This window comes from Haliotis rubra, unplaced genomic scaffold (genome assembly GCF_003918875.1).
Source record: "Haliotis rubra isolate DU_JTF1 unplaced genomic scaffold, ASM391887v1 Scf24, whole genome shotgun sequence".
NCBI classification, from domain to species: domain Eukaryota; kingdom Metazoa; phylum Mollusca; class Gastropoda; order Lepetellida; family Haliotidae; genus Haliotis; species Haliotis rubra.
In genome coordinates this window covers 670,489-814,667 of record NW_025766447.1, presented here as the reverse complement: position 1 = coordinate 814,667, position 144,179 = coordinate 670,489, and the positions used below count along the sequence as shown (strand labels likewise).

The following is a 144,179-nucleotide window of genomic DNA, read 5'->3' as shown; positions in this document are numbered from 1 at the left end:
CTTTGTAGATACATAACTCCCAACTTTGTAGACACATAACTCCCAACATTGTAGATACATAACTCCCAACTTTGTAGATACATAACTCCCAACTTTGTAGGTACATAACTCCCAACTTTGTAGACACATAACTCCCAACTTTGTAGATACATAACTCCCAACTTTGTAGACACATAACTCCCAATTTTGTAGATACATAACTCCCAACTTTGTAGACACATAACTCCCAATTTTGTAGATACATAACTCCCAACTTTGTAGATACATAACTCCCAATTTTGTAGATACATAACTCCCAACTTTGTAGATACATAACTCCCAACTTTGTAGATACATAACTCCCAACTTTTAGCCCCAGATAACCTTCATATACACATACAGTGTGATCTCAAATAAATACAAGATTCCAAAATAATCTTAAATCTCCACAAATTATTTGCACGATTCCGAATGTATTAAAAAAGCATGCTGCTATTTTGCCCATTGTTAACATTGTAAGTTCATATTTATGCCTAAAGCTTTAGGAAAACAACATTCTTAGCTTGCTTAACCTGCAGAAATTACATTCCAATGTATAGATAAAGGGAACTGTAAAACACTACTGGTGCCCATGGAGATGCCCCATCCTGGGTAAATGTCTCATTACTAAATACGTGAAGACATATAACCATGCCGTTACATGAAAGTCAAGTAATGTGTTCTGTTATTACATACTGCAGTTACCAAAGGTCCAGCTACTTCAGGCCGGCCAAACCAATGGTTTATATTATGAGCAACATTTCTTAATCTTCTTTGACGACGAGTCCCCTCAGCCCACCCATAAAGCCCCTCACAACCAGCATACGTCTCAGTGGCATCCTTAGTGTTTGTGTCCTTGTGGTAGCCACTCCGTGGTATAGACCTTTCAACAGTAGGTAATAAAACGAAGCCCAAAATATAGAATGTGTTAATATGCACAACTACTTTTGGTTAATATTAACAGGAAATGAGCGAGTTGGTAAATAACCCGAACTAGTTGTACACTCATTCTCAATATACGTGCACAATTAATAAAAATTCACGCCGCCTCAACACACAATGGATTTTCCGGTATATGCTTGATTAACACGTTACAAAATATATATGATTCATTTAATTTAAAATCTAAGTGGCAACTTTAGTGCCATACTTTGCAGTCCATAGCTGTGAGAAATGCCCTAGCTGAGAAAGACCTTGTCAAAATAGGAACGTCGCCAACAGGAGGTGGTATATCGACTACGTTAGTGAGATGACATGCTTGTGGAACTGGAAACAAGTGTCTAGACAGCACACGATCTATTTTGACAACTTTGAAGAAGTCATACTGTAAAATTTAAAAAAATCTGAAATGTTCGAAGTCGCTGTTTTCATGTACTAGTATTTTACGTTATGGACTCAAATTCAGCTGAAATTCAATTCGAACTTGCATTTGTATTATCGCGCAGTTAGTTTATTTAATTGTGGAATAAAAGAAAAACAAGACGTTTCATACAGCATCATAACCGTGCTGTAGGATAAAGTTTGTAGGACTTCCGTCTTTCCCCTCACATAATGCTTGATGGATCCGGAATGCTGTCAAAAGCGACCTTCACACCCACGTCTCCACTTCACGTGGAATCAGCTATCTAGCGTAACCCCGTTGGATTCATAAGGCTTGGATTGGATTGGATTGGATTGGATTCATTCATTGGATTCAAGGCAGTTCATTCCTCAACAAACCGGGGTGATCACAACACATCTGTAATAAAGGTCTCACAAATATTGACAGTATATATCATTAATGTGATTAATAGTTTAACACTGTAACAGGGCCATCTAACAGATTTGCATTCAGATGGCCATAATATTTGTTAGATGAATCACCAAAGCTCCCTACTTTCTATCACGCTATTTACCATAAATCCTCTAGTTTCCACCCCGGATTCGACGAGGCAGACTCGTGATCATAGTTCGAATGTCAATTTGGTTCAGTCCATCCCATTCTTCCGGCAGGGCATCTCCAAGTACTTTGGGAGTGTTCGGTGGATTGTGACGGTTACATACGTCTAAGGTTATCCCAGACATGGTCGATGGATGATAAGCCTGGACTGGGTGCTGTCATTGTAAGGTGCTTATACTCTGTTAGAAGTACTCAGCAACAATTCTACCATGACTTCAGTAAATACAGGATTGTGATTGGTTAAACAAAGTCATTCAGAGGTATATATACTCACGTTATATACCTCTGATTTTCCAACACAGTATGTGGGTTTTTTTAAATCTTATTAACGCGGTTATGGTAGAATGGAGATAAACGTACTGTGATGGAAAATCAGAGGTATATAACGAAATTATAATAGCTGTTATAATTTCGTTATATACCTCTCATTTTCCAACACAGTATGTTTATCTCCTAATTGAACCCTATGTGCTCTTGCGTTGTCACTCTGAAACGACGTCCACGTCGGCGCAAATGACACCACGTGTGCACGCAGGTTGTTGTAACGGTAGTACTGCCCAGTGACACGTTCGTAAATAACATGTAATGGTGTTCTGCGAAGTCACAGTGATCCCACCCCACACCTTTACAGAGCCATGCCACAAACCTTCGTCCAGACTAACGTTAACAGCATGAAGACGCCCATTCCGTCAACGCCTCATCTGTTGCGCCTGTCAGGAAGTCCAATTTACTCTTTGATTCATCCGAAAACATAACGTTTGCCCACCGACTACTGGTGCAGCTCTGTCGTTCTTGACACCAACGGTGTCTTGTACTGATGTGAGTCGTATGATAACACGGGGCCGTCATGCATGCATGTTCCATCTGTGTAGCAAATTGTCTGGCCACTCCTTCTAACACCTGTAGCTCTGTGAAGATTTCTCAGATCTGAAAGGCACCTTGTCTACGGTTTCGTAACATGGTCGTTATGATGTCTTGTGCGTCAGTTGTCGCCCTTGGTCGATCAGATTGACGTTTGTCGTCAACGTTATTTGTCTTTTTGGTATTTGATTTTAATCTGCTAAATACCGACTGAAACGAGAAGAGCTCATGCTACAATGCTCTGTGTTGTTCCAACCTTCAACATTCGAGTTGCACAAGGCCGTTCCTGACGTGATAAACGCTGCATGTAAAAATTGAGTTTAAAAAAATACCAGAGCAACTTTTTGTCTGCTTTCTATCACTAAAATTTACGGCAACACACACATTTCACTGTAAATTTCTAATTTTAACCCGCCCATATCCACGTGCACAAAATAGAAAACGCTTGCAATCTATAACGCGTTGTGAATGGAATAACTATTTTATATATGTTAACAATCATCCAACTCTGTTCCCAAATAATATCACCCCCAAATGGAATATCCCCATCCCCTACTGTTTTAAGTGATATGTATGACTTGTCATCTGAGCGACACATCGATGCTGTATGCAGGTCATGCTACTACCATCTAAGAAACATCAGCTTGATCAAGAAGCATATTGGTACGGATGCAGTCAAGACTCTAGTTAATGCGTTTGTCACATCTCGCATAGACTACTGCAATAGTCTATTGTATGGGGCATCGGAATACTCACTCTCCAGACTCCAGAGAGTGCACAACAGTGCAGCCAGAGTAATCACCAACACCAGACGTCGAGATCACATCTCCCCGGTCTTACAAGACCTCCATTGGCTGCCAGTGAGACAACGTATCCAGTTCAAGATCCTGGTGTTTGTTTTCAAATCGCTGCATGGTCTAGCTCCTGAGTATATCAGTGAACTCCTATCAACCTACACTCCAGGGAGAGAGCTTAGGTCAAGACCATCAAGAGCACTGGATGTTCCTATGACTAGGAAAAGACACTATGGAGATAGATCGTTCTCCAAAGCCGGGCCCTGGCTCTGGAACCGTCTTCCTCGGCACATTCAGAACATTGTCAATCTCGACCAGTTTAAACGACAACTAAAAACCCACTTGTTCAACATAGCCTTCGCCTAAGCGCCTTTGAGCAATATGTTGGAACAGGCGCTATACAAATATTAACTTTATTATTTATTTATTACTTTCTGTCATGGTTCGTGAAGAGATTAATACGCATTTCTTGTTCTTATTATGCATATATCCGACTTACTAATCTGTCTAGAAGTTGTAAAGGTGTTATACTAGATGTAAGTGTGACCGAATCTGGTGGAAGGTCACTGGCAGATGTGTCATACTAAAACACGTTACTTGTTGTTACCATGTCAGACGTTCGGCATTGAGGATATAACATTGAGGATATAACATTGAGGATATAACATCGAGGATATAACATTGAGGATATAACATTAAGGATATAACATTGAGGATATAATATTGAAGATATAACATTGAGGATATAACATCAAGGATATAACATCAAGGATATAACATTAAGGATATCAAGAGTTGGTCGGCTCGAAGTCAGCACACTTTGTTGGGTCTAAACGTTAAGCGAGACATGATATCTGAATGGGCTAACGCATGCGCATACACGCACATTTCTTAGTGTTGTTCCGCAATGAAATGCAAAAATGTTGATCGCGACGTTAATCCCCACTTCACTCTACCTCATGGAACTCCTACAACAGGGACACGAAGGAAGGTGTTTTGAATAATACAAAGATACCTTATTTAGTTGTAAAACAATGCACACACTGTATATGGTATTTTATACCACCCAACATATTGTAAGGATGGCACCTTTGACAAAAGATATTACAATATGACAAAAGACATTACAATACAAGTAGTACAATATGTATTCGACCTGGAAGGGTGACCTGGATATATACGGTGTGGATGTCCAGTTTTCCCGGTCAAACGGAGATTCGGCGATTCGATTGAGAGGCGTCGCATGTCGACATCCGCATATGGAATCATCTACAATCTTGGCCCAGACACTAACACGGCTTTATCCATTACCAGATCCGAAAGGGTGAATACATTCTGCACTCGTCAGCCCATTGCCCCCATAATCCACCAATAAAATAATAACATTTCGCTTCTCGTCTAGACCAGTATTTAGTGAGATGCTTGTGTGCGGACACCGACATGGACATGGCCAAAAGTTGCAATGTCGTATGGATATTTTCCAGTCTTCAATAATATGCCGCCGCCTCTTGACACACATACTCTGTCAAAATTGTATAACACACACCTGGGTGGGGGGAAGGTGTGCAACAACTGCATCACCAAATCGGAGCAACCTTCCCGAATCTATGTTTCACTCCTCTGGGGGATTCCTGGTCAGTGTGGGTCCCCCGAATCCCTTGCTTGCATCCATATATGCGTAATTGGACAGATTAGAACCCCAGACCCAGGCCCAGACCCAGACCCAGGCCCAGACCCAGACCCAGACCCAGACCCAGACCCAGACCAAGACCCAGACCCCAGACCCAGACCCAGACCCAGACCCAGACCCAGACCCAGACCCAGACCCAGACCCAGACCCAGACCCAGACACAGACACAGACACAGACACAGACCCTGACCCAGACATAGACACAGACCCAACCCAGACCCAGGCCCAGGCCCAGACCCAGACCCAGACCCAGACCCAGACCCAGACGCAGACCCAGACCAGGCCCAGACCCAGACCCAGACCCAGCCTCCGAACACCCGGTGTCACATAGTTCTGACTGCTCTGATTTAATTCCACGTCTATTTCGGTGATACATGGATAATTCATTTTTGTGTTTATGTTTAATGCTATCTCCCCGAGGGGACCCACAGTAAGGTCACCAGAACCTCATGGGTTGTCATGTTCGCAACACATTAGATCAGCTATCACTTCCAACATCTGGTGTTGCTGACCAAACCAAGATCACCTCAGGGCCCATATGATGTTACGTTAAACATCCCCTCACTCCTTCAAAGATGAAGTGGTTGTTGCAGTGCACGTATTGCATACAGTGGCAAGGGGTCCAGACTCCCTGTCTGTGGAGTCGTCCAAGTGAACATGTGTTAACGTATTGTGGAATGTAATAATCAGCGTCTGTAGTCACGACAGTGAGTCACCGGTCCTGCACCTGGGTTCCAGCTCCACCAGAAAGTTTTGCAGTTAACCTACCACTGGACCCGTGAAGGTAATACTCCACAATGCAGGAAACAAGTCGGACGAATTCTATGTAGTGAAATGGCCCTTCCTTTGTAGACCCGGCTGAGTTCTGTGAAGCGAATAATACCGGTGAATGGGAATAAATAGCTGTAATGATTACTGTAGGTCGTGGAATGTTTATGGCGCCCGACAAGGTGCATTGCTTTGTGCAGAGTTGTTCTGTTCATTTCATAATTTTTATCGATATATGATATATTCATCAGAGTTCAATGAGGCGTCCAAAGGTACAAAGGCCGTACATCCAGGTAGACTTGGGATATCATTATCATCTTGTTTGGCACATTGGAGCGAGGTAATCTGGTGTGGAGCACTCATCTAACCATGACTTGTCTCTCCCACCTAAGCTCTATGTGCGTCTACACAGACGCTGCATTAACTCCACCATACATGTAGACAACGAGGCGTGTAAACTGTCTTATATCTCCAGGAGGTTGACTCTACATCTCCAACTAAAGTACATTTCTCCATGAATGCACGTTCTCCTTTCCATGTACCTGCTAGAGAACAAGTGGCCATGCTGCCCTTGGCACTGAGTTTTGCTGCACAGAGTTGTCTCCCTTCGGCATGTCAGAAAACGATGAACGTGGATTTACCCTGAATATGCTGTTTCCAGGTATCCTGTACTAATCACCTTCTATTTGTCATGTACATCTACAAATTACTCTCCATATACTAGTCATAGTCTTCCTACTTCTCATATACTTCTTCTAATCATAGTCTTCCTACTTCTCATATACTTCTTCTAATCATATTCTTCCTACTTCTCATATACTTCTTCTAATCATATTCTTCCTACTTCTCATATACTTCTTCTAATCATATTCTTCCATACTTCCTACTTCTCATATACTTCTTCTAATCATATTCTTCCTACTTCTCATATACTTCTTCTAATCATAGTCTTCCTACTTCTCATATACTTCTTCTAATCATAGTCTTCCTACTTCTCATATACTTCTTCTAATCATAGTCTTCCTACTTCTCATATACTTCTTCTAATCATGTATTCTGCTAATCATATTCTTCCTACTTCTCATATACTTCTTCTAATCCTTCCTACTACTTCATAATCATATTCACTCCCCACTCTACTTGTCATGTATTCCTGCTAATCACATTCCTCCTACTACTAATTCTGCTAATCCATCATATATATACTTCGACAAATCACCTCATGTACTAATCCTCCTACTACTAATCATATTCCCTCACCTTCCTTCTACTTGTCATGATCTTCGAAGAATCATGTTTATTCTACTATTCAGTATTTCTCCCGTTCAATCTAACACATGTAGCTATGTTCCTTCTATTTTCCTGTTACTACCTCTATTGTTTCTATTCTTGTTCCTTCTACTTTAGGGGCGGTGGGGTAGCCTAGTGGTTAAAGCGTTGGCTCGTCACGCCGAAGACCCGGGTTCGAATCCCCACATGAGCACAATGTGTGAAGCCCATTTCTGGTGTCCCCGCCGTGATGTTGCTGGAATATTGCTAAAAGCGGCGTAAAACCAAACTCAGTCAGTCAGTCCTTCTACTTTATCCTACAGTTACATAGTGCCAGAGCAAAATCGTCACAGCATATCATAGTACATAGTGCCAGAACAAGATAGTCACAGCATATCATAGTACATAGTGCCAGAGCAAGATAGTCACAGCATATCATAGTACATAGTGCCAGAGCAAGATAGTCACAGCATATCATAGTACATAGTGCCAGAGCAAGATAGTCACAGCATATCATAGTACATAGTGCCAGAGCAAGCATAGTCACAGCATAGTAGTACATAGTGCTATATCACAGAGCAAGATAGCAAGATAGTCACAGCATATCATAGTACATAGTGCTAGAGCAAGGTCGTCACAGCATATCGCAGTACATAGTGCTAGAGCAAGATAGTCACAGCATATCATAGTACATAGTGCCAGAGCAAGATAGTCACAGCATATCATAGTACATAGTGCCAGTGCAAGATAGTCACAGCATATCATAGTACATAGTGCCAGAGCAAGATACATAGTGCCAGAGCAAGATAGTCACAGCATATCATAGTACATAGTGCCAGAGCAAGATAGTCACAGCATATCATAGTACATAGTGCCAGAGCAAGATAGTCACAGCATATCATAGTACATAGTGCCAGAGCAAGATAGTCACAGCATATCATAGTACATAGTGCCAGAGCAAGATAGTCACAGCATATCATAGTACATAGTGCCAGAGCAAGATAGTCACAGCATATCATAGTACATAGTGCCAGAGCAAGATAGTCACAGCATATCATAGTACATAGTGCCAGAGATAGTCACAGCATATCATAGTGCCAGAGCAAGACATAGTCACAGAGCAAGATAGTCATATCATATCATAGTACGCTGTTGTGTTTGCCATGGTTCTTCACATCCCCATGCACCGCCATCGTTCATCAAGTATATTCTATTCTCAGATATGAGAATATAGCTACACCGCTTTAACCGCTAAGTGTAATCAACGCAAAACGAGCCAAGTTACTGTTTCATGGCGTATTACCGTTAAATTTACTCGCGAACATCACAGATGAAAACCATTCAAGGACACTGTTCTGACAGTTTATACATGTATTTAAACCAAGACAGATTGGAGGGACAGATTGGAGATGTAGCTTGAAATTATCTACATGCTTTGTGCATTAACATTGGACATTAATTGAGTTACATGCTTCGTAAATCTACTTGCATTGAAAATACCTTTCAGAGAAAAGTCATTGAACACTTTAAGGCGTCTTCTGTATAATTTCTCTATATGTTTCTGTAAAAGTACCTTGATAATAAACATAGTATATTTTAAATGATTTTTCTCTTAAAAATATTCTCCACATACATTTTGCGTACTTTGGCATAAACGGCAGATGTTTCGCCCTACAGACGGGCATACCTTGCTGACGCTCTTCGGAGGTAGTTGGAGCACGTTTTAAAGAGCATGTGATGTTGAAGTGTTGAGCTAAAGACACGGTTTCGGAGAAGTTGTTGAGCTATTGGCATGAGCACGTGGTGTCGACAACGACAACGTCGGCGGAATTGTCGTGTGTATTTCAAGGTGGGTTACCAATACGACGTCGCGTGCTGTGTAGTTGTTGAGGCAAGGCTCTGGAAACGTTTTTGAGCTTTAGTATTATGAAAGATTGTCGGAGTCCAGACTCGTATGATGACAACAAGCCGTAACATAAATATTCTAGACTGGCATCTGGTCTGAGTGTTCCGGGAAGCCCTGGGCCTGGGTGTGTGCTGCCACCGTGAAACAAATCACACCGAACCCCTGACATTAAACTAGCACGAGACATCCAAGCAGTCACGTACATAAATCAGCCATATTGTTTGAGTGATATGGAAGTGATTGACACCTATGTAAGTCCGCCGATCATAATGTCACTTATTCTTCTGTCATATGAGAGGAGAATTAATTGCCGTGTCTGTGCACGGATGATTGATCTCCGTGGGAAAGTGTAGCTGGTTTGTCATTAAACCACTTTATGTTTTTAATTGTTTTGAAGGAAACGTGATTCATCACACTGATGTACACACAGGAATGCGTCAGCCCTGTGTGACGCCTGCACTCATCCCACCAAAACACTCACAGTCACGTCACACCAGGATCTCCAACACTCACAGTCACGTCAGTCAGACCAGGATCTCCAACACTCACAGTCACGTTAGACCAGGATCTCCAACACTCACAGTCACGTCAGACCAGGATCTCCAACACTCACAGTCACGTCAGACCAGGATCTCCAACACTCACAGTCACGTCAGTCAGACCAGGATCTCCAACACTCACAGTCACGTCAGTCAGACCAGGATCTCTAACACTCACAGTCACGTCAGTCAGACCAGCATCTCCAAGGTGGTAATGAAGAAGTCTTCGGCTTGTTGGATTTCACAAGGCAGAGATTTCTGGATGAAGTCCCATTAAATCGTGTGTGCATAAAAACTATATTTTGGTACTTGCGCACTTGTGTAGTTTTGGTCTGTTGATGGAGATGTAGTTTAATGACGACGCATTTTAATCCCAAAGGACATCCAATAGGTTCAACCAGCCATCCCTTCCAAGAGGAGTGCCAGCACATTAGAAGCCAAAATTTCAGCCAAACTAAACAGCAAACCGCTGAGCAAGCACAGGGAACACCTCAAGACGAAGGTCTCAAATTCATCACCAAGAGCCATATACTGAGGAATCAGAAATAGTCAATAACTTGCAATACAGTTCGCAACGCAGAATAACAAATTATCACCACACTAGACAACCTTCTAAATGACAAAACTTCACCCAAGACGAGCACATAGCTGAACTGGCATCACCCTAAACACACGCAGTAATGTGCAAAACTGATTTAATGCCGGTTAAGCGCCCAAACGACCCCAGCACCTCCAGGATCACCAAAAGAACCAACAGCCGAAATCGACAGTCGACACACGAGAAACAATGAAGTATATTAGCACCTCCGTTACCTCCAAAGGCAATGTCGAACACATAATCACCCAGAAATACCTATCATTTGACCTAGTCTTCATGCCATATCGGGTGCCTTGCGGGAACCCAAACCCTCGGGGATATGTGTTTGAGATATGGACATGTTAATTGGTAGATTGATATGAACGTCACGAGTTATAATTGGTGTTTAGTCGCTTTTATCTCGCTATAAAGGTCGGCGTCTTCTGCTAGATACATTTCCAGAAATGATACCACCATGGTTTCGTTCCAAATCAGATGCAGAAATAGCAAACAAAACGTAATGTGCAGTTTTTGGCCCAGCGAGTTTTTAGAAATATATATGATTCCATAAACGATTTATTACAAATCTTATTTATATTAATGACCTTGAGACCAAGGAATTATTTCCGCACTGTAATTACTCTTATTTAAGTCGGTTATTTAAAGTTAACATTTGTAGAAATTAATTAAGAGTCAAAATTGGCAAGCGTTCAATTAGCATACGTTAGCTCATTTTGACATTGCAAGGTAAGTGTCATAAAAACATCAACAAGAAGTATAAATTTTCATTGACTTTTGTATTTGCTGTCTTTTAAACTCGTTTTTTACATATCTCTTTGAAAATGATGTTTTTAGGATAGACAAACATCCTGACGACCATGACCAAATGGTTGATAACCACAGTGTAATACAGCAAGTCGGAGACCATAGCGGAGGACAGTGCTGCAAGAGAAAATAGCGGAGGGTTGTTGAGTCCGAGGGGATCCTACTGAGGGGAGACTTACATCGTTATGGCAGCCAACAATATGTTCTTGGTGATTTGCAGATCACTCGAACAGGCAAAATTCCTCTCACCACCCTAGTATGGCAATGTGTCCTTTTGGAAGGAATGGCCATCCGCCAAAGCCAATTGTCAGTTAGAATTAGACCAAGTTGCTTAACATCATCATAGTACGACTCTCAAATACAGTTTTGAGCTTAGCCGAGCGGGTTAATGCCATGGATGACCCGCAAATTGATTCCATAGCTTCTGTGGCGTGCATCTCCTAGATTATGTTGCCTTTGAGGCTCAGTTTAGGAATGTAGCGAGACTTTCACATTGGACTGACGAGCAGTGTGCCGATAAGCTGGGAAGCGGCCTGGAAGGGGTAGCGCAAGTGTTCTATGCAAAGTGTCTTCAGCGAGGTCGCTACGACTACCACTGGCTTCGGAGATGGCACGGAAGTAGTTTCCCTGATGTTAAGCAGGAAGAATTACTAAGCCGAAATCGCCAGCCTGTGGTGTCAATAGCAGATTTAAGAGATGAAGTATGGCGATTTGTCCAGGAAGAGCATCCTCATCTGGATGATGAGCAAGTGAGCCATCTCCTATTCCTTGACAAAGAGTGTTTGCATACTACAAAGAGCATAGTGATAGTGCCTGAGATCTGTGAGAGCAGGGAGAAAGGTACATAGAATGAAAGATCCTGGTATAGGCTTGATGAAAGTCGTAGCTCAATGTCAGAATTAGATCGAAATTTGGTGGATGACAATGCTATATTGAACCTTATGATAGAGACGCAAATGTTTAGCTGAAAAGGAGCGGATCACATCAGAGGCGCAAACACAATTGTCTCTCACAGCTGATTCACAGAGTGAGTGAGTGAGTATGGTTTTACGTCGCTTTTAGCAATACTCCAGCAATATCACGGCGGGGGACACCAGAAATGGGCTTCACACATTGTACCCACGTGGGAATTCAAACCCGGGCCTTCTGTGTGACGTGCGACCTCTTTAACCACTATGCTACCCCACCGCCCCGATTCACAGAGATCTATTGCAATGCCAAGATCTATTCTTAAAATAGGAGATGATGGCCAGTTAGTGAATGTCAACTTCTAAACACAAGTGTGTTGTCACAAGTGTATGCCTGGTTCTGTGGTATCGAGTACTATTGCTTTCCTATTGGAAGCCAATGATCTAATAGATATTCTGGCAGATGACGATACCCTGCTTCGCCCGCAGTCGTTGTCTAATGTAAAGCTGGTCTCACCCAATAATCAGCAGAACAATAAGAATGTTCTTATCGAGACAGGGAGATTTAAGTACAAGGTGGTCTTCTCATGGGTATTGGGATTACCGCAGCTCAGGTTAAAGTCAATAATGTGACAGATATCCCTACTACTAGAAAGGTGGCAAGGTGTTACTTTACCTGACAAAAGGTTCAAGGAGGGAGTAAAACTCCTGATTATCTGAAAGGGTTCCTGAACCAGATAAAATGCAATCTTAATGTATCTCAACATGAGAAATTGGAAAATGTCCATTCTCCATATAAAAATACGTTTGATAGGGCAAACTGGTTTGGTCAAGCACACTATCTAAACAGATTATGCTAAACCAAGCAGACCAGGCACTTGCAAAACGTGGAACAGAGCAAAAACAAGGTGTACTTACACTCTGACAGTCCTTGGACTTCTCTAACTCTTTCAGTGCAACGTCGTGATGGCCGTTTCAGATTCTGTTGTGAGTACAGTTTGTGGAATCTTTCAAGTTGAAAAAGATTCATACCCATTGTCATAATCTCGTTCCAAATCAGTTGCAGAAATAACAGACTAAAGGTTGAGTTTTAGTTATTGTCTCTGCGAGCTTTCGGAAATTAATAATTATTCCATGAACGTATATTACAGCTTTTAATAATAATTACCTTGAAGCATTATTGACCCTGCCTTTGTGCATTATAATTATTCATATTTAAGTAGATTGATTAATAGTTAGAATTTGTAGAAATTACTTACCTGTCAAAACTGTTAAGCGTTGAATTAGCAGTAAGCTCCTTTAATTTTTGCAAATTACGTGTCATAAATGACAAGTAATGCTTTTCATTGACTTTTACTAATTGTGAGAGTTTTCTTTTAAATTTGTTTTGTGTTTTTAAATATCTCTTTGAAACTGACTGTAAGGATGGGACATCGAACATCATGACGACAACCCGAACTCCTTACAGTCCCCAAGATTGTCTTATTGTACCTTAGTCATCTAAACTCACTCACACGCTTTGCTATCAAGGGACCGTGGGGTAGCCTAGTGGTTAAAGCGTCCGCTCGTCACGCTGAAGACCCGGGTTCGATTCCCCACGTGGGCACAATGTGTGAAGCCCATTTTTGGTGCCCCCCGCCGTGATATTGCTGGAATATTGTAATCTCTTACTCATTATTCATCCGTTGAAAGGGCAATAACTGCTGTAACAAGGAAGAAGTTGGTATCAACAACTGTTATAAGTGTTCAACTTCTTAACTCCAAGGACTTTACCATTACGTGTTTACAAGGACAGAGCCACATACTGACATACTTTAGGGGCTGCGGGGTAGCCTAGTGGTTACAAGGACAGAGCCACATACTGACATACTATAGGGGCTGCGGGGTAGCCTAGTGGTTACAAGGACAGAGCCATATACTGACATACTATAGGGGCTGCGGGGTAGCCTAGTGGTTACAAGGACAGAGCCATATACTGACATACTATAGGGGCTGCGGGGTAGCCTAGTGGTTACAAGGACAGAGCCATATACTGACATACTATAGGGGCTGCGGGGTAGCCTAGTGGTTACAAGGACAGAGCCATATACTGACATACTATAGGGGCTGCGGGGTAGCCTAGTGCTTACAAGGACAGAGCCATATACTGACATACTATAGGGGCTGCGGGGTAGCCTAGTGCTTACAAGGACAGAGCCATATACTGACATACTATAGGGGCTGCGGGGTAGCCTAGTGCTTACAAGGACAGAGCCATATACTGACATACTATAGGGGCTGCGGGTAGCCTAGTGCTTACAAGGACAGAGCCATATACTGACATACTATAGGGGCTGCGGGTAGCCTAGTGCTTACACAGGACAGAGCCATATACTGACATACTATAGGGGCTGCGGGGTAGCCTAGTGCTTACAAGGACAGAGCCATATACTGACATACTATAGGGGCTGCGGGGTAGCCTAGTGGTTACAAGGACAGAGCCATATACTGACATACTATAGGGGCTGCAGGGTAGCCTAGTGGTTTACAAGGACAGAGCCATATACTGACATACTATAGGGCTGTTGGGGGTAGCCTAGTGCTTACAAGGACAGAGCCATATACTGACATACTATAGGGGCTGCGGGGTAGCCTAGTGCTTACAAGGACAGAGCCATATACTGACATACTATAGGGGCTGCGGGGTAGCCTAGTGGTTACAAGGACAGAGCCATATACTGACATACTATAGGGGCTGCGGGGTAGCCTAGTGCTTACAAGGACAGAGCCATATACTGACATACTGTAGGGGCTGCGGGTAGCCTAGTGCTTACAAGGACAGAGCCATATACTGACATACTATAGGGGCTGCGGGGTAGCCTAGTGGTTACAAGGACAGAGCCATATACTGACATACTATAGGGGCTGCGGGGTAGCCTAGTGCTTACAAGGACAGAGCCATATACTGACATACTATAGGGGCTGCGGGGTAGCCTCCTAGTGCTTACAAGGACAGAGCCATATACTGACATACTATAGGCTGCCTGGGGTAGCCTAGTGGTTACAAGGACAGAGCCATATACTGACATACCATAGGGGCTGCGGGGTAGCCTAGTGCTTACAAGGACAGAGCCATATACTGACATACTATAGGGGCTGCGGGTAGCCTAGTGCTTACAAGGACAGGAGCCATATACTGACATACCATAGGGGGCTGCGGGGTAGCCTAGTGCTTACAAGGACAGAGCCATATACTGACATACTATAGGGGCTGCGGGGGTAGCCTAGTGGTTACAAGGACAGAGCCATATACTGACATACTATAGGGGCTGACCTAGTGGTTACAAGGACAGAGCCATATACTGACATACTGTAGGGGCTGCGGGTAGCCTAGTGGTTACAAGGACAGAGCCATATACTGACATACTATAGGGGCTGCGGGGTAGCCTAGTGGTTACAAGGACAGAGCCATATACTGACATACTGTAGGGGCTGCGGGGTAGCCTAGTGGTTACAAGGACAGAGCCATATACTGACATACTATAGGGGCTGCGGGGTAGCCTAGTGCTTACAAGGACAGAGCCACCATATACTGACATACTATAGGGGCTGCAGGGGTAGCCTAGTGGTTACAAGGACAGAGCCATATACTGACATACTATAGGGGCTGCGGGGTAGCCTAGTGGTTACAAGGACAGAGCCATATACTGACATACTGTAGGGGCTGCGGGGTAGCCTAGTGGTTACAAGGACAGAGCCATATACTGACATACTATAGGGGCTGCGGGGTAGCCTAGTGGTTACAAGGACAGAGCCATATACTGACATACTATAGGGGCTGCGGGGTAGCCTAGTGGTTACACGGACAGAGCCATATACTGACATACTATAGGGGCTGCGGGGAAGCCTAGTGCTTACAAGGACAGAGCCATATACTGACATACTATAGGGGCTGCGGGGTAGCCTAGTGGTTAAAGTCATTCGGTCTTCACGCCGAAGACCCGGGTTCAATTCCCCACATCTGTAAAATGTGTTAAGCCCATTTCTGGTGTATCCCACCGTGATATTGCTGGAACATTGCTAAAAGCGGCGTAAAACCACTCATTTACTTACTTTGAAACAATATAACCGATTTTCGTGTGGAAAGAAAATTACAAATGACACAACTATGGGTCATGTTTAAGTTGATCTAAATGACATGGTGAATATGCAGTCAGGGTAAGACAGAAAGCATTGATGGTTGTCGGTGTTAGTTAGGCTAAGGTTGGCCTTCTATACGTCCCACAGACAACGTGTCCTGATGCAAATCCCTATTAAATGAAGATGACGTCATCAACTGCTTGTAAAGTTATATCAATAATATATTTCTTTTGTCCAAGAATGGACTAACTAAAGCTGATACTTTTCTTGTCGCTAACAGCTTTCTTTGGTTCAATATCAAAAAGGGGCGGTGGCGTAGCCTAATGGTTAAAGCGTCCGCTCGTCACGCTGTAGACCTGGGTCCGATTACTCACATGGGTACAAAGTGTGAAGCCCATTTCTGGTGTCCACCACTGTGATATTGCAGAATGTCCCAGTTTATTTGGCTTCCTTGCTGAGATGTGTTCAATTTTGGCTTAGAGTTACTCGTATGCCTAGTCATAGGTATCCACGTAAAGCATACGAGATGTTGTACTCCTTGGATAATGTTGATCGCCATACATGGGCCCTTGGATAATGTTGATCGCCATACATGGGCCCTTGGATAATGTTGATCGCCATACATGGGCACTTGGATAATGTTGATCGCCATACATGGGCACTTGGATAATGTTGATCGCCATACATGGGCCCTTGGATAATGTTGATCGCCATACATGGGCCCGTGGATAATGTTGATCGCCATACATGGGCCCTTGGATAATGTTGATCGCCATACATGGGCCCTTGGATAATGTTGATCGCCTTACATGGGCCCGTGGATAATGTTGATCTCCATACATGGGCCCGTGGATAATGTTGATCGCCATACATGGACCCTTGGATAATGTTGATCGCCATACATGGGCCCTTGGATATTGTTGATTTCCATTCATGGGCACTTTGATAATGTTGATCTCCATACATGGGCCCTTGGATAATGTTGATCGCCATACATGGGCACTTGGATAATGTTGATCGCCATACATGGGCCCTTGGATAATGTTGATCGCCATACATGGGCCCTTGGATAATGTTGATCGCCATACATGGGCCCTTGATAATGTTGATCGCCATACATGGGCCCTTGGATAATGTTGACGCCATACATGGGCACTTGATAATGTTGATCGCCATACATGGGCACTTGGATAATGTTGATCGCCATACATGGGCCCTTGGATAATGTTGATCGCCATACATGGGCACTTGGATAATGTTGATCGCCATACATGGGCCCGTGGATAATGTTGATCGCCATACATGGGCACTTGGATAATGTTGATCGCCATACATGGGCACTTGGATAATGTTGATCGCCATACATGGGCCCTTGGATAATGTTGATCTCCATACATGGGCCCTTGGATAATGTTGATCGCCATACATGGGCACTTGGATAATGTTGATCGCCATACATGGGCACTTGGATAATGTTGATCGCCATACATGGGCCCTTGGATAATGTTGATCGCCATACATGGGCCCTTGGATAATGTTGATCTCCATACATGGGCCCTTGGGTAATGTTGATCGCCATACATGGGCCCGTGGATAATGTTGATCGCCATACATGGGCACTTGGATAATGTTGATCGCCATACATGAGCCCCTTCGGTTAAGCGAGTTTAAGTTAGCTACTGTTTTGGTTACGTTTGTGTGTTTCAAGGCGCTGACAGTGTTGAAGTATTTTTGTCAGAATTTAAGCAATGTGTTACTGATATCTTAACTCGGGAATGGACACCTAGCTTGCAATGTAGTAGCAGATACGACACTTATTCTTCATTTAAATCGAATTTACAACCGGAATTGTATTTAACGCATGGTGACTGTTCCTTATAAACTCTGTCAAAAAAGAAACGCAACCCCTGTCCTCAGATATGAAAAATTCGTTTGAATGAAGTTATTGCTTCCAAACTAAATTTTATTCGAATGTATTGAAATGATACACGTTATTAATGAAGATGACCATCCAAACAACTGCATTTGTACGCATAAGTGTATTTTATTGCTTATTCCGTCACAACGCATGAAATGACCCTCATGGTGACTTCGCACAAAAAAAACACATGCAAATCATGAAAATGGCAGTTAATGTAGGTGTATAAAAGCCCATGTGCTTCCGTATTATATTCATTCATTTGTCGCCGAAAAGCTGTGTTAAAATGCCACGATTGAGTGCTGCCGACCGAAATATCGCCATTGGTCGTGTTCAAGCCGGAGAAAGTTTTGGAACTGTTGCACGGCACCTAAATGTTCACAAAACAACGATATCCCGACTTTGGAGCCGCTACAACAACTTCAATTTGACCAACGATCGCCCGAGAAGTGGAAGGCCAAGAATCACGACCCCCCTTCAAGATCGGTACATCCGGGTCCATCACCTGCGTAATCGGCATGCCCTACCAACCGTGACTGCCACACAAATACCAGGTTTGAGGAGAGTGTCAGCTCAAACGATTAGGAACCGTCTGAAAGAAGCGGGTTTACGTGCCTGTAGACCAGTTGTTGGACCTGTACTACGCCCCCTACATCGACGCCGACGACTCAGGTGGTGCAACAACGTAAGGATACGGACTTTACAAAACTGGAGGCGAATCTGGTTTTCTGATGAATCACGTTTTCTTTTGCAACGTCACGACGGAAGACAGCGTCTGTATAGGAGACGTCATAACGTTTTGCGCCCATCTGCGTCCGACAGGTGGACAGATTTGGCGGAGAAAGCGTCATGGTTTGGGGAACCATCTCATACAACCAGAAATCAGACTTGGTGATCGTTCCAGGGAACCTGACAGCCCAACGTTACATCAACCACGTGTTAGAGGTTCACCTTCTCCCGATTATTGACCAACAGACACAGATTTTTCAACGGGACAACGCCCGGCCTCATACTGCACGTGCAACAATGAACTTTCTGCAGAATTCCAACGTCAATGTCTTGCCATGACCCTCTAAATCACCAGACCTCAACCCTATTGAACACCTGTGGGATACTCTGCATCGACGCGTACGTCAACGTCAGCCGCCGCCACAGACGCTGCAACAGCTCGCCGTTGCACTGCAGGAGGAGTGGAGAGCCATTCCCCAGGAAAGAATCCGGCGTCTTATCCGTTCTTGTCCAAGGAGATGCCGTGCAGTGATTGCAGCGCGTGGTGCTCATACGAGATACTGAGAAAGACGCCCCCCCCTGGTGACAAACTGGTGTCTGTGAGATGACTTTTGAAATGACAATTTTAAACATGCCCATCTGGGTTATTATTCTGCCAAATTTCAGACTTCTGTCTTAAATAATAAAAATGCCGTGTCGTCCTAAAACTTCAGATCAAAATCTCTAAAATACAGGGGTTGCGTTTCTTTTTTGACAGAGTTTTATGTTCGCGATATGACGAGACTGCGTATTGGCATGGCCAGATTACACGTTGAACGTAATAAAAACACTGCGTTTTTATATGATATGTCCAGCTTATGAAAGCTTAATATCTAAATATCTACCGTTTGTCTGTACATCCTATAATACAAAAAACAGTTTCATCAACGTAATGGCATCTAGTGATACAAACGTTATTATCAAGCTACAACTTTATGTGCCTCATGCACTACGTCTGAAACGTGAAAGTTTGTAAACTGCAAGTTCCAACCTGCTGCTTGTATCATCTGTATATGGGCCCAGGCCCCTCTTGCTGAATAAAAACATTGAATTGACAGGTGATAGACTTAAGAAGTGATACTGACATGTAGAAACAAGATAGAAAGTCTCTAATTCCTTCACACTGACTCAGGGTCCGCGGGGGTAGCCTAGTGGTTAAAGCGTTGGCTCGTCACGCCCAAGATCCGGGTTCGAATCCCCACATGGGTACAATGTGTGATGCCCATTTCTGGTGTCCTCCGCCGTGATGTTGCTGGAATATTGCTAAAAGCGGCGTAAAACTAAACTCAGTCAGTCAGTCACACTGACTCACTACACAAACCTATGACACACTATTAAAACCTAATATCTAGTTTCAGACGTTCACTGTCTTGAAACAAGTGGTAATTAAAGCACATTTCAATATATAGCAACACTGGGGGATATCTTCTAAGGCCAAGGATATATGTTAGTGTTCTAGCATTGAGCGTCTGATAGGTGGCGCTGGAAGCTGCCCGCACGTGCTACTGAACTCGAGTCATCGCCTCTTCTCAGACTGAAGGAAACCGCATGTGTCCCCCAGGATGGGCAGCGTCCCCGGGGTGTCGTCACGAGCTGGCCTTTAACCCGGGAGTCAATATGACAGAAGAAGGGGATCTCATTCCCGTCTCTATCTGTCGTACAGTAATAGAAGTCAAGGAGAATTATCGCGCAGTCAATTTGTAATAAGGCTATCAATTTATCAAGCCCAGGGGTTAATCCGAGGGAGATTGCTTTCCATACGACCAATATCGTTTAAACGAGAAGTGCTGTTTTCCTGATGGCTTCTTGTGTGAGTTGAATTTATTGCAAACATCGCAGGCCGTGATTTATGTTGCGAGGGTGAGACACGGAAAGGCCCTTGTTCATTTGAAATCAAGATGGAATTATAGTCGTAAATGTGGAGTTTTAACAAGTATCTGTCGTGAATACCGGCACTAAGCACGTCGAGATCGGGGGGATTTCACTCTTGCGATGTTCTTTGTCAACTATCACAGAATCGGGAGGCCTTGGCTAGACATTAGAAAGGTTCACGGCTTTTTACTTGTCGGAATACGACCTCAATGACATCAACGCTCAAGATGGTATATCTACTGGAAAACAGTATGTCTAAATGACGTTATTTCACGTGTCACAATACGACTTCAATGACGTGCACACACATGATGACATACCGACTGGGAAATAGTATGACCAAATCACGTGGGTTTTTTTACGCGTGACAATACGACCTCGATGGTAGTAACACATAACAGTTTATCTCACCTTCATGTAAAATGCTTTTTTTCATTGGCCAAAGACGTTTTAACAATATTACCTGCTGCCACGGTAACCGCCAAACTCTCGCTGTATCGCTAACAATAATATTTTACCGAATTTCACTGCTTTATTTAAACTAGTTTATACATTGCATCGTTTGCACACTTAAAATAAACATATTTAAACATTTTTATAGCAGTTTTAAGCTTGTCAGAATATGTTTCACTGATTTTAAAATTCCAGTCGAGAGACAGACGCCATTTTGTTTACGTGTCAAGTAGTCGGTAGCGAGCTTATCGATCTTTAAGATAAAATGAAAAGATATTTTGTACACTTAACATTGAGATAAGATAAATACGTTGTATACTTCTCCCTCGGGTAATGATGCCTTTGATAGCTCAGTGTTATCCCTCCACTACCGGCTCGGGTGACACTGCTACAAAGATGCGTACATCAGACTATATTACCCTCGAAATAAGCATACAACTATATAATATCTGCTGGGAAGAGGTATGTCCAAATCAAGTGGTCCATATTTCAAAGTGGCCAGGTGAAGATACCGTCCTAGAAACTTTCAGTGAGAAATGTCCTCACGTTGACATCCTGGTATTTGTGTAAAAGTATAACTAGAGTTAACTAGAGTATACCTGAACCTTACAATGAGGCTATAAAACCTTCAACCACTACTATAACATATGCATCTCCCATGAAGGAGTGATTGAGTGAATGAGTGAGTTTAGTTTTACGCCGCACTCAGCAATATTCCAGCTATATGGCGTCGGTCTGTAAATAATCGAGTCTGAACCAGATAATCCAGTGATCAACAGCATGATGATGCTCAATTGGGAACCGATGATATGTGTCAACCAAGTCAGCGAGCCTGGCCACCCGATCCCGCTAGTCGCCTCTTACGACAAGCATGGGTTACTGAAGATCAATATTCTAACCCGGACCTTCACGGGTCTCCGTGAAGGTATAATACCGATGTCAGCTCAAACAGGCGTGTCGGTGGGGTAGCCTAGTGGTTCGCTCGTCACGCCGAAGACCTGCGTTCGATTCCCCACATGGGTACAATGTGTGAAGCCCATTTCTGGTGTCCACCGGCGTGACATTGCTGGAATATTGCTAAAAAACGGCGTAAAACCATACTCACTCAGTCAAACAGCCAGCTTCTTCCCTGAAGTAAACATCAACTATCGGTTTTCATACCTTAGGTAAACTCAAGAAGATCCCTACACAAACCCTATCTAATACCATGACCCCCAGACAGACCATAGCATATAGCATCTTGCAGTTCATCTCCGATGTTTCATCGTCTTCATCACTTCAACCCACACAGCATAACAGTGACGTTCCCCACTTTCAACTCCTAATCAACCATCTATTCATGTTGAGAAAGCTATGAAATATAGACTGTCAATTTCTGGTTAAAACATATTTTAGAAGAGTTATTTTCAGCAGATACATCCACAGAAAATAATATAAACTCATCATTACTTGCATCGAAAGTAGAAAAATCACGAAATCAGGAAACACATATGTTTCAGCTGACATCCCCGAGGCGTCCGGAGGGGAACGCTTATCCTTGAGGGGGATCTGGGAGGGTGTCAGAAGGCAGCACAACAAATGACCTTCCTCCCGACTGACCATATTAGATTCCGTATCTTCGGATCCCATCAGCCCCACTTGCAGTATAATCGACAGGATTAAACCAGATCTGTGTTTAGTGACTCTCGGCTCCGTGGGGAATAACACTTTATTAACATTCATTTCTGCCGGAGCAGAGGCGCTTATATTTTCTGATTATTGCTTCAAACCTCTGTGAATTATGGCAGTTTGTCTTGAAAGTAAATACCAAAGATTTATGTCATCCTTTTCTCATACTTCTTGTACATTCATGGACAAAAGAAGCACAAACGGACGGGACAACTATAGGGTTGTACGGACAAAGAGAGTAGTTGGGACAGAAGCATGTGGACAATTGTAGGGACAGACGGACGTGAAAAGTAGCAGGGACAGACGCGTGGACAATAGTAGTGACAGACGGGCGTGGACAATGTTAGGGACAGACAGACATGGACAACAGTAGGTACAGACATACATGGACAACAGTAGGAACAGACAGACATGGACAACAGTAGGGACAGACAGACATGGACAACAGTAGGGACAGACAGACATGGACAACAGTAGTGGACAACAGTAGGGACAGACAGACATGGACAACAGTAGGGACAGACAGACATGGACAACAGTAGGTACAGACAGACATGGACAACAGTACAGACATGGACAACAGTAGGGACAGACAGACATGGACAACAGTAGGGACAGACAGACATGGACAACAGTAGGTACAGACAGACATGGACAACAGTAGGGACAGACAGACATGGACAACAGTAGGGACAGACAGACATGGACAACAGTAGGGACAGACAGACATGGACAACAGTAGGGACAGACAGACATGGACAACAGTAGGGACAGACAGACATGGACAACAGTAGGGACAGACAGACATGGACAACAGTAGGGACAGACAGACATGGACAACAGTAGGGACAGACAGACATGGACAACAGACAACAGTAGGACAGACAGACATGGACAACAGTAGGTACACAAACAGACATGGACAACAGTAGGGACAGACAGACATGGACAACAGTAGGTACAGTAACAGACATGGACAACAGTAGGGACAGACAGACATGGACAACAGACATGGACAATGGACACAGACAGACATGGACAACAGTAGGGTACAGACAGACATGGACAACAGTAGGGACAGACAGACATGGACAACAGACAATAGGGACAGACAGACATGGACAACAGTAGGGACAGACAGATGGACAACAGGAGTAGGACAGACAGACATGGACAACAGTAGGGACAGACAGACATGGACAACAGTAGGAACAGACAGACAAGGGACAGACAGACATGGACAACAGTAGGAACAGACAGACAACAGTAGGTACAGACAGACATGGACAACAGTAGGGACAGACAGACATGGACAATAGTAGGGACAGACAGACATGGACAACAGTAGGTACAGACAGACATGGACAACAGTAGGGACAGACAGACATGGACAACAGTAGGGACAGACAGACATGGACAATAGTAGGAACAGACAGACATGGACAACAGTAGGGACAGACATGGACAACAGTGGGGACAGACAGACATGGACAACAGTAGGAACAGACAGACATGGACAATAGTAGGAACAGACAGACATGGACAACAGTAGGTACAGACAGACATGGACAACAGTAGGGACAGACAGACATGGACAACAGTAGGAACAGACAGACATGGACAACAGTAGGGACAGACATACATGGACAACAGTACGTACAGACAGACATGGACAACAGTAGGGACAGACAGACATGGACAACAGACAGGGACAACAGAGGAACAGACATGGACAACAGTAGGGACAGACAGACATGGACAACAGACATACAATCAGTAGGAACAGACAGACATTGGACAGACAGACAGACAGACACAACAGTAGGGACAGACAGACATGGAACAGACAACAACAGTAGGTACAGACAGACATGGACAACAGTAGGTACAGACAGACATGGACAACAGTAGGAACAGACAGACATGGACAACAGTAGGAACAGACAGACATGGACAACAGTAGGAACAGACAGACATGGACACATTTGTAGGACAGACAGACATGGACAACATGGACAACAGTAGGACACAGACAGACATATGGACAACAGTAGGGACAGACAGACATGGACAACAGTAGGACAGACAGTCATGGACAACAGTAGGGACAGACAGACATGGACAACAGTAGGTACAGACAGACATGGACAACAGTAGGTACAGACAGACATGGACAACAGTAGGAACAGACAGACATGGACAATAGTTGGGACAGACATACATAGGACAACATGGACAACAGTAGGACAGACAGACATGGACAACAGTAGGGCATGACATACATGGACAACAGTAGGAACAGACATACATGGACAATAGTAGGAACAGACATACATGGACAATAGTAGGGACAGACAGACATGGACAGACACAGACATGGACAACAGTAGGTACAGACAGACATGGACAACAGTAGGAACAGACATACATGGACAATAGTAGGGACAGACATACATGGACAATTGTAGGGACAGACACGGACAACAGTAGGGACAGACATGGACAATGTTAGGCACATACGGACGTGGACAATAGTAGAGCTAGAAAGACATGGACAAGAACAGGAACAGACAGACATAGACAACACTAGGAACAGACGTAGACAATGTTAGGCACAGATGGACGTGGACAATGTTAGGGACATACGGACGTGGACAATAGTGGGGACAGACAGACATGGACAATAGCAAGGACAGACGGACAGGGACAACAGTGACTTAAACCGCTGTGGACAACAGTGATTTAGACCTCAAGGCCGTGGACAGTATTGGCACAGTCGGAAATTTACGACAATGTTTTTGGTCAGCAATATTCCCGCTTCATGACTGCTTGGTAAGTACTTGAGTCTGGACCAGATAATATCGTATTTGACATTATAAGCAACGACCTGACCAAGTAGGGAATGATGGCATGCATCAAGCGTGTCGGTGAGCCTGACCACCCGTTAGTCGACTCTTCGGACAAGCATGGCTTGATAAAGACCATTTCAAACCAGGAACCGAACGACAGGCATGGACGATAGTGAAACAGGCGAAGCCAGCAGTAGGGACAGTGGGACGTAGACGATGTAAAACCAATTAACGAATAGAGAAACATTGATATTTTGACAATGGATTGGTTAGGGTTAATTTTATTCAAAACAGACCCAAAACACATTTCCGGGAAAGGTTTCCAATATGTTTAAAGGTTTACATTCTAACAAACCTGACATGATAAATAAACATTGATACTTTCTTGAGGGTAGTATTATTAGTTGTTGGCTTTATCGATCTAATTTTTAGTTGAGATGAAATGACAACTGCATATATTCAAATCTTAAACAAACGTATCTGGATATGAGTAAAATAGTACCAGTAATTTTTCAATCACGTAGATCTATTAATATTGTATAAAATATATGAAAGTTTGAAACTATTTAAGCAAGCAATTTCTATATATTGCTGCATTATTTAGATGGCAATTCCACGAAAATAACCCCCAGATATTTATAAAAGCAACAATTAATAAAGATCTTTACTTTATAGTTTATTTCCCTTTATAGACACCTAACACTTTTCGTATTCAGTGTTTAATTGGAGTCTACAATTAGAACAGCATAGCTTCAGTTCACCTGTCAAATTGTGTTTATTACACAAGAGAACTTAATTGAGTCGTCAATAAAAAGCAACACGACTATATTAACAATATGTGAGTGCAGCCATATACCATGGTGACCATTATCCTGAGTCTATGCAGTAGGTACAGTGATGACAAAACTGTAGATCAGCTGACCAAGAAAACAGCCTTAGCGTACACCACTGTTGCATGCAAACACATCGGGATATATACCACAAATACATCGGGATATATACCACAAATACATCGGGATATATACCACAAATACATCGGGATATATACCACAGTTTCTGAGTCCTAACTTGAAAGCTCTGAAGCAAAATATAAAGCCATCTGTTTGATGCGTGATATAACCATGGTATTCGTGGCAATCGGGTATGCGAGGTGAACATATGTTGAGTTATACAGACAAGATAATAGCGTTGATCGGGCTTAAGATGTGACGTGTTGATTTAACCAGTCGATCGGCCCTATTCGTGTTGATCAGGTATACGAAAGTTTGTGGAACGTCATATTCATATTAATCGTACATATGACTTGAATGTGTGTTTAGGGATTAGCAATCCTCACACATCGTTATCATACTGGTTTAGGATGGACAATGTCGCTCAATAGTGTACAGTGATAGAATACCGTGCAAGGTTTTCCCATTCAACAAAAACAAATAACACTCTCTCTTCATATTTTTTTTTTTAAGTCAGAAAAATCTATATAATGAAAGGGTTGATTTGATGAATTCTCAAACATAATAACTTCTTTTTATATTAAGACTTTAACAGAATGTAAGTTATGATATCTACGATATTTGCTCAGTTTTATATATAAGGATTACCTAGCAGTATCCCACGGGGTTGGGGGTAGGGGTGGGGTGTTGCGTCATCCCAGCAAGGATGATGCAGCGCTCAGCTGTCACGCCAGGGCCGATACGATCCATCTGTTCAGTCAGTTCAGTTCAGCTGATACCAGGCAATACGAGAGTCTTATCACCCCGGGTTTGTGGGAATCAATCATTTCAAAATATAATCATAGGGAATGGAGTCTTTACATTTATTCACTTTTATCATCCATTCGACATTCGAGCATCCCGATAACGTGGCGGAGTGACAGTCGATGTCATTTATGCGCTTGTTGGAGTAGGAAGAGGCTGGAGGATTTATCACAAAGATATTGACAGTTTCATTATGTAAAAACTAGACAAAAAAAACTGATAGGGAGAGCGGAAAGATGTTCCAATATTTATAACTGAACATTTGAAATTCGGGAAAAAAATTAATTGTCAATGTAAAGAGCTTTAAGAGACTGAGACTAGAATTCGTTGTAAAATTCGACAATAAATATACGCCTAGAAAATTGTAATTATTCATGTTGTATGCCTTCTTGGGGAAAGTAGTGACCTATAAGGTTAGAGCCAACGTCAAAGACATGTGGAGCCACGGGGAGCGTCGTCAACGACGGACACACACTGGTCAGTGTTATGTAGAGACAGTCAGCTATGACATGAAACACAGAGAGTACCCTTTGTATCTGTCGAATCATGTCCCGAAGATCAAATAAATTGTCATCCATCAATATTCACAATAATTTGTGATTCATCTCATAAACTGTCATCAAACGACAAATTAAATAGGGTTTCTAAAGAAAACGTTCTACCAATTGTAGTTTGATAAAGCTGTTACGCTCCCGCCTGCAAAGCAATTGATGGAAGATAAAGGCAATGTCATACAAGTACAGATGAAATTGGGGAGGATTCACCGGCTTACTGCCGCGGTTCACACTGACAACCGCAGAGCGCAAATTACATAGATGTGATTGACTATGATACATAAACATACATACCGCTAGGGGAAGGGGATTTTGGCGGGGTGCGGGGTTTGAAGAATAGTTGGTCGGAGTTCCCGAGTGAAGGGCGAGGAATACACTGTTCGGCGGGTGCGGCAGTTAGAAGAACTGGTGAAAAGGTGCTACAAATGCATACAGTTATCGAGAATATTTGTGAGACGCTTAACTAATGTAGCAGCAATATTGGGGTGGGGGATTGGACTGTTTGGGGCTTCGGAGTAGAACATATGGGCTACACACTTCGTATCCATCTGGAGAATCGAACCCGGATTCACCCGTGAGGAACATGTCCACCGTGCTGCCCTCCGCTCTAGTACAACACATATCTAAGCATTTGTTCAATCACATCGTTGAAATAGTAAAATTTGTTGTGTGGGTTGGTAAAACTGGTTCTTGGACAGTGTTTTCATGATGAAGCGATAGATGATATGATGAATATACACTGTGCGACTTGACGTCATAGCCGGTAGCAGGTTTAATACGTTGCTAAATGGAGTTGTGTGTTAAAGAATTCCGCTCTGTCGATATTATAAGAGAAGATATGAGCATATTCTGGAAAGAATATTTACTCAACGTTTCAAACAAACTGTATTTTACTCAGAAACGTGTAACAAGGTATCATCAATATTCACTTCCATATGTATATTGATTAAATGTACTTGTATGTCTTTATGTGTTTATCCTGCCCCCTTCCATTTCTTACCCATTCTTTTTCATATCCAAACACACACAAACACACACACGCAGAGAGAGAAAGAGAGTGAGAGAGAGAGGGTGAGAGAGAGACAGAAATTTTATGATAGTGCCTTTTGTAAGTGAAAAATACGAAAATTGAGTGTATTGAAACTATCAAAGGTACGCGTACTTTCACATGGCTTTTGAAAAATGACGTGCATTAGATCGTCGTGGATAGTTAGTTACTATAAGTATATATTCATTTATCATCCAAAACTGTGTTCCACAGGAGATATCGCTTGTGTGAGATCAAACGATATCTCCTAGGAGATATCGTTTTGACAGTAGATTTTGTACAATGCCCTGACAATGCTATGACGTCATGTACTTGATGACGTCACAATGCTATGACATCGCTGCACTGCAAGTCTAATGGCAGTACCATGTTCAGAGATGTACATTTTTCATTGAAAATTAATGAAGAGTGATTTTGGATGATAAATAGAATCTCACTCTCGTGTCTTCTGATATCAAATATATCAACACTCGTTGATAAAGTAAAAATATCCTCGGCAAGCCTCGGATATTTGTTACTTTATCAACTCGTGTTGATATAATTGATATCAGAAGACACTTGGGTGAGATTCTCTATTTTCATGTGGGCAATACCGGAGTTACAACTTACTCTTGTAACGCCATTGAGCTGATGACAATTGCACCTAGACGAGGGGTTTCATGTATGGAGAAAGTAAAAAAGTTTCATGTATGGAGAAAGAAAGAAGGGTTTCATGTATGCAGAAAGGAAACATGTTTCATGTCTGGAAAAATAAGACCGGTTTCATATATTGAGAAAGGAAGAAAGGTTTCATGTATGGAGAAATGAGGAAGGGTTTCAAGTATGGAGAAAGGAGGAAGGGTTTCATGTAAGGAGAAAGGAGAAAGGGTTTCATGAAAGGAGAAAGGAAGAAGGGTTTCATGTCAGGAGAAATGAGGAGGGGTTTCCTGTAAGGAAAAAGGAAGAAGGGTTTCATGTAAGGAGAAATAAGGAGGGTTTCATGTATGGAGAAAGGAAGAAGGGTTTCATGTAAGGAGAAATGAGGAGGGTTTCATGAAAGGAGAAACGAGGAGGGGTTTCATGTATGGAGAAAGGAGGAAGGGCTTCGTGTAAGGAGAAAGGAGGACGGGCTTCATGTATGGTGAAATGAGGAAGGGTTTCATGTATAGAGAAAGGAGGAAGGGTTTCATGTCTGGAGAAAGGAGGAAGGGTTTCATGTATGGTGAAAGGAGGAAGGGCTTCATGAAAGGAGAAATGAGGAGGGGTTTCATGTATGGAGAAAGGAGGAAGGGCTTCATGTAAGGAGAAAGGAGGACAGGCTTCATGTATGGTGAAAGGAGGACGGGCTTCATATATGGAGAAAGGAGGAAGGGTTTCATGTATGGAGAAAGGGGGAAGGGTTTCATGTATGGAGAAAGGAGGGAGGGTTTCATGTATGGTGAAAGGAGGAAGGGTTTCATGTATGGACAAAGGAGGAAGGGTTTCATGTATGGAGAAAGGAGGAAGGGTTTCATGTATGGAGAAAGGAGGAAGGGCTTCATGTATTGAGAAATGAGGAAGGGTTTCATGTATGGAGAAAGGAGGAAGGATTCCATGAATGGAGAAAGGTTTCATTTTTGGAGAAATGAGGAAGGGTTTCATTTAAGGAGAAAGGAGGACGGGCTTCACGTGAGGAGAAAGTAGGAAGGGTTTTATGTAAGGAAAAAGGAGGAAAGGTTTCATTTATTGAGAAAGGAGACTGAACTGCTTGTTAAACTATCCGTGTGTATAAGATGTTAGATATTCATTTTACGTTAACTTTCTGAAATCGATAGATCATTACATATGAGCATACTGTTAAAAGAGATAAAAGTAAAAGTGTCCCACATTACAAACGTTTTAGTTAAATTCATTCCAGATAGCCCAGACATGATGAAATGTTTATGAGCTTGTGAGCATGTACAATCAGGGCGGTTTATAACAGATGTGATTGGCTACTCAGCGGGAGGGCTCGAGTATTAAACTCCAATTAGAAATACCTGAAGATTAATCAATGGTGACACAGGTGAGTGAGTTCAGACGCTGCTCCCTGATCGAACCCCCCTCGGAGACGTGAGGGAGGGGGACGCCATCTTGACAAACTACAATAAAAGATGAAGTCGTAAAGTGTATGTTTTGCTGTGAAGAAGAAAGTGTATGCATGACAATAGTAATAAAACGCTCTTCAAAGTGTTCAGTGCAGTGGTGTGTTGTCCGTGATGAGTGCTGTGTTTCTAGGTGCCCTGTGCAGCCCCAACCAGCCCCAACACCGCCACGTGGACCCCAGGCGACTGATGTTGGACAGTAGTTGATGTCATCTTGGATGGCGTCAGCACCATGACATTAACATGTACATAATAGGGTCGGTTTATTTCAATTCGGTTTGTCATTTCAATTGAATGGTACCAGCCTGTAACGTGGAGAAACAGCGGGCGGAAAGGATTACCCGTGTGCTGACAGATTACAATTTAACATTATGTAGAAAGTATAATAATGAATTGATCAAACGCTATTGATTATCCCCATGTTACCTTAATCCCAGACTTACTGACTTCATTGGGTCGAAATGAAATATTTCTAATAATTGACTTGTAATGGAACTGTTTTTCTTTACAGGACTAGATGGTATATGTCAGTTCCTGGAAACGGATTTTTTAAAGAGATGTGTCGTTACAAAGCGTGGAGTGTACAGTACCTTGCGTCCATCTATCTAAGGTGGATATATTTCTCATCACTTTCTTAGCTATGTGTTGATAGTGCAAACGTCTCTCATCTCTCTATATATTCCGATATTACATGATCTCATTACGATTCTCCTCCGCGTCCTCGTCAATTATTTGTCAACCCTGTTTCTAAAACCGGGTGGACAGATAACATTGCCTCATACACCTGTATGACGTTCTCACGAGCACTTCCACCAAGCACCTGCTATTTACCTTGTGTTTCGCCTACACCGGTCAGTATATCTAACATCTCGCCCACAGTGGCTAAATATACCCCAGTCACAGGCAACAAGATCATTAGTGACACCAACGAGCAGGTCAACCTGCTAACCTCAGTATTCAGTTTGACAAAACTTCCGACTTGCCTCGAGAATGGCGCTCTTTGAAGTTGTCAGCAGAGATTAGTAGAGTCCAGGTAGGTTGTTTCACCCAGGGAAGGCACTACTGGGAATCCCTCGAGTTTTGCACATTCTGACTTCTTCGTCTATCGTTAAGTCATTGCATAAATTCGATTGTGGGCTAATAAAAGAAAACCCCAAATACCATTGTACATTTGTGTCTCAGGTGGATAAATCCGTTTTTTAGGTTTTTCTGCATTTATCATCTTGTATAATTCATATTGATCTTTAATTACAAAAATTGGCAGTTGTGATAACCTGCTGTAATCTGGTAGTCATTGTCTGCACGTGATGAGGTAAATACATCATCACTATGACAGACGTTTACGAAGGGAGAACAAAATACGATTATCAAGAAGAGATGTCTTACTTACATGCATTGAAAATATAACATATATTCTATGTACTTTTAAACATTTATTCCTATACACAACGCAGCTGCAAGAGAATTTATAATGATCCCATCAAAATGTAAAATGATTATGAAATATCATTATAATTTCGATAATTGATTATTAATTCGCTCTCACTTTAAGAATAATATTTTTCTATTAAAGTCCGATGATAGCCTTACAGCATTAGATTGCTGGAGTTTGTCTTCTAAAAAATGATCTTCAAATGGTTTTACTGAAATGAGCAGATTTTAATTCCATTCCAATCCCACTCTCGGTATCAAAGTGTTTAATGACATTACCCTCCAATTCCTCATAACAGTATTCTGACTGGCTTTGTTTGCTTGTGTGTTTGTTATCGACGACACCATGAACAGATCTGTGTTATAATATCATGATAGACATCTTTCTAAAGTTTCAACAGTTTTATGAAGGTTACAGGAATCTATATTCATGTTATCGACACAAAAGCTTAATTCTTCATCGACGTGACAGGGTAAAAGCTGAAACCAGAAGAGGTGCTGCAAACCCACATAAAACACCTCATCTGAGTCGTTTTGTTTCTTTAAAGATTGTCAATTCTTCAGTTATAAATAATAATAACTGAACATTTTTTTCGAAATTTTATATATTGTACAATATTTAGTTATATGAATATACTACTTTCTTGTTGCTAATCATTTTACCAATATTGCACATTCCGAGAGTCTAAATGGTTTGTTTAAGTATGTTATATTACTTCCCGTATCATGATGTACTTCATCTCGTTCAGACTCCTACATTCAGCCGGTTGGGAGACGTAGTGAAACATCACGCACGTCAACAGACAAAGGGCGCCATACCATAAACACCACCTCGTTCAAAAGTCAAATAATAAACATTGTATTTTACTCGTGTTATTTACATTTATATTTAATTGCGTTGCTTTACTTACCATTTATGTTACTTGTGAAGTTATGAAAGTGTTATCCACTGCGTCTATATTGTATATCCATGTTTTGCATTTGTGTTTCGTTATTTTACGTATATTTTAAGTGTTGTAATATATCTACCATGCGTTTCACTTGTGAAGACGCGATACTGTTATGATTAAAAACGACGTTGCTGGTACTTTACTTACTATGTATTATACTTGTGAAGACAGATGTCCATGCTGTTGATCACTAGATTGTCTGGTCCAGACTAGATTATATACAGATCGCCGCCATATAGCTGAACTATTGCTGAGTGAGGCGTTAAACAACAAACACACACATTTGTGAAGACATGATAATGTTAGGAATAGTCAAATCTTTTATCGTGGATTTTAATTGTTTTAGTTTGTTTACCATGTATTATATTTTTGTGTTACCTTATTTTCAATGGGTAACATCTGCTTTAATTACCATCTATATGTTTTACTTTACCTGAAATGAATTATTATTGTTTATATATATACCGTGTATTTCACATATGAAGACATGAAACTGTTATGGACAACTTCTTTATCACATTTACCGTCTAATTTCATTGTGTTAATTCGTTTACCAAGTACTTTAGTTTATATACTCGTGTCATCTCATATACCTGTATTTAATACGTGTAGACAATACAATTTCTATAGACAACAAGGTCTTACTTACTGACGTCACAGTTCTATTTCGTGCCCCTTCATCAAATGAAGTAGCCCTTGAACATTCCTACGAACAATAAAGAAGTCGTAATTTATAACATTTTATTTCTGTATGTTTTTCTGACTTCTAAATGCTTATGGAAGTATTGTATTAACTTGCGTTACTTAATATTTATGTTGTACTCACATTACTTTATCAAGTATGTACTTGAATTGTGTTTACCCTATTTATCTTTACTTTTACTCGCTATACATTATTTACCATTTATGCTAATTGTTACTCTGTTTACTGTGCATTATTGCTGATGCTGTTGATCACTGGATTGTCTTGTCCAGTCTCGATTATTTACAGACCGCCTCCAGCTGGACTATTACTGAGTGCGGCGTTAAACGTCAAAGAAACAATAATATGTGTTATACTTGTTTTACTGTATTTACCATCTTTTTTCAGTATGTTGCATTACTAACCATCTATTATAAATATGTTACAATATTTGTATCAGTTAACGCAATGCATTCGTGATCTAAATTTCCTCACACTGAAATTCGGAATTGTAAAGTGTACAATGACCGAAATTGTGATACTGTACGTGTTTGACTACACCTGTATATAGCAATCTTGTTTTGACTACGTTTTGGCAGCCTTGTTTTGACCACGGTGATTATCTCGATAAAAACCTTTATCTTCATATGTTCGCAAAAATAATAAAACATGATGAAATAATGAACTCCGAAATATTTTCCATAAAAACACAACTTCTGTTGCCTCTTGATACTTATTTGCATCTTGCTATAAAATATCATAGCTTGTTCATTTTCTGACAACGTTCCCATGTCCCCACGAACACCGCCATGGTGGCTGGTCTTTGAAATTTGATTTTAAATGATTAATTTATGCAAACAATGTCTGGAACTATGTCGCTGTGAGTGTTTCGGCTCTCAGTCAAACAAACTGTGACGGTGTAGTGGTATTTTCACGTGTTGATTACAAATTGAAACTAATATAGTACTTCACCGGAAATTAGTCCGTAAAAAATGTCCAATAAGGAAAGGTGATGTATTTAACAATTACATTCTAAAATTAACAAGTTTATAAATCAATACAATGGTATCACTATGGCAGTAGAAAATGGAGTAGCAATACAAGTCAAAGGTAATATATATAATACAAGGGCAGTGGTCATAGCAGTAAAGGCAACTTGCAAAATAGGCAGAGTATCCAGAGTATAGTGAGTGAGTGAGTTTAGTTTTACGCTGCACTCAGCAATATTCCAGCTATATGGCGGCGGTCTGTAAATAATCGAGTCTGGACCAGACAATCCAGTGATCAACAGCACGAGCATCGATCTGCGCAATTGGGAACCGATGACATGTGTAAACCAAGTCAGAGAGCCTGACCACCCGATCCCGTTAGTCGCCTCTTACGACAAGCATGGGTTACTGAAGGTTCATTCTAACCCGGACCTTCACGGGTTCCAGAGTATAATGATCATGACACACAATACTGGTGATCTTGCAAAATGAGATGATCATCTGGTATACTTACGAGAAAGCTACCAGATTTTTCTCTGCATCAGAGGAGAGTTGTAGTACATTCCAGAACTGTGTCTAAATATAGCCCAAGTAACACTGTCATACGAATACAGATATTCTGCGATGCAGACATTCACCAATGCAGTGATGCCGCGATACAGTGATGCAGTGATGCAGCAATACAGCGATGCAGCGATACAATGATGCAGTGAAAAAGTGATGCAGTGATGCAGTGACACATCGATACATCGATACAGCGATACAGCGACACAGTGATACAGAGATGTAGTGATACAGTGATGCAGTTATACAGTGATACAGTAACACAGCGATACAGTGGTACATCAATGCAGTGATACAGTGATGCAGCGATATTGTGATGCAGTGATGCAGTGGTACAATGATACAGTAACACAGCGATACAGCGATACAGCAATGCAGCGATACTGTGATGTGGTGATACAGTGATGCAGCGATACTGTGATGCAGTGATAGTGATGCAGTGATACAGCGATATGTACAGTGATGCAGCGATATAGCGATACAGCAATACAGTGATGCAGTGATACAGTAATACTATGATGCAGTGATACATCGATAGTGATGCAGTGATACAGTGATACAGTGATACAGTGATGCAGCAATACAGTGATACAGCGATTCAGTGATGCAGCAATACAACGATGCAGTGATACAGCGATAGTGATGCAGTGATACAGTGATGCAGCAATACAGTGATACAGCGAACCAGTGATGCAGCAATACAACGATGCAGTGATACAGCGATAGTGATGCAGTGATACAGTTATGCAGCAATACAGTGATGCAGTGATACAACGATGCAGTGATACAGTGAAACTATAATGCAGCGATACAGTGATACAGTGATGTAGCAATACAACGATGCAGTGATACAGTGATACTATGATGCAGCGATACAGTGATACAGTAACACAGCGATACAGTGATACAGTGATGTAGCAATACAACGATGCAGTGATACAACGATGCAGTGATACAGTGATACTATGATGCAGCGATACAGTGATACAGTAACACAGCGATACAGTGGTGCAGTGATGCAGCAATACAACGATGCAGTGATACAGTGATACAGCAATGCAGTGATACAGCGATACGGTGATACAAGGATGCGATGATACATCAATGCTGTCATACAAGTTAGCAGTAACATGAGAGTCATGGCAACATTTTCTTTTGCCTTTACGTCTGTTTGTGTAATTTGAGAAAGGAGTCTTCTTTTGAATATTCTTTTGACATTATAATGTCACTATTAACCACGACTGCAGGTGAGGTAAGCTGCCAGATTCACCTGACAGGGATGTTTAATATTCGTCATCCGTTTCAGTATGTGTGTGTGTGTATAATATACCTATAGATGAAATGTGAAAAGTGATCATTATACATTCGCTCGGTTAAAGGTACTTTAAACCTGCCACAAAAATATTAACTATGTTTCAAATTGCTATGCTCGTCAGCAGTATTAGTAATTCTATTGCATGTCACCTGCACAGTGACGTTCGCGGCATCTCTGAATGTCACCTACGTCGGTGCCAACTTATATGCACTGAGTCAGCTTATGCTGCCCTGTAGCGCCTGTGGGGACTGAGGTGAACCCATGCTTGTGTCTCTGTGCTACCAGTGGTAAAAGATCAGAATACGTCATCATTCAGCTGCATCAACGGGTCGTCCGTAAGTCAGTGTAAGGCACCTTGAACCTACATCAACTGGGTCGTCCGAAGGTCAGTGTAAGGCACCTTGAACCTACATCAACTGGGTCGTCCGAAGGTCAGTGTAAGGCACCTTGAACCTACATCAACTGGGTCGTCCGAAGGTCAGTGTAAGGCACCTTGAACCTACATCAACTGGGTCGTCCGAAGGTCAGTGTAAGGCACCTTGAACCTACATCAACTGGGTCGTCCGTAAGTCAATGTAAGGCACCTTGAACCTACATCAACTGGGTCGTCCGAAGGTCAGTGTAAGGCACCTTGAACCTACATCTACTGGGTCGTCCGAAGGTCAATGTAAGGTACCTTGAACCTACATCTACTGGGTCGTCCGTAAGTCGGTGTAAGGCACCTTGAACCTACATCTACTGGGTCGTCCGAAACTAAGCGTAAGGCACCTTGAACCTACATCTACTGCGTCGTCCGAGGGTCAATGTAAGGTACCTTGAACCTTCATCTACTGGGTCGTCCGAAACTCAGCGTAAGGTACCTTGAACCTACATCTACTGCGTCGTCCGAGGGTCAATGTAAGGCACCTTGAACCTACATCTACTGGGTCGTCCGTAAGTCGATGTAAGGCACCTTGAACCAACGTCGATTGGGTCGTCCGTAAGTCAGTGTAAAGCACCTTGAACCTACATCAACTGGGTCGTCCGTAAGTCAGTGTAAGGCACCTTGAACCAACATCAACTGGGTCGTCCGTAAGTCGGTGTAAGGCACCTTGAACCTACATCAACGGGGTCGTGCGTAAGACAGTGTAAGGCACTTTGAACCTACATCAACAGGGTCGTGCGTAAGACAATGTAAGCCACCTTGAACGTACATCAACTGGGTCGTCCGTAAGTCGGTGTAAAGCACGTTGAACCAACATCAACTGGCTCGTGCGTAAGACAGTGTAAGGCACCTTGAACCTACATCAACGGGGTCGTGCGTACGACAGTGTAAATCATCCTAAAGCTGCATCAACTGGGTCGTCCGTAAGACAGTGTAAGTCATCCTCAAGCTGCATCAACTGGGTCGTGCGTAAGACAGTGTAAGTCATCCTGAAGCTGCATCAACTGGGTCGTGCGTAAGTCGGTGTAAGGCACCTTGAACCAACATCAACTGGGTCGTGCGTAAGACAGTGTAAGTCATCCTGAAGCTGCATCAACTGGGTCGTGCGTAAGACAGTGTAAGTCATCCTGAAGCTGCATCAACTGGGTCGTGCGTAAGACAGTGTAAGTCATCCTGAAGCTGCGTCAACTGAGTCGTGCGTAAGTCGGTGTAAGGCACCTTGAACCAACATCAACTGGGTCGTGCGTAAGACAGTGTAAGTCGTCCTGAAGCTGCATCAACTGGGTAGTCCGTAAGTCGGTGTAAGGCACCTTGAACTAACATCAACTGGGTCGTCCGTAAGACAGTGTAAGTCATCCTGAAGCTGCATCAACTGGGTCGTGCGTAAGACAGTGTAAGTCATCCTGAAGCTGCATCAACTGGGTCGTGCGTAAGTCGGTGTAAGGCACCTTGAACCAACATTAACTGGGTCGTGCGTAAGACAGTGTAAGTCATCCTGCAGCTGCATCAACTGGGTCGTCCGTAAGTCGGTGTAAGGCACCTTGAACCAACATCAACTGGGTCGTGCGTAAGACAGTGTAAGTCATCCTGAAGCTGCATCAACTGGGTCGTCCGTAAGAAGTCATCCTGAAGTGTATCAACTGGGTCATGCCGGTGTAAGCACCTGAACATCATTAACTGGGTCGTGCGTAAGACAGTGTAAGTCATCCTGAAGCTGCATCAACTGGGTCGTGCGTAAGTCGGTGTAAGGCACCTTGAACCAACATCAACTGGGTCGTGCGTAAGACAGTGTAAGTCATCCTGAAGCTGCATCAACTGGGTCGTGCGTAAGACGGTGTAAGGCACCTTGAACCAACATCAACTGGGTCGTGCGTAAGACAGTGTAAGTCATCCTGAAGCTGCATCAACTGGGTCGTGCGTAAGACAGTGTAAGTCATCCTGAAGCTGCATCAACTGGGTCGTGCGTAAGTCGGTGTAAGGCACCTTGAACCAACATCAACTGGGTCGTGCGTAAGACAGTGTAAGTCATCCTGAAGCTGCATCAACTGGGTCGTCCGTAAGACAGTGTAAGTCATCCTTAAGCTGCACCAACTGGGTCGTCCGTAAGACAGTGTAAGTCATCCTGAAGCTGCATCAACTGGGTCGTGCGTAAGTCGGTGTAAGGCACCTTGAACCAACATTAACTGGGTCGTGCGTAAGACAGTGTAAGTCATCCTGAAGCTGCATCAACTGGGTCGTGCGTAAGTCGGTGTAAGGCACCTTGAACCAACATCAACTGGGTCGTGCGTAAGACAGTGTAAGTCATCCTGAAGCTGCATCAACTGGGTCGTCCGTAAGACAGTGTAAGTCATCCTGAAGCTGCATCAACTGGGTCGTGCGTAAGACAGTGTAAGTCATCCTGAAGCTGCATCAACTGGGTCGTGCGTAAGTCGGTGTAAGGCACCTTGAACCAACATCAACTGGGTCGTGCGTAAGACAGTGTAAGTCATCCTGAAGCTGCATCAACTGGGTCGTGCGTAAGTCGGTGTAAGGCACCTTGAACCAACATCAACTGGGTCGTGCGTAAGACAGTGTAAGTCGTCCTGAAGCTGCATCAACTGGGTCGTCTATGATGACAGATGATGCACATGAGTCGATACGTTACCACACATATGTGATAGATCAAAGCGACTTTGAAAGAAACACAAGGTGTCTGTGTGAGTAACAGTTGCAGATCTCCGCGTTGTCTCCGCGTTCGTATAATTGAATTATTTCCTATTATCGGCAATATCTGAGTCAGGAGGTGAGATGATAGCTGTTGCGATTGTTCAACTCAGCATGGGCCCCACACACGCGGAGAGTGACACCTGATTCATGACAGCTCAACCATGCTTACCGTCACCATTAGACGCTGGTTGCAATTAATCGCGTGAACAACATTCAAGATGGAAATCAGGCAAACTTACTTAACGTGTGTACGTCATATTATTGCACATGAATGTAACAGACGTTGTATACTATCTGAAAATGCGATAAGTTTCATTAAATTGTAGAATTGTAGCTTGACAAATATCAAGCGAACTATCAGCTACCTGGATGAATGTCTAACCAACACATCCCATAACGAATATTTAACGACACATTCGTTCCATAGGTTCCTCGTTTATGCTGTAGCCTGTTTTCTGCATTAATTTTATGTAAAGTATCCACATTAGCGACGTGACGCTTTATTTTAAACGTTCAGTTATCATCCATCATGGCTGCCTACAAAACCTTGAAACAACATTTCAATGCATTAGCACTATGGATAGACACACTTCTCATAGCCCAAATACAATGTGCAACCTGATACCCGTTGTGTAGCCATTTTGACAGATACAACATTTTTTGTTAAATCTTAAGGAACATCTGCTTTTCATCTGCAGAGGATTTTCCTTGAAGGTGCGGACAGTGTTTTGTCCTTAGTGATTCATCAGTTAGAATATCATTGGAATGTTTAATGTAGGGCTTCATGTATCCGGCGGCTAGCAACATGCAGCCGCTTTGCAAACAATGTTTGGAACGCAGCAACTGGTTTGAAAAGAAATAATAAATAATTGTGCTCAACTACCGACAGCAGTGTACCCCACATGGGCGAACTAGTTTGAGCCTTTTGGGGGCATTGTCTTCAAAATATGGTGAATAAATAGTTCTGATCCCACTTCGCACCAGTTGACCTCGCTTGATTACTTTTATCTTATCATTTATTAAATCTTATAACACAGTGCTTCGCAAGCTAATATCAAATTGTCGGTCACTGATTGGTCAGTGAATGGTCAACGTGGGAATAGCGTGGTGCGATACAGACGTTATCGTTCTGATGATGGTCAGAGCGCGGCCATCACGTGACCATTGCAACCAGCCATCATGCAAGGGGAGACAATCATCTCGGGTTACCGAGGACTGTAAGACATGACTGATGATAAAGTGGTTAAACGGCTGAGGTCTTGTATGGCAGGATCAGATTACCAAGTGTGATAACCAACAAAATACTGACAGTTCTCCAGTAAAGATCTCGGCGAGGTCATTGCGAACATCGTGTATTTGCCATGTATACAGAGGATCACACCCGGCCGTCTTCCTGATATCAAATATACCAACTCCACTCGATAACATTTATCGACGAGTTGTGTTGATATAAGTGATATCGTGGAAACCTATCACATCATTTTGTGGACAGCGGTAACCAGTGCCTTGGGTGTAACAAGGACAACATATCAGCTGCAGGACAGATAGACTGATGATGCCATTTGAGTTCAAAGTCATGTAACTTCCATATATCTTCATAGAAACTAAGGAAATTGTAATAATTGTAAAATAAAGGAAGTTGGCATCTATGAAAGCTGCACCAGTATTTGACAATTAATGTAGTGATAATGTTGCACCAGTATTTGTCAATATAGTGATAATGTTGCGCCAGTATTTCACAATTAATATAGTAATAATGTTGCACCAATATTTGACAACGTAGTCATGGTATTCCACCAGTATTTGATAATGGAGTAATAATGTTGCACCAGTATTTGACAATGCAGTCATGATGATGCGCTAGTACTTGATAATGTAGTAATAATGTTGCACCAGTATTTGACAATGCGGTCATAATGCTGCGCTAGTATTTGACAATGTAATAATAATGTTGCACCAGTATTTGACAATGTAGTCATGATGTTGCACCGGTATTTGGAATGTTGTAATAATGTTGCACCAGTATTTGACAATGCAGTCATGATGTTGCGTTAGTATTTGACAATGTTGTTTTATGTTTGCACCCGTATTTGACAACGTAGTCACGATGTTGCACCGGTATTTGGAAATGTTGTAATAATGTTGCACCAGTATTTGACACCGTAGTCACGATGTTGCATCGGTATTTGGAAATGCGGTCATGATGCTGCGCTAGTATTTGACAATGCAGTAATAATGTTGCACCAGTATTTGACAATGTAGGAATAATGTTGCACCCGTATTTGACAACGTAGTCATGATGTTGCACCGGTATTTGGAAATGTTGTAATAATGTTGCACCAGTATTTGACAATGCGGTCATAATGCTGCGCTAGTATTTGACAATGTAGTAATACTGTTGCACCAGTATTTGACAACGTAGTCATGATGTTGCACCAGTAGGAAACAAAGTAGTGTTACTGTTGCTTCAACATTTGACAACGTAGTATCAATGTTGCACAAGTGGTTGACATGTGACTGGAGATGAGCCACCACGAACAGACAATGTGTAGGGAAGAGAGTGTACGGAAATTCAGCCAAAGTAAATACGACCGAAGCATAGCTGGTAAGCAAGGACTTATTTTAGTGCAGACAAATCTTGCTCATGCGTCTGTTTGACATGTAGGTTATGCTTATTTTGTTACAACGAATGTAAAATACCTTATCAAACAGAACCTTCACCTGTCAACATGCACCTTATCTTTCATTGTGTTACCAGGCCCACAGATTCCTTCTCAGACCATGATACCACATTCTCAGTATCCATTTACTTGCTGGAAGTATTTCGCATATGCCCATTGACCTTGACCTTCTGTAGATCAAATCGCTCTAATCGAAAAATAGAACTCAACCCTAGTGTTCCCATTTTCAACGGTGTACCGTCTTGGCCCATCTCAATCACTCTGATCACTGTCGCTAGGTAACATCACAGAACGGCCGGGTCAACATGCTGTGGACAATCTGTCCACTACGAGTGCTGTTGCATGGCCTTATAGAAAATGGAAAGTGTAAAAACTAGCAATTACTGGTCTTCTTCGGATGTGGTCACACGTGGTCATCTTCCAAACCTAGCAACGTTCTGCTCCGTCTGCCGATGACACCAAACTAACCTCGGTTTAAAGGAGAATACTAGGCAATTGCAATAATTTGCTGGGTGAAGGATAAAGTCATCAGAAACATGTACCCCAATTTTTATTTCTAAAATATGGTTTATTATGTTTTTATCGCGAAAACAGTTTCTGTTATCTGAGCTTCGGCCATCATGCATATTCCGCTGGAACACACGTGACCTTTCCGCTCGTGACGTCATATGTGACAAGCGTCCGCCATATTGCCAAAGAACAAGCGCTACAGCCATACAAATCGTGTTGTTTCTGTCGGTTTTGTAAATGGTACGATGGTGTATTCCGTTGCCTGGTGGTGCAATGGAAAGAGACACCACTTCTTCCGTTTTCCAAGTAAAGAGACAGATTTACGCAGGAGAAATGTCGGACACATATGAAAGAGACATGCACACGTGGGGTATGAAAATCCAAAAGCAAGACTGAAGAAGGAAGAAGTACCCACGAGATTCATTTATACTCCATCATTTCCTGTTACAACTTACTGTCAGTGGTATTTTTAACATAAGATAAAAGTCCGATTGCCAGTCGAATTGCCCTCGCTACAAATTGCCCCAGCAAATTTGGTAAAATTGCTCCGGAGTTTTGTTCAAATTGCCCCATGGGGTAGTCCAAATGCCCCCAAATTATTTAAAATGATTAAATATAGGCCATAAATGCATAGTTTTTTATTAAATATATGCTGTAAATGCATAGTTTTTGTCAACTTTGATATTATATTCTTTATATAAAAGTATATATATAGTTATGAGATTACTAATGGAACCTTTATCAGAAATATTTCTTCCTAATAACTGTTATATGAAGAACATAATATCAAAGTTGACAAAAACTATGCATTTACAGCATATAATTAATCATTTTAAATAAATTTGACCAAATTAGAATGAATGACCAAGTTTGCTGGGGCATTTTGTAGCTGGGGCAGTTCGACTGGTACCCATGAGATATATATTATCAAAATCAGTGAGAGATTTCACATAAGCTTGAACATGTTTCGCTATAACGTTCTTTTCGGTTTGGAGCCCTAAATGCTGCAGTCTACCTGAAACATTGCTGAATACAATGGCAAATCATGAAGTACTTGTTGCTTTCATTGTGTTCCATTGTGTCTAATTAGGCACGTCGGCATCAGACTCGCTATTTGTCAGTAGTGTGTGCTGTGAAAGTTGTTCTGTATTCTCACTGGCTGACAAGATGTCATTCTAAGGCTATGACCGAGTACCATAACTATTTCCATAACCAAAACCTAGGGAAACATACCTTGTCCTGACTATTATTTTATAATTCACCAGTTTTTGGGGAATAACTTATCTGCGTCGCGAATATTATCTCTGCTCGACCAGACAGGGATCTTGTATGGAGACTTGATACGTTATTAATGAGAACTAGGATGCTAATTTTCTTCAAGAAAAAAATTCCATTGTAATTTTTGTTGCAGATAATATCTATTTTCCCCCGTTTGAAGCATAATTATTTTGTTTTCTAATCCCAGACACCCTACAGTTTCCCATTTGACACAAAAGGAACTGCAATCACATTTCAAAAAAAAATATTCTAAGGGACTGGTCATATAATTGTAGGGGTGGGTTTGCTGGTTGGAACGGTATCACAAAATGCTGACAAATAATATTCTTGTTAAATGATATGATCTATTTTAAAATTTATTTTGACCTCAAGCGGTGCCTCCGTTTCGCTTGATTCTTCTTCATCTTCACTGAAAGTTTGTCTTGAAAGATGTAAAATCGGATCGTATTGATACGGTCTAACATCCATTTTAGAAATGACATCAGGAACATCTTTTACTGCTTCAGAATCCATGGACACTGTTAAGTTGTGAGGTAAAATCAAAGAGGAAGCCATCAGCAACAGGCACATATGACGTCATGTCACGTGATACCCCCTCTGCTCATTAACTGTCGGGTGTTTCCGTAATAGGCGGAAATACGAGTACGATTTTTGTGTTTGTTTTGCTATTTTACAAACTTTTTGTTCACTTTTAATCACGGAAGGTGACGTTTGGAATATCCTTAACAATATATCAAAAGTTTCGTTTTCGTTCGTTTCTCCTTTAACAAAAGTATAGCATGTCCATTGGGTTATTTTACCACTATCACAGTGTTACGGTCGTTGGATACGTCAAGAAATGAACTCCGGGTTTGGGCTAATAATACCATTCAAGAGATTACTCTAGAATTGTGCCATTTGTTTCCTTGGCCGTTAAATTACCCTGAAGCCATATATGTAGTTGAGCACCACTTGAGCTCCAGGACGTTACAGCCGTGGTGATTGAAGTGATTGATACTGTAGTACGTTGACCATATATGTGACCGTTACTGAAAGATTTAACAGTCACTGTTTTGGGGGGTGATGTAGGGGGTGGGGCATTACAAGTTTTTCTTTTGTAAATGTTTTATATGTCAAAGTGCCATGACATTTTAGCTGCCCCTTTTCTGACTATCCCTGATATATAGAGGTTGGTTAAAAAACGGGTTTTATCATCAGGTCTGATGTGATTAAACATTGGCTGCTTTTCAGGTTCTGCAATATCTTGCATATTCAGATAGCATTGGCTAAACATTATTCGTTTCCTATGGGTCTCTCTGGAACTATTTTTCTGTGGAACATACGCCCCACACGAGTCGACTCGAAGACATCCAAGTATGAAAGAACAATAGACATAAACATCCCCATTGTCGACACTCGTAAAGTTGATACATTGAGGTGACTATGCCCTTTGGTAAAGTGCTTATTGAATTAACGAGGACACCAGAACTGCGAGTTGCCTACCCGCGGGGTATTCGGCAACACAGGCGTGGACGTCTACTGTCAATCACGCCCTCCGTACATCGACAGGCAGGAGGAGCACGCGATGTGTGGAGCGATGAGTTATTGTAACTTCGTCCACCAATAATTGAAGAACAGTGTTACAAGAGCTTGCGAGCTGAAAATTATTTTCATTACTTACTAATACACATAAAAAATCATAATCACCATCATCATTATCATTATTATTATTATTGTTATTAACATCAGATTAAAGTAAATGAATCAGCAAAGGGGCTCGGAAGATCCTGGCACAGCCATCTTTACACGCAGCCCAGGCAGTCAATGGGACTTCCCCCAGAAAGCGCTACCCACCAAGAACATTTCGTAGAAAATGCAGCGTCCTGCATTACATAGTAGCAGCATTGCTGTGTTTCTTGTAGTAAACCTGGGTACTCTTCCAGTGCCAGCCAAGACACTGGGAGGTACCAAACCTGCGGCTCCAAGAACAATGGGGAGTTGGACAACATGAGAAGCGAGGTCCGCATATTTGCGATGGTTTTCCTGAATCTTGTCAATCACATTTGTGTCACAGAGACAGAAATTCCACTGATATAATTAATTCATTAGTTTTATCAAAAAGGACAAGGTTGGTTTGTTGGATTTTGGATGCGTCTGAAGCTGTTGTTGTTGGTGTTGCTGCTGTTGTTGGTGTTGCTGCTGTTGTTGGTGTTGCTGCTGTTGTTGTTCTTGTTCTTTTTGTGAATATTATTATAAATAGTATTTGATATAATTAAGTTAATGATGTAATTTTGTTAATTCAACATTAGGTCACGAAGGACAAAAATGCTAAATCCGATTTGCTGGTAGGTTATTCTGTACAGGGCCCATGTTATGTTGTAGAGATGTGAGAGTCGGTCCTGGCAGACGTGGACTGTGTCACACTGCTGTCACGAGGGCGTCACATAAATAGTGGCTCTCACTTTATGGCCATCGTCAGGCAGCCATGTATCGATAACACTCAGCCGAACATGAGGCTGGCGCTGAACACCTGCTTCCAAACAATTGTATTGAATAGACATTGTATTGAATAGACATTGTATTGAATAGACATTGTATTGAATAGACAAATGAGCGTGAAGTAGTAGTAGTAGTAGTAGCAGTAGACTAAGGCTTAGTCTCTGAATATATATAATTTTGATAGTAACAAACAAGCCCATTTATATTGAAAAGGAGCCCTAGGGAGACCAGAGATCCTGAACCTGAGGAAATCTAGACTTGCTTTATTTAGGGCTTTAGCACTGCAGAGAGGGCTTGGCAGTAGGGAAATTAATGTGGTTCAGGGACTGTGAGACAGACTATAGTAGCAGCAGCAGCAGGAGTAGTAGTAGTAGTAGTAGCAGTAGTAGTAGTAGTAGTAGTAGTAGTAGTAGTAGTAGTAGTAGTAGTAGTAGTAGTAGTAGTAGTAGTAGTAGTAGTAGTAGTAGTAGTAGTAGTAGTAGTAGTAGTAGTAGTAGTAGTAGTAGTAGTAGTAGTAGTAGTAGTAGTAGTAGTAGTAGTAGTAGTAGTAGTAGTAGTAGTAGTAGTAGTAGTAGTAGTAGTAGTAGTAGTAGTAGTAGTAGTAGTAGTAGTAGTAGTAGTAGTAGTAGTAGTAGTAGAAGTAGTGAGTTTGGTTTTACGTCGTTTTTAGCGATATTCCAGCAATATCACGCCGGGGACACCAGAAATGGGCTTCACACATTGTACACATGTGTGGAATCGAACCCGGGTCTTCGGCGTGAAGACCGAACACTTTAACCACTAGGCTACACCACTGCCCCGTCACACTTGGACCGTGAAAACAAAACCATATAGGATGCGAGTGTTTAAAAATAATGAAGTTACGCGTTTTCTTCAAGGAGCACGCAAAATCTTTTATTTCATGTGTATGCATTGTCCATTTTCCAAAACGTGGTATACTGCGTGACCTGTGGCAACATGGCGAGACTGTACACATGACAGTGTTTAACACGACATAACGTCTGTACGTAACACGCGCCATTGTGTGACAAGGTATGGTGGTGATCTGTACACGGGACAATGTGTTACGTGACATAACGTCAGTTGACATGCGAATGAGTGATGTCGTCTAACGGCGACGGTGAACATTAGCAGTACGTGCATGTGTATCTGAATGTGGCAGTGTGTGACAGGGTGTAATGGCGAGACTGTACACGTGACAAAATTCAATGTAGTATTATAGCAAGTTACTGCATGGTATAGCGGTGTGAGACAATACGTGACGTGGTATAGCATTTTGACAACTTGTGGCATTGTGTGACATGGTATAGCTGTGTGACTACATGAGGCATTGTGTGACGTGGTATAGCGGTGTGACTACATGGGGCAATGTGTGACATGGTATAGCGGTGTGACTACATGAGGCATTGTGTGACGTGGTATAGCGGTGTGACTACATGGGGCAATGTGTGACATGGTATAGCGGTGTGACTCACTCATTCTTAGTTAACCGGAACCATTGGGGTCTACAACTGTGAAATCCGCTACGCGGTCATATTTTCAGTTAGTACCATATCTGAACTAATTTTCTGCAAAATATATTCACACTCAGGCACGACCAGATTTCTCACTGCGTCCACAAATATATGACCACCAATTCCGTGTTGTACATTACGTTACAGTATCCCTAAGATCTTTTTATTCCAATTGAATTGCGTGATATGCCCAGGAGTTCGTAGATCAAAATTGTACATGAATCCATCGAACTATGGAAGAGAATTAATTTGCTTCAAATCTAATATATAAATAAATAAAGTAATTAACATTGTGAACAGCTTATTTAGCTGTTTAATGATATCAGTAAAAGATTTAACCAGCAACACTAATCAAAAATGGAAATATCAGTTGATAGTTTTCTGCCCGAGAGCGAAACTGCAAAGCTGGTTGATGACAAACAATCGACAATAGTACAAATATTTCTGTTGGTTGTTCAGGAAAATGATATTATTCGTCTGTAACGTAAATTACTACTGTTAATATATTTCAATAATGACATCCACTTTTGATAACAATTAAACTTTATTTCAGCAAGAAAACTTATAACAGTCTGTAACAATTTGCTTTTAATAAAAACAACACAAAATCGTCAACCATCACAACTATGTCTCAATTTTCATACAAATGTATGCTACTCCCATTTTTGCTTTTTTCTCTCTTTACAATCATGTTACTTTTGGGCAGCAGTTTTAGCCATTGTATCTGAAATGAAATCCACTTGACATTGTTACAAACGTTTCATCAATGGTATGACAACGTTTTTACCATATTAATTCAACCATTCTGGAAACGCCTGAATATCTCGGGGGTAATGAAGTTATTTACTTTACGATAATGATGTGCTTACCAACACTCGTGAATGCACACAATTGAATTAATTAATAATTTCGATGGATTATTTCAGCCACAACCCCCTTCACACAAGAATTTCAAATAAACCTCAAACATATTGATACTATCTGTAACTCCTTCATTCTTATATTGATTTACATCTCATCAATTAGAAGTTTATTTCAACATTCAATAATATAACCCTATCACAATCCATTCAATAAATGGAATATTTAGATGTCTAATTACATTTCCTAACACTAAAAGAATTGAAAATATCAATAAGCATTCATCGACGTAATTTACGTTACAGTAACGTAAATTAGTTCTGGTAATGAATAATGTTATAGCAAGATGAATAAATACAGAATGCTTGGTTGGGGCACATGTATAACAACAGACCGCCGGGCCCCAAATGTACAGTGAAGAAGACTATTACTGGGATGCTAGATTTTGAGTTATAACGGTAACGTATGAGTACTTGCTTAAAAAATCTCTACTGATGTCGAGCATATTTTTTCATATTGTAAGAAAAATCAATGTGAACAAAACTATATGTTTTTTACATATCGAGAATCGACGAACAGGCCAATCAAGAAAAGTTATCTTGTGGGTCTGTGCGATGATTTACCACAGGAAAAGCTGTAAACAAACACAAAGTAACGTAAGTTACTCTGACTCTACCGAGATAATCTATACGTGAGTTTTGTGTTTTGCTTGGTGAACGAACCAACGACATGCTATAACCCGTATGTATTTTGGTTCTATCATGACACTAAATATAACAAAAATTCCGTTGGATAAAATTTTGCAGCAAGCTAAAATGCAAAGAATACGCACTACCGACATAGCAAATATACCGACATAGAACCACATGTTTGCTTCTGACGCTGCAATATGACTTAGTGCAATCTTTTGGAAAGTTGATACTGATTGCAAACAGTATTATTTAGAATATCTGCACAGATACACCTCGATTTAATATCAAATTTAAAATCACCGATAGCCAAAAAGTCGGCGACAGCAATGGTCCCAGTTAACTGAGAATGAGTGGACTACGTGTGGCGGCAATGTGTGATGTGGTATATCGGCGTGACTACGTACGGCAATGTGTGATGTGGTATATCGGCGTGACTACGTACGGCAATGTGTGACGTGGTATAGCGGTGTGACTACGTGCGGCAATGTGTGACGTGGTATAGCGGTGTAACGTGGTATAGCGGTGTGACTACGTGCGGCAATGTCTGACGTGGTATAGCGGTGTGACTACGTGAGGCAATGTGTGATGTGGTATAGCGGTGTGACTACGTGAGGCAATGTGTGACGTGGTATAGCGGTGTGACTACGTGCGGCAGTGTGTGACGTGGTATAGCGGTGTGACTACGTGAGGCAATGTGTGACGTGGTATAGCGCTGTGACTACGTGCGGCAGTGTGTGACGTGGTATAGCGTTGTGACTACGTGAGGCAATGTGTGACGTGGTATAGCACTGTGACTACGTGCGGCAATGTGTGACGTGGTATAGCGGTGTGACTACGTGCGGCAATGTGTGACGTGGTATAGCGGTGTAACGTGGTATAGCGGTGTGACTACGTGCGGCAATGTGTGACGTGGTATAGCGGTGTGACTACGTGAGGCAATGTGTGATGTGGTATAGCGGTGTGACTACGTGAGGCAATGTGTGACGTGGTATAGCGGTGTGACTACGTGCGGCAGTGTGTGACGTGGTATAGCGGTGTGACTACGTGAGGCAATGTGTGACGTGGTATAGCGGTGTGACTACGTGCGGCAGTGTGTGACGTGGTATAGCGTTGTGACTACGTGAGGCAATGTGTGACGTGGTATAGCACTGTGACTACGTGCGGCAATGTGTGACGTGGTATAGCGGTGTGTGACAGGGTGTAAATGGCGAGACTGTACACGTGACAAAATTCAATGTAGTATTATAGCAAGTTACTGCATGGTATAGCGGTGTGAGACAATACGTGACGTGGTATAGCATTGTGACAACTTGTGGCATTGTGTGACATGGTATAGCTGTGTGACTACGTGAGGCAATGTGTAACGTGGTATAGCGGCGTGACTACGTGAGGCAATGTGCAACGTGGTATAGCGACGTGACTACGTGCGGCAATGTGTGACGTGGTATAGCGGTGTGACTACGTTAGGCAATGTGTGACGTGGTATAGCGGTATGCCTACATAAGGCAATCCGTGACGTGGTATAGCGGTGTGACCACGCGAGGAAATGTGTGATGTGGTATAGCGGTGTGACGTGGTATAGCGGTGTGACTTCGCGAGGCAATGTGTAACGTGGTATAGCGGTGTGACTACGTGCGGCTGTGTGTGACGTGGTATAGCGGTGTGACTACGTGCGGCAATGTGTGATGTGGTATAGCGGTGTGACTACGTGCGGCAGTGTGTGACGTGGTATAGCGGGGTGACTACGTGAGGCAATGAGTGACGTGGCATAGCGGTGTGACTACGTGAGGCAATGTGTGATGTGGTATAGCGGTGTGACTATGTGCGGCAATGTGTGACGTGGTATAGCGGTGTGACTACGTGAGGCAATGTGTGAGGTGGTATAGCGGTGTGACTACATGAGGCAATCCGTGGCGTGGTATAGCGGTGTTACTACGTTCGGGAGTGTGTGATGTGGTATAGCGGTGTGACTACGCGAGGCAATGTGTGAGGTGGTATAGCGGCGTGACGTGGTATAGCGGTGTGACTACATGAGGCAATGTGTGACGTGGTATAGCGGTGTGACTTCGTGCGGCAATGTGTGACGTGGTATAGCGGTGTGACTACGTGAGGCAGCGTGTGACGTGGTATTGCGGTGTGACGTGGTATAGCGGTGTGGCTACGCGAGGCAATGTGTGACGTGGTATAGCGGTGTGACTACGTGCGGGAGTGTGTGACATGGTATGGCGGTGTGACTACGTGCGGCAGTGTGTGACGTGGTATGGCGGTGTGACTACGTGCGGCAGTGTGTGACGTGGTATAGCGGTGTGACTACGTGCGGCAGTGTGTGACGTGGTATGGCGGTGTGGCTACGTGAGGCAGCGTGTGACGTTGTGTTGCGGTGTGACGTGGTATAGCGGTGTGACTACGTGAGGCAGCGTGTGACGTGATATAGCGGTGTGACGTGGTATAGCGGTGTGGCTACGCGAGGCAATGTGTGACGTGGTATAGCGGTGTGACTACGTGCGGGAGTGTGTGACGTGGTATAGCCGTGTGACTACGTGCGGCAGTGTGTGACGTGGTATAGCGGTGTGACTACGTGAGGCAGCGTGTGACGTGGTATAGCTGTGTGACTACGCGAGGCAATGTGTGACGTGGTATGGTGGTGTGACTACGTGAGGCAGCGTGTGACGTTGTGTTGCGGTTCACCTGTATTGGGTTCACCTGCCAGGAAGGTCATCAATCAATAAGTTAGACCTGTGATGTTGTAAGAACAAAAGACCCCTTGATTGCTCAGCTGACGGAAATTAATTTACCGAGTCAGAATATGATGGCAGTATAACCACGGCCGCCTGGTTACATAATGCATTTATAGCTCAGCCCCCTCGGCGTCCCACAACACCTACAGCCTTTGTCGTCTAATAGTCGTCATTACTCTTGTTCAAGCTTCAACAGTACAGAGGCCGGACTCCAGGCACGTCACTCACCCTATGTAAGGCTAATATTTCTGACAGTTGTAATAGATGTTTGAGAAAGGAGGGAGAGGGGGTGCATTTGGGACTCGGTGTTGTACTTAGAGATGTCACGAGTTCATAAATGGCGGTCTTTAAATAATATACATATTCTTTACATGACTCAATAACATACAATGAATGTTGTGTCGCCGGTCTGCACTGACGTGTTGTCCGTTTCCTGTACTTAAATGTGTTCAGGCATTACTTGGTAAACTGAGTTATTTGACAAAAGGCGTCTTTGATTATGCGTCTTAGTTTTATAAAGTCTTCTTGTCACCAGATGTAGGACTTATCCATCGACACAAATTCGCGTGCCACGATGATGTTCTTAATTTTCAAAATAACTATTCCCCCAGCAACCTATGCTTGTCACCACACTCAAATACGTAGATCATGAAGATCGGTTGACGGTTGGACTTGCTTATTATGTCGATCACTGGTTTGACTGGTCCAGATTGAGATGTTATATGCTGTCGTCATGTATTTGGAGTGAAGAATATAATATAAGAGCAAAGTACTGCAAGTGGTGTATATTTATGCGTTAAGTACTCGTCAAGTGGAGTATATCTATGCGTTAAGTACTGGTCAAGTTGAGTATATTATTGAGTTAAGTACTGGTCAAGTGGAGTATATTTATACGTTAAGTACTGGTCAAGTGGAGTATATTCTGCATTAAGTACTGGTCAAGTGGGGTTTATTATTGAGTGAAGTGTTGGCCAGGTGATCGACAAGGCCAGTCAGTCGTACACATACACACGCACGCACCATCACCAACAACAACAAAAACACCAAGACATACACCCCACCTCATGTCTAGCCCCAGGGTGGTCCACGTAATTGCATCCCCAACAGACGCCGTGGTGCATAAGCGAGTGAAAAAGACGCAATCAGTAAATCATATAGCAAGGATTTCAACAACTGAATTTGTATGTTTTCAATGATTTTTATTATATTGGTAAGGTATTCATTCTCCTTTACTTATCAGCATTAAAACTATAATATTGTGTGCGTTTTGAAACTGTGCAAATTATGCCATAAACAGAGCAATTCCAAATCCATTATACATGTGGCATCATATTTTAACATTTATTACAATAATATGTATTCATCACAGACAGTATTAATCATGGGTGGAGCAGGCGTGTCTCGTGTCAGCTGAAGTGCTGACTATTGAGGATTGGTTGTTTACCCTCCGTAGCTATGGTAATATGTGTATAAGTGACTGGTTTTCCTGGACAAGACTCGATGACTTACAACCCACAGTAATATTGCTCCAACACTCCTGACCTGCGTTCAAGAAATAATCACCAACATGTGTCCAAGGCACGGGTTGTGGTACAAGGGAGGTAACTCGTTATTCCTAATACTGATAATGTCGGTCATCTGGAATTAAAAGCAGTGAGATCAATAACAGTAGATAATCGGAGGTGATTACGCTCTACGTGACGCAGTGTATATTATATCTGACTGGTTACTTGGAAGCTATTCGACAGCTGACTACTTCCAAGGTTGTTCACAGCTACCAGAGTTGAACATGTGGATTCTCACGACTCGAGTCTGCAGTAAAATCCTGCTATAGGGTCAGTTTCTTTTTCAGTTAACTCACTGGCTCGTGCAAAATAAACGCCTACAACCTGATACAGCTCTAGTTGTTACCGAAATGACACTTGTAGTATTGTGTCTACAGTTTAGGAAGGTATGTTGTTATGGTAAATTACTGCATAATGTTCTACAAGCTAATACAGCTCTAGTTGTTACCGAAATGACACTTGTAGTATTGTGTCTACAGTTTAGGAAGGTATGTTGTTATGGTACATTACTGCATAATGTCCTACAACCTAATACAGCTCTAGTTGTTACCGAAATGACACTTGTAGTATTGTGTCTACAGTTTAGGAAGGTATGTTGTTATGGTACATTACTGCATAATGTCCTACAACCTAATACAGCTCTAGTTGTTACCGAAATGACACTTGTAGTATTGTGTCTACAGTTTAGGAAGGTATGTTGTTATGGTACATTACTGCATAATGTCCTACAACCTAATACAGCTCTAGTTGTTACCGAAATGACACTTGTAGTATTGTGTCTATAGTTTAGGAAGGTATATTGTTTTGGCACATTACTGCATAATGTCCATAATGTACTAGTCACAAAAAGAAACAGCACATAGGAAATCAAAACCTATATTGGAACTACATGTGTACACAAATACTGAAGTACAGATGGCTTTGTGATGGACCAGCTTCTAGTTGGATAGACATCCATTATAATTAGTACATTATTAAACACAGAGAATTGAACTGCACAAATGTATAGGTGCCACTATCGTGACATCAGCAGTTTCCGTATCTGCGCGCCAAAAGGGTTTGTGTGGGACACGTGAAAGTTGTCGATTTGTTTAAGCTTATGAACCGTACATCATGCCACGTCTCATGATTGCATGACGTCATGACGCTACTGGGATGGTCCGTGGGGGAACGTCTCAATGTCGGGTGACTTCACGACGTCATGACGCTACTGGGATGGTCCGTGGGGAACGTCTCAATGTCGGGTGACTGCACGACGTCATGACGCTACTGGGATGGTCCGTGGGGAACGTCTCAATGTCGGGTGACTGCACGACGTCATGACGCTACTGGGATGGTCCGTGGGGAACGTCTCAATGTCGGGTGACTGCACGACGTCATGACGCTACTGGGATGGTCCGTGGGGAACGTCTCAATGTCGGACTGACTGCACGACGTCATGACGCTACTGGGATGGTCCGTGGGGAACGTCTCAATGTCGGATGACTGTTATTTCCACTGACCATTTCAGCACCGACAGGGTGCCGTCATGACGCTACTGGGTATGGTCGATCGTGCCAGTCGTAAGTCTATGTTAAGGTATGGGAGTTACGATCACCTCGCTCAATGTCGTTAAGGTGACTGCAGTCGACTATGTTAAGGTATGGGAGTTACATCACCTTAGACGCCAGTACTATGTTAAGGTATGGTCCACCTTAGCGCTACGCCAGTCGTAAGTCTATGTTAAGGTATGGGAGTTACGTCTCTCTAAGTGTCGGTTAAGGTATGGGAGTTACGATCACCTTAGCGCTACGCCAGTCGTAAAGTCTATGTTAAGGTATGGGAGTTACGATCACCTTAGCGCTACGCCAGTCGTAAGTCTATTTCGATCACCTTAGCGCTACGCCAGTCGTAAGTCTATGTTAAGGTATGGGAGTTACGATCACCTTTAGCGCTACGCCAGTCGTAAGTCCATGTTAAGGTATGGGAGTTACGATCACCTTAGCGCTACGCCAGTCGTAAGTCTATGTTAAGGTATGGAGTTACGATCACCTTAGCGCTACGCCAGTCGTAAGTCTATGTTAAGGTATGGGAGTTACGATCACCTTAGCGCTACGCCAGTCGTAAGTCTATGTTAAGGTATGGGAGTTACGATCACCTAGCGCTACGCCAGTCGTAAGTCTATGTTAAGGTATGGGAGTTACGATCACCTTAGCGCTACGCCAGTCTATGTTAAGGTATGGGAGTTACGATCACCTTAGCTCTACGCCAGTCGTAAGTCTATGTTAAGGTATGGGAGTTACGATCACCTTAGCGCTAAGATTGCTTTGTAGAACGGCACCCTGAACAATAATGATTCTGATCGCCCACATACAGGTCGTTATGCGTCAGGGTGTCAAGATAGGACAGATGGATGAGGCAAAGGGGAACAGGTTGCAGACTGTACTGACCACTGCTCAGACCATTCCTGACTTTGGCGTATCCATCCTAACACAGTCGGAACCTTCAGGCATTCACATTGTTGACCTCTGTAGGTAACACGCCTGGGCGTTGCCTAGCTCGCGATTATATATTTGAATAGACACGACTAATATTTAAAATATGCGGTCATAAGCAGAATCTGAATTTAAAAACATGTAATTAAAACGATACGATGGCTAAATAATGCAGACCATAAAAATACGCCGAAAGTGACCCTTGGTATTCGTGATTAAAATATTTATTAAAAAAAATCCTAAGTTGATCAACTGTTGGGGAAAAACAGTGAAGAATCAAAGAATTATAATGTCCACAACAGTTCAAATAAAATATTCTGAGAAAAATGCATGTTGAGTGTTTGACACATCATCTACCGTTTCCGGGTCACGGGAGGATACAAGGTCAAACAGGTTCTGTGATACCCCAATTATATGTTGTTTTTCACACGAACTATGATTAATCATACTGAATTGTTATCTGTCTTAAAGCTGGATCTTACACATTTACTGTTATATTCTGTCACGAATGATTATTAGCAGACAATCACTGCCTGTGACATGACATCCCACGATCATTGCGCGTACTGACAAAAATGCTTTCATCACCACTCGCCCGTTTCCTTAACCTACAAGGAGAGTCTCCACCCTATCGATGAATGTTATGCGCGAAGCTAAGACACACCAATCGGAATTTGGGTAAGGATCGATGTTCTTTGATAAGATTAATCCCGAGGACTTAAATCCGTTGTGGCATTATGTGATTGTTTAAAAATCATTTAAAATATGTGTAGTCAGTACCCCAAAAAACCAAAGCTAACAGAACTGTGTTGGCTAAATTGATGTTTTTAGTGAAAACAGGGCCATGAACGGTAAGAGATTCAAATACACATACATGGGTTTGTGTACATAACGGCTCGCTTGTTTCCAACTGATTGTTTTCTCGGGCGATCTTGCGGACTTGCTGTGGAGATTGTACGTGCGCTTTCGATATGTTTAGGTATTTAAATTAGGGACCGTTCATAATTTATGGCTTTTGGGGGCGGGGGTGTTGGGGTGGTTTGGTGTTGATGATTTTAATGGGGGTCACCCATTTAGTTGTGGGGAGCTAGGGGGTATCAATTTTGTACACACGTACTAGGGGGAGTCAGCAATTTTGTACATAAAAATATGTTTTAAATTATGCTTAGAAATTATGGGAAGGGAAGGTGGGTCATTGATTTTGTACATGACATGCAGGGGGTTATTTATTTTGTACATAAAATTTAGGGGGGAGTGGGGGTGGGTGTTCATTCACATTATACATGCTTCTCCATAAAAATCTTCATCACACCCCCTAGTCATAAACTATGAACGGTCCCTTATATAAATAGCTTCGAGTTTCAATACAATGTGTATTATATATAACTAATCATTAATATCTCAAACACTGTGCTTACGTTAACTTCACAGAAGATATTTTAGTCTGACGTTCCTGGGGGCCGTCATATTTCTTTCAGCGTATTCATGTTAAACTACAATTCATGTTATCGTTCTTGTTTAAAGTAGTTCTGATGTTCAATATGAAATTCTTCCTGAGGGGCACGAGTCGCTATTCGGGTTGTCCCGGAATACCACGAGCGGGTCACGAATGTAGGTCTATATTAAAGCTGCAAATACAATTTCAGCTTAGTGGCATGACTTCGGTATTGTTTGAATTTCTGGAGGTTTGATCAGTGTGCACACACTCTCAATCAGCGTTGGATTAACGCAAATATATCTATAATGTGCAAAGTATGTAACTAATACATCTAAACACGATCGTCTGTTTGCGGTATACGGAAAAGAGCGATGTTGTCTGAAGGCAAACATATGGTCAGTCATACTACTGTATTCTACACCGGCTTTAGATTACGTTCTAATGCGAGTGAAAATGTGACGTAAAGACACAAAATGACGTCACAACCCATATGACGTCATAGGTATGTTTGGAGTGATGGCGGACAAAAGAATCATGCAGCATACCGTAGCAGTGTACACGCTGTATATTTTGGTCTGTCGGTGGACGAGTGCTGCGGTTCACTACAGAGAGAACCCCGAGTACTTGCTGGAGCTGTGTGATACAAAACTGTCAAATGGTAAGCTCCTCCTTTCGAAATGTGTTAAGCCCATCCTTATTGCGAAAATATGTTTAATCCAAACTCAGTCAGTCAATCCTTGATGGCTTTTCGGCACTGAAGATATGCTAAGTATATCCACGGTATAAATACCACTGTATGTGTCACTGTCCGTACGATGCTCTGTATGTCGACGGTATATACCACTGTATCTCGACGGTATGTACCACTGTATATCGACGGTATGTACCACTGTATGTGCACGGTATGTACCACGGTATGTGCCACTGTTTGTCCACGGTATGTACCACTGTATGTGCACGGTATGCAACACGGTATGTCGACGGTATCTACCGATGTATGTACCACTGTCTGTACCAATGTATGTGCCACTGTATGTCCACGGTATGTACCACTGTATGTCGACGGTATGTAACACTGTATGTACCATCCGCTCTGTGTGTTCCAGATGTTAAAGATGAAGGGTGTCGAGAGGCCAAGAACGCGACTTTGGTGAAAAGACACACGTTCATGTCTTCCATATGGTGTGCAAAACAGTGTTGGAAAGACAAATTCAAGTATTCTCTTGTCAAAGTAAGTTCAGTTGAATATAAATATAATCATTAATGAATGATATTGATACGCGATGGTACAACCCTTCGATCTGTGAAAGAGGCTCCTGATGATGGGGTGGTCAGTGAATGTAGGCGTGGATGATTGTTGGATGACAGTTACTGGTTTGGCGGTTAAACGCACAAACATACGAACGCGCGCACTCAAACACATAATGTAAACACATTCACACTAACAATTATTATACACACGCACACACAAATACATACACACTCGGCTCTCGAGATCGGTAACTGACAACGCCACCGGGTACACATAAACGTGAACAGGTGAGCTCAACATTATCAAAACAGTTACTTATGGGTTAACAGTGATGTTTGGTCTGGTGTAACTTGTTTCAGCGAGGGGACCACTGTCTCTGTTCTCAAGTCCTGGGGAACCAGGTAGACAGCCAAAAGTGTAACATCCCCTGTCCGTCAGCAAAGGCCCAGAACTGTGGTGGCTATCACGTGGTGTATGTCCTCTGTACAGGTGGGTTGTAGGGCTATCACGTGGTGTATGTCCTCTGTACAGGTATGTTGTTCGGTTATCACGCACTGGATGTTCTCTGTACAGGTGGGTTGTAGGGCTATCACGTGGTGTATGTCCTCTGTACAGGTGGGTTGTAGGGCTATCACGTGGTGTATGTCCTCTGTACAGGTATGTTGTTCGGTTATCACGCACTGGATGTTCTCTGTACAGGTGGGTTGTAGGGCTATCACGTGGTGTATGTCCTCTGTTCAGGTAGGTTGTAGGGCTATCACGTGGTGTATGTCCTCTGTTCAGGTAGGTTGTAGGGCTATCACGTGGTGTATGTCCTCTGTTCAGGTAGGTTGTAGGGCTATCACGTGGTGTATGTCCTCTGTTCAGGTAGGTTGTAGGGCTATCACGTGGTGTATGTCCTCTGTTCAGGTAGGTTGTAGGGCTATCACGTGGTGTATGTCCTCTGTTCAGGTGGGTTGTAGGGATATCACGTGGTGTATGTCCTCTGTACAGGTGGGTTGTAGGGATATCACGTGGTGTATATTCCCTATAGGGATGGGTTGTAGGGCTACCAATGGATAGATAATATGCATCTGCATGCATTATATAGCAGCATATGTTGGGTTTCAGCACATTGCTATGCTTATTTCAGGATTTGTACCATTTAACTGGCGACGTCTTCAGAAGATGTACAACGACGCTATGAAGTTCAAACAGAAACGGGCACACCAGAGGACGAAGACTATGGCCAAATGTAAGTGTTGCAGACATCAGCGTCAATGAATATCCTAGCTCACGTGAATATTATGTGAAGTAATATTATAGCATAGCTCGGTTTTTAAGGCTTTTCCAAAGCAATGGATAGGAGTTTGAGTCTTTACGAGGACATCCAGTACCTCATTAAAATTAATTAAGTAGACGATACCAAGCATCACAATGAAAGTAAAGTCAAAGAAAGTACACGATATCTTGCACCACTATATAACTAAACTTAATGAAATCTATTCTTCTGTTCTGAGACTCACTCGAGGACCAGGAAGCCATGATCCACATGCGTATAATACTTAAAACCCGTGACTTGAAACGATAAGTTATGCTAATGTTCCTAACTTCTTAACCCTCTTTGCTGAGAAGGACTGGTCCCGATTTCTCGAAACAAACTTCAGTCTGAGTTTTGACTTAATTCAGAGTTTGTACTCAAATTTGAGAAAACGCATTTCCCACAATGAACTGAAATCGATATTAAACTCAAACATAGTTGACAATTTGAGTTTGGTGTATAGAATACTTAAGTTTTGGGGCTTTTTTATTTTAAAAATGCAGCCGAGTTAAAGATTCAGCTGTTTCAAATGGTCAAACTCAGTTTGAAATTTGAGCAAAATCATAAGTTTGTTTCGAGAAATCGGGCCGGAGTGCTGGGATATTGCAAGATATACAGCTACAACGGTCTGATGTAATTGTTGTACTGGGTTAATCATTTCTTCCACAAATTATAGCTAAAAACGAAAATGAAATTGAGTGAATCCACGCTGAAATATTGGCATTCGCGTATCAGATAAACATTTCATGGCACCAAACGGCCACTTAATGGAACTCAACAGAGTTTGGTGTTCGACGGGCCAACATGGGCTTGACCACGTCATCACTGACGATTTCCGTTCGCCGTGAGTGACATGTCCATTTGTCTCGTGTTAGTCATTTATGTAAGCTCTTCTCCACAGACGACAACGGTAAATGCATCAAGTGGACGCCGAAGAATGCCTTGACAATCGACTCACAAATAATGACCGTCGAGATGTGCGTCGTCCACTGCTTCCACTACAAATACGTCTACGCCATGCTCACGGTGAGATAAATTCGTTACACTGCAGGTATTTCTACACCAAGCTAACAGCGAAAAACAAAATCTTTAACTCCATACACTGAGGATGTCTCTACGTAATGATCTTGGCAATACACAAACTCATCGCACTGCATATTTCTACTCCATGTTCTCTCAGTGTGACACTAACTCACTTTAATACCGTTCCCTCTGAAAATTACAAAGATTATCCTTGCACATTCTGTCTTTCAGTATCTCGCTTATCTATTTTACCCCACCTTCCCCTGTGTCACTCCCCAGCTCAGCACGTACTGCAAGTGTACATCTGACTCACCGGAAGTCCAGTCTTCAGGAAGAACCATGGAGCAGATTCTGGAGCGAGGCGAGAAGACGTCTTGTACCCGGCCATGCGGAGGCAACCGGAAACAGATCTGTGGCGGCGCCATGGACGTTAACAGCGTCCACCTCACGGGTATACGACTGAATCATTCGTTTGTTGCTCCGTTCACATTCCTCGAAGCCGCGATCTTTTGCCTGCTTTACAGAACATCACATGACTGTTTTCCTTACAGGTCACTACGGCTCCAAGGACCACGTCAGCAGCAAGGGAGGTCAAGAAGCTGCCAGCTCTTGAAAGCCACTGGAAGAGTAGGAAACATTGTCGTATACATGAGTTTTGGGACCAATAAGGACTTTACCCATAAGTAATATATGAAATATAAATCGCACCAAGCCCGGGGACCTTCTTGCTGTTATAACCTGATCCAACACGCCTATCACACCCCCGACATACTCTAGCTGTCATGCCTCAAACAAACCCTACCTTAGATAACCCAACTCTAGCAACCCATCCTTCCCATCATATCCCAACCCATCCTAGCTTGGATGCCCAAATACTTCGCCGAGCATACCACAACTCCCCCTAGACGCCATACCCTAACTCCCTCCAGCTGGCAACTCATTCCAGCAGTCAAACCCCAACTCATCTTACTGGAATACTCCAACCCACCCTAGACGTCATACCCCAAGCTCCGCACAGTGTGTGGGTGTATTGTGGGTTGGTTCTTTCTACTAAGTGAGTACCCGTGTACAGGACAAGCTCCTTGCAGTGTGTTCAATGTGTGTCTTTACGTCCCCAGATTACTTTCTGAAGAATAAAGACGTGTTGCTGGGCGCTGCCAAGGGGAATGGGATCGTGTTGAGAGCGGCCGCAAGTAGGTGATGACATGTAAGGAATACAACACGCTTTGATCGACGTCACTCACACTCCACTAAGATCGCACGCCTTAATCTTATTCGCCTTATTCGCCTTAATCTTATCAACTAACACACTCTGATCAACGTCACTCAGGCGCCTCTCAGACCACACGCTCTGATCGACGTGAAACTCAGAGACACAGCTCACACGGCCTGATCTACGTGACTCGCACGCCTTTAAGATCACAGGCGTTGATCGGCACGAAACACACACAGACACACAACTCACACACTCTGATCGGCGTGACTCACATACCACTTAACTCGCATGGGTTGGTCTGCATGACTCACACACAACACAGCTCACACGATCTGATCTACGTGACTCACACGCCTCTAAGATCACAGGCGTTGATCGGCGTGATTCACAACTCACACGCATGGATGGTTTACGTTATATCTGTCATTGGATTGTCTGCCCCATAGTCAGTCATCCACAGGACACTGTTACAGAGCTGGAATATCTTTGAGTGCGTCGTTAAACAATGAACAAACATTTGTATTTATTAGTTGTATTTATGAGTTTGTTGTAATGGTGAAGGGTCATAAAGTTCGTGACAATAACTTTTTTAATCAATAACGACGATTTTGACGTAATCAATATTCATTCGTCAAAGATGTTTTTAAATTGACCAGGATCGATATCAATATTCTTTCATGACATAGATTTCATGTCACCTGCGCATATGTCATGTCTCCAGGTACAACCCCCGGTACTGATGTGGACATACTGGACAAAGGTGAGACTGTCGCTGACAGAGACTATCCGAAAGGGAGCCTATTGTGGCCTGAACAGAATGTTACTTCCCACTGAATGTGTATTTGTGTGCAATATATTTTATTTTACCTACATTATGCTGCCAACTGGAAACATGTTCTAGACTTTGTCCAGCTGCATCATGCTTTGAACCAATCAGATCCTATTGAAAGCATGGCGTATATTGCCTACACGTTCGTTAAAGGTCACATGCAACGTAAAACACAACTTTGCAGATTCTGATACCTTTCGGTATGGACGTACCGAAACAAATCATCAAAAATGCAAGTTCAACTTATAAAGTTGAAAAATAACGCGATGAAAAAACCCGCGCGAAATTGGAATTCAAACGATTCACTAATTTTCCCCCAGCGCTTGGGGGAAAAAATGGTTTCAACAGCTGGGCTGCGCTAAAAGCACATGTGCATTAAAATATGGTTCGCGCAGCTTGGAAGCGGGCTGTCCGGTGAATACTCGGTGAAGGCTTTGGTGTGAGCTATTTTTCTAATGCTTTGTTGATATTTCACAGGCGCGAGCTTTTTATATGTTATGACAGTAGATTACCGATTTAACTGTTTATATACTTTCATTTGTCTATTTCACCACACGTTCTTCTTACCGAGTCACATTCTCAGTTCGATACTTAAAAGCAATGTCATTATTTAGCGTTGACAGAATTTCTAACTGTGATATAGATATGTCGTTGTCACAGACAAAACTCAATGTCTGTTTTATTGACACCTATGTGTCTGCCTGCCTGTCTGCTAATGACAATATTCAATACACACCTTCGATCACTGACCACATGCAATTTGTTCGCTGCGGTTGTGTTGTGAACTCCGGACACATGTTGCTTGTGCTCAACTCGGTTTACACTCGGCTGTGATAGTCAGCAGAGGATAATCTGAGGATAACGTATTGCAGGGTCCGGCCATGGAAACATCACCGCCAAAGTCGTAGCCGTCGTCGCATGTGTGGGGCTGATTGGGGTCGTCGTCGCCCTTATTGTCGTCATCAAAAGGTAATACCAGGAGATAGACACACTTGTTTGATGCATTGCATGTTGTAGACAGATGGGGGATGATCTAAACAGGGTATTACAACGGAGGTATACTCATATGGTTAGTGTACACTACATTTCAGAAATACTCTACGTAAAGCTATCGGTTTCATGCATTAGTCTGTATGTACAGATTGTCGCAATAATGATCGCGGTCACGTGACGACGCTTCGTTGACTTTTTTCGCTATCTATCGCAGCATGTGATATAGATTTCTCTAAAACAACCCAGTGTCAGTAAGTGATTTGATCGCATTAGGCCTGGATTCAAGCGGGTACCTGCTCCACATTGAAACAATGAAATAATCTCCAGAACATTCAGTTTATTGCATCCCCTGAATGACCTTCGTAAGTCAACTCTAACTGCATGAATGCATGTTTACATGCAGGGGATTCCACGTTTCCACCTAATGGTGCTGTATTTTCATGTTTCGTGTTTCAGGCGCAAGAAGGAAACTCCCGTAAGTATTATCATCACGATGGGGTACGATACATACTTGTCAGACTATAAGACAATAAGATCTAGGAAAGTATCTCGACCACCTAGCCAAAACAGAGTGAGATATAGGTCCAGACTGTTGGTCAACTAGGCGATAAGATATAGGTCTGGACTGTCAGGCCACTAGACTGTGAGATATAGGTCTAGACTGCCAGGATAATAGACTGTGAGATGTAGGCACAAACACATTTTCTCTATACGTACCTCCACAGGGATAACATTTCCGCCCGAACCTATGCACAAAAGAACTCAGATCCTGCTGACGTGTGTTGTACTAATGAGTACACAATCTGTTAACAGGGACAACAATCGCATCGTGGCAAGACGAAATCGAAGAGGGATAAAAAGTCAAGGAGGTCAGGCAAAAGGAAGAAGCGCAGTCGGGATATGTCAAAGGACGGTTCCAAAGAGAAGAAAAATAGAAAAAATAAAAAATGAATAAATCTTGTCAATTTGTAAAACTTGGAGTTTTGAATTAATGTTTTCTTTTTAACTTGGTGTTTCCATGAGTCAATGTACCGAGGGGGACACGGGGTGGGGACCCAGTTGACGAAGGTACCGCTATTAGCTTCGGAAAATTGCATTCCTTGGAAATCTATGATCGTGGTTCGGAAACCCGTTTATCCCCCTTGTTTCCTGGTCCGTCAGCGCCATACAAGTGCTCGTGGCTTTCACCACGTGGTGAACGTTTCAAATGGCACGCTGTAAAATAACTGGAATGGAAACAAACCCTCAATGAACTGTACCCTTTAAAAAGAAATAAAGTGGGGAAAATGAAATTCACTCACTCAGATTGCAAGGCTGCAGCATTTAACCGTCCCTTCACCCGTTTTAGGCTGAGTTCTAAATACTGTGAAAAGCAACAGAAGGGCAAAATAGATACGAAAACCTGTCGCCGACAGTGAGTGAGTGAGTGAGTGAGTGAGTGGATTATCGCTGCCTTGAAAAGTATTCCAGTTATATCACGACTGCGGTCGACAGTGGAGTAAGACTGCATGGCATGCCTTGCTGGGACATGTGGATAGTCAGCATGAGTGATTGATGTGGGAGGCAACAGCACAACGCAAATGACTTGTAAATATACGCATCAGGCACGACAAACCAGTGGTTGATATAATCAACGCATAGCGCTGATTCCAGTAGTCGCATCACACATTCTTCTGTGACATTGAAGGATGATGATGTAATATACTACTCACACTTTGCTATAGATCACATAAATTCACAACTTTACTTAATATCCATTTAAAACTGGATAAATGATAATATGGTAACCCCTCTTAGTCACTTTAATCTAACCCTATGCACTTGATACATGAATAACCATAAAAACGGTTTTCATGGCACCAATAAACCATTTTGCAAATCCTTGAACGAGTCATTGACAAGTACACAGCTGCCAATAGGGATCCACAAAATGAAATGGCAAACTGAAACCTGGAATCCATGCTTACAATAAGCTCAGATATTTAAACCAAATTTGACCCCACATCATAGTTTTCTGTTGAATCCATGATTTGACCCTTAGCAAAGTGTGAATAGTATATTATCAATTAATCTTTACTAAATTTGGAGTGGGTCATGAACAATGACCACTTCTGATTTTAAGGCCGTTTCACATCGTGTACGTGTAATCAGCACACGCCGACCCCGGTACTTGCAAACAAACTTCTCTGATCTACTATAAGACTATTGATGACATCATATTTGAAGGTGTTCTTGACACGGTGTCCTCCCATTTGCGAGAACTCCCAGTTGCGAGACACATTAATTAATGGTTCAGTGCACACAGGTGGTGCTTCCCAATCCCTACGATGAAAGTGGGAACAGCCCTGTTGCTGAAGAGTACCCGCAGGAGGCATAGTTCATTAATGAGACACAGAAGACATTGTTCATTGAAGAGCATTTATTGATTTCAATAAAGAACAAGTTAAATACTGAAATACTGAAAAAGATTATCATTATATTTACACAGAAGAAATAGTTCATTAAATACTTCATTATCATTTTTTATTCACACATTTTGATGATTTGCGTTATTATGATGTTTGTGTGTCATTATAAAACACTTTTTTACATGGGTCCATATTTGGAAATTTTGACACTTTTCATATTTTCAGCAGTTTGCCGACTGCATCAAGAAACTGCATGTGATTTTTCGTTCCATCTGCAAGTTGATCTTTGAGTCTATGTAGTCGATTGTCTATTGACATCGGCTCTGGTCTGAGGAAGCTTAGGGGTGGTGTGGCTTCTATGTCGATAGAGAGCACTCTCAACAGAAGGGAAGCAGGGAAGAGTTCCAACAGCCGCTGCATCAAGTTGTGTCACCTCGTCGTTGTAGATGCTGGGCATAGTTGATGTTGGTTCATCCCGTGCTCGCTTTCTCAGGCTGCTCACAAAACGGAGGCGTTGGACATCTACTGGAGGATGGTCATGATAAGTCACATTCCAAATATAGTCGCCGACTGTAGTGCATTTGCCGTTGCACGTTCGTATTGTACATCTCCAATAGGTACAAGTCTGCCGCTGCTTGTTCTTGTAATACAGGTAACCCTGAAAGAGCACCTGAATACTGCCTCGTGAACTGGTGATGTATTCTACTTGTTGAAGGCCTGCCATAATGGTGATCGGAAAGAGCAGTCACAGGTTAATAAATACATTTGGATTCATTATAGTTACAACAGTTATTGCTAGATTTTTCAAGCACGTAAATCTGAGTAGGTCAATTAATTTCTCTTTCAAATGTTAATTACTTTATCTTTTAAGCTACATCCACAAGATTCAGTTAAATAGCTAATCCCTAATTAGCTGGGGTTAATCCATTCTATCAGATAGGGGAGTAAGGTGTGTTTTCTTTGCTCCTTACCTTCTCCACAGTCTCACAACTGGGAGTCTCGCAACTGGGAGTTCTCGCAAATGGGAGTAGACCCTTGACACCTGCCACAATGAAGACCCTGGGCCTAGATTTTCGAAGCTCTCTTAGCGCTAAGATAGTCGTAAGTTAATGTTAATGAATGGCACTTACGACTATCTTAGCGCTAAGAGAGCTTCGAAAATCTAGACCCTGGTCCCGATCCACAGAGTGTAGGTAGCATTACGAGCTATCGTAACTATATACTAGAAGTTTATCATAAGCACGCATATCTACTAACCATCAACAGTTTAGACTCAATTAAAGCACTCACTATGTATGTATCTATGGTTACAACGAAGATGAATTTCTCCACTAACTTGGGGAAAACAACTGCAAACCTTATGCAGATTAACTGCACGAGGATCATACATCAAACTGATGAATAGTCGATGCAAATATCGTGCATGTGAACAGCTGCGTTTTGGTGTACAGTTTTGATAAGAATTCACCCTTTTTAACCGAGTTTCATCATTTATTGAACGCATGACAATAATCTTTTCAACGTTATTTGTTTTACAATACATCAGTTCATGTATAAACAGTACCTTTAAAACAGTATGAATATTTTGCAAAATTTAGTTTAGAACAGTTGCCTGAAGTAAGTGGCTACATGTACACTAGTTGATGGGGAGTATATATATATTAGTTAACGCCGATGTTGAATTCAGGGCGATCCAACTCATGGACGTCTTTCAACGCAGTTTCTAAGATCGATTTCTATAATTATCAAAAATACCTTACCCAAAGGGTTTCGCTTTTCACGCGAGGAGCCATTCATTCATTGTGAATGCTGGATAGATATTCAAATCGGAAACGTTTTTCACGTTCATTGATTTTTATTTAAGTTTATTTATTTATTAATTATTTTTTTGTTTTTTGGGGGGTGTCAAAGAAAGTTAATAACTCTCTTAATTTTAATATATGAGAAGACCCCTTGCCATTGTATACTCATGTCAATAATGGTTGTCACCCCCCCCACCCCAACCCACACCCCCTCTCCGATTAAAAAAAATTGAAGGGGTGACAACCATTATTGGCATGAGTATATGTGTACTCCCATTCAATTTTGATCTTTGTAGTATTCTCTTGAAATAATTTTATGTGTAAATTTAGTTTCTTTAGAAACAGTGGTGACTTGAACAATATTTCCCGTTTGTTGCTTTCATACCGAATTCTCTTGCGGGTAGATTTCTGGCTAAATGTACACTTGCCCTTACAAAATTCACTGCATCAGAATCATTTGATATGCAAGACGACTGGGCCCTGCTTAGGTTTACGCCAAGAAACATCATTGACGTCATCATCCCAGTGACGTCATCGACTTTCCATGACGTCAGATAATATGCGCTAGGAAAATGGACGACAAACGGTTCGGATATTGTTGTAAAAACATTTTTGTCTGTGTGTTTGTTGCAGTGTTGATACTGCCGCAGACAACAGTGTTTGGGACAGAAGCAAATGTGCAACTTTTGTTGACATTATCAGAAAGAAGAAAATCTAATGGTGAGATATTTTCGTACTTTCACTCGTGTTTGAATCTTTCATTACGAACATCAATCAATGTCTATATCGATTATTGTATGTAAGATTAGAGTATCACGAAAGTGATACTCAAATCTCAAAGAAAGAATCAAGACATGCCGCAGACCGGCCTCCCTTTTTTGAAACGTCACGATTCTGATGCAGTCGATATTTTAAACTTTGAAAAGAAGTACCTCCTTCCATTTGATGAGTCTAGTACACTATAATGTTGAAATCATTAGCGGTATCCGGATATACCTACAGAATACCGGATACCTATCTGCCATATTGTTTAGTGTCACGTCACCCTAACCCTAACTCTAAACCTTACCCTAACCCTAAACCTAAGCCTAACCGGTTAACCCTAACTCTAACCCTTACCCCAACCCTAAACCTTACCCTAACCCGTAAGTAAACCCGCGTGCTTTTAAAGATTGCGGAAGGCATCCGGTATCCTGTAGTCCAACATGAAGAAAGAATCACCGATATATCCAGCCATTTTAAGTCAAGTGTAAAGTGTCTAATATCTACGGCATTTAAACACTACAGAATACCGGATATTGTTAGGGTAAGGGTAAGTTTAGGGTTGGGGTAAGGTTTAGGGTTAGGGTAAGGTTTAGAGTTAGCGATAGGGTTAGGGTGACGTGACACTAAACAATATGGCTGGTAGGTATCCGGTATTCTGTAGGTGTACCAATCCGATATTTCCCGGACGCATTAAAACATGGCCAAATGACCTTTCTCTCTAATGTACAAGAGATTCCAGACTGTGCGGAAATCTCGTCTTTTGATGGAAGGCAGTTCAAAAACAGCTGTATCTGTCTGACATCCTGTTCCGCTATCAACCACTTCCGGTTGCACCCTTAGAACGAAAAGTTTACATTAGCATCACTCTTTTTTCATCATTGTTCTTTATAAGTACAAAGCTTAGAGAGAAATCCCAGTACTTTATCGCGTTAAAAGATTATACTTGCAACAACCAATTAGCGAAAAGTAGATGACATTGCAAAATGTTTGGTTAGATTTGGTTGTTTAGCCGCACTCAGAGTATCCCAGCTATATGACGGCGGTCTGTAAATAATCGATAGTCTGGACCAGACAGTCCAGTGATTGACATCATTGATCTAAACATGAAATTCACCAAGTGAGCGTGGCTGACCAACCGATCCAGATAGTCGCTTCTTTTAACAAGTATGGGTTGCTTGAAGACAAATTCTAAACTGAATCGTCACATGTGTTTGGTTAGATGTATGAGTTGTATGTAAACGCACATGGTTGCAAACCAAGCGTCACTATACAATACATGCCGTATAGACAGTGTATACATACGATACTTCTAAATGAATTAATCATATGGATTAAACGTTTATTGTTTAAAGAATTACCTTGTTTGCGATTATTACCCCAATGGGTTTTATCAGCATGTGTTTCCAAATAGCATATCGGAAGAATACATAAGAATTATGCCGTAATGCTATTGATATTACGATACGAAAGTACAACCGGCTGATCTCCAGCTGACCGTTCTAAAGCTGGACACAGCAACCCTGCACTGTCAGCTGACACTTGCAACCTCCACATTGATGAGGGGGAGTGGGGTAGGTTTACTCCCATAACGCAGAACTCCCAAAGCGGCGTAAAACATTCACTCACTCACTTTAGTGACAGTAACTGAAAAGAAGGGGTGAAACAGATGAATAACAAATGCGTTTGTTCTCCATCATTTAATTTGCTGTAGCTTTGCTTAATTTATCTATTGATAATACTTAATACGAGTATATAGACAGTCAAGGATGTATATTATGTGCGTTGGATCTGTAGATGCAGTTCTGTTCCCTGTAGATGCAGTCGCTCTACGGCTGATGCCGATGAAACGTTAAAGTTTAACTCACTCACTCGTTGTGGATGCAACACATATGGGAATAGATGTTGAGAGTCTAGTGTAGATGAAGCCTTTCTTTCAGAGGTGCAGGATCTCGGATGCCGTAGTGCAGAGGGGTCGACGATGACGAGGGACGGAAAGATGACGGCGATGCGGTGTATCGTCAATTGCTGGGGAAGCAAGTACGCGTATGCTGTTCTCCAGGTGCGTGATGCTCAAATCCGAGTGGGACGAGTGAGTGAGTGAGTGGGTTAGGTGAACACATCACGGCGTTTCAGCAGATAAGGCCTTATGTGATGCAGGAGGAGCACATTTACCTCTTTGGTAATACACGACCACGAGTCAAAATCTTAAATGTGAATGCGACTTAGCTGTTTGCTGATCCTGTTTCGTCCAAGGGAGTCAACTCCTGCGTAGAAAGCTATTTGTTCACCCGTCAACCTCATAACAGCGAAAATTGGACTAGAGCATACAAATGTGCTCTTCATTTTTTTTCCGTTCAGGTTTATATTTAAGTTGATGTCTTGTTTCTTCAGAGCGGCAATCGCTGTGTGTGCTCTCACACCCGGAACAAGCCTAGGGACAAGAAGGAATGTAACATCGCCTGCGTGGGGGACAAGAAACAAAACTGCGGGGGCGGTAAAGCGGCGTCTGTGTTCTTCACAGGTAATAGAAACAGAAAAGAGTAGAGGAAAGTCGAGTGTTATATAATATCCTGCAATTATCTACGTTCCTATGCAACTGTTTATGCTTCTGAGCAACGTAATTCGATTTCGCTCGAAAATAACGACATCTTAACTTCCGGTGTTAGCGAGAATCTAACCGAGGCAAGGGGAACACCTAGAAACATTAAACTCCCTTGTATCGGGAAGATGAATAAATATTCCACAACAAAGCATTGCTTTTAGAGTCCTTATACAGTCAACATTTCCCTGTAACGATCAAATGTCAAGTTGCCCCCAAAATACCTTTCTCTATGATATTACACAACACAGTCAGGTTGATTTTATTTGCTTTGTTTGTAAACAAACACCAAAGAAGTATATAGTCCGGTAAGGGCAAATCCATAGCACAGAGCGGGGAGAAAAAGCACGAACTTTAATAGCTAGCACAGTGGTACAAGTGTCTCACTCACACACCATACACATATCATTCACCACACACATACGCACACACGCACGAGCTCGCTGATGTGCCCTGATGATGTCTTGCAGGTTATGTGAAGCTGGACAAGAAGTCGCTCCACCAGCTGTACGCAGCTACCCGTTTGGCCTACAAGCGTAACAAGTCGAAAATGACTGCCGAAATGGCGGCATGTAAGTAGAAGACAATGACACCTCATACCCGTTAATGTAAGACATGAATGGTGCGTTTGGGTAATACTCGAGCTAGCCGCATGTACCCACCGTGTCTGTTTCAGATGATAACCTCGGCCCTTGTGTGAAGATATCACCAGGGAAATTTCTATCCTTCACCACCCACCTCATGTCTAAGGAGTTGTGTGTCGTCCACTGTTTCCACTACAAGTTCACCTACGCCTTGCTTTCGGTGAGGAGATTTAGTTTGGGGTGGATGTGTGCACTCCTTTGTGAAAATCAGCTCACGATAGCCCCGTCCGGTGCCTGTCTGTTAGACAGCAGGTCAGTTTTGAGCAGTTTCTATGATTTTCAAAGTAAACAAAATGGCCAGTCAGCTGTCATGTTGATATGATAATGACTTCATTAAGCTCGGTAGTGGGTGGAGAACTGCTGACCACACCGACTGTCCATCTGACACTCATGTTACAATACACGATCTGTCTGGGGTGCAGCTGCGATGGACACTGTGTTAAATACTCCCCCTTTCTCTCATTTCTTTGAAGCCATAGTCTTATGATAGTGACTTCATGAACGCTTCGAGCAGCTGGTGATTTCAATCAACAATGAATTTGAAATTAAGCAGTTATTCCAGCCAAAGGTAGTGTCTTGTAACATGTGTAGCCAGTGGTGGATATATAGAGGATTCTAAAACGACCTTCCGTGTAATACCATTTCTATTAAACGAGTTAATGATTTGGTATCAAACGAGCGAAAGCGAGTTTGATGCTAAATCTTTCTCGAGTTTAATAAAAATGGTATTTCACGGAAGCGAGTTTAGTATTATGTTTATTAATCTCCAACATAAACTGATAAAAAACTGCCTACGAAGTGTATTGACTTTCAGCTTTCCACGAGTCAAGCAAGGTCTAATACCATTGTGACAGAGGTATTAGCATTGTGACGTCATAACTGCACACCATTATGACGTCATACGTCTAGCGGCATTACATTAGTGTAATATCGCCGTAAAAATATTACACTGCAGTATCTTCCACGGGCGAGAAATAATATGAGTAACGCCCCAGGCACTCTACGCCCCAAGTGAGGGTCAGAAATGGACGGCAGCCACCTTATAGTCTATTATGTTCCACAAGCAGCTGTTGGCTTGGCCAGGTTGACTCTGCTGCAGTATATGTATCAGGGGACCCGTTGTCTTAAAACCATGTAGTCGGCCAATGTGAGTTCTATGTGTTTTATACCTTTTCCTGACGGGGCGATGGGGTAGCCTAGTGGTTAAAGCGTTGCCTCTTCACGCCGAAGACCCAGGTTCGATACCCCCACTTGAGTACAATATGTGAAGCCCATTTCTGGTCTCTGCCGTAATATTGCTGGATTATTGCTAAACGCTGCGTAAAACCATACTCACTCACTTACTCCAGACATATGTCAGGTTGTTCACTAACCTGGGCCTAGATTTTCGAAGCTCTCTTAGCGCTGAGATAGTCGTAAGTGCCATACATTAACATTTATATTAGCTTACGACTATCTTAGCGCTAAGAGAGCTTCGAAAATCTAGGCACAGGGCCCTTATTCTCGAAACGTCCGTAGCCCTAAGAATTCTTAACTTTGATCGTAGCCAATGTGTTAAGAATGTGCTTACGAAGTTCGAACGTTTCGAGAATAGCTGTCCAGGGTCCCGTTCCTCAAAGCGATCGTAGCGCTACGACAGTCGTAACTCCCATACTTTAACATAGACTTACGACTGTCGTAGCGCTACGATCGCTTTGAGAAACGGGGCCCAGGCTTGCCTTCCACAAAGCGATCGTAGCGCTACGACTGTCGTAAGTCTTTCAAGATTACTCACTTTCAAGAAGCTCTTAGGATGTTATCTCCTTAACAGATATTCCCAGGGTGTTATCCACTAATTCCATGTTCTCAGATTTGTGTCCACTGGGACCTGTCCACCAACTAGGTATTCTTCTGTGTCAGACTGGCGAGAAGTGCACGTGTCTGCCGCAGCTGCCCAAGGATGCCAAGACGTACACGGTCCTGCGGAAAGACTGTAACATGCTGTGCCCAGGGAACATGGGTCAGAGGTGTGGGGGCAGGGACGGGACCACCTACAACGTGTGGCTGACAGGTGACGCCTCTAACGTGTTTCACTCGTCAGAATTTGGAGTTTAAAGAATATACAGTTCTTGTTTGTCTATCAGATGCACCAAAGTGAACTCAGCCATGTTATTACCGGTCCTTACCGCGAATATAACAAACTGATGCCTCAAGTAATTAAGTGTTGCCTTTCCGTCAAAACGACATTTCATTACACTCGTACAAATCACTTTAAAGCACATGACGCCCATCCAAGCAGCAGTAATGAAAGACACTTTGTCCATGCACTATTGAGCAGAAGAAAGATGATTGCGATTGTGGATTCCGCCGATATACACGCATGTATCTGGTGACATGTGTCTACAGCCGTAGGGTAATGTACGTTATCGTATATTGTGAATTAGGTGCGTCCGTGGTCGCTGATATTTGAAACTGGTTTTTGGACTTCCATGTTGTAGCCACTGAATAAGGCGATGTTTGTGACACGTGTAAGTGTGGGTTGCAGGCCACTACAACCAGAAGGACCATCTCAGTCAGAAAGATTACCGTCCAGTCAACGCCCTCGTTCAAGGATGGAGAAGTTAGTTGTGTTGCGTTTTGGCTGTTGAGACGATGTACCTGTCTCATGTGACTGACACGTGATAGTTGTATCTGTGTAACTGACTGAAGTGATTGTTCTTCCCGTGCAACTGACAGAACTGATTGTTGTTCCCGTGTAACTGAAGTGATTGTTGTTCCCGTGTAACTGAAGTGACTGTTGTTCCCGTGTAACTGAAAGTAGTAATTGTTGTTCCCATGTAACTGAAGTGACTGTTGTTCCCGTGTAACTGAAGTGATTGTTGTTCCCGTGTAACTGAAGTGATTGTTGTTCCTATGTAACTGAAGTGACTGTTGTTCCCGTGTAACTGAAGTGACTGTTGTTCCCGTGTAACTGAAGTGATTGTTGTTCCCGTGTAACTGAAGTGACTGTTGTTCCTGTGTAACTGAAGTGACTGTTGTTCCCGTGTAACTGAAGTGATTGTTGTTCCCGTGTAACTGAAGTGACTGTTGTTCCCGTGTAACTGAAGTGACTGTTGTTCCCGTGTAACTGAAGTGACTGTTGTTCCCGTGTAACTGAAGTGACTGTTGTTCCCGTGTAAATGAAGTGACTGTTGTTCCCGTGTAACTGAAGTGACTGTTGTTCCCGTGTAACTGAAGTGATTGTTGTTCCCGTGTAACTGAAGTGACTGTTGTTCCCGTGTAACTGAAGTGACCGTTGTTGCTGAGTAACTGAAGTGACTGTTGTTCCCATGTAACTGAAGTGATTGTTGTTCCCGTGTAACTGAAGTGATTGTTGTTCCCGTGTAACTGAAGTGACTGTTGTTGCTGTGTAACTGAAGTGAACTGAAGTGACTGTTGTTCCCGTGTAACTGAAGTGATTGTTGTTCCCGTGTAACTGAAGTGACTGTTGTTGCTGTGTAACTGAAGTGACTGTTGTTCCCGTGTAACTGAAGTGATTGTTGTTCCCGTGTAACTGAAGTGATTGTTGTTCCCGTGTAACTGAAGTGATTGTTGTTCCCGTGTAACTGAAGTGACTGTTGTTCCCGTGTAACTGAAGTGACTGTTGTTCCCGTGTAACTGAAGTGATTGTTGTTCCCGTGTAACTGAAGTGACTGTTGTTGCCGTGTAACTGAAGTGATTGTTGTTCCCGTGTAACTGAAGTGACTGTTGTTCCCGTGTAACTGAAGTGATTGTTGTTCCCGTGTAACTGAAGTGACTGTTGTTGCTGTGTAACTGAAGTGACTGTTGTTCCCGTGTAACTGAAGTGATTGTTGTTCCCGTGTAACTGAAGTGATTGTTGTTCCCGTGTAACTGAAGTGACTGTTGTTCCCGTGTAACTGAAGTGACTGTTGTTCCCGTGTAACTGAAGTGACTGTTGTTCCCGTGTAAATGAAGTGACTGTTGTTCCCGTGTAACTGAAGTGACTGTTGTTCCCGTGTAACTGAAGTGATTGTTGTTCCCGTGTAACTGAAGTGACTGTTGTTCCCGTGTAACTGAAGTGACTGTTGTTCCCGTGTAACTGAAGTGACTGTTGTTCCCGTGTAACTGAAGTGACTGTTGTTGCTGTGTAACTGAAGTGACTGTTGTTCCCATGTAACTGAAGTGACTGTTGTTGCTGTGTAACTGAAGTGACTGTTGTTCCCATGTAACTGAAGTGACTGTTGTTCCATGTAACTGAAGTGATTGTTGTTCCCGTGTAACTGAAGTGATTGTTGTTCCCGTGTAACTAAAGTGACTGTTGTTGCTGTGTAACTGAAGTGACTGTTGTTCCCATGTAACTGAAGTGACTGTTGTTCCATGTAACTGAAGTGAATGTTGTTCCCGTGTAAGTGAAGTGACTGTTGTTCCCGTGTAACTGACAGGAGATATTGTTGTTCCCGTGTAACTGACAGAAGTAATTGTTGTTCTCGTGTAACGAACAGAAATGACTGTCGTTCCCGTGTAACTGACAGGATATATTGTTGTTCCCGTGTAACTGACAGGAGATATTGTTGTTCCCGTGTAACTGACAGAAGTGATTGTTGTTCCCGTGTAACGGGCAGAAATGATTGTCGTTCCCATGTAACTGACAGGAGTTATTGTTGTTCCCGTGTAACTGACAGAAATGACTGTCGTTCCCGTGTAACTGACAGGAGATATTGTTGTTCCTGTTGACTGACAGAAGTGATTGTTACTCCCGTGCAGCTGATTGAGTGATGTATCTACCAGGTTACCTGCGGAAACACCCTAATGTGGCAGATGAACTCACCAGACTTGGCGTCACCATACCTCGTGCACCCCCTACTGTCCCACATTCAGCGACAACTACTCCCCCTCAAATCACAACGTTGACTACTGGAGGTACGTCACGAAAGTCGAGCCAGACAGCTTGCTTGCCATTTAAACGTTAAGTAAATTTACGAGAATGTGTGTCTGTGAAAGAATAGCTCTCTACCATCCAAGTGTTGACAACAAGAAATGGACGCATCGTGTATATTACCGTGCATGTACATACTTGCAGGGAATGACACTGATGTCGATGTGGAGGACGACGTCTTGACTGATCGAGGTTGGTGCCTTATGCCGTCTGTTTGCCCAGATAAGGTAGAGTCAAGTCTATATAGAGTTTCGTTTGTTGCTCACAGAACTACAAAGGAACATTGGAGTAGGCGTATAATAAGCAATTTTGTTATATGATCGTTTGTCACGCCCCCCTGTCTGTTCCATTCCCCACATGGAAGTTAAGACAATTTGTGTCTCCTGAACCTGAACCTACGACTTGTAAGTTGTGAACGTCGTTGTTGCTTTCAGACAGCGGCGCTGCGTCGGGGGTGCTGGCAGGTGCAGTCATAGCAGGACTGGTAGCGGCGAGCGCAGGGTTGGGCCTCGTCTTGTATCTCAGGAGGTACGTCATCAGAGTATGCGGCGTAAGAAGTCGAGATGGCATAGTACATCTTGTCTATTTCTTTTCTTGTATGTGTATGTTTTGAAATGAATGAGTGAGTTTAGTTTTATGCCGCTTTAGCAGTATTCCAGCAATATCACGGCTGGGGACACCGGAAATGGGCTTCACACGTTTTGCCCATGTGGGGAATCGAACCCGGGTCTTCAGCGTGACGAGCGAACGTTTTAACCACTAGGCTGCCCCTCCGCCCCAAATGGATGAATGAAGATATCCACCCTATTATATATATTCAGGTATATATGTTGATTAAACTGCCAGCATTAGTATACGCCGTTAGGGTTTGGATTAGGATTGGGTTTAAAGGAGGGTACGGGTTGGGAGTCTTTCCTGACTGGCAAGTGATTCCCTATCTAGGAGGATTTACACGCACGTCAGTTAAAACGTTTATCCCAGCATCAATGGAAAAGATATTGAGTCAATTTGTAACTACATTTGAATAATTAATACATATGTTCCTTAATTTGTTTTTATTTCAGGTCAAAGTATTCCAATCCATATGGGGTAAGCATGCAACAGTAAAAATATCATCTTAGTGGAATGTAGCGCACAATAAGCGTTATTCCATATTTCGGCTTAGCATCTGAAGACGGCATATATTGAGGGCAACTGCATATCACATACACCATGGTGGATATAAATGCTAAAACAAGAATCCACTATATATATACTATGGCGAGAACGGATACCCATTACGTGGTGTTGGGATATCCCAGATGAAGTGAGATGAAATAGTCCGCTCCGAGGTGGCGTGTTAGATAGTGCGAGCCAAATGAGATGCCATGCAGTTTGCCCTGGACAACCACTCAGGTATAATATAGAGAGGTCCTGTCATTGTTGGACCCCTTAATGCCAAGCACCAGGGAGGGTACAAACAAGCATATTGTTTAACAGTGGACCGGGGAGGGTATCGAGGGCGTATGGTGTATATACCTCTGTTTGAAACAATTTATTTATTGTAAATCTTTTGGTTTTCGATAATAATTCCACCCAATCAGAGGCATTCGACCACGTGACGTCACGATAAACGCGATGTTGTAACGGTCCGATTATAATTTCATCCAATCGGAGCGAGATGAATAGCGTTTCTTATACCGAATGAAACAAGAGTCATCAGAAGGTGACAAATCAAAAGGACAAATTGAGACTCGGTCCAAAACGTTTCCATGGAAACCAAGAAAAATAAAAATGAAAAAATCGGTAAATAGCAAAAGGCACCACTTTAGGTTCTGTGAGATATATCTACCATGTTTTGTTGAAAATATTGAACGGTTTTTGAGTTATGTTCCGGAAACAAAATGATTACGGACGGACATACAGACAGACGAGGCGTCAACTATATTCCTCCGCATTACATGCCGGGAGGATAAAAATCGATACAACCACTAGCCGCGTTTGGTTTTCGATCATAATTCCACCAAAAGGAGAACAATGGAATAATTTCTCACTATAAAAGACTATACGCTCTCTCTCAATAACGGGGTGTAAATGGCTCACAAAAGTATTGAAAAATATATCAAGTTGTATTTGAGTGAAATCATTTTTTTGCCAAGGTAACATATTGGGCTGCTTAAAGCCAATGGGAATTCAACAAGAATTGAAAGCTTTTGAAAATATAACAAGCTAACAAGATAGGTACACTCTTAGAGAATCCTAACACTGAAATGTTCGTTATAACAAGGGATAACCAACTAAGCCGATAAAAACACTCACCTAGAAAGCATCCATGGCCCTTATCACCAAGCCTGGGAAGACATGTTTCCTTAACCTTGTAACCGTGTTCTTGCTGGGTAGACTAACTAATCCCCAACAAGTACAGTGCAGGATACATTTAGTAAACTGTGTGGAAGCAAACTTTAGGAACGCAGGATACACATGAAAGTGACAAATACTTTCAGATCCTCTGAAAGTTCAATCATAAAACAAATGTGTCGCCTATTTAAGAAGTAAACACGGTTTAATAGTTTTCCAACCACTAGATATAAACCACTATATAAGTAACGAACATTTCAGGCAACGTCATGTCTTCAGAAACACTGTCTTGTCCTCATATAGACTTAAACTTGACAGATTTCAAGATAGTGAAAACTGAAAACAATCATATAAAAAATTAATTTGCATGTTTCGGAGCTATTTTTGCAACCTAAAAATGGACATCTTCGTAAACCTTAATTGTATATAGACAGAAAAGTAAACTATCCTCAATTTTACTTATTATCATTCAATCCTTTGAGGGTATAAATTTCAAATAATGATACTGTAATTATTAAACATGAGACTAACAACGAAAATTCTGGAATAATAAGACTGTAGCTCAATTTTAATCCAATCGAAGCGACAAAAATATCTGTTACTAGGATGAAATATTCCTTGTGGTTGTTATTGATGTTAAGGTAATGTTTCTATTGTCAAGTTGTAAGTCTGTCTTATCAAATACAGAGTGACCTTACTTTGTAAACTCCGAAACGTGACTAGTAACTAAACAGTAAGTGATGGGTGTCATTCGTTTATTTGTTCCTTACATCGTTACTTCCTATTTCAGATGGCTCCCAGTTCTTGGTGATTGTATACATCCTCACTGACTTCCCAGATTGGATAGGAGTCACGTGATGTTTGAAAAATAGTATCAGAACGTCACAAGCTATGTAGTTTCGAATACCCTGGTAACGAATATTTCAGTAACGGATATCACATACTCTGGCAAATCAAGCAGTACGTTACCATTAACCACACACAAATGTTTTTTTTCTTTTCCCATCTGTTCACTTCATGTTCAAAATTAACTTAAACTATACTGGATAAAATAAGTTAGGGATATTGGTATTTTTATGATTGACATTTTATCAGTGTGACAATGAATAAATAGATTATTATTCATAATTTCAACATTTGCATACATCCCTAACTATTTTTGTCCAGTATATGTGAAAAACAACACAATTCCCTAATTTGGCTGTAGTAACGGACATTTCCCTCTTATGTCTACGCCTGGAATACTTTCTATGTATTGAGATGTGTTATGCAGAGAGATATTCTTAGCCCCAGACTATGACAAATACCATTAATGTAAAGATAAATTGTATTCATTCAAAATGAATGAGTAAGAGTATGCTTTGTTCTACACGTGTACGTATCAGGCTGAAAATTAATCATGAACATTTCCTCAAAACTTGCCACATGGCATTGCCAAATTTATTTATCTAAAAAGAATGCATTGGCTTAACAATTTGCAGAAAATGATACTTTAGACCAATATCAATTAAATCTGTATAATTTGTCAATAAGTTACTCTATCGCCTTGAGGGGACTTGCCCCGAGTCTCAATAACAGCATGAGGTCAGTGTTGGACCTGAAAATAGAATAAATAAAGAAATAAATTAAGAAATAGAAAGATTGAACTTAACTAAGTTAACCGGTCAATACTCGCGTCTATAAAATAAGTATGAAACTCACTTTGCCCTGGGATGGGGTCTCCTTCAGTCATGCCCCCTATATATGTATAATAAAAAAAACTGTTGCAAAGAGAGGTATAGACAAAAGACGTATACGGCCAGAAATCTATAAAATCTGTTATCTCTAAACGTTCAGTGATGTAGACACTGGTCTGCAGTATATATCCACACACGGCCACCAACATGCGGTATTCCTTGTTTCAGTCGAAGAAGGACCGCGAGGAACACAAGCTGCTGAAGAAACAGATAAGTGAGAAGACTCCGATCCGGTCAAGGAGGACAGGCGGCTTCACCGGCGATAAAACAGATAACGCGCTCGCTGGCGATGGAGATGATGAAGATGATTTTGCAAATGAAAGATGATGACCAATCTAATGTGACCTGAAGAACCGGTACCCCGTGCCATAGTACTGTGTCGTGAGTGAGTGAGTTTGGTTTAATGCCGCTTAGCAATATTCCATCAATATCGCGGCGGGGGACACCAGAGATGGGCTTCACACATCTTTGATTCCTTTGTAATAGCACGGTGTAGTTAAGCGACGAGTAGAAGGGACGTCCCAATGTAATTTGTGATGTGTATATTAGAAATGTCCCCATTTAATCACGGCAACCAGAAAATATCTCAAACTCACGTAAGCACTTGGCAAGTAAATATGTTATTAACGATCTGGGTGTCGTTGTACAGAACGACCTTAGCGCTAAGTCTTTGGTAAAGCTACGTTGAAGTATGGGACTTACGATCACCTTAGAGCTAAGGTTGTTTTGTACAACGGCACCCTGGTTTTACTAGTTCTAAAAAGCTATGTTTGAGTTATGGAGCAGCATTGTTGCAGGACTGCGCAAATCCACTTTGATTGACAATGTGTAGTCACACGTGTAAATATATCACCGGAATAAAACGAAAAAAGCTGCAAAGCCATTTTCATTGCTAAATGTGTCAAATGATTTTGATTACAACAACAGGACATGCAGCAGACATAATATATACATAGAGAAAAAAGTTAAGCACCCCCAGTGTTTTAGGATGTCGGGGAGAACACAAATGATAGTCCAGCACCCATGACATAGTAGACGTGCGCAAACAGGGACAGGTATCAAAGAATGAGCATTTGGCAATACAAGAACACCAGATTTGACGAATTCACTCAGACGTATATTGCTATAGAGCATGATATGTTGACATGTTTATCAACTAACAATAGATGATGGCGTTTGCCACAGAGGTCACATAGGGTGTTCACAAGAGTTTGGAGTCAGTAACGCGTACTTCCACCATTTGCCCGGATCACGGCCGCAACCCTTCGACTCATACCCCTTACAAGACGTAGAAAGAGAAGCATGGGTAATATGTGCCATTCCTCATGTAATGCCTGTTCAAATTCTCTCAAGTTCTGTACAGGAGGGTCTCTCGCCTGCACACGACGACCTAGGAAGGTGATATCAGGCATTGTTTTGGATGAAGTTGCTCACTATTATGGAACGGTGGGTTCCAGCGTTATCATCCATGTACTCTGGTCCAGAGGCAAGAGTGTGATTGTCAAAATGAGAAACGACAATAGGAACTAGCACCTCCAGGATGCACCGTTCACCAGTCAGATTGCCCTGTATCGTTAACCAGTCCAACATGCAATCATGCGAGAAGCATACCCCAAATCATGACTGAGCCTCCTCCGAAAGGAACCAAGGGAAGGATATTTGGGGGAGTATAGGCTGTATTTCTCTATGCCTCCAGATTCGCACTTGATCATCTTTCGCATGGTGCAAGAGCTGACTTTCATCGGACCAGTGGATCCTCTATGGCCTCAGATTCCAGTTCCTTCTGGCTTGACACCAAATCAAACGCAGACTTTTATGATCATTTGTCAACGGTGGACGTCTGATGACACACCATTTTGTATTTTGATGTATGTGTGTTGTGATGGAGCTTAACTTTTTCCTCTATGTATTTAACGACAGAGAGCAATGGCACTCACTCACCAAAACGTCATATTTGTTTTCTGCATAAATCCGGGAGAGTTTCAAAAATATATCATCATAATTATGTTTTGTATAAACATGTCTGCTTTTAGCAAGATTCCACGGCTGGGGACACTATAAATGGGCTTCATACATTGAACCCTAGTGAGAACAAACACTTTAACCATAAGGCTACCCCACCCCCAAAATAGCTCCCGTGTAGGTTGCAATTAGTTTTTTCCTCAGTATGTATAGCTGCCCGGGAGGCCCCATCTATAAGATGATTCAAACCTCTGGAGTATATGCAGGTTTATACAAGTAGTATGAACTTCAATTGTCCAGTGCAATGTTGGATGCAGTTTCAGGGAACAGAGGATCATGGTACAAGTCCGATAGTCATTACAAGGTCAGATCAGTCCAACTGGAGCAGTTGCTTACACAGCTGACTCAACTGCACAACAACTCAGGATAATTTGAACTATATTGGTCTGTAACATCATCATTAGCTGTTTCTTCCCGTGCGGCAAACACCAGTGAAACAAAGTAGTATTTCCATTCTGAGTAAGTTGGTTGGATGGTTGTCTGACGCCACACCCAACAATATTCCAGCTATGTGGTGGCGGTCTGTAAATAATGGAGTCTGGACCAGACAATCCAGTGACTAATAGCATGAGCATCGATCTATTCAATTGGGATACAATGACATGTGTCAACTAAGTCAGCGAGTCTGACCACCCTCACCACACAACATTGTTTAACACAGGAGGTCTACCTCCAGTGTAATTAAACAGGACACCAAGACGTGGGATGACCATAGTTTATTGCAAATGATCTGTGTGAAAATGAGTCAGATATATACAAAGTCTTCATTATCAAACCATGGTATCTTGACAGAGAAGTTGGCGCTGTTTCTGTAGTCTTCACATCCTCTAACTACCCTCAATGTCAGGGCACTACCCTCAATGTCAGGGCCACTTGGTTGACACACAGCTCTCACAATCATGCCTGTACATTATATAACATATCTACAAAGTCAAGTTATCCCTCCAATCCCAGGAAGGAAGTTTCTCAAGTCAGCATTGTCTGCATCTATTTCAACCACTGTGATACTCAACGCTCAGAACGGCTGCACGGTCAGTCACTGTATACCATCCATGGTCACTTACACGTCTGCCACATAATTAGGATGCACCACCAGGATGGGATCCTCCTCTCTGATCAGGGCCTGTGTGTCGTGCTTTGACTTAGGCTTCATTCCAGTCTGTGTCAGCTCAATCAGAACATGATCCTGAAAATAGAAATGTTCCGTTTTTTTAAATCTTTTGATAACCTTCAGCTGGCTATGCTTTCATCCGCCTTTAAGACATTTTCCTTCTCACCCACAAGTTGTTTTTTCCAGATTTTTATACCATCATGTGGGTTCACAAAAGAAAGTATTTGATTTGAAAGGATCACAATTAACTACACACTCTATCCTTGGTTTCTGTTTAAACTAATAAACAGGGCCGAATTCATCTACTATCGGCCAGAACATGTAAGAAGTGTTCTCATTTCAGATACAGATTCTCTGAACAGACCTCAAGAGCATTAGAAAATGCTGCCATTAAAATGTTTCCACTTACATGATGCACAAGTCTGTCTAAAACTTTCTCTGCAATAGTTTTCTTCTCCATCAGTTCAGCTTCCGAGTCAATCTCTTCCTCCATCTCTGCCAGATACCAGCTGATTAACTCGCTCTTCCTGAGACCAACAGTCTCCTCCCCTGTAAACAATCCGTCATGATGCTAGAATGATGGTTTCCTTCAAGTGCCCTTAACTCTGTACTGTACATGGGTCTGTTTCATATAGAATCTAGTCTAAACTTCTACATTGCATTGTTAAAGTTAACATACAAAATGTGATATTTGTGACCAACTGTTATGTGGTAGTGTTCAAGAACACTGAACATGTGGATGTGACAATGATGTGCTACATCTAGACAGAGATAGACAATGGTAGAATTTGTTGGAAAATCTTCTGCAATCTTAGAAGGGGAGCTAACTCTTGCTTCTCCTCACACATATCTCAAGCCCAGCATTGGCTTGGCCCGATGATTTTATTACATCCCTTGGCTGGCTTTTTATCCAATCAGGTGTCTACGCTGGGAAGTTGAGCTAACCAATCACGCTTCTTACATTTTCTAACCAATTAAACTTTGCAACACAATTCATGCAGAGGTACTCTGAAAGAGGTAGGAGGAGTTCTTTTATATGTTTTGAAAGTTTCAGATCAGTCAATTTGTCTATTATTTCCTAAAAAATCTGAGTGGCACTGTGAACAAACCTTCGCGACAGCGACCGCTATCTTTGTTGACACTGGCAAGCTCAGATGTAACGGTGGCTTAGCTGATTGGCTACTGGGAGAATGCGGAGCCAGCAAAGGGAGGTAATAAAATCATCGGGCCAAGTCGTGGATGCATCCAGGGTATGGTGGAGAGTGATCGTAACGTATACCCTGGAGATTATCGAGGATGAGCATTGTGTGTGATTACTCTGTACCCTGCATACTCTGCCTGGACCGAATATTGGAAGTTGGATCCCTGTTGCTGAGAGGTGCATATTCCCATTATTGTCTTTATTACTGTAATCCATTCTCTCGTGTTATATTACCTTTCAACACTCTACTTTGTCCTTCAACTGTAATACATGAGTATTGATTTGTGAACACATTGTCTATAGCACATTGATTTGTGAACACACTGTCTATAGCACATTGATTTGTGAACACATTGTCTTTAGCACATTGATTTGTGAACACATTGTCTATAGCACATTGATTTGTGAACACATTGTCTATAGCACATTGATTTGTGAACACATTGTCTATAGCACATTAATTTGTGAACACACTGTCTATAGCACATTGATTTGTGAACAGTCTATAGCACATTAATTTGTGAACACATTGTCTATAGCCAATAGATTTGTGAACACAGTCTATAGCAAATTGATTTGTGAACACATTGTCTATAGCACATTGATTTGTGAACACATTGTCTATAGCACATTGATTTGTGAACACATTGTCTATAGCACATTAATTTGTGAACCCATTGTCTATAGCACATTGATTTGTGAACATTTTCTATAGCACATTGATTTGTGAACAGTTTCTATAGCACATTGATTTGTAGTTTGCTGGTTTCACATCAAGTCCCTTTACAGACTGATTCCCCCTTAACTCTTTTGTTTCAACTTTGGCCTCAACACTTGACCCAAACATAAATGGGTATGATGCAGTGGTGCCAACCTCTAAAGAACCTAAAGAGGAGTAATGCCTCTGCGGATGGCACGCATGAAGGGGATAAGCCTAATTAAAGTGAAATGCGTACTTGACGCTGTGTCGATGCAAACTGATATACAATGGAAAGTGACCCCTTTCGCTGTTTGGAGCTACCTGATTTCAGCCAATTAGAGAGCTTGTTATATAAGGTTGTATTCATTTCGAATGCCCCTGCCAACACACCTCACCGTGACAGTGTTTGCCCTAGGCATAAAAATTTAGGAGTCATCATGACGCAACTGTAGAAATAAAGGTTCATTTGATTTATAATTAAAAATGATACATTCTGTTAAAATTCAGAGTTTCATCACAGTAAATCGGAGGTTGGATTTTGAAGTAAATATTTGGAGGAACTCTGCCTGAAAATCAGAGTGGTTGGCACCACTGGTGACTTTACTACTTCTTCCCTACATAGCATTGTGTGCCTGTATAATGCAGGGGTTTTGTACCTAGAGTAGAGGTTTGGAAGGAGAGGTTGACTTATGCTTGGACTAAATGATCTCACAGACTTTTCTAGATGTATCGCTTTCAGGTTCCACTGTCGATGTCAGCTGGCATCCGACAGCCACTGATGTTTGACATAAAAACTTCATTCAAAATAACTGTCCCCCAAACTATTTTGGTTTATGAACTTCCATTGACGACAAATTCTTTGTTCATATTATGCATTTTCAAGATGCAGATCTACAAAGAATACTTTCTACAATTATATTCTGACCATAAAAAACGGGATATACCTCTACAGAACGTACTTATTATTTCCTTTTTATCTCCTCTATGCTGGAAAATTCATAAAAAATTATTTGTCTGCTCGTAAGATGTATTTTACCCTGAAAGTATACAGAATTCATAGTCTTTACTGATTATGGAAAGGTGCTGTGGATCTTTGATCCAGGGGAGATAACTCTGTCTTCTCACCTCCTGTGGCCCCTTCCTCTTCCTCCTTGCGTTTCATCTGTAGCACCATGAGGTTGGCCATCTGCTTGTACTCCTCGTATGTCAGCTTCAGTCCCTTCTTCTGGACCACCACAGGCTCCACTGGCGTTGCAGACTCCTCACTGACAGGCTGAGACTCTTCTGGGGACAGAAAACAGATTAGGGTATAGGGTATATTAAGAAAATTACAACAGTTGATGGAGCTGGCAATGCCTTTCGGTGAAGCACTTCACACACTGATATCTGGGCCAGATAAACCAGTGGTGGTTAATCAACAGTCTAGTTTACTCTAGAAATCCAAAGCAGATAAAGATGAGCTAGGTGGTGTCCCTACCTTCAACCTCCATGTCCTGCTCTGCTTGTTCCTCCTCCAGGTGTATGTCGGGCTGCTCGACCCGGATGATGGACTTGTTCAGCAGCCGGAATGCTTCCTTCACGTGCTTGGGCTGCACCTGGATGAAAGGGGCAGAAAGGTATCAGAGAGTGCATTAACCCCCTTGATGCCGAATTTTTTTTCAGGCGCACATTTTCATACGGTTTGAAAAGTGAACGTTGTGCGAGAATTGCTCTCGTGTTGTTCTGGATCTACGTACGGCAAGAAAATTACACAGAAATGTAGAATATTAAATTTCCTATCCGTTGGTATAAATATAAGTGCAACTACCTTGGCGGTTTGAGAAATAGACACTGCTAAATGTTGTCCAAAGTTTGTTATGCGTTAAAAAACCCGTAAATTTATCCGCTTTTTATCGCGCACCGATAAAAGCACTGTGCTACGAATTTTTTAATGTGGCATCTTTACAGAAAGTGTGAGCGAAGAAAATACAGCCTGATATCTGAACGACATAAGTGTATATAAATTGGATTTATGTGCTTGTGCATAACATTATACGCTCAACATTAAAAATGACTCGTAATAAGTGTCTAAAATGGATTTACTTCTATGACGTCAAACGACGACAGAGAGGTCATACAGGTATAATGATAAGGGGACATAACTCCGTTATGCGTAACACTAGGTCAATGTAACTCAGATCACATGGAGAGTATTTGTTGTGGATACGGACGCTATATTTTCGTTATTTTTTGTTCACGGTGAACCAAACTATTCCAATTCAAAGTTCCCCAATGTGAGCGGATACGCTCTGGTAGTTTCACAATTTATAAGAAAAGATGACAACGTATTACATGTGAAAGCACGAAATAGTGATTTGGATGGCCCTATCCGATATATAAGTTAGTTCTTAGATTCCCATATTCTCCTGTTTGTGTAGATGAATTTTGACTAATTTTGCAACGTTATTACCAGAATACTAGCCATATCTTCAAATGTAATGAAATTGCTGGAAAATAATACAACATTTTAGTTGACGTCATTGCTTGTTTTATGCAATTTGCGACGTCGAAAAAGACGACATTGGTATGCTGATTAGTATACATCTCACCTAATTTCCATTAATTGTGTGAAAGGTCTCGGCTTCTTTGTCAGAATTAACACTCTTTAGACAAAACATAAAATGACTGTTTTTTTCATTTTAAATAGTGTCCTGAATATATCAACAATTAGACAGTTGGACTGTGTATCTTATCATGAGCAACACGCGCACCTGTTTGGCATCAATTTAACGTAAATGAAAAATAACATTTCACAACACCTGAATATTTTGTTAAGGATAGGAATTTTATTTATTTATGATTATGTAGCTATTTCTCTTCGTAAGTATGCAATGGAAGATGCAAAAAAGATAGCTTTTTATATATGGAACTAGTACGTACTATATATTACAATATGGATGTAAGATTTGTCCAAATTAAGACATGACATGGTTTATACATTTTCCAACAATTTTCGTATAAATATAGTTAGAGTTTGATATCCTGTCATCACAATATTTTTAAATCGAATATGAATTGATTATATAACGAAAACAATGATAGTGAATCATAAAACGTTTCCGACAAACGCGCACCTGGCCAATCAATTTACATCATTGTTTTCTCGATTTATGTATGTTATGAAATGTATATGCACACACATTTAAAGGAATTGTCTTGTTATTGCACATTTTTTCTGTCGTTTTATAATTTTCATTAAATATTATCAGTTTTACTTATAAGGTTTAATCAAATCGACGTTCATTAACCTGTTCATGTGAAACTGCAATATTAGTTCAAATGCATTGAATATTGTACATCATAGGAACTAAAGTAATTGCAGTTATGCCTACGTTTGATCTTCTTACACTTGTGTAAAGGTTTAGAATATGGTGTACTGCACTAAATGTGTCAATTTCTTATGTAAATATTATTCAAACAATCAAAATCTTTCAAAGAATAAAACATCGTAAACCCTATATGCACGTATGATATGCTATTGGATAAGGCTAAATGTAGATACTGAGGTCAGTTTCATGAAAAAGTATCTGAACTATCCGCAAAATATACATCATAATACTGACAGTGTAATCGGAAGGATTGGGCGATTTTGTTTACTCTTGTTCAACCGACCTTCACCTCAATGAAATTGCCTAATATGTACAACAATGTTGACGTATGACATCACTACCGATGACCTATTTCTTACAAAATGGCGGCTTTGCTGACAAGGATACACAGGATTTTGCGAGGACCCTTCCATTGATTCAGGGATCGTTTGTACATAAATATGACATGTAAGTAATCAGAATGATTCTGACTAACTGTGTATTGCTATATGTTTCTATCGTTTCACTGTAAGTAAGAGAAGAAGCCAGAAATGCAGATAATTACAGTTGTCGTTCTGCATGATTTTGCGTCAGTCATGGCGTCACGCTGCACGGAAACTTTGACAATTTCTTATGAATTATCAAATCATTGCATTGTATCTATTTATAATTTCCTATTTCTTACTACAATACTCTTTCCATGCATATTCAAAAGGTATTGAGCCATTGCAAGCTATGAAAAGACGGATGAGTGTTGGAAAATTTCAGAAAATGCTACGCAGTGTAAATTCGGAATTTGTCTTTGTTTACATTTCCAACCAACGCAGTCTTTCGAGCACAGCATTCGTTTTCACACCCAATATGTTTCCTCTCATTTTATCTAGACAGTTGGTATTGGTGACACAGACCAGTTGCAGTTTGATTCTAAAATGTATGGGGAATTCAGTGATGCATCTTTCGAAGCTGAATATGAAACATAATGCGATGTAATAGGCGTCTCAATACCGGCCTTCGCGAAACGTGATTTTGTAAACACTATCCAATATGGCGGAAAAGCACTCTACGGCGTTCGTGTAAGTGCATTTTCGAAAACATCCCAACCGATTCTAGATTCATCGGCAACGTTTCATAATTATAATTTGCGATTTCATGTAAAACTGATATCAGTGATCATGAATATGTTATTTTTGAAATTCAATTATCTGATTTTCACATTTCAAAACATACAGCAAATAACGCTGTGAATCGCGAGTTCGTATACTCGTCAAAAATGGCGCCATTTTCGATGAAGCCTATTTTGAAAGGTCATTTTCAACACTTGAGCTTTGTCTAAAAAAAATAGTGCATGGTATCAAGAAACAGGAAATTTCCCGCAGAATTCGAAACTGTGAAGTGTATTTGTGTGCGTGGGATATTTTGATTTTTATTGGACTTCAAATTGAGGGTTGAAGGGGAAGGACATATATGTCCCTGTGGCATCCAGGGGGTTAACTATACTCCAACAGACATTGAGTACAATGGAAACAGTAGAATCATCCTATATTCACTTCAAGCTAGAGAATCTCAGTGATTATGACCTTTCACCATGATGAATATTTGAGAAAAAAATTCTCAGTCAAAGACAGTGTGGAAAGAACTTTTTGAAAATTTACAAACATTAACTACCCTGAACTTCATAGCTATTGTATTTGCAGCTCTCAGACAAAGGTATATTAACTAAGCCTAATCCACTATGCTTGTAAAACACACAGTGCAATTCTGTCATATAAAAACAACAACATTTAAATATGCATCTGATCTGAGACAAAGTAGACGGATGTACCTCGTCTTGGCAATGCATCCTAGCCATCCCCTCCGACAGTCGGATCATACTCTCCAGCTGTCGGACCGTGATCCTCCATGCCGACTTGGCCGCCCCTGTGCCGTCACGCTGTCGCAGTCGCTTGTACTCCTCTATCATGTATTCCTGGGACTCCTTGTTAATCTGACATAAAAGAAAGTCTTGTCATTAATCAAACCACTAGGAATCCATCACAGGACAAATACCAATAAATGGATATTTTAAACTACTACCAGCTGGAAACACTAAAGCAACAATGTGCTCTTTCGAACATGACCAAACAAAATTCATCTTGGTGTTCTTCAGAACTTGAATTTATCATGACATTGGTTTAGCCGATTCATATGAAACTGACTCCTCACCTTGGGTTTGAACTGTCTGGCGAACGTAAGGTATCGTGTGATCTCCTCCACGGTGTAGACCCTCTCCACGGACTCCTCCAGGTGACTGTGCAGGTCAACGATCCGACGGGCGATGGCGTAGTCCACAACCTAAACACAACACACAGGTCAGACGAACCCCGAGATTAATCTCATTTAGATATCTCAGATACCAACAAAACCATAGTTACACTCTAGAATAAACAAACATAATGGGATAATAATGGGATAGCTATAATAATTTGAGCACAATGGATACAATGACTTGTCAAATGATGGCTGTAAGTACCGATGCATCCTGCATGGTTCCATTGACACTCTACCACAGAAAGCAAGGACACACCTCTATCTGTCAACAGATTCTTATATCAAAGAGTAGTCGGCCTTGAGGCATTATAGGTATTGTATAAATACAAGCGAAATCCATCCTGACTTGCATTGGTAGATCGGCAATATTTAGCTATTGTTGTGAGGGCAAGTATTACATCACATTGAGGTATGTTAGACTGTATTATCAACTGTATCTCACCTCATTGCACTCATCAACGAGGACGAAGAAGAGATCGAATCTGGACATGATTGGGGCTGTGAGGGTGATGTTCTGCTTCAGCGACTTTGTCCGGTCATAGCGGCCACCGATGGGATTAGCCGCTGCTAAGATCGATGTCCGTGCATTGAGTGTCGCCTGCAACAGAACCACATTATAGTAATACTGAACAATGAACAATACCATGAGAACAATTAATACCGAGAAAACATAGGACACATAAAACACTGAACACAGCAATCAGAAAGAATGAATTTCGATAGGCTACATCATTCCTTAATGAACTTCTGTGAAGATTTAGGGTTAATCAAAACAAAGTTGAATTTTTTTACCCAATATACCACAACAACACAGTAAAAATATTGCAATAAATATTGTTTACAAAGCATACTGCACCAGTATTTCAGAAATACCATAAGGTCTTACAGAAATATGTTTGCGAGACATGACATTCTGGGTGCAAAGTTCTGGTCAAAATAGAGCAGTGACAGCTTCATGCAGACTGATATGCATATTGTAAGTTCTATTCTGAGCAGGATATGGAGTTCACAAGAACACTGATGAGTTATAAAAGAGAAGTACAGTCAAACAAACATTTCTACAGTAGTGTCGAGTTCATTACTCACTCGGACTCCAGCCTTGGTGATGGAGATGGTCTGTTGTTCCATGGCCTCGTGAATGGCCACCTGATCCTTCGGGTCCATCTTGTCAAACTCATCAATGCAGCACACGCCATTGTCTGCCAGCATCAGGGCGCCAGCTTCGATGACAAACTCATGTGACTCTTCATCCTTGACAACTGCCGCCGTGAGACCAGCGGCACTACTGGCTTTCCCGCTGGTGTACACAGCCCGGGGGACTGAAATCTTCCACTTGTTTCAGAAACTGACTCTTAGCCGTACTAGGGTCACCCACAACACAGATGTTGATGTCCCCACGGAGGTTCGTGCCCTCGGTTGTCACCTTGGGAACCCCTCCAAACAGCATGAGCAGAATGCCTCGCTTTATCTCGTCATTCCCTGCATCAATAAAAGAAAACTGTCAGGAGAGAAGAACCACCTTTACCAATGACGCACAGAAAAAAGTGACTGGGTCAACACTTGATGGTCGGGATGTTTCTTTCAAAAACTTGACTGCTGAGACTAATTTCAATCTTTTTCTTGAACCACAGAACAAGAATGCGTCTCGTGAGTAATTAGGCTATCATAACCGAACTATATCTAGCACCATACTCTCAGTGACTTGCCAAATGTCATAACCCTATCCCTTTGTACCTGTGCGACCTAGTCAAAACAAGCAGATCTTCAGCTCTTAACATAACTTACTTCAGCTTGATCCCGCTGTACATTTAAGGTTACCAGAGCACAGCTTCCGCACACAAGTGAATGTTTGGAAGGAAACAATACTCAAGTTATCTAACAGCACCTTGTAAATATACAAGTTAATCCGGCAAGTGAGGATGATGGCATGCAGTGAACAGCCTTGGTTGTCAGCATACGTTTTTTTCTTCAGACTCACCAGGTATTGTTTATCACTCACCAGGTATTGTTTATCACTCACCAGGTATTGTTTCACAGACTCACCATATGTTGTTTTTCACACTCACCATGTATTGTTTTACAGACTCACCATGTATGGTTGGGAAAAGACTCGAGCAGAGGTTCTGGTAGAGAGCTTTATCTTGACTCATCTCGTACACCTTCTGCCATTCCTCATCAGTCATCTGCTTCTTTATGGTCTCAGCCGTCATTTCTTCATCCCCCATGTTTCGGCCACCAAACTGGGGAATGGATTACACAGTCATATAGAACAGACAACTACAGGAAGATAACTTCCTGGATACTTTTTATTACTTTTAGGACATCGAGTGTCTGCAACATAAATATTTTATTACATATGTGCTGGCATATAGAGGAATTTTAATCCCAATATGTTACAATCACAAAAAGACTCTGTATTGACGCACGTCTAGTGTCTGGTATGTGATCTACGCTCTCTCAACAATTCTGTAATTCCTCAACCACTGTTTACCACCGCTTACAGAGACACCTGTTGACAGGTATGAAACAACACAAAATCGGCCAGGTTATACTCAGGCAATTGAGGTATTTATCCATAGGTACTTCAGTCTAGGGTTGCCTAAAACGTTTGATGTTTTACAAATAATCATCCCATGCTTAGATTTCAAACTTTGAATGCTCCATATGAAACCTGATAATTTTCGAGGGTGATGTTGTTACTCACCCTGGGATTGCTCTGTGTGACTGTGCAGGCCAGGAAGGAGAGTCTGTACGTGAGGTCACGCACCCCGAGGGCCTTCAGGCCACGCACACCCTCTGTCTCATAGCCGTCATTACCTCGCAGACGTGATGATGTCTCTGAACGTGCACCTGCAAATACAAGTTAATACTATTTATCTTCAGTTCTGTTTGTGGTTTAATGCCATTTCCTATGCACTATTATTTAATAGGGGTGAAACAGTACACTCCTACCACCGTACGATACGTATTGCAGTAAAAGGCCTTCGGTTCGGTCTGTTTCGGTTCGGTATATGAGAACTTACTTCCGAGAAAATACCGGAGGTCTGGCCAAGCAATGCAGAGATTTTGACAAAATGATTCGATTCCTAGACATTTTAGAAAAGGTTTTAAAAGGTTAATAAATGTCGGTTAGAAAACCAAATATACCGAATTTGGGGATTGCATAACTGTATACCGAACCGAAGGCAAAATACAGTGGTTCTACTAATACAGCGGTTTACCGCTTCAAACCTATTACTCATGAAATTCTATTCCTGATATTTTCAGGAACTTTATTTGGAATTACAATAAAGAATTCAATATTAGACAATGCCTTCGTAGAAGAAGACCTAGATCAAGATTGCCGTGGGAGAGAACATTGATGAATGAAAACCTCTGAATATAAAACAAAATAATCAAGAGGTTACATTGCTCACTGAGTCAATTATCTGAGCACGACACATTTCAGTAGTTAAGGCTTCATAATTCTTGTGATTTGTGAAAGGGTTGCGGAAACAATGTGGTTCACTCTCCAAGTTGTGAACATCCATGTCTGAAGAACTTAAACTTGGGGATGATGAACCTCGACAGAAAAGAAAACCCTGTTCTACTGACCTGGAACAGACATGCTGCCAACGTCTGGGATGACGATCAGTGTGCCGGTGAAGTCACAGCGGTCACCAGCCTGTGCGGACTCCACAGACTCAGCTCTCAACACTACCTCCACACTACAACAGATGACAGCTTTCAGAACCTTTCTTGTAACTTATTCATGTCACACATCATGGGCATTAAGCCATAACAGGCCCGACATTTACTACAAATTTGAAAATGTTTAATACCTAAGAGTGTATTGCAGTTGGTAGTCACTGAAAGTCCACCCTCCATCTCATTAGTCTGTTATACAAGGTGAGCCCAAATGGAAATTACCATTGCCTTAAAGGTCACATGCAACATAAAACACAACTTTGCAGATTCTGATACCTTTCGGTATGGACAGACCGAAACAAATCGTCAAAAATGCAAATTCAACTTATAAAGTTGAAAAATAACGCGATGAAAAAATACAAGCGAAATCGGAGTTCAAACGTTTCACTAATTTTCCCCCGACTTTTCTGGGGAAAACGGGTTTCAACAGCTGGGCTGTGCTCATAGCACGTCATGCAAAGTAAATAGGTTCGCGCAGCTTGGAAGCCAAATTGTCGGGTGAATACTTGGTGAAGGCTTTGGTGTGAGCTATTTTTCTAATGTTTTGTTGATATCTCACAGGCGAAGCTTTTATATGTTATGACAGTAAATTAACTGTTTATATAATTTCATTTGTCTATTTCACCACTGCGTTCTTCTTATCCGAGACACTTTCTCAGTTCGATACTTAAAAAGCAATGTCATTATTTAGCGTTGACAGAATTTCTAACTGTGATATAGATATGTCGATTTGTCTGAATAAAAACTCAATGTCTTGTTTTATTGACACCTGTGTGTCTGCCTGCCTGTCTGCTAATGACCATATTCAATACACAGCTGCTATCACTGACCACATGCAATTTGAACTTAACACCAATCAGGCTATACACCATAAACAAAATGCATTGATTTATGGCCCGAGTTTGGTCTCTGTCACATTATGTAATTACACAGACAGGCAGGTGTGATACTTGAACACATGACATGTTAAGATGTCTGTTGATTGCAAAATGTTATACACAAAAAATGAGCATGTATTTACAAAACCCAACATCTCCATATATATATACACACAATTAGCCGTGAAGGCATCTGCAAATGAACCAGCCGTTACACTTGAGTGCACACCCACCCGCTCGGACTGGGTTCGGTATCCCGGCTGCTTCGCTTCTTGGGAAGTAAACCGAAGTACACAATTTTGCACTTTCGATTTGCGATTGTACGCTTATAATTTTGTTTATATATTTTTTCGTAACCAGCAATGTATATTATATGTCATGAATAAGTGATAATTGTGTTTTAATTGTGTTTTAATTATGTTTGATTTTTTGGTTGCATGTGACCTTTAAGGTTATTGCACCAATATAACAGCATGCAGGACTATAAAGCTGCTTGTACAAGACTGAGCAAGCATCAGTTTCCCATGGTGCCACCACTGATATCAGATGCTGTAGTTCTACACAGATTCAGTCATTAAGAGTGCAGGTAGCAGGGTAACAAAACCCATTACGAAGTGTCGTGACCAGCAGATGCTACAACAACCTTCACTTCTCAGGGCAGACACTCTATCTGCTACAACAGAGGATACAAAAGAGGTGTTGTACCCAATCATTGTCAAACAGTTCCTGCATGCAACTGTCAGAGAGTGTGTCACCAAATATTCAACATAGCGTTTGGGACTTGTACCTTCTAGGAATGCTTCCTCTTGGGAGTTCCGCCTGTGTCTCCTGAATCCTGACTTTCTGGAAGTCTACGAAGCGCGATTTGTTGACATCCAGCATGAAACGGGTTCGGTTGTTGCACACTGGATTCCGGCAGATGGTTGGCTGCAAATCATAGTTACCTCCCCTTGATTAACTGTGCACTTCACAAGCTACAACTAATTATGCAACTGATTTCAGAATCGAACAATGCAACATGGACGTCACCTAAGAATGCTTCTCAGTCTAGAAAACATATTGCAATTTAGTAAGTTCTGCTGATGAAAGTCAAAACAAACTAGATGATTTATTGAAAAATATGTTACGTGAAAGGTCCAGGCTCGTAGATGCCATTATTTCTGGCACTGTGATAAAGTGGTGCAAATTTTACTGTATGTCATGTAATTTGATTGGAACACTGTACAAATCAAATTTCTAGAGCAGCTAAAGAATGTGTGTAATTTCAATTACCTGTATCCATCACACTAAATCAGGATGAATTAAACTGCACATACCTGAGTGTATTTAAACTGTTGCTCTACGTCCTTCATGACAGTCCGACAGTCCAGACACATGAATGTGCCAGACACTAGCTCTGGGTGGACAGGGTGGGGTTGGACGACTTGACCTGTGATAATTGCATAGCATAGTTCCTGATCTTGGCGCCGTCATCTCCGTACTCTGTAATCAAGCAGAACAATCAGCATCTGTTCACATATTGATGAGCTGGGGAGACGCAGCTCCAAGCTTAGACATATTGCCATCTAGCTCTTCAAAATATTTTCCTTCAGGGCATTTCAAACTTTCACATGCACATTAAAATTTTAAGAGCCATGTTCATTTTGCATGCTTTTCAGGTTTATAAAATGTATTAAAGACAAGACTGAAAACATTCTTGCTGTTTAAATCTGTAACCACAAGCTTAGAATTCCTGAAGAATGAACAAGCCTCAGGTAATTCGGAGATAGGTATTGAAATGACTAAAATGAAGGTGTTATTGGCCAGTCAGAAAGCAGCTTTCTCAGGTTTGACTGCACTAGTTTCATATGACGATTCAATTCTGGACTGGGTTTTGAAAACTATTCCGACAAAATTCCCAGTTCATGGAGAAGACAGAATGGCTTTACATCTACTCTGGAAAGTATTCCATTACAAGTGTTGATCCCAATGAATTGAGAGTTAAGACAATTTTGAAGGAATCAGTTGTACACCTGGTTTTAACCTTTGACAGCGTATGAAAGGAAAATACAGCAACACTTCAAAATTTGCAATGTCAGCTAGACAGAACACAGACTTAACCATGTTAACACTTCCCACTTCCACCCATGGTGGATCAATGACGAATAATTTCCAACACTACAAGCCATCCTAATTATGAACATGTGATATGACCTATCTTTGAAAAGATGACAATGGTTATCAAATGTCACACTGACAAATCAGTTGAGATCTGTACTCACTTGAGTCGTGTGGGGACGTCCGTGAAGCTGACATAGAATTCCTTGGCAGGGGGGATCTGGCCCCAGTCCTTGGCATAGTTCTTGAGGGCCCGGCACAAGTATGGATACACCCTTATAGGAAATTCAGATTTTAAGATTGCAGTTGAAAAAACATCAGTATCAAATGTATTACGTACAATCCATCATTTGCATATTCCTAACTTACCACTCTAGTTATGTAAACTTTGCCATTCTCTTGCTGACGTTTCAGGACCCATACAGCAAGTATACTCCTACTATCAATACATAAGACTTGTCATCATCATCCCACAGTATTCTACAGCCCGATCACTGTTGTGCCAATCTCTGATAACTCTATATCTCAGTTGTCTCGATATAACATCTCGGTCCCGGCAAAATCCTTCATAATTTATCATTATTCAAGATTTAACTCGAAATGGATGTCTCAGTATTTCTGATATCTTGATATAATTTCATAGTCCCAACAAGCAAAATTACCCTTTTGACTCGATATTTGCAAAAAAACTTGATATTCACCTACTTTTCATGGGCAAGTATCCCTCTGAACTGAGGTTGTTGTCAAGCCGCCATTACACTTGCGGTGAGGCATGAATCAAAGGGATGCGGTAGTGTAAACTAATTAGGGCTAATAGAGTTGAAGGTGTCACTTGTTTGTTATTTAATTAGGATTAATTAAGAAGGAATTTATTAGGAAGTACACACTGTTAAGACTAAAGAGTAGTCGGCGCTGGGCATTATAGGTATTATATAAATACAAAGCGAAATCCATCTGACTTGCATTGGTAGATGGCAATATTTAGCTATTGTTGTGAGGGGCAAGTATTACATCACATTGAGAGGTATGTTAGACTGTATTATCAACTGTATCTCACCTCATTTGCACTCATCAGCGAGGGGCGAAGAAGAGATCGAATCTGGACATGATTGGGGCTGTGAGGGTGATGTTCTGCTTCAGCGACTTTCATCAGGTCTTGGCGACCACCGATAGGTTAGCGGCTGCTAAGATCGATATCGTGCATTGAGTGTAGCCTGCAACAGAACCAATTATAGTAATACTGAACAATGAACAAGACCATAGAACAATTAATACCGAGAAAACATAGGACACATAAAACACTGAACACAGCAATCAGAAGAATGAATTCCGATGAACATCATTCCTTAATGAACTTCTGTGAAGATTTAGGAGTTAATCAAAACAAAGTTGAAATTTTTTACCCAATATACCACAACAACACAGTGAAAATATTGCAATAAATATTGTTTACAAAGCATACTGCACCAGTATTTCAGAAATACCATGAGGTCTTACAGAAATATGTTTGCGAGACATGACATGACATGATTCTGGGTGCAAAGTTCTGGTCAAAATAGAGCAGTGACAGCTTCATGCAGACTGATATGCATATTGTAAGTTCTATTCTGAGCAGGATATGGAGTTCACAAGAACACTGATGAGTTATAAAAGAGAAGTACAGTCAAACAAACATTTCTACAGAAGTGTCGAGTTCATTACTCACTCGGACTCCAGCCTTGGTGATGGAGATGGTCTGTTGTTCCATGGCCTGCGTGAATGGCCACCTGATCGCTCGGGTCCATCTTGTCAAACTCATCAATGCAGCTACGCCATTGTCTGCCAGCATCAGAGCCAGCCGATGACAAACTCATGTGACTCTTCATCCTTGACAACTGCGCCGTGAGACCAGCGGCACTACGCTTTCCAGCTGGTATACACAGCCGGGGACTGAAATCTTCCACTTGTTTCAGAAACTGACTCTTAGCATTACTAGGGTCACCACAACACAGATGTTGATGTCCCCACGGAGGTTAAGGTGCCCTCGGTTGTCACCTTGGGAACCCCTCCAAACAGCATGAGCAGAATGCCTCGCTTTATCGTCATTCCCTCGTCAATAAAAAGAAAACTGTCAGGAGAGAGAAGAACCACCTTTACCAGTGGCGCAGAAAAAAGTGACTGGGTCAACACTTGATGGGTGGGATGTTTCTTTCAAAAACTTGACTGCTGGAACTAATTTCAATCTTTCTTTGAACCACAGAACCAAGAATCGTCTAGGTGAGTAGTTAGCTATCATAACCGAACTATATCTCGCACCATGCTCTCAGTGACTTGCCAAATGTCACAACCCTATCCCTTTGTACCTGTCGCGACCTGTAGTCAAAACAAGCAGATCTTCAGCTCTTAACATAACTTACTTCAGCTTGATCCCGCTGTACATTTAAGGTTACCAGAGCACAGCTTCCGCACACACAAGTGAATGTTTGGAAGGAAACAATACTCAAGTTATCTAACAGCACCTTGTAAATATACAAGTTAATCCGGCAAGTGAGGATGATGGCATGCAGTGAACAGCCTTGGTTGTCAGCATACGTTTTTTTCTTCAGACTCACCATGTATTGTTTTTCACAAAGTCACCATGTATTGTTTATCACTCACCAGGTATTGTTTCACAGACTCACCATAATGTAATTTTTAGAGTAAAATTGATATTTTATACTTATCCTGACTCATGCTCTTTTTGCTTGTCTTCTTCTTCTTGCGAACATAGTGGAACACTTGTATCTCCCTAATTGAAGCTCCCTTCAAGTATAAAATCACTAATTAGTACACTACGCGAGGTTACCTCCCTTCCACAGCGGGGAGCGAGGCCTCACCCAGTGTGCCTCACTCTCTCCTCATATGCTTGAGGCCCAACATTTTGAATTTACAGGAAATCCAAAGTGTTATGTGGGGAGGATGGGAGGCCTACCTCATGAGTCAGGATAAGTATAAAATATCAGATTTTACTCTAAAAATTACATATTTTTTCCTTATCCTGACTCATATCTTGCTTGTAGAATCCTCGGAGGAAAAGGAGGTGGAATATATAATACTTTGGATTTTTTAATAATGAGTGATTTGAACTGTGATGATTGTAATAACCGTATGGAACTTCATAAAGGGCTGACTGATGAATTCCTGCTGCTAACTTATCAGCTGCCATATAAAGGTTATTACAATGTACTAATACAATGTACTTATTATGATAAAGTATATATAACATTAATACAATGCTTAAGACTAATAGACTTAAGCTTGTTGAGAATGCTAGTATAAACTCCTTAGAGTTTGTTGGCTAAATTACTTTAAAGATATAAACATAGTACTAAGCTTAAGATATGCTTAAACTTAAGCTAATTATATAATAGCAAAACTCTTTAGGAGTTTGTTAGCTAATATACTTATATGATATGAGCTTAAGATATGAATAAGCTTTAGCTACATATATAATAGCAAACTCTGTAGAGTTTGTTAGCTAATATATTTTTACAATATGAGTATAGTACTGTATTTTAAGATATAATTAACTTAAGCTACATATACAATGTAGCCAAACCTCTGTAGAGTTTATTGGCTAATAGACTTATATTGTTACCATAGTATTAAGCTTAAGATATGATTAGACTTAAGCTAAATGTATATAGCAAAAACTCATAGAGTTTTTTAACTAATATACTTTTATGTTAAAAACATAATACTGAGCTTAAGATATGATTAAACTTAAGCTATATATAAAAGCAAAACTCAAATAGAGTTTGTTAGCTAATACATTTTATAATGTAACCATACTGCTTAAGATATGATGAACTTAAGCTAAATATATAATAGCAAAAACCTTTTAGGTTTTGTTAGCTAATATACTTATATGATATAAATATAGTATTGAGCTTAAGATATGAAGGAAACCTTAAGCTACATATATATAATAAAAACTCCGTGAGAGTTTGTTAGCTAATACATGTTATAATGTAACCATAAAGCTTAAAATATGATGAAACTTAAGCCAAATATATAATAGCAAAACTCTTTTAGAGTTTGATAGCTAATATACCTATATGATATAAACATAGTAAATGCTAAACAAGATATGAATAAGCTTAAGTTACATATATAATGCAAAAACTCCGTGAGTTTGTTAGCTAATACATGTTATAATGTAACCATAATGCTTAAGATATGATGAAACTTAAGCCAATTAGCAAAACCTCTTTAGAGTTTGTTGGCTAATATACTTATATGATATAAACATAGTACTGAGCTTAAGATATGAATAAGCTTAAGCTACCTATATAATAAAAAAAACTCCGTGAAGAGTTTGTAGCTAATATAATTTTTACAATATGTGTATAGTACTATGCTTAAGATATAATTAACTTAAGCTACATTATATAATAGCCAAAAACTCTGTAGAGTTTATTAGCTAATGCATTTATAATGCAACCATAGTACTACGCTTAAGATATGATTAACTTAAGGTAAATATATAATAACAAACTCTGTAGAGTTGTTAACTTATATTGTATGATGTAATAATCATAGTACTGTGATGATAAAAAAGAACTTAAGCAAATTATATATAGCATGTAGCTATTTAGTACTGTTATAAGATAAGTAGAAATCTGTAAGATTGACTTATCTTCTCGAGAACTGTCAACTGTTGTCGCGAGGACCCTGGAACCGAATTGGTGGATACCTGAGGCGTCCTTGACGGTGATATCTCTCAGATAATGGTTGGCAACCACCATATCGGATCTCCAGAAATAACCCCTCCATAATTTCAAATAACATTTGTGTAGATCAATTGTAGAAGTTAGCTCTAATATCATGAGTATTAGAAGCTCATGGAGGGTCGGATCAGGTCCATCAGTCTTGTAGGCACATAGTATGACAGTTCTGATCAAAGGAGATGGTAGTACATGAGACTTCAGTCTGCGTAACTTGAATATAGAGGAAATAATCTGATGCATTTTTCCCTCCTGTTTGGTTCGGTTGGAGATAAATTTACAGTGCTCTTGCTGGCCATCGTGATAGAATCATCGTATCATGAAGTCAAGTATGTCATCCAAGCGTGTTCATAAACCTCACTTGTGAGGTGTTGGAACACTATATACAGATCGAAGTTGGGCGTGAAACTTCCGTTTAATCCTCCAATCAAGAAAGCTTAAGTAGGTTTACTAACCATCTAGTTGTGTTAGTAGTTTGATGATGAAATTCAGTTGTAGACTGAGAGCGCTGTGGATTTAGATCCACTTGTATTCCGTCGTCTAGGTAAATTAGCTCGCAGTCCTTGGCGATGTAGGTGCACTAACCAGGTGTGTCTGTCCTCGTTGAACTTTATGTAAAATCGCCTGACTGCCGTTGCCTCGTCCTAACTTGACAGGGGAGGTCTCTAACCTGAAGAAAGCAGCCCAATCATGAAGGTTCAGATTAACTGGACTGTAAGGAGGCTTGCTCGTTCACTGATATATAGTTGTCACTTGTAGCGTGAGTCTTGAACTGAGAACTAAGACCGGAACCTCTGCGTGGGTGGATGTCCATCATGGTCCAATCAGAACAAGGCATTTTGATTCTGTAGAATACCAGCTGTGATGTCACCCGGTGTAGCAGGAAAAACCTTGTATAAAATCTTGCCGTCGTTTATATTAGCATAATCGCCGGTCTTCACCGTAACTTTCGAAGTTACCCGAGTGACCACGTGTTTCGAGGGTTAATAGTAAACGCCAGCGAAACCTCCGGTAGCAAATACCTCGCTCTGTAATATTAATGCTGGGTAGGTTATTTTCCTGGCTGTCGGAAAGTAACTTCAGTTTTGAATATAATTCCGACTTCCTTATATAAAGGTACAATAAACTTGCAAGTTGTCAGCTTGTAGACTGTATACATGAATGTATCGTCATAATTGTAGAATTAAAGCTGAACTTGTTGTACATATTACTTCTCAGAAACGTTGACGATTATGAGTTATACTCGCTGTAACAGGTTGCTGTTCAATTTCGATATTGAATTGTCTGCAGATCTGCGTAATGGTCACGCATGTAGATAATCGTATCGTAGTGTGGGATAGTATATTCTAGCAATCTATACGGAAAGTTGATTTCTGTGAATATCTATGAAACGTCGTTGACTAATTAATATAGCGACGTTCTGTGTTGTAAATAGCCTGTGCAATTGTCTTCGCGTAGGCTTATAGACGGCATATGGCATACAGTTGATAGACTGACTGACTGACTGAGTTTAGTTTTACGCCGCTTTTAGCAATATTCCAGCAATATCACGGCGGGGGACACCAGAAATGGGCTTAACACATTGTGCCCATGTGGGGAATCGAACCGGGTCTTCAAGTGGCGAGCCAGCGCTTTAACCACTAGGCTACCCCACCACCCCAGTTGATAGACACTTTATCGCGATGTCTTGAGCGGACTGGAAAGTAGCTATATATGACGAGTGGCTAGTATATGGAGACCTTGGAGGATACTTCCTCGGTGAGCGACCGGAGACTTCCGCGAAGCTCGAAGTATCCCTTCTAGATCTTCTGGGTGAAGCAGACTTGGAGCCACTTAGCCTTAGCGACCTTAGCGAAGGTATCGAGAGTCAGAGCCGATCAGTATATATATATGTAATTTTTTAGAGTAAAAATTGATATTTTATACTTATCCTGACTCATGCTTGCTTCGATGAGCGACCTCTGTGTTCAACAGGATGTGGGGTCGGCGGCCGCTACTCCTCCGTGGCGTCCCTTGTAACTGGTGAGGCTCTAGTTCCTTGTGAGCGTGACCTGGGACTTCCTTATCGAAGTGTCTAGAGTCCGATCAATATATGAGCGTTAGCTTCATACAGGGTGTGGTTCTTGCTGGTTCTGCATAAGTAGAGCCGAGTAGATCATCCTATCATCTTCAGAAGTGGGTGTCACGAAATCTGGTGATAAGAATCTCATTGATCGTTCTAGATCTATTAAGGCCAAAGAACATACGCCTCTGGCGTTTGAACTTACATGCCTTTATGGTAGGCTGTGTCCACATTCTGTGGCACCGCAGCAATCGGGTCGATCGGGTAGGGTGGCGGCGTCTACATCGTCTTCCTTCATCAGGTATGTCTGCGCTGAGTTGCCACTCTTGGGCGGTGAAGATAAATCTAGGTTGTTTACCATCCAATATCTTATCTCAGCGTCTGAGAAGATGATGTCTCCATCATCTTCTGTACCAGCATCGGTGATGAGAGGTTGATGCTCTTCTGATGGTGACCTGTGTGCTGCTATCTCTATGTCGGGTGACGCTGCCGACTTGTGTGGTGACCTGCGAGGTGATCGGCGTGGTGATGTCACGTGGAGATGCGTCGTGGTGGTGAGCGGCGTGGAGATCGTCTAGGTGATCTGCGTCTATGGGATGACCTTGAGTCCGCATCTGAGGATGAGGCCGAGGACGGTGACGATCTCTCCCGTCTTCGCGAAGACTGTACATCTGAGTCCTTCGTCGAGGTGGTCTGTGACTTCCTTCTCGAAGGCTGCTTCGTCGTGGCTGCTTTACACGCTGACTGGGGTGCCTCTGGGTGTTGTCTGCGTTGCTCAGGCCCTGGGCTGGCTGCTTCTCCCGTCTGTAGTGGCCCTCCATCATGGTCATGATCTGCCGCAACAGCTCGTCTGGGATGGTCTGCGACGAAGTGGTCGGTGCCCTCTCTGCGATGACAGCTGCTGAGCCCTCAGGGAAGTCGTCTGACATCAGTGTAGAGACATCAGGCTGCATGGCGATCTCTGCTGATGTCACTGGTCGCTTCTTGTGGCGTACGCCGGGGATGATGATCGGTTGATCATCGTAGAGGCCCAGTTCAGCGGCTGGAACAATCTCGGTTGAGAAAGTCCTAGTAGACTTCGTTGATTTCCCCTCAGAGGTCGTGTTGGTAGCGACGGGACCCTCAGGAAGATCATCGAATATCAGCGTTAGAACATCAGGCTGCATGTTGATCTGCGCTGACATCACTGTTGCCGACATCGGTCATTCTTTTGATGTACATCAGGTATGATGATCGGCTGATCATCATACAGGCCCAAATCTGCGACGGGAACAATCTCGGCTGAGAAAGTTCTAGTAGACTTCGTTGATTTCCCCTCAGAGGTCGACGCTGCCCTGGGGGTGTGAAGTCTGCGTTGAGATGCAGTAGAAGCCCTCTAGTCTTCGGCTGCGACGATGGGATGTCTGGGGAAGCAGGGCGGCTTCTTGGGCGGCGGACTTCGTCCCCACCTCTCCACCACTCGAGCGGAATACCAGGCGGGGAGGGTCGACCAACAACAGTAGACTGGCGAGGGTTCAGGTGTATCAGTCATGGCTAGACTCTGCATAATGTGACCTATCTGCTGCGGCGTCTCAAACATAAAGTATTTATTTATTAAAGGCAGAATTGGATAAATTAGTACCGCAACTGCCGCGTGAATAAAATGAACATGGCGCAGTACAACTAGGGCATATTAAATGCGGATCAGCAGCAGAATAAAAACGCGTAATCTGCAACAGTACAGAATTTTCATCAGCGTAATCCACAGAACAAACATGGCGTCCCGTGAATAAACAGTAGAAACCACGACTAAATATCAATATATAATTGTTGAAGGATACTAGCTAAACCTCTATAGATGTCTATCTGAGGTAACTAACTAAATATAATCCAAGGATATAGTGTGTCGGGAGACACAGGCGCTCTAACGTCCAGCTCACTGGGCAAAGAAGGAGAGAGTGAGGCACATGGGAAGAGGTGGCGCCCTCGTTCACGCGCTTGTGGAAGGGAGGTAACTCGTGGTGTACTAATTAGTGATTTTACATTGAAGGGAGCTTCAATTAGGGAGATACAAGTGTTCCACTATGTTCGCAAGAAGAAGAAGACAAGCAAAAAGAGCATGAGTCAGGATAAGGAAAAATTGTTGTTTTTCACACTCACCATGTATTGTTTTACAGACTCACCATGTATGGTTGGGAAAAGACTCGAGCAGAGGTTCTGGTAGAGAGCTTTATCTTGACTCATCTCATACACCTTCTGCCATTCCTCATCAGTCATCTGCTTCTTGATGGTCTCAGCCGTCATTTCTTCATCCCCCATGTTTCGGCCACCAAACTGGGGAATGGATTACACAGTCATATAGAACAGACAACTACAGGAAGATAACTTCCTGGATACTTTTTATTACTTTTAGGACATCGAGTGTCTGCAACATAAATATTTTATTACATATGTGCTGGCATATAGAGGAATTTTAATCCCAATATGTTACAATCACAAAAAGACTCTGTATTGACGCACGTCTAGTGTCTGGTATGTGATCTACGCTCTCTCAACAATTCTGTAATTCCTCAACCACTGTTTACCACCGCTTACAGAGATACCTGTTGACAGGTATGAAACAACACAAAATCGGCCAGGTTATACTCAGGCAATTGAGGTATTTATCCATAGGTACTTCAGTCTAGGGTTGCCTAAAACGTTTGATGTTTTACAAATAATCATCCCATGCTTAGATTTCAAACTTTGAATGCTCCATATGAAACCTGATAATTTTCGAGGGTGATGTTACTCACCCTGGGATTGCTCTGTGTGACTGTGCAGGCCAGGAAGGAGAGTCTGTACGTGAGGTCACGCACCCCGAGTGCCTTCAGGCCACGCACACCCTCTGTCTCATAGCCGTCATTACCTCGCACACGTGATGATGTCTCTGAACGTGCACCTGCAAATACAAGTCAATACTATTTATCTTCAGTTCTGTTTGTGGTTTAATGCCATTTACTATGCACTATTATTTATTAGGGGTGAAACAGTACGCTCCTACCACCGTACGATACGTATTGCAGTAAAAGGCCTTCGGTTCGGTCCGTTTCGGTTCGGTATATGAGAACTTACTTCGAGAAAATACCGAGGTCTGGCCAAAACAATGCAGAGATTTTGACAAAATGATTCGATTCCTAGACATTTTAGAAAAGGTTTTAAAAGGTTAATAAATGTCGGTTAGAAAACCAAATATACCGAATTTGGGGATTGCATAACTGTATACCGAACCGAAGGCAAAATACAGTGGTTCTACTAATACAGCAGTTTACCGCTTCAAACCTATTACTCATGAAATTCTATTCCTGATATTTTCAGGAACTTTATTTGGAATTACAATAAAGAATTCAATATTAGACAATGCCTTCGTAGAAGAAGACCTAGATCAAGATTGCCGTGGGAGAGAACATAAGAATTATTGATGAATGAAAACCTCTGAATATAAAACAAAATAATCAAGAGGTTACATTGCTCACTGAGTCAATTATCTGAGCACGACACATTTCAGTAGTTAAGGCTTCATAATTCTTGTGATTTGTGAAAGGGTTGCGGAAACAATGTGGTTCACTCTCCAAGTTGTGAACATCCATGTCTGAAGAACTTAAACTTGGGGATGATGAACCTCGACAAAAAAGAAAACCCTGTTCTACTGACCTGGAACAGACATGCTGCCAACGTCTGGGATGACGATCAGTGTGCCGGTGAAGTCACAGCGGTCACCAGCCTGTGCGGACTCCACAGACTCAGCTCTCAACACTACCTCCACACTACAACAGATGACAGCTTTCAGAACCTTTCTTGTAACTTATTCATGTCACACATCATGGGCATTAAGCCATAACAGGCCTGACATTTACTACAAAATTGAAAATGTTTAATACCTAAGAGTGTATTGCAGTTGGTAGATACTGAAAGTCCACCCTCCATCTCATTAGTCTGTCATACAAGGTGAGCCCAAATGGAAATTACCATTGCCTTAAGGTTATTGCACCAATATTACAGCATGCAGGACTATAAAGCTGCTTGTACAAGACTGAGCAAGCATCAGTTTCCCATGGTGCCACCACTGATATCAGATGCTGTAGTTTTACACAGATCCAGTCATTATGAGCGCAGGTACGCAGGGTAACAAAACCCATACGAAGTGTCGTGACCAGCAGAAGCAACAACAACCTTCACTTCTCCGGGCAGACACTCTATCTGCTACAACAACCTTCACTTCTCCGGGCAGACACTCTATCTGCTACAACAACCTTCACTTCTCCGGGCAGACACTCTATCTGCTACAACAACCTTCACTTCTACGGGCAGACACTCTATCTGCTACAACAACCTTCACTTCTCCGGGCAGACACTCTATCTGCTACAACAACCAGATGAGGATACAAAAGAGGTGTTGTACCCAATCATTGTCAAACAGTTCCTGCATGCAACTTGTCAGACAGTGTGTCACCAAATATTCAACATAGCGTTTGGGACTTGTACCTTCTAGGAATGCTTCCTCTTGGGAGTTCCGCCTGTGTCTCCTGAATCCTGACTTTCTGGAAGTCTACGAAGCGAGATTTGTTGACATCCAGCATGAAACGGGTTCGGTTGTTGCACACTGGATTCCGGCAGATGGTTGGCTGCAAATCAGAGTTACCTCCCCTTGATTAACTGTGCACTTCACAAGCTACAACTAATCATGCAACTGATTTCAGGATCGAACAATGCAACATGGACGTCACCTAAGAATGCTTCTCAGTCTAGAAAACATATTGCAATTTAGTAACTTCTGCTGATGAAAGTCAAAACAGGATGATTTATTGAAAAATATGTTACGTGAAAGGTCCAGGCTCGTAGATGCCATTGTTTCTGGCACTGTGATAAAGTGGTGCAATTTTACTGTATGTCATGTAATTTGATTGGAACACTGCACAAATCAAATTTCTAGAGCAGCTAAAGAATGTGTGTAATTTCAAATACCTGTATCCATCACACTAAATCAGGATGAATTAAACTGCACATACCTGAGTGTATTTAAACTGTTGCTCTACGTCCTTCATGACAGTCCGACAGTCCAGACACATGAATGTGCCAGACACTAGCTCTGGGTGGACAGGGTGGGTTCGGACGACTTGACCTGTGATACGCAGCATAGTTCCGATCTTGGCCGTCGTCATCTCCCGTACTCTGTAATCAAGCAGAACAATCAGCATCTGTTCACATATTGATGAGCTGGGGAGACGCAGCTCCAAGCTTAGACATATTGCCATCTAGCTCTTCAAAATATTTTCCTTCAGGGCATTTCAAACTTTCACATGCACATTAAAATTTTAAGAGCCATGTTCCTTTTGCATGCTTTTCAGGTTTATGAAATTTAATAAAGACAAGACTGAAAACATTCTTGCTGTTTAAATCTGTAACCACAAGCTTAGAATTCCTGAAGAATGAACAAGCCTCAGGTAATTCGGAGATAGGTATTGAAACGACTAAAATGAAGGTGTTATTGGCCAGTCAGAAAGCAGCTTTCTCAGGTTTGACTGTACTAGTTTCATATGACGATTCAATTCTGGACTGGGTTTTGAAAAGTATTCCGACAAAATTCCCAGTTCATGGAGAAGACAGAATGGCTTTACATCTACTCTGGAAAGTATTCCATTACAAGTGTTTATCCCAATGAATTGAGAGTAAGACAATTTTGAAGGAATCAGTTGTACACCTGGTTTTAACCTTTGATAGGGTATGGAAGGAAAATACAGCAACACTTCAAAATTTGCAATGTCAGCTAGACAGAAAACAGACTTAACCCTTTCAACACCGCAGGCCGCTTAAGCGGCCACAACGTTTCGAGTCCGCAGACACCGGAGGCCGCTTAAGCGGCCAGGCAGTAGTCACGTCAAAATGAGACATAATTTTAGGAACCTACCTGACTTTTGATTCATATATTAAATCTATCACATTTCACAATGTCTGAAAACACTTATTAAATTTCAATTTATCATATATTATCAGCAGAATTAAAATTATAAACTATTTTTCGCAATGTTATTGAAAACAACGATTCTCGGACACATGCTTTGGCAGCGGGTCCACTATAACATTGTCAAAGAGCAAAGTAACGATGTTTCGAGAAATTCATTAAATACATTGAATAAACTAATGAATAAAATCAACAACATTCATAAAAGTTGTCAAAGGTACATATAAAATTACTATTTCCATCTTTTTGTGCGATCATGTAATGTAAGTCAAGTCACTGACAAGTGACATCTCGGCTCTCGCCGCCTCAATCTTCACGCTCGGACACGATGTTTAATGCGAAAATACATACATGAAGCATTTTTGTCACAGGTCATAACCTAGCACGATACGTCCGATAAGTTCCATAATTTACGTATAGGTAGCGATTTCTTTCTTAATATGTTCAGAAACCAATCTTTATCCAATAAAATCGCTTCTTACAACAGTGAAAATACTCTTGGCAAGGGTACAGTGATATTGTTGATGTTCAGAGCTTTCGAACGATGCCCGACATCAAACGATTCGCCTCACATGTTATTCATACGAAGCTTCGAAAACGGAGGTATTTTCCGTTGTTATGTCATGTTACCGAGCGGAAAGCCACAGATATCGGGAAATAGGCGACCATACATATTATTTAAGAAATCTTTTTATAATAATTTTCTGATGACGTAAAAATGAAAATATAAAAGAAAAGGCACGGGGCATGTTATGACATGTCACAAATGGAAAAAAATTGCCATAGTTTTTGCTTCTTTCGTGGTTTATCTGGACGTTATAAATGTAAGCTTGCATTTTCATTCAAAATACATTTATTTAAGTTGTAGTTGTATTATTTGAATAATATTATAAAAATAAACTTAATACTTATCAACAGTAGGATTAGATCTTTTAAATGGTGTATGGGATGTAGTAGCAATAACGTTTTACAAGCTTATAATTTCCTTCATAAACATAGGCTTCATCTATGACCTCAGAGTCTCTGGGAACTCGGTGTCATGGCAGTAAATGCCTCTGGTTGACTGGTGTTGAAAGAGTTAACCATGTTAACACTTCCCACTTCCACCCATGGTGGATCAATGACGAATAATTTCCAACACTACAAGCCATCCTAATTATGAACATGTGATATGATATATCTTTGAAAAGATGACAACGGTTATCAAATGTCACACTGACAAATCAGTTGTGATCTGTACTCACTTGAGTCGTGTGGGGACGTCCGTGAAGCTGACATAGAATTCCTTGGCAGGGGGGATCTGGCCCCAGTCCTTGGCATAGTTCTTGAGGGCCCGGCACAGGTATGGATACACCCTGATAGGAAATTCAGATTTAAAGATTGCAGTTGAAAAAACATCAGTATCAAATGTATTACGTACAATCCATCATTTGCATATTCCTAACTTACCACTCTAGTTATGTCAACTTTGCCATTCTCTTGCTGACGTTTCAGGACCCATACAGCAAGTATACTCCTACTATCAATACATAAGACTTGTCACATCATCCCACAGTATTCTACAGCCGATCACTGTTGTGCCAATCTCTGATAACTCTATATCTCAGTTGTCTCGATATAACATCTCGGTCCCGGCAAAATCCTTCATAATTTATCATTATTCAAGATTTAACTCGAAATGGATGTCTCAGTATATCTGATATTTTGATATAATTTCATAGTCCCAACAAGCAAAATTACCCTTTTGACTCGATATTTGCAAAAAAACTTCATATTCACCTACTTTTCATGGGCAAGTATCCCTCTGAACTGAGGTTGTTGTCAAGCGTTTACACACGGTGAGGCATGAATCAAAGGGATGCGGTAGTGTAAACTAATTAGGGCTAATAGAGTTGAAGGTGTCACTTGTTTGTTATTTAATTAGGATTAATTAAGAAGGAATTTATTAGGAAGTACACACTGTTAAGACTAAACACTAATGATAACGGATCATAGTTTCAAATCAAAACATACTGAGAATCCAATGAGGGATTTGTGTAATCACGTGAGTAGCATGTGATTGTTGAGTTGTTTCTAAATGATATGTGATGATATGCCCTGGTCGGATGTCTCGAAGTTCAGTATTTTTTCATGGTCCCATGACAACGGTGGTCAACTGTATATGCCTGCAGCACCATCTCCCTCCTACCTGTAGTACTCCTCCAGAACGGTGGTCGCCAGCTGTTGGTTGTACCGCTCCACATCCTCGAAGTTGACAGTGAGTGTGTTGCGCTCAGGGCGGATCAGTTCTTGTACTTCAGGCAGGTACTTTGCCTCACCATCAACAGCAAACCTAAGAATCACATGAACAAATATCATCATTCGTCAACAGACTGACTTTTTTCTGCAGTGTTGCTAATTAAATCAAGAACTTATGTGAGTGAGTTTAGTTTTATGCCGCTTTTAGCAATTATCCAGCAATATCATGGCCGGGGACACCAGAAATGGGCTTCACACAATGTACCCATGTGGGGAACCGAACCCGGGCCTTTGGCGTGACGAGAGAATGCTTCAATCACTAGGCTACCCCACCGTCCCAGAACTCATGTGATGGAGATCCATCATTATCTTACCTCACACATAAATGTCGCTTTCTGATTGGCTGTGCACTCTTCTATTATTTTCAATGTACCCCGCTTACAAGTGAGTAACATTTCAATGTACCCCGCTGTCAATGGCAACTCATTTGGTACTTCGTGGTAGTAATTCTTTATCTCGAATAACATTGAATCACGTATGATGTACGGACATTACCGATGTTTTGCGAATGCAAATCGATGGAAGGGAGATAACTCTAAATCTGTTTTTCTTGTCAGCAAAATCTAGCGATGGCTACAAAAAGATTTGTACCCGTGCTTCAAACAATTCAAAATTAAATTATGGTGTTCGGTAAGATAAATACGTTGTTCACTGGTCCCTCGGGGCCCATGGGTTAATGTACCCTCGATGTTTGTTTATGTTCCCCTTCGGGCTCAGGGAACATAACCATCGAGGGTACATCAACCCATGCCCCCCTCGTGACCAGTGAACAACTTATAATATAGATGGCGACACATATTTGTTCCAAGTGTCAGTTGTCGGAAATGACACAACACGAGTAGTGAGTATGTTTTACGCCCCTTTCAGCAATATTCCAGCAATATCACAGCAGGGGACACCAGAAATGGGCTTCACACATTGTACCCATGTGGGGAATTGAACCTGAATCTTCCGGGCGACGAGCGAATGCTTTAACCACTAGGCTACCCCACCGCCCCCTGACCTGTATGAAGTTTTGTGCTTCATAAGAAGCCTTACAGCATTTACAGTGTTGTCGAACAGCAAGCAACATACCTAAAGTTTATCACATCAAGCATTACCCACACAATTATGATTCTATTCCATGTTCTATGAACAATACATTTAAGGTTACTAATATTAACACAGTGGTGTTCGTAAAAAGGAGATGTCACTCAATATTCTTTTTCATCAAGAGATCAGCCATGTTCATGCTCGGATCCACATATCTGCCGTCACCACATGCAGCTGTTGAATTCTTCACGCACTTTTCAACTGTTTAAATATTTATTCCATATCTAAATGTATAATTTTTCAGAATATATTAGATGGATGCTCTCAGTTAGTCATGCGTGATCTAAGTAGGCTTTAACATTTCGGTTTCAACAGGTCGTTCCTTCAATGAATTGAAGACTACATGGAGATGCACACGTCCTCCAGACATCAGACACAAATTCTGTGTACAGCTGTAATATCTACCCACAACTTCAATCTCCGACAAATTCTGTGTATAGCTGTAATATCTACCCACAACTTCAATCTCCGACACAATTATGAAGTGCTCAGCTGGCGATGCACACATAATAGATCAAGTCGAGATTGACGACATCAGTAATGTGTCAACATTCGTTAGCAAAACGCGGGTGTTTAGGTATGCAAAACAACTTCAGGTCTTACTCACTCTTCTAAAAAGTCCTGAAATAACTTTTGACATCTCTCTCCAACTTGATCTTTTACTTGGTTAGTCCTAACAACCTGATCAGCGACATCCATGGCTATTTGTCAGTACTTCTTTCAGGCGAGGGATACACAAAGCTTGTTTCCCGCGAAATTTGGTCACATGGTACAAGTTCTCCCGCGGTTGCCGACACAGAGGTCATGCATATATAATATAATGAATATTCAGTAGCTAGTGTCGGCGAACATTGACTTGGATACGCTTGACATTATCATGTTTTAATAAGATTTCAAGTTTGATGTTTTTGTGGGTTTTTTGTTATTTTATTATAGGATACTTATATAGCGCACATATCCAGGCAACTAGTGCTTGCTCAAGGCGCTGATATTTGTGGGTTTTTTTACCATCTTTACTTCCACAGTGAAATATACAGTTGAGCACATGTATGTTGAATAAATTCACATCAGTATACTCATTACACTTTCACAAATCACCATGTACAATGAATATCTTTGAATATGTTTTGCATACTTTATCTCCGTATCTAATAGTGGCAATAGTGATGGGATACAATTACAGTAGATGTGATGATGTGTTATTGTATATTCAGTGTCCCATGGACATATCGGTACCATACATTACGTTTTAAGTGAACGTACGTGTAACAGCTGAAACAAACTCACCAGTATGTGTGTGAATTTTGACCATGTCTCAAGCAATAATGTGTATGACACTCATGATACTGAAAGGGTGAAATATCAAGATATCAATATTTTAGTTTGTAGATATATATTTGTTGGAGATGACTTTCTGAAACTACACCATACAGACAAAGTTCGATTATTCATGATTGGATTTTGATTAGTTAATTAGCTTTGAACTGCAGTTAAACGGATATGAAAACACATGAACATTTATTTTTGTTCATGCGACAAGATGAGTTGTACCTTGTTTTGAAAATAGGTTAAATTTCCTAGAATGTTCATTATCAAGTAATATTCCGTAACATTCATCCCTTGGGGACCTAAGTCTGACAATCTATATAGTTGCTTTTATTCCGGTAAAGGGGCAATCGGCCCATTATACAGGTACATGGTATGATAAGTACAATTGTAACATGAGCGCTGTATATAATACACGTACATTGAAAACATTAGTGTAAATAAGATATCCCTTTGAAAAAGGAATCACGTTTCTAAGCAGCAAGAAATATATATTTTGCCAGATTCTTGCATATGATTCGATTAGTGGAGCAAAATAACAAGACCATTTTCTCGCGAGTTGGGAACATGTGATAATATTGAGGGAAGAGATTGAATCGCAGATCAAGGTAAAATGGGCACGCGAGGCAAAAGTGAAATTCATCCTCGACAACTGGTATAATACAAAAAGGGCAAACACGTTCATTTCGTGGAATTCTATAATATCTGCCCGCTTCTATAATATTAATTTGAAATAATTTTACATCGATAAATCGAACCCAGTTGTGGTATTGAAAATGGTCTTTCATAGCAACAAACAGTTCAAGTGCTTTAATTTCAATCTATAAATTCACGTGTTTCTCAAACAAAGTTTGAATGTATTTGCGCTGGTTGGCCAAACAGATTTTTAATGTAGAATTGGAAAAAGACACATTTTCAGAGCAGACAAAAAGCTAATCGGTCTCGAGACTGAATGTATAATTTGTCTCTCTGTATGCCATCACCAAGGAAATGTCAGCCTAACATACTTGCTTCCTTTTCTGGCAGCTTTATTTTTTACGCCACGACTCGCTGAAATACCTAGTATATTAGTTCCCAAAATTCACAGCCACGTGAATATGGTCTGCAAAAGATCGAAATTGATTGGTTAAAATAACAGACATATTTGCACGAAATGTCTAAAGATGACTTCGGGGAACATTAACTGTCGCTGAACTACCATCCCTTGCGGGCAATCCGACTACGGATCAGCATGCAGTCATGATGTAATGTGTGAATGCACAGGCAGACCGGTCCATGTCGAGTATATTATTACGTCGACGGTTATCAGTGAATATATCTGAGGCCCAAGTGCTCGCATAATCTTATGTAAGTACCTACACACCATGCATACCAACTATTGAAATACCTCACAATGCAGCATCCTTTATTCGGATTGTCTTCGAGAATATATTTGAAGAATGCCTCTTAAGTTAGTTTGAAATTCATAAATAGCTATACCTTCCGATAATATACCGCCTCTTTCTAACTATATTGCCTGAAAATACACAAGGCACTTTATATGCAAGTCATGCAACAGGTTCGCAAGTGAACAATATCCATGATATATATAGTGCCACGTGAATATGCAATTAACACAGTCACGTTTCTGTATAGGGATTTAGTCGTTGTTGCTACGCGACAGATCACTTGTCGTTAATAAGCATTCAGAAAATGGTACTTGCAAACTAAATGCATCCAGATTAGACTTATGAATGTGGAGTGTTATGACCGCCCACTGACTCGGCGCTTATTAGAGCAATCTGACTCCTAATTAATGAATTCATTAATTAAATATTCAAAGGAAGGCTAATGTCCCTATTGACAAACATTACGTCATGCTTTATGACTTATTGTTCATGGGAATGGATTAGCTGGGGACTGAGCCTGTGTACATGTAGAAAACCCCTAATTAAATCAATCTGGAGACGATCGGTCGTTACTCAGGAGAATAACTATTGAACATTTCTCTTATTGATATTTTTCCTGGGTGTTTTTAGTGACAATCATATGCACATCACTTTCTACCACTTTTGTATGTATCACTATAACACCTGGATGCGCCCCTGCATGACTTTCATAAATGCAATATCAAAAGTCATTCTGAAGTCACGAGTTACTGATTAATGCATACATATCATCGGCTATGGACGGAAAAGATAACGACGCATTCTCTATCATTCGGGTCATTCCGGTAGCAGCTCCGGAGAGAAGCGAGCGATGATGAGATTTGCAAAAGTGGAATTCTGTATAGTATGCGCAAATATTGTGACGATAATGTCAAGAAAGTCTTGGCTGAATGTTCATGCTCAGTCTAAGTAAACTTAGCCTCAGTATTATTCGTTACCCTACTATACTCAGACTTTGACCTGTTCTAAAAATAGAAATGGCGGGAAATCAGACAAAGGCCGGTTGAACTAGGATTGCCCGAGGATAAAATTATATGTTGGTGAAGCAACGCACGTGTTTCACAGTAGTCACAGGACCAGTTCGGATATCAGCATCACCTGGGGAATGACGTTCCATGTCAGTGAACACACATTTAAAATATACAGTAACGGGTTACATATAATCATTGTGAATCATATCCCATGTTTCAAATTGATTGGTTAATCAGCATATGTGAACGACACACACACGCACACAAAGAGATCGATCTAGAAATATATTTCATTTATGACTCCTCCAAATCTCTGACTTTCCCTAATGAGTATGAATATTGTGAAGCGCATAGTTTTGTTTAGTTCCAAATGCTGTTATGTGCATCAATTACGTCGTTATTAGGCGTGTTTCGCAGACGTATATATCACCCAGTATAGGCAGCACCATAAGTAACGTTTTACTATAATATCATTGGCGGATCCAGAGGGGGGTTCAGGGGGTTCGAACCCAACAACCCCCCCACCCCCCCCCACCCCGAAAATGACTTAAGGGACCACATTGAAGTTAATGTTTTGCATTGGCGGAGTCGAGAAGGTGTTCAGTAGGTTCGAACCCCCTGAACACCCCTACCCCTTTGAAAATTCCTGGATGCGCCTCTAGATCTACTGTTACTATTACCGTTCTGTTCCTTTCCTTGACAACTCTCTCCTTTCTTAGCCAGTGTCTTCTATATGCTGTTTCACATATATGACTAAGAATGATAATCTGTATATTCAAAGCAAATCCGTTTCTAAACTTTGAGATATAGTATGACTTTAATATGTAAATAGTTTGCCTTACATAATCAAATGCGTGTAAAACCTGGCCTTTCATTTGAAATAAAAATATATCCTTAAGATCGACATCACCGAAATCGGAAAGCATCAGTACCCATTAATTCAGTAGCTAATTTACGTCGACATCAATATAGGATCACTACTGGTACATACATGGACTATATTTTCATTAATGTTTCTTTACTAGTGTATTAGAGAACTTCCCTTTCCAACAAAGTAGTTATCACTGCATTATGTGTTTCACTCTAAACCTTTTCGCTTTATCATAATTATTTTGGAAAATGTTTGAATGTTCCTTAGTGACTCCAACCAAGCATAACAACGAGTTGTACATTTCCAGTAGCTTGACTAACGCTTAGGCTCTGAATATCGATAATATTGACAGCAACAAATAAGTCGATTTAAATTGAAAAGAGCCCCAGTATGATGAGAGATTCACAACTTGAACAGAAAGTGAACCTTGGGAAATCTAGTCCTGCTTTAAGTTGAGCTTTAGCACGGGAGAAAGGGCTGGGCAAAAGGGAAAATAATGCGGTTCAGTGACTGTGACAACCAGCCGAACGTGAATCGCCTTCATATTGAATAGCCAATCACTGCGTGTCTTACTTTCAACCAATTACATCCATCGACTGAGAAGACTGTTCTGGGTTTCTCGAACGTTCTAAATGACGTCACATCCGCAATAATATATAAGCCGCACCACGCCAAAAGCCGGTAGTAACGCAGGGTCATCGAGTTGGAAGCGGTGGACGGAGAAGACATTCGTGCTTCCTTTAAACACTCTCACAGACAAACTTACTCAAGGTATGTAACTAAAAGGTTCTGGTGTTGAAATGTGTTTCTAAATACAAAAGATCTACCGTGGAAGTCTGAATTGCGTTTTTCATTCATGAATACCGGCCCCGAGCCCGACACGTGGTTGTGACTGAAACATGGCGATTTCTCTTTAGGGGATTGAAATATGTGTGTTTAGGTCCGATCTCGATAGTTAAACTTTCAAAGTGTTAAAACTGAAATTGCAATCAGTATCACGGTAGATTGTATTGGTTTTCTATCGTTTTACTTTGAATATGAATGTGAACAGGTGAACACAAAAGATTCCTGATCGATTTTTTTCTTTCTGCTTCCATTTCGTTTCAGACAGGTTAATATTGTAATATACTGGGTTGTAGCGAAATAATACTGAAACCATTTCTTAACTTACAAAAAACACTCCCGTGAACCGATGATTTTGATCGGTAATAATTTCAAACGAAACGTGACGGGGCGTGTTCAACTTGTCACGTGGTCGGGTGTTTCGGCATAATGAGGAGTCGATTGTAGTGTTGAAAATGAATAGCTAATACCCATTTGTTAAATGTGTGCCTCTCGAGAAAGACCCCAAACGCGGAGTAGCTCTTCCAGAGACCAGGAAATTGTTCAAAATTTCAAAATGAAAGTAGGTTCTAGAAGGTTCCCGCTTAGTCTAAGCGGAAGTCTAAAGATAAACGTGACTTGATGTAATCTATTTTCCATTTACTAGGACCATGGCAAAGGCACCAGCTATTGGTATAGATCTGGGGACCACCTACTCATGTGTAGGCGTGTTTCAACACGGAAAGGTAGAAATCATAGCCAATGACCAAGGTAACAGAACAACACCCAGCTATGTTGCCTTCACCGACACAGAACGTCTCATTGGTGATGCTGCAAAGAACCAGGTTGCCATGAACCCAGAGAACACTATCTTCGGTAAGACTTTCCTATTAAAGAACATTTTGTTGTCCGCAACTATACTTTACATTTTTGAGGAAACTCAATTCAGTCAGGATTTATATTTATCTTCAATTATTTTTAAACATTTCTTTATAAGTGATTGTCTTTTTCCAGATGCCAAACGTTTAATTGGTAGAAGATTTGATGAGGCAAATGTTCAATCGGACATGAAGCACTGGCCATTTAATGTGTTGAGTGATGGAGGCAAACCCAAGATCCAAGTAAATTACAAAGATGAACCCAAAACTTTCTACCCTGAAGAGATTTCCTCCATGGTGTTAACAAAGATGAAGGAAACCGCAGAACAGTATCTGGGAAAGGTAATTTTGCCACATACATCCACATCAACTGAAATGAATTTCTGATCCTTAATCCTACCCATATATCCTGATAAGGACAGCGGTTGAGTTTTTACAAAATATGAAATGTTATCTGCCCTCTCAATATATGAAAATGGCAAATTGTGATTTTGGTACTTTTTTTCCAGACTATAACAGATGCTGTTGTAACAGTCCCAGCTTACTTCAACGACTCTCAACGACAGGCCACTAAAGATGCAGGGACAATCTCTGGTCTCAACGTTTTACGTATCATCAATGAACCAACTGCCGCAGCTATTGCATATGGTCTTGACAAGAAGGTGAGTTTTGGCATTGTATTTATGAGCAGTGGTCCACAATAAGTTTTACATGAGTCGCCATCAACATCTTTGTATTACATCAGACCACCTCCATGTTTTACTGGTTAGAGCCTCCGCCCGGAGAGTGGAAGGTTGCGGGTTCGATCCCCAGCCACGTCATACCAAAATAAATAAAAATTGTGTACTTGTTGGTCCATGTCTGGCGCGCGGCATTGATGAGTACAAGGACTGGTCTGTATAATGTGTCTGAGTGGAGCATTCATGCTTCACTGTGGCGTGGTCTCTCAGTGACCTTGCACTATATAACATGCTTAAGTCTGGGCTAGTACAAGCAATCACACATACACTTGCATGCACATTGTCATATGAATGAAATATTCTTAGATACATCGTTAAACCCCATTTCACCTCCCCTCATCTTGTATTACATCAGGTTTTCAACTTCAATTTGAGTCAATACACCGATCCTTGTCTATGAAACTGTTTTGAGATGTAACATGCTCATTGGGTCTGTGATTTGTTACAGGTTGGTGGTGAGCGCAACGTTCTCATCTTTGATCTTGGCGGTGGTACATTTGATGTGTCTATCCTGACAATCGAAGATGGTATTTTTGAGGTGAAATCTACAGCTGGAGACACCCACTTGGGTGGTGAGGACTTCGACAATCGTATGGTGAACCACTTTATCCAGGAGTTCAAAAGGAAACACAAGAAGGATATCTCTGATAACAAGAGGGCTGTGAGACGTCTGAGAACTGCCTGCGAGAGAGCAAAGAGGACACTTTCCTCCAGCACCCAGGCTAGCATCGAGATCGACTCCCTGTTCGAGGGAGTAGATTACTACACCAGCATCACCAGAGCCAGGTATGCAGTTTCCACATGAAACTCGCACTTGTCTAGCATTTCTGTACAGAATAAGTTAAGCATGCTTGGGATTGAATGATCGTATGATTTTGACATTCGTTCATGAATTGAAGATGGTAAGTTTGTATCATAGTCATAAATATTACATTTGTGTTGCAGGTTTGAGGAGCTCAATGCAGATCTTTTCCGTGGCACACTGGAGCCAGTGGAGAAAGCTTTATGCGTGATGCCAAAGCCGACAAGGTCTCCATCCATGACATAGTGCTGGTTGGAGGATCTACACGTATCCCCAAGATCCAGAAACTCCTCCAGGACTTCTTCAACGGCAAGGAGCTATGCAAGAGCATCAACCCTGATGAGGCTGTTGCTTATGGTGCTGCCGTCCAGGCAGCTATCCTCCATGGTGACAAGTCCGAGGAAGTCCAGGACCTGCTACTGCTGGATGTCACTCCACTATCACTTGGTATCGAGACTGCTGGTGGTGTGATGACTGTCCTCATCAAGAGGAACACAACCATCCCCACCAAACAGACCCAGACCTTCACAACATACTCGGACAATCAACCTGGTGTACTGATTCAGGTATGTTACTCAAGACACTATATTAATGCAGACAGTTTGCATGGTATTTTATGAACTTTCAAGAATCATCTAAGGAGCTGACTACCATCCATTTTTACTTACTGCACAACAATCCTCCTTCCAGGTATTTGAGGGTGAGAGAGCCATGACTAAGGACAACAACATCTTGGGCAAGTTCGAGCTGACAGGAATTCCACCAGCACCTAGAGGTGTTCCACAGATTGAAGTAACCTTTGACATTGATGCAAACGGTATCCTCAATGTGTCTGCTGTGGACAAGAGCACCATGAAGGAGAACAAGATCACCATCACAAACGACAAAGGTGTGTGCAAAAAGCAAGCCTTGTTGGGGTATTTTTGATGTATCAAAATCTAGTTTCGGTTTGTTCTTTTTACATTGACATTTAAGCTTCATGAACTGTTCATATAATGTTTTCTAGATAGCTTGTCAGGTTAATATTTTTAAAGTGGACTTATGAAAATTTGAATTTTTCTTCAGGTCGCTTGTCGAAGGAAGAGATTGAGCGTATGGTTAATGAGGCCGAGAACTACAAGGCTGAGGATGAGAAGCAGAAAGATCGTATCCAGGCCAAGAATGGTCTGGAAAGCTATGCTTTCAACATGAAGTCAACTGTAGAGGATGAGAAACTGAAGGACAAGATCAGTGAAGATGATAAGAAGACCATCACTGACAAGTGTAACGATGTTATCAGCTGGTTAGACTCTAACCAACTGGCCGAGAAGGATGAGTTTGAACACAAGCAGAAGGAGTTGGAGGGTGTGTGTAACCCAATCATCACCAAGCTGTACCAGGAAGCTGGAGGTGCTGGCGGTATGCCCAACTTCAACCCAGGTGCTGCTGGCGCTGGCGGAGCAGGAGGAGCTCAGACAGGCGGCAGCTCCGGAGGCCCAACCATCGAGGAGGTTGATTAAACACCTCCAACATCCATTTAATGTGCATGACTAGAGCAACTTACCACCACATGACCTCATTCATCGGACACTGACTATAGAAGTTGTCTAGTCGCTTCTTCATGCACATCTAATGAGAAGGAATGAACCTTCCTTTCAGTTAAGAACAATTTTGGACATTAGACATTCTCAGGTTTCATCAGCATCAGTGAGAAGTTTCATTGTCAATGATCAATTCTGTGAAGACTGAACACATGTATCTATCATCATCATTTACATTTCATTTTTGTCTGTGATCTAAATAAAAGCTAAATTAAATAGTTTGTTTCTTACTTGATCTTGAAGTTAGGGTTCACATAGCATTATTAGAAGTCATCTTAACCTCAGTGTTTGATGGCCAAGCAGTACCAGGATATGACTAATGAGTGAATGAACACTATGGGTTTAATGTTCAAAGTTGTGGATTGCTTTACAGCAACTGTTGGGAGTGGGATCCTGAAGAAGCAAGTCCATCTGTCAATTTCTTGTATGGCTGCAGTAGATGTTAAGACATTTCCTGGTAGCAGTGGGAAGATTTTATCTGAATTTACTTGGTATTGTATCATGGCACTTTGAACACACAGACCATGCTGTTAACACTTTGATGTCTGTTTAGGGATTGTTAAAGAAACGTTTCTTAATCTGTGGCAACAAGTATGACAACTTTAGTTGTCATCGACTCTTTGCAAAGAAAGGGGCCAAATATTCCCTTGAAGACTCAAAACATGACAAGTCCCAACTTGAAATATGTACGAGAAATAACATCCAAATACACATCCTTTGTTGACAGGACAATATCTGATTGGGGAAAAAAAGTGACCTAAATGATGTTGAAATGGTGACATTTGAAAGGAATTGTTACGCAACATTACAGTAATATATCCGCTAGATTAACCTGCTTAAGTCTGGAATAGTACAACAGCCACACATATGCACTTTGTCATATGAGCGAAATATTCTAAAGTGCAACGTTAAACCCCATTTCACCTCACACCTATCAGAAAACATACCCACAAATTCGAAAGAACTTAGACTGGGATTCCAACCTGTGGCCATATACACCAGTAGTTTGTCAGCTTTCAAATAGATATCCTGAATGGCAACTACAGTTGCAAGCTCATGAATTCTGGGAATGAGTGTGTTCCAAGTTGACTCAACTTATGATGTTTGTTGAGGGCAAAGCTCTAATGTCATAGTTAAAAGATACCGAGCCACGGTGAAACATGAATGTCTTGCTCAGACATAGAACACTCCGAGCTCATCAATCCTTGTGTTATCTTGTAAGTGCTGATAGTGGGGAGCATTTTAACCACAGCCATCAAATCAAGCACCTGGCATGTCGTCGGCAAACACCATCTGATGACAAAAACAGGCATGGAAACAAAGACCTTTACTGTGCCCACTATACAACATATGTCGTCTTTCAGTCATTAAATGTTTTGGACTTCTAACATCACTAAGTACATAGCAAGCAAAACTGTCATATTTGGTGTTTTTATGACAAGGGTTGTTTCTATTATTTGGATATGAGCAGGACTTTTTCGATCAAAGTTTGATAAACCCATCCTGTTTCAATCTTTGTAGCCATAGGTGAGGTGAGGTGAAATTGGGTTTAACGTCGTGCTTGAGAATATTTCGCTCATATGACGACGTGCATGGGTGTGTATGTGTATGTGCGGCTGCTTGTACTAGCCCAGACTTAAGCTGGTTTTATAGTGCTAGCCCACTGAGATACCATGCCGCAGTGAAGCATGAATACCCCACTCAGACACATTATACTGACTCCGAGCCGACCAGTCCTTGTTGTACCCATTAATGCCGAGCACCAGGCAGGGACCAACAAGTACCGTATTTTAACGTCTTTTGGTATGACGCGGTCGGGGATCGAACCCGCGACCTTCCGCTCTCCGGGCGGACGCTCTAACCACTACACCACGGAGGCGGTCTTGTAGCCATATATAGTTTGTTATACTTCAGAGGGGAGGTGGGGTAGCCTAGTGGTTAAAGCGTTCGCTCATCACGCCGAAGGCCCCGGGTTCAATTCCCCACATGGGTACAATGTGTGAAGCCCATTTCTGGTGTCCCCAGTCGTGATATTGCTGGAATATTGCTAAAAACGGCGTAAAACCATACTCAGTCAGTCAGTTATACTTCAGAACTGCAAAACATACTCGTGTAGGAAAGAAAAATGTTGGTAATTAGAACACATTAGAACATTATTTCAAAGTTTTCTAAAAATGAAATTTCTCATTTTCAATATTCTAAAGACGACCTTAACCAACCTCCCTCTTTGATACTTGGCAACCATGCAGTGTTCATCTTTTGGGGCATAGTTTCATTTTCCATCAATCTACAACCTGTTTCTTTTCTATGCCTGCTTTTTCTCTGGTATAACAGCATTTTTTACAAACTCCAGATAAACAAGGCTGATGGAGCCGATTTCAGATGTGGCAACCTGTCTTTCATCTTGAGGATTTCTCTTGACATTAGTTGGATTCCTGAAGACTTGACCTGATTTTCAATGTTGGGGATCAGAAAAGTTATTCAGGCAGATTAGTGCTGCTACTGATGAATATAAACCCAACAAGTTTTGACATGACAAGTTACTGAACAGTGAACAGTGATTGGATATGTATAAGTAAATATTTTCATGTGCTCTGTTCACCATATTTCTTATGGTCAAGACAAATGATGGTCTGGGTTAGAATATTGATCTTCAGTAACCCATGCTTGTCGTAAGAGGCGACTAACAGGATCGGTTGGTCAGGTTCGCTGACTTTACATGTCATCGGTTCCCAATTGCGCCGATCGATGCTCATGCTGTTGATCACTGGATTGTCTGGTCCAGACTCGATTATTTACAGACCGCCACCATATAGCTGGAATATTGCTGGCTGCGGCGTAAAACTAAACTCACTCGCTCACTCTTATGGAACATGGTTATAAAATTTGTGTGTTTTTTTATTTAATTGTAGTGCAGATTGGTCAAAACAAAATTGGCAAGTCTGTGTACATTTTAAATTTCAGTTTATTCTTTTTATCCTCTATTCTAATAAACTGCTATATATACTGTAGTGGAGTTAAGAAATATATGTTTGTGTGTTCATCTGTAGCTATATAGCTATATAAGTGAACAATAAAACTGAGGAGGATGTTACATGTGCAATGGCAAGGATGATATGATATGTTGTTATTTTACTTCAATGAGTACATGTTGAAGCTTCAAGAATCCAGTAACAGGTTTCAAGGGCTGTGAGTGAGTGAGTGAGTTTAGTTTTACACCGCACTCAGCAATATTCCAGCTATATGGCGGCGGTCTGTAAATAATCGAGTCTGGACCAGACAATCCAGTGATCAACAGCATGAGCATCGATCTGTGCAATTGGGAACCGATGACATGTGTCAACCAAGTCAGCGAAACTGACCACCCGATCCCGTTAGTCGCCTCTTACGACAAGATAGTCGCTTTTTATGGCAAGCACATGGGTTGCTGAAGACCTATTCTACCCCGGATCTTCACGGGTCTTCAAGGGCTGTAAGGAGTCCAATGGTTCCATGTGTAAGTCTGCTAACTGTCTGGCCACTCAGGCTTCTACACAGACTTTGAATGAGTGAGTTTACATTTACGCCGCTTTTAGCTTATACACCAGAAATAAATGGGCTTCACACACTGTACCCATGTGGGGAATCAAACTCTGGTCTTCAGCTTGACAAGAGAACACTTTAACCACTAGGCTACCCTACTGCCCCCCATAGACTTTGGAAAATAGGAGTCATGGAAAGCAACAGCTATTGTTTTGGGTGATCTTTTCCTAAATTTGTGAGTTGTGAAAATATTTTGTCAATGAATAATTCCATTATTCTAAATATAACAGAGTCTGTTAAAGCATAGCATATTGTTTTGCTGACTGCAGTAAAGTCAGAAAGCTTAAAATTGATTATTGTATTTAGTGGAGTTAATTGATTCAACACGCCGATTTGAATACATATTGTATTAGCTATGACTTTTATGAAAAGTATGAATATTTTAAATTACTCAGTCAAATTAGCAGGAACTGCATGTCATTTGTACATGAAGTATATTAGCCTGAAGAATAACCAAACTGTCAACTAAAATTTCTTCTAGTAAGGAGTATTCCATCCCTTGTCCTATCTTGGTGGCTTTGTATGTTTGTTGTCCTTAACAAGACAACAGTCACAGTGTACCTGTCCACCAGTCCCTGACAAGACAACAGTCACTGTCTACCTGTCCACCAGTCCCTGACAAGACAACAGTCACTGTCTACCAGTCCCTGACAAGACAACAGTCACAGTCTACCTGTCCACCAGTCCCTGACAAGACAACAGTCACAGTCTACCTGTCCACCAGTCCCTGACAAGACAACAGTCACTGTCTACCTGTCCACTAGTCCCTGACGAGACAACAGTCACTGTCTACCAGTCCCTGACAAGACAACAGTCACAGTCTACCTGCCCACCAGTCCCTGACAAGACAACAGTCACTGTCTACCTGTCCACTAGTCCCTGACGAGACAACAGTCACTGTCTACCAGTCCCTGACAAGACAACAGTCACTGTCTTACCTGTCCACTAGTCCCTGACGAGACATGTCACTGTCTACCTGTCCACCAGTCCCTGACAAGACAACAGTCAATGTCTACCTGTCCACCAGTCCCTGACAAGACAACAGTCACTATCTACCTGTCCACCAGTCCCTGACAAGACAACAGTCACAGTCTACCTGTCCACCAGTCCCTGACAAGACAACAGTCACAGTCTACCTGTCCACCAGTCCCTGACAAGACAACAGTCACAGGCTACCTGTCCACCAGTCCCTGACAAGACAACAGTCACAGTCTACCTGTCCACCAGTCCCTGACAAGACAACAGTCACTATCTACCTGTCCACCAGTCCCTGACAAGACAACAGTCACAGTCTACCTGTCCACCAGTCCCTGACAAGACAACAGTCACTATCTACCTGTCCACCAGTCCCTGACAAGACAACAGTCACAGTCTACCTGTCCACCAGTCCCTGACAAGACAACAGTCACAGTCTACCTGTCCACCAGTCCCTGACAAGACAACAGTCACAGGCTACCTGTCCACCAGTCCCTGACAAGACAACAGTCACAGTCTACCTGTCCACCAGTCCCTGACAAGACAACAGTCACAGGCTACCTGTCCACCAGTCCCTGACAAGACAACAGTCACAGTCTACCTGTCCACCAGTCCCTGACAAGACAACAGTCACAGTCTACCTGTCCACCAGTCCCTGACAAGACAACAGTCACAGTCTACCTGTCCACCAGTCCCTGACAAGACAACAGTCACAGTCTACCTGTCCACCAGTCCCTGACAAGACAACAGTCACTATCTACCTGTCCACCAGTCCCTGACAAGACAACAGTCACAATCTACCTGTCCACCAGTCCCTGACAAGACAACAGTCACTGTCTACCTGTCCACTAGTCCCTGACAAGACAACAGTCACTGTCTACCTGTCCACCAGTCCCTGACAAGACAACAGTCACAGTCTACCTGTCCACCAGTCCCTGACAAGACAACAGTCACTGTCTACCTGTCCACTAGTCCCTGACAAGACAACAGTCACAATCTACCTGTCCACCTGTCCCTGACAAGACAACAGTCACAGTCTACCTGTCCACCTGTCCCTGACAAGACAACAGTCACAATCTACCTGTCCACCAGTCCCTGACAAGAAGACAACAGTCACTGATCTACCTGTCCCACTGTCCCTGACAAGAAAACAGTCACAATCTACCTGTCCACCAGTCCCTGACAAGAAAACAGTCACAGTCTACCATGGTGACTGGAAGATGTAATTGGCCACGTTCAGTAATTCCATGTAAAATCGAGGTGGTTATCAACGACTGAATTCAACAGTCCTGTAACACCCATCTGAGCAAAGTAAGACCCAGGTCCCATGGAAGATATAAGAGGTTACAGAATGATACATGTTTAAATCATATATGTTATTTTTATGGGAAGATTGAACAGCATAGGAATTAGTCCAAAACTGTTCATGCTTTACTTTTTGTCAAAACACAGAAAGTTGAAGGAATAATGCTGTGGTACCCACATATCTGTGCTGTCCACTAAAATCATCTTAATTTTGACTTTGTACTGCAATACTACAGGCTGTTCCACTCTGTCTTCTCAACAGATCCCTGATAAAAGTATGCATATCACTTTACATGCTTCAGCAAAGTGCCTGTTTTCCCAGAAATTATTGAGAAAATCTCATAATACTGATAATAGAGTTTTCTTATAGGTGTGACATTATGTAGTAAGGTACTCAATATGGGAGGCAACTCTTGAAGGCTTAACAATGAACCTAACTGCATCAAGAGTTACCTCCCCTGGTGTAAGCAGACACCTTCCTTTGTTGACATCGCAGATTTGACAGCAGAAGAGAGAAGAAAGCTTGTTCTAGATGATTTGGAAAGGTGGTGGTGGAATTGGGTTTAACATCGTGGCTTGAGAATATTTCGCTCATATGACGAGATTTTGAAAGGGGTGTGACTAATGCAAAAGAGTTAGCTGGTAGACATGACATTCCTCTGTCTACCGTTGAGTTGGGATTGAACACAAGACAGGGGCAGCGAGGCCAAGGAAGTTCAGTACTATGGATCGCCAGGCGACTTGGTCAGATTGTGAGTCGGGGAAAATTGAAATGTGTCAGGCACCTAATTGCCAGCACACAAAGTCAGCCGCCTAACCCGCTCAGCCATCGTGATGGGAAGCAATTAGGTGCCTGACACTGAGGATGTGGGTTCGAATCCCGGATGAGACTCAACCCAACAAAAGTACTAGAATCTGTACTTCACTAAGAAATTGTAATCCCAAATATAACATATGTTACATTTGACCTCTTTCTAAATGGCATTGCGTAATCATAGCCCAAAACATAGCCCTAATTTCACATGTGGGGTGGGATATCATCACGTGGAGTGACGCTGTTGTGTATTTTCACTGGAAATTTGACGAAGGAACTAGGTTGACATCTTAAATGATCACCTCCTTCCAAAGGCCCGAACACTGTATCAAGACAATTGGATTTTCCAGCATGATAATGACCCAATACACACTGTGGGCTATACGAAACTGGTTGTCGGAAGAAAATGTTCAAGTTTTAGACTGGCCCAGTTACAGCCCAAATCTTAACCCTTTGAATGTGGGGACTAATGAATGACAGAATAAACCAAAAATGACTTATAAATTTTGAGAATATGAAGAAAGAAATGCTTGAATATTGGGACATGCTGTCAAATGGTTTCCTACAAACTTTGATCGGTAGTGTATTGTTTGTTCAGTCGTGCAAGGTGGTCTCACAAAGTACTGAAAAGCCACTTAGACTGTAAGAGAATCTTATCTCAACATATTCATGTAAGTAAAGCTTCTACAGTTTATATACATGAAGTAGATATTTGCCGATAATTTCTGGGAACACTACATTTGCACATCAGATTATACAAAATAATGTATAAATAATGAGCTGGAACCAGGGCTAAAATTAAGTTATTTAATCCTCCATAGCAGACAAATACTATTACCCTCTCAATGATTCCAACCTCATAAGTTCACAAAACGTTGCATGATCAAAAATATCAGAACACATCTTTGAAGGAAAGTGTTTCAGGAGGCAAATCTCATTGTAGTTCTAGGATTATGATTCCTATACACTATGGCAACTGTCAGGTGAGTTCCAAATCAGGAATCTGTCAGCAAGATGGTATGGAACAGCCTGTAGTTCTGTGTAGTGACAAATCAAAATATCATCGCTTATAGGAAGCAGCACAGAGACAGGGTTGCCAATTCTTGATGGAACACTGCTGCTTAACATGTTACCCATGAGTGCCAGATAACGACCTTACTATTGAGATTGGTATGTTAATGTGACAAAGTGTATGATTACACCATACAGGAATACTACAACACACAAGTGAAAATCTTTATAATTTCTTATTTTAATCTGTTTATGTACATTATCTGAATGTTTGACTCTGCCTCAACCAACAGCAGTGCTGGTCAAGCTCACACACACACATACATACACTACTACATCTAGCAAATGGCTGTCGACTTCTTATTGGTACGGCATGTCCATCAAACTGTGGCGGGATGTTTCATCTGTATTTCATATTGGGGTAGATTCTGCCATCAGTTTATCCTAAAAATTATGTCTTTCACTGACAGCCAGTCAGCCACATAACAAAACAACAGCACCATTCCTCTTATGAAGAATTCTTCTTTGCATCCTCAGGAACAGTGTCAAAGCCTTCCAGGAACTTCTCTTGTCTCACAGCATACATGGTGTAACCATCTGGTTCAAGGTTAAGGACAGCATTTAACAGTTCACTGACATATTACCTCCACTGTATCACAAACTGTGATTATCAAGAATGAGGACAATTTTTATGGATATAAAACTTCTTTATTCTGTATAGGCGACGTTTCAACATAGATTCTAATGTTGTTGTCAAGCAAGTGACATTAGAATCTATGTCAAAACATTGCCTATACAGAATAAAGAAGTTGTATATCCATAAAATTGTCCTCATTCTTCATCTTCTCAACTTCTAGAATGCCAATCAAAAATATGTGATTATCAAAATGAGAACATAACAACTTGCAATTTGATGGGCATGGCTTATCAAAGACAACAGAGCAAAACTAGAATACACAAAAAATAACAAGAAGACAAATCCATCGCCATCCCCTGTCCTTTCATGTTCATGAAATTATGAAATAACATACACACACATGTCCACTGTAGAATGTTCTGTGGAGATGTCTGAAGTATAAAACTAAAGTACAGATGATGGGCAAACAAACAACATGACAGCTCACAAGATCCCTGGAGGGTTCACATTACAGGTCAGCGACAAATACATGACAGATATAGGACTATTCTATGTTAGAATTTCAGCGAGTCTTTAGATGTGTGCATATTCCATTAAGGCATCTGGTGCACAAGGTTTTGGCAGGGCTGCAGAATTACTGGGCTAAGGTTATGACACTAATTAGTCAACTGGATCTGCCACTTCAATACTAAGGGTTAGCTGGGTCAGGGATAGGGTAGGTTCCTCCCAACTCTATACCTTGTCTTTCCCCATGTCCATCTTCTCCATTAATCTCTTTTTACGGCACCAAATTCAACACTGTAGGATCAAAAGGGACCACACTGTGTGTTGGGGCTGATAACTTGACCAGGAATTTCTAACAAGATCATAGCCCTGTGATTCAAAAAGGGGTGTTTCATCAGCAAGGGGTACCTGATCCTAATTACAGCAAAGGGTGCTTGAACAGAAAGGGGATCCAAGGGCTAAGAATGGAGTTGGTTGTAACTTACCCTGACACAACTTAGGGTCTGAGATCGAGGCTGGTAAGAAGTGTGAAGTGAGGGACACTGTTGGCAGCCTGAGCCATTTAGTGGGTGAATGATGTTAGTGTTATGCTGCACTCGGCAAAATTCCAGCGACGGTGGTCTAGACATAATCGAGTCTGAACCAGACAATCCAGCGATCAACAACATGAGCATCGATCTACGCAACTGGGATGCAATGACATGTGTCAACCACGTTAGCCAGCCTGACCACCCGATCCCGTTTGTCGCCTCTTACGACAAGCAAGGGACACAGCTGATAGCATTATAAATATGCGCTATTATTATTAACACGAGTTTGATCATCACTCTAATTCAAATAAAAAAAAGTTGCGACAAATGTAGTTCTTCCAAGATTCCAACCATTCATCAGACTATATCTAATATTGCTGTTATCCCACTCGATTAACTAACCCCCCCTGCTTGCTAACTCGAAGGATACAAATTGACAGAACGCCAACTCCAAGCAAGATTCCTGTAAATGCATTTCTCTTCCTCATTGTCATTAATTTAACCGCTCTTCCCTTGTTGACACGTTCTAATTTTCGCAAGTAGTGTTTATCTGAGGGACTCAGATTCTGGAATTCTTTCGTCATGTCAACTTTCTCCATGCGATTATTGTCGGCCATCTTTCACGCTACAAAGGCAGAACAATCCATAACATCACGTGTAGACTGAAATTGCAAAGTTTAGACCGTTTACCACTGAATAAGCGACGATTGTAAAGGATTTTAATCCAAATAATGCAAACTATAATATTGGGGTGTTTTCAGGGAAAACTTATGAAAATATGGTTCCTAAATATATCCACTTTTATTCATGTCTTGTTATGGTTTTCAACTTCCGGTATTGGGTTCATTAAAAACTCCGACTTCAATATGAAAAAAGACATAATGTTTTTGAAAGGGGGGTGGGGTTGTCAACAGGCTGGGAGAATACTTCAGACAGTGAAAGGTGAAACAAGGTCGTCCTGTTCGCATTTCTTCTATTACGACGAAATAAAAGACAACAATGAATGTAGGCTAGTCAGCTGGTCGATGATTAGATGATGATGGGAGATAATGATATTTTATGGGGTAGCATGTACAATGTGGATGCCCTCCCCCCTAAAATTGATGTACAAAGTAAGTGACCCCCCACCCCAACCACCCTGCATGTCAGGTACAATATCAGTGACCCTTCCCTTTCCTATATTTTCTAAGCATAATTCTAAACATAATTTTATATACAAAATTGCTGCCCCAACCCCCTAGTACATGTGTACAAAATTGCTGACCCCTCTAGCTCCCCAGAACAAAATGGGTGACCCCTCTTAAAATCATCATCACATTCGGATCGTTTGTTACTACATAGAGCGAAGTACGTGTCATCAGCAAATAGCCGTACGTATATTAATTACTGTGTAGATTTGCGTCTATTAGTTCAGGTGTGGGTTAAAACCCCTGATTGTCGTTCGACGGGACTTACCGGATCGCTTGGTCAGGCTCGCTGATCACTGGAGTATCTGGTCCAGATTATTTACAGATTCACGTCATTTGCCTGGAATTTTGCTGAGTACGACGTTATACAAGGAACAAAATTGCAAAATGGTCAGGAGTATTTGCAGACAGCTGTCAAATATAGCTGGAATAATATTCTAAAATGGGATGACGTCATGTTGTATTGTCTTTAAAAAAATATCAGTGTGACTTCATAATGCTTTCACTGAGAAACGAGAGTACAGAATCGCAAAGATACATATGTGGAAGTAATGGAATATTATTTGTAACTTATTACACTATTTTCTCTTATCCCGTTGGATTCAGGTTAGTTGCAGGTTCAACATTGTATAACAATGTTCTCAATATAAATTTGGTGAGAAACATATAGCAATATTGACGCAGATTTTTGTCAGAAAATAAAAATGTGAAGAAACATATAGTATCAATTCGTTTTTCCAAATCATGCAATTCTACATTTCGTAGAAACCAAGCGATGTTTACATCGGGCACCTGTGGAAAGACCAGGTTAATGGAACGATGTACGTGATGCTTTCTTTCTTTGCATATAATTTTTTTTTTAATTCTTTGTAATGTTGTGTTTTCCGTAGATTAACTCACCCCGAGCTAGTGTCACGGAACAGCTTGTGTGTTTGGTTCAGTTGTGTTGCCGCACGATCGTTCGTCAGCTGTTGTTGAGTGCAGAGCCTTTGTCTTCTCACAACGGGAGCCTGCTGCGGCTCTGGCTACCCAGACTGCCGGAGTCGGGTGGACACCACACTCGACTGTCAGATATTAAGACAAAGGTTTTAAAATAACTGTACTGTATATATGTATTCTTGTGGAATTAGTTTTTTCTAAGATAAGTTGCACAAAGACTTGCAAAATGATAACTAGTATACGTGAAGGAATGCATCACTTTATGATGTCAGGCAGTGATGTTTGCCGTCATCTATCAGCATTTGATCAGCTAACAGCTTTAGTCGACATGACAAGACTTGTTTTGGAACATTTATTCTATATATCTGTTACAAAGCTCTTATTTTAGTTTAATTTTAGCACCAAACATTGACAAGTGTGGCCCATTTGTTGGTCATTTCTGGTGTCCCCCACCCTGCTACCTGTGAAGGTCCGGGTTAGAATTGATCTTCAGTAACCCATTCTTGTCGACTAACGGGATCGGATGGTCAGGCTCGCTGACTTGGTTGATCCATGTCATCGCTTCCCAATCGCGCAGATCAATGCTCATGCTGTTGATCACTAGATTGTCTGGTCCAGACTCAATTATTTACAGACCGCCACCATATATAGCTGGAATATTGCTGAGTGCAGCATAAAATTAAAGTCACTCACTGGCGTCCCTCGCCATGATAATGCAGGAATATTGCTGAAAGCGGTGTAAAACCCTACTCATTCACTCTTGTTGTTGGTGAAATTACACGAACGTACTATGTAATATACTGAACATCATTGAAAACGCACCAGTCTAAAATTGTCCATATTTTCATCATGATGGATTTCAGCATGACAATGATCAATGACTATAACTAACATGAAGTCGAAAGGCATGTCCAGTTGAAAAAATGCTTTAGAAACAAATTCCTGTCCACAGTATGACTCTTAAATCCAAAATGCATCAACATGAAGCCACGCCATGAAAAAAGCACGAATTTTATTCTGAAATCATACTGACTGTGACATTAAAAGCAGGTGTATGAGAACCGATTCTCATTGCTTCACTAACGATTGTGAAACGAGGACAGAGATGCCTAGGTTAACACCTCACGAAAGACAACGTGCACTACAGTCCGTTTGAGTCAGAAACGGACCGATGAATTGCAAATTTTATCATTGTACAAAATTGCCACATAAATATAAATAGTACACATGTTTATCATTTACTAATACCCAACAGCTTTCTTATATTTGAAAATTTTCCGGACTCCACCTAAAAAGTTGTTTAAGAAACTATCATCATTGAAAACGCAAAAGTTGTTATCTGTCGCGGCGGGGTGAAACCGCAGAAACGGAACAGCCAGTCATGGCAGGGGACATCTCATAATCTATTCCGGGAGACGTGTCGGTTCCTCATCCGTCGTAGTGTCATAGTCACGACTTAAAGGGATGACAAGTGGTGCCACAGTTGCCTGTTGTAAGCCATCCCGAGACCAGTAACCTTGTTCAATGTCGTTAGCTACCTTGTTGACACAGTTTTGCCAAGTTTCAGTCGTGATTTTGTTAAGGGATTCCTTAACCAAAACCTCTACGTCACGTAATCTAAAAGTTGTGTTTGATCTGGCAACATCTCCTTTGACAATACCCCATATCATTTCAATGGGGTTAAGGTCACAGTGATAGGGTGGAAGTCGCAGAATATCGTGACCCTTACTTTTTATGTAACTGTCAACTTTGTAGAAAGGTTCACCTTTGTGGGTTTTTATGATCTCATATAGCTGGGGCTTCGTTGCCTTTGAAGGCCGTGCGATCTGAAATTTGTCGAGCCATGATATCATATCACCTTTTCGACTGTTCGATGTCGGGGCTTTACTGTCGGGGTCTGTGGTATGGGGCATTGTCCATTACGATAAAAGACTTCTCTAGGAGAGCTGGTACCAACTTGTTTTTAACCCAATCGAGGACAACCGCACCATTCATCTTGGAATGGTAGTCTCTGTTATCTGTGCAGCCTGGGAGAAAGCCTTTGCTGGAGCAACCAGCATGGAGAATGATTAGTCTCTCTCCTTTCCCTAGAGGCAGCTTTCTACGTGACCCCTTATCACCCCCATGTGTGTTTGATCCTTTGTGACTGTGGAACATTTCAATGAATGAGCGTCTTTTCTGTGTTGTTGTTTTTGTCAGTCGTCCATCTGTTATTATCCACTCAAAAAATAACAATTCCTTACACATGCTTTTCATAATCTGAACTTTTATAAGTGGTGCGTTTTCAATGATGTTCAGTATATATTTGCATATGTCAGTAAGAAGCATATACTGGGTTATCAAATAGATGGCTGTGGTCAGCACTGACACCATATGTCCGCTTAACTTGGCAAAGCGTATGTCAGTCAGTTCATGATTTCACTAATGTACTGTATCACTCTCATTTAAATCACATCCTTTAATTCTCTCAACTTGAACATATGACAGCATCTCCATTGGAGGGAGAGTCAGGTGAATGTTGAGGCATCTAAATTCTTGGTATGACTGAGTGAGTGAAACCATTCAGAGAAAAATATGTTTGTATCTGGAAAACAAATATGATCATGGAGTTTCAAATGCAAAAGATTAAAGCTGTATTGTGTTTTTCTTTGCTTAGATCAAAGTTTGCAAATCCAGGTGGTAAAGAAATATAGCAGAATTGTTGTAGAAAGCTGACATCTTCATATAGATTTAGCGGTCAAAGTTGACTGAGGATGCATTTGATACAATTTCAAAGGTGTAAAAAGATAAATTATTTTAATCTGAATTGCTCTGTACAGAACACTCACTCAGAATGTTGATACTACAGCTATGGGATTAGGTCAGATGTACAGTGACAGATTGGTTTCAGTTACTGCACCACAGTCAGATGTATGTAATGTATCTCATTAATATCAGATTCTTTAAAGTGTTGCATTTTGTTTTGCAGAGTTTTGTCCCTTAGGTGTGCCAGAAACCTATTACTGCTGGGTTGAATTCCAGTCCAGCCTAATTATGTTTCTCCCACATCAAGCTGACACACAGTGATACAACTGAAGTACAATTCTTACTTGCTTATGTTATGTTAATTCCAACATATTACCCCACTTTCATCAAATGACCCAGCTGTTGTGTTCCAGCAGGGCTTGTAAGACCTGTGTCTGCACTCTGTTGTTTATGGACATATTTGAAAATACTTTTTTCTCAAATTTACAATCAGACATAACAATGTGATTACATAGTTCATGATGGTATGGTGTTCTTTAACTTTTATGTTGAAGGATCTTCTGAAAGGAGATGGGTAACTTACATCTGAGAGGCAGTTACCATGGCAACAAGGATGAGGACAAATGCAGTGCAGATTTCCACAAAAGAATTCTGTCTGCCAAATCTGGCCAGCTGCTTCACACATGTTCCTTTGGAAAATGGATTCGCCATCACAGAAAGATTTGTGGATTCACAGGGAAGACAGACTTCAGCACTCTGCGAGAAGCTCACCGACGCAGTGGGATTCTCGTGAAGCCAGACACAACCGAGGGCAGATACTTCTCTGTGAGCTGGAAAAGTAAATCCGAGATAGTGATTCTGGAGAAACTGGCCTGGTGGGTGGGGTCTGTGAAGGTTCCGCGAGTCCCTGTTCCAGATATGGAGGACCCCAACTGGTTTCGTCATGCTCAACATAATCGTACGCGCAAGGAGTGCAGTGTGGTGGGCTACCGAAATGGCCTGGCTGTAGTCCAGATTAACTGTGATAGACATTTCTCCATTGCAAAATTCTATATCCTAGATTTGTACCAGAAGACATGTGTGGGCCATTTTGTGATCATGTATCATACACGTCGTTGGTATGAGTGTTACATATCTCCAAACAAGCGGAGAATCATGTTGCGACCCGACCACTTGACTCGGGTTGTTGTTCTGCCTGACAGCTACGTTATACAGAACCTCACCCTGTTCGTAGGTCCCTCAGAGGCCCCAGTAGTTGACGCTGTCCCCCCAGCCTTCAGAACCCATGCCCTCACTTACAACGCTAAACTAGGTGATGACTTTGTTATCCTCGGGGCTGATCAAGACATTGAAATAAGGAAACTTCCAGATTGGTCTTTAGAGAAGCATGTTCCAAATCTTAATATTTCTGCTAGCATTCACCAGATACGATCAAGTCCAACGGGGGATTTCATTGCTGTTCGCTACGTACATCCTATTCATAGCCGAGAATATAGTACCAACTTTGTTGCCGTTCTCAGTTACCCCAAACTTGATATTCTGATGAGGGTTGATGTTCGTGGTTGTTACTGGCCAGTGTCCGAGGTCATCAATCTGCAGGTGTTTCCCCGATTCTCCCCGAGTGAAACTTGCATTGCTGTGATGCGCAACTGCAGCTACAAGCGGAAGGTGTTTGTGTACAAGCTGCCCCCAGTCCAGTCCTCCCTCCAACACCTGTGTCGCAGGACAGTCCTTCAGATAGTGCCCCTCAAGGACACGGAGAAGCTGCCGCTACCAAACAAATTGCTCGACTACCTACAGTTCCGGGAAAAGACAGCCTCCAGTGCCTTCTAGGACAAGCATTACTGACTCATGATGACTCACATGTACTCACTTGCACTCTTTGGACTCACATTTAATCCACTGACTCACATGTTCTCTCAAGTACTCCTGTCACTTACATGGTCTCTAACGTACTCCACTGACAAGCATGGACTCTCAAGGACTCAAGGAATATTAAGGAATGTTATATAGCCTCACTGTTACACTTGAACCCTCATTGTCTCTCACTGACTCTCATGGACACACATGGTCTCTCAAATACTTTTTTATTGTCTTACAAATATTCTCATCTACAAACATTCTATTCTTATTGACTCACGTTGTACTCATAGTGAATCTCGTGGACTTTCATTGACTTTCACAAACACTTGTTGATGCACATTGTACTTTTAATGAATCTCGTAGACTCACATAGACTCTTAATGATTTACATTGTACTTTTAACGAATCACTTTGACTCTCAAAGACTCACAACTCACACTGACTCACATTGTACCCTTAATGAATATCATGGACTAATATGTGTCCTCTCGTACACTCATGGGTTTTTTTCAAATATTTTTATGGTCTCTCAAATTATCATCTACAAATATTTATTCTGTTGGACTCACATTGTACTCTCCTTAATGGACTGACATGCTTAGACTTTGCATAGCGTTTACAGTGGGTGTTAAACAAGGAACTACACTCTGAAATGGACGACATAAGATATCAGGGGATTATGTCAGTTGACAGGGATTTATTAGGATTTCAGTGGGCTTAGTAACAAATCTGTTGAAAAATTATCTTGTCCGCAATTTGGATGTTGGTAAGAATGCAGAAATATTTGACCAGTGTAAAAATGAGGTAAAATATATTTTCGTAAACACTTATAACAAATATTCGAAACTTTAAAGTGTGTTGCACAGTACATGAAAAATTCTAGTTGAGATCGGAGCTGAGAAACATTAAAAAGTACAGACAGCCCAAGATTGAGAGTAAGATTAGTCACATTAGTGAAACATTCTTGATATATTGCCATGTAGAGATGCAACCATAGCTTCTTAGAGTATCAGAAATTTGTTCCAGTGCAATACATACCGAATGTTGTTTTAATCCTATCATGTTATCGCAAGAATGTAACTTAGAAACGTGGTACAAAATAGAATAGAAAAGGATCAAAACCACATGGCAATATACTAAATATCTATTTTGGTAAACCTCCTGATGATATGTTCCATATTTACAATACCGGTTTAACTGGCAAGATTTGTATTGCTGTGATAAACCAACAGGGCCAGTAAGGGATACATACATAAGAGTTCCAGAGATTGTTTCCACAGATCTTTTGAAATATTGATTTGACTTGAGAAATGTCCAAATGTGTTATCAGATAATTCCTATGTCAGGATTACGTAGTCATTTTTTTCTGATCTGGCCTTGAAGTCTCTCTACAACTGACATGTCCACACATTTCCTGCTTAATGATGTGGGATTTTGTAAATGTGAAAATATATGAAATGTTCCTACTCAGAGGCAGTAAATCACATTTGTGAAATTGATACTCAGGAATATATGTATATTTATTTCAGATTTGTACATTTCATTGTATGAATACAAGACGTGAGTACTCATTGCTGATGACAATAGTAGATTGTGGGGAGCATCGTTGTGCTTGTTATATGAGCAAATCAAATTAGCAATAACTGACAATGAATGGGCTGCACATTGTATGACTATGTAATGCATCAGTTGTATTGCACATTGTATAACATTGTAGTATATCTTTGTTACAACAATTGAAGTAACAGAGTGTGATGTAATTTTCTTAATAGGGAATATGTTGTACACTATATATCAGCAATACATCCCACTGGTTATATACTAGATAGCAATTCACAGGGAATCTGTTGTTTACTTTTTAACCATGGTAACAGTGAAATACACTTTCTGCAATTTGTTACATGCTCTGTGATTTTCAACTAAGATCATGACAATTAAGCATTTTAATGATATCTAGGCTTGTGTACAATGTATCTTATTTTTCAAACTTATAAAATACTCACATCAGTTGTTGAAACGATTTTACATGCACTGATTTGGTGGCGGAATACACGCACCTGTGTCTAGCTGTGATTTGTCATGAGATGTACACATGGATGTACACATGGATGTATTACCTGCTCAGACATGTTTCTCTTTATTTTTATGTATTTATTTACATACTTGCCTCTGAGATTAGTGGAAGAATTGTGTCAAGTGTTGCATTTATTATACACTTATTTATATGTTTCCCTGTGTTGTCATAATGGTATATTGTATTTAAATATCCATGTTTAACTTGCTCTTTAGAGCTTTTGATCTTAAGTGCTTCACCTGCAGATATCTCCAGTGTGTCTACAGGCAGTCCTTCCAGTAATAGTCGCCTGGCCAGATGGTTGCCTCGCTGTCATTTTTCTGGTTCAACATATCACAGTCATTGTAGCTGTACCAATATCATCACTTTATTGGGACTATCAGTGCACTCATCAAACAGTGCTGCTAGTGGTCTGTAAGTGACACATCAAACAGTGCTGCTTGTGGTCTGTAGGTGGCAGTGCACTCATCAAACAGTGCTGCTTGTGGTCTGTAAGTGGCAGTGCACTCATCAAACAGTGCTGCTTGTGGTCTGTAGGTGGCAGTGCACTCATCAAACAGTGCTGCTTGTGGTCTGTAGGTGGCAGTGCACTCATCAAACAGTGCTGCTTGTGGTCTGTAAGTGGCAGTGCACTCATCAAACAGTGCTGCTTGTGGTCTGTAAGTGGGCAGTGCACTCATCAAACAGTGCAGTGCTTCAAACAGTGGTCTGTAGCGGCAGTGCACTCATCAAACAGTGCTGCTTGTGGTCTCTAAGTGTAA

At 41.5% G+C, this 144,179-nt stretch overlaps 6 protein-coding genes across 7 annotated transcripts; 4 read left to right on the top strand and 2 right to left on the bottom strand.

Moving 5' to 3' along the window:
• Nucleotides 1–59,005: 59,005 nt before the first annotated feature.
• On the top strand, nucleotides 59,006–66,076 carry LOC124278547. The gene is given in 13 exon segments (XM_046714274.1): nucleotides 59,006–59,147; nucleotides 59,596–59,720; nucleotides 60,101–60,230; nucleotides 60,874–60,975; nucleotides 61,943–62,067; nucleotides 62,344–62,515; nucleotides 62,616–62,650; nucleotides 62,652–62,691; nucleotides 63,183–63,257; nucleotides 64,002–64,040; nucleotides 64,982–65,078; nucleotides 65,559–65,577; nucleotides 65,916–66,076. Coding segments are annotated over 13 exon segments (1,239 nt in total). The 3' UTR covers nucleotides 66,054–66,076.
• A 3,791-nt stretch (nucleotides 66,077–69,867) lies between these two features.
• LOC124278589 lies at nucleotides 69,868–83,197 on the top strand. Of its 2 annotated transcripts, XM_046714331.1 has the most exons (12): nucleotides 69,868–70,032; nucleotides 72,015–72,136; nucleotides 72,469–72,598; nucleotides 73,147–73,248; nucleotides 73,353–73,480; nucleotides 75,220–75,370; nucleotides 75,845–75,919; nucleotides 78,088–78,219; nucleotides 78,380–78,427; nucleotides 78,670–78,763; nucleotides 79,300–79,324; nucleotides 82,477–83,197. In XM_046714331.1, exons 1-12 carry the CDS (start codon nucleotides 69,885–69,887, stop codon nucleotides 82,633–82,635), a joined length of 1,314 nt encoding a protein of 437 aa, XP_046570287.1. In that variant the 5' UTR covers nucleotides 69,868–69,884; the 3' UTR covers nucleotides 82,636–83,197. The 2 variants fall into 2 exon arrangements, with proteins under 2 accessions (XP_046570287.1, XP_046570288.1); XM_046714332.1 differs by lacking the exon at nucleotides 72,015–72,136 and having other exon boundaries at nucleotides 69,954–70,032.
• Nucleotides 83,198–85,031: 1,834 nt separating this feature from the next.
• Nucleotides 85,032–116,590, bottom strand: LOC124278590 (zygotic DNA replication licensing factor mcm6-like). Its single transcript, XM_046714333.1, is given in 19 exon segments — nucleotides 85,032–85,516; nucleotides 85,851–85,990; nucleotides 88,468–88,626; nucleotides 88,820–88,937; nucleotides 92,512–92,673; nucleotides 92,892–93,020; nucleotides 93,439–93,594; nucleotides 94,083–94,313; nucleotides 94,315–94,475; nucleotides 95,086–95,236; nucleotides 95,701–95,846; nucleotides 96,591–96,703; nucleotides 98,349–98,488; nucleotides 98,878–99,003; nucleotides 99,005–99,041; nucleotides 99,254–99,256; nucleotides 99,823–99,933; nucleotides 114,634–114,777; nucleotides 116,443–116,590. Coding segments are annotated over 19 exon segments (2,445 nt in total). The 5' UTR covers nucleotides 116,535–116,590; the 3' UTR covers nucleotides 85,032–85,390.
• Nucleotides 116,591–121,059: 4,469 nt separating this feature from the next.
• On the top strand, nucleotides 121,060–125,468 carry LOC124278588 (heat shock 70 kDa protein cognate 4-like). The gene is given in 9 exon segments (XM_046714330.1): nucleotides 121,060–121,201; nucleotides 121,920–122,128; nucleotides 122,267–122,472; nucleotides 122,640–122,792; nucleotides 123,319–123,656; nucleotides 123,816–123,876; nucleotides 123,879–124,238; nucleotides 124,363–124,561; nucleotides 124,738–125,468. Coding segments are annotated over 8 exon segments (1,956 nt in total). The 5' UTR covers nucleotides 121,060–121,201; nucleotides 121,920–121,923; the 3' UTR covers nucleotides 125,172–125,468.
• Nucleotides 125,469–133,164: 7,696 nt separating this feature from the next.
• LOC124278587 (cytochrome c oxidase assembly factor 3, mitochondrial-like) lies at nucleotides 133,165–135,373 on the bottom strand. The gene is made up of 2 exons (XM_046714329.1): nucleotides 135,041–135,373; nucleotides 133,165–133,536 (listed from the first exon to the last, which is right to left on the bottom strand). Exons 1-2 carry the CDS (start codon nucleotides 135,225–135,227, stop codon nucleotides 133,448–133,450), a joined length of 276 nt encoding a protein of 91 aa, XP_046570285.1. The 5' UTR covers nucleotides 135,228–135,373; the 3' UTR covers nucleotides 133,165–133,447.
• Nucleotides 135,374–136,553: 1,180 nt separating this feature from the next.
• LOC124278586 lies at nucleotides 136,554–143,008 on the top strand. The gene is made up of 2 exons (XM_046714327.1): nucleotides 136,554–136,618; nucleotides 140,036–143,008. Exon 2 carries the CDS (start codon nucleotides 140,052–140,054, stop codon nucleotides 141,312–141,314), a length of 1,263 nt encoding a protein of 420 aa, XP_046570283.1. The 5' UTR covers nucleotides 136,554–136,618; nucleotides 140,036–140,051; the 3' UTR covers nucleotides 141,315–143,008.
• Nucleotides 143,009–144,179: the final 1,171 nt, after the last annotated feature.

Excerpts from the sequence above, each read along its gene's own strand:
- LOC124278589 (XM_046714331.1), top strand. The coding sequence starts at position 69,885 with ATGGACGACAAACGGTTCGGATATTGTTGTAAAAACATTTTTGTCTGT. Across the intron at positions 70,033-72,014 it reads AGAAAGAAGAAAATCTAATG|AGGTGCAGGATCTCGGATGC; the intron begins GTGAGATATTTT and ends CCTTTCTTTCAG. Across the intron at positions 73,481-75,219 it reads TCACCTACGCCTTGCTTTCG|ACTGGCGAGAAGTGCACGTG; the intron begins GTGAGGAGATTT and ends CTTCTGTGTCAG.
- LOC124278587 (XM_046714329.1), bottom strand. The coding sequence starts at position 135,227 with ATGGCCGACAATAATCGCATGGAGAAAGTTGACATGACGAAAGAATTC. Across the intron at positions 133,537-135,040 it reads AGTTGGCGTTCTGTCAATTT|ATGGTTACACCATGTATGCT; the intron begins GTATCCTTCGAG and ends ACCTTGAACCAG.
- LOC124278586 (XM_046714327.1), top strand. The coding sequence starts at position 140,052 with ATGGGTAACTTACATCTGAGAGGCAGTTACCATGGCAACAAGGATGAG.